At 47.4% G+C, this 121,896-nt stretch overlaps 4 protein-coding genes across 13 annotated transcripts; 2 read left to right on the plus strand and 2 right to left on the minus strand.

Annotated features, from left to right (window-relative positions):
- Positions 1 to 1,579: 1,579 nt before the first annotated feature.
- Positions 1,580 to 18,610, minus strand: LOC121074594 (serine palmitoyltransferase small subunit B-like). Of its 3 annotated transcripts, XR_005822427.1 has the most exons (5): positions 17,315 to 18,610; positions 11,071 to 11,221; positions 7,678 to 9,872; positions 3,885 to 6,450; positions 1,580 to 2,483 (listed from the first exon to the last, which is right to left on the minus strand). XR_005822427.1 is itself a non-coding variant. In XM_040566906.1 (2 exons), the coding sequence occupies exon 2, from the start codon at positions 2,449 to 2,451 to the stop codon at positions 2,209 to 2,211; it is 243 nt and encodes an 80-aa protein (XP_040422840.1). In that variant the 5' UTR covers positions 2,452 to 2,483; positions 3,885 to 8,423; the 3' UTR covers positions 1,580 to 2,208. The 3 variants fall into 3 exon arrangements, 1 of the variants encoding a protein (XP_040422840.1); XR_005822426.1 differs by having other exon boundaries at positions 3,885 to 9,872; XM_040566906.1 differs by lacking the exons at positions 11,071 to 11,221; positions 17,315 to 18,610 and having other exon boundaries at positions 3,885 to 8,423.
- Positions 18,611 to 24,341: 5,731 nt separating this feature from the next.
- On the plus strand, positions 24,342 to 112,790 carry PPM1L (protein phosphatase, Mg2+/Mn2+ dependent 1L). Of its 3 annotated transcripts, none has more exons than XM_040566896.1 (4): positions 24,342 to 24,434; positions 86,213 to 86,387; positions 100,257 to 100,418; positions 103,198 to 112,790. In XM_040566896.1, exons 1-4 carry the CDS (start codon positions 24,357 to 24,359, stop codon positions 103,542 to 103,544), a joined length of 762 nt encoding a protein of 253 aa, XP_040422830.1. In that variant the 5' UTR covers positions 24,342 to 24,356; the 3' UTR covers positions 103,545 to 112,790. The 3 variants fall into 3 exon arrangements, with proteins under 3 accessions (XP_040422830.1, XP_040422829.1, XP_040422832.1); XM_040566895.1 differs by lacking the exon at positions 24,342 to 24,434 and adding an exon at positions 25,550 to 26,355; XM_040566898.1 differs by lacking the exon at positions 24,342 to 24,434 and adding an exon at positions 46,983 to 47,015.
- Positions 110,897 to 118,223, minus strand: B3GALNT1 (beta-1,3-N-acetylgalactosaminyltransferase 1 (globoside blood group)). 6 transcript variants are annotated; one of them, XM_040566902.1, is made up of 3 exons: positions 118,085 to 118,223; positions 116,213 to 116,298; positions 110,897 to 114,807 (listed from the first exon to the last, which is right to left on the minus strand). In XM_040566902.1, the coding sequence occupies exon 3, from the start codon at positions 114,714 to 114,716 to the stop codon at positions 113,757 to 113,759; it is 960 nt and encodes a 319-aa protein (XP_040422836.1). In that variant the 5' UTR covers positions 114,717 to 114,807; positions 116,213 to 116,298; positions 118,085 to 118,223; the 3' UTR covers positions 110,897 to 113,756. The 6 variants fall into 6 exon arrangements, with proteins under 6 accessions (XP_040422836.1, XP_040422837.1, XP_040422835.1 ...); XM_040566903.1 differs by lacking the exon at positions 118,085 to 118,223 and adding an exon at positions 117,478 to 118,064; XM_040566901.1 differs by lacking the exon at positions 116,213 to 116,298 and having other exon boundaries at positions 118,085 to 118,209.
- A 2,352-nt stretch (positions 118,224 to 120,575) lies between these two features.
- ARL14 (ADP ribosylation factor like GTPase 14) lies at positions 120,576 to 121,629 on the plus strand. Its single transcript, XM_040566905.1, has one exon. It carries the CDS (start codon positions 120,576 to 120,578, stop codon positions 121,158 to 121,160), a length of 585 nt encoding a protein of 194 aa, XP_040422839.1. The 3' UTR covers positions 121,161 to 121,629.
- The last annotated feature ends 267 nt before the right edge of the window (positions 121,630 to 121,896 follow it).

The following is a 121,896-nucleotide window of genomic DNA, read 5'->3' on the forward strand; positions in this document are numbered from 1 at the left end:
GGCCTTGCGCTATCAGTCCGGCACCTCAGGCTGCTGCTCAGAGCACAGCTTCCAGGGGGAGGGTGTCCCAGCAGGTTAGCGTTTGTGTTTGTGCTGTTTCAAAGCAGATTGCAAAGTAGAGTTTGAAAGTAATATTTTAATCCTAACCCGTAGTTAGGAGCCTTAGCGACAGGCCAGGAAACGATCCCAATGAGTGAAATTAATCGAGTATTTTTCTCTCAGCTGCCTTTTGGCCCTTAGTTTCCTTCTTTGGTTTTCGGGGCTTTCTGCCCTCTCCAGCTCGCACATCTGAGCCCTCAGGTTGTTGCTGTCGCTGGACGGAGCGAACAGCTGAGCTGGCTCTGCTGTCGCTCGCAGACACCCAGGAGCCAGCCCGAGGAAGGGCTGCAGTCTGCAAACAGGGCAGCTCCGCAGCCCGTCCTGTGCCAGCTGTTGCAAAAGAGGCAGCCGGCAGTTCCGGCAACCACAACAAACATCCAGTGGGTTTGCGCTGGTAGGAACGGGGAAAGGGTGGCAATAAACAAAACTCACAAACACGCCCAGCACAAGAGTTCTTCAGCCTGATGCCAGGTTCCTTCGTGTCAACAAATACTTCGGATGTGTGTGTGTAGTCGTGCTGTAATTTAAGCATTTCCTTGCTTACATTAGGGGCTGACAGTTTTGAAACGAAATGGTCGTCTTGACAAATAGTTTGGTAATTGACGCGACTAAAATCCTGCGGTCCCTCCTGTTCCTAAACCTCACTAAAGGCAATACATGTCCTGTACATGAAAGCTCTTAAGAGAAAATGCAAGAAATCTATCACTTCAGCCATTCTATTACTTTAATGAAACTTAAAATGGGATTATCATCAGGAAGCATTAAATAGGCTTGTTGTTTAAACAAATGTAGCTGGGACTACCTACGTACTGTCAAAAGTGTTGTAAGTTTAAACTCATCTGCCTTCGCTTTCACAAATAAGCTGTTTTCATATCCTCCCTCATTTTCCCCTAATTATAAATTGGGAAAGTAACTGTATCTCGTGTTGAAATGACAAGTAACATGATGAGTGTTTTAGTTTGTTTTGTCACACTCTGTGACCAAATCTCGGTTCCTGAGTAATTTGACTGCCACTTCCTGGGAGCATCCCCTTCTCTTGAAGGAGAGGATATTCTAGGAGCAGCGCTAAGCTCAGAAGTTGTAGGGGAACTCACTTTGGTGTGGGTGAGAGTAGAGCTGGAATTATGTCACCCTGTGTGCGCTCTGCTCCTGCTCTGTTGGGCTAATGTAGAGCTCAGATCTAGTTCCCGATTTCATTGTGGTGGTACTACCCCAGCCAGCTCCCACGTCCCCCTAACAAGCTGGCAGCGTAGGCACGTCGTGCTTCAAAGACTAAGAAGGCACGGGCTTCAAAGGAGCCGACTGCAGGATGCCTGGAATTTTACTTGCAAAATCTGAACTCTCAGGAGTTCGTGTTCCAGACACTATTCAACAGGAAGAGCGTAAAACATCCCCACCACAACTGAACATGTAGTTTAGTGTTTTGCATATGAAACACGTGCTTTACCAGTCTTCTAAAAGTAAAACTTTTTTTTTTTAAGTCCAAGAAAATCAAAATTTTATTTTAAATTTGTATGGAATTAACCCCCACATTTTCAATAAATCAACTGCGTTGTTTACGTAATGATACTGAACCACTCAAATAATTCACTGCTAAATAATTGAGGCAAACGGAATAAAAACTAAAATCATCACATATATACATACATACCAAGACTAGTTACATAGAAGCAGCTTATGGTTGTCTAATATCGTACAAAATCTTTCATGTATACATCTTTCCCGTCAGCAAAGCTGTGGCAGACCAGAACAAATACATGCCATGTAATTTCTGAAGATGAAAGCTCCATATCCAAGCAGCTCTCCCCGGAATAACAATATATGCAGCACAGTCGTTTCTGTACCAAACCCAGCTCCATAACTCCAGCCAGTCTTTAAAACTGAAAGCTCCTTAAAAAGCAGTCAGTCAAATGATAAAAACAAGGACTGATTGAAATTGTTTTGGCAAAATAATTTGCTGTCACAGAGTCCCAGAACACAGAAGAAAACTAAGAGATACTGCGGAATAGAACAGTGTTTGCACACACCCTGAACCTGTCTTTCTAAACAGAAACGGAGTGTTAAGAAAAACACTTCCTTGATCCAAAAGTCAGCACCAGGTTGCCAATGTTACTTCACGATAGAAACAGCGTTCTCATGTTGGTTTCCAAGCAAGTGCAAGAAGAATTGAAAAGCCGTGCTAATGTGGACGGGGATAAAGATGTAAGCGGTGTACGATATCATCACTAACATGGTGATGTTAAAAGTGTAGAAAAGCAGTTTTTCCCAGGGCTCCATGAGGTAGCTGCAGGTGATGAGTTCAAACTGGCAGTACAGCCAGTAGAGATAGTTCTTCATGCTCTTGAAATCCATCTTCGCCTTTGAGCAGCTGCCGAAAGCCTTCCCTATTACAACAGAGTTAGTAGAATAGAAACCTTCTTTAAAAAGGTTAAAAAAAAAAAAAAAAACTTTGTACATATCATAATATTTATATATGAATAAAATATATCACAAAAATATGTATATATATATATATATCAATATATCATTAAAATGAAGAAGAAAAAAGTCTGTCATATAGGCAGCAACTCCGTTCTATTCAGTTTGTTCAGACTGACCGGGTTTGGTAAATGATAATTTAAAACCCAAGAGATCTGAAATCCCAAGACCACATATATGCTTTAAAGCATAAAAGATGACCAGATAGAAACAGCCTACAGCAAGTCGTTCTTTTACCCTGTCCCATAAAAGCTTCCTTTGCGCTTCTTTTGCCCTTTCTGCCTTCACTTCTGAGTAAGTCCCATCCAGACCACTGTACAATGGGAGCTGCACCAAGGAGCCTCCACAGATGGCTTCCCAGAAACTGGTTACCCAATAATTGTTACAGGTTCATTCTCCAAACCAAACTACTTTCATAATTTTGCCTTGAGCTGGATTATTTCAGGCTCTGTTGAAGCAGCTTAATTCAAAAAGCGCTCATCCCTCTCATTTCACCGGTCATGGATTCTGAGGGAGAACTTGGTGGAAGTCTGGTTTCTGCCACTGCAGGTGGAATTTGAGGTCTTACTCTGCAGCTGTTGCTGGAAGACAAACTGGAAGCATGCGGAATGCTGCACGTAGAGAACTACAACGTGAATCTATACACGGATCGTACAGCTCCTGCTGCAGCAGAGGCTGTATTGATCTGTTGCAAGAATGAAAACATACACATTTATTTTAAAGCTTTGTGTTCAAACTGATGCTAATCATTATTTCGTGATACATTGAGTAGCTATGAGAAGAATTCAGAACCGGGGAAGTGAAAGGAAAACAGAACTAGTTCAGTTACTGGTGCTTCCTGTCACTTGGTAAATAAGGGGCGACAAAACAAAAACTGCAATTCCCCGCTTTTTAATTGGGAAGTTAGAACTTCTGGTGGTGTCGTGATTGTGGAAAAAAATCTCATCCCACAGAAATTAAATACAGCTTCATAGATCTAAATAGAGTGGGATTTTATCCTAAGAAAAGCCACTTCTAAAGTTGTTAGAGAAGTTTTGCCTAATTTTTTTACAATTTTACTACCATAGTCTCTACATTTCTTCCCCACAGGTGAGATAAACTAGGTAATGCTTCAGTAGTTAAGGATTATTATTAACTACTTTTAGTAATATCCTTACTCTGTCAGTCACATTTCTGTACGTTACAGGCAGTTTTTACTAAATCAAATTATACTTAAGCCTCTTACCAAACAAACGTATTACCAAACTACCTTAAGGAAAGGCTTTTCTTACCAAAAAGGGTGCAGATTCTGTAAAATCAGAACTTACCTCTTCACTTCTCCCTGGTGACAAAAGGTTTGGATGTGAGATGCTTCCCGACACTCCTGCCTTTTGCAGCTGAGCGGCTGCCCCACACATTGAGCAGCAGAGACGGTTACCTTTGATCCTCAATTACAGAGTGTGGCCTCCACACCCCGCCCTTCCCCACTATTGCTAAAAACTCCCCTGGCCACAGCTCTGCATTATGCAACAAGGACACCCATCGTCTGGCTCGGCACCGCGCTCATGACAGCAGTCATTTGATAATTTGTACGGAGTCAAAGTTGAAGATCTGCAGGGAGGTAGGAACACGCGAGGCTGGAATACTCCTTAGGAGAATCCGCCAAAAATGCTTACAGTTCGTGCCTTCCCTCATTGCGAATCTCAAAAAATCACCCTCTGCTTCTTGTGGGACTTCCCAGCGCAGCTGCCCAGGTTCCTACAAGGTGCAATTTAACGTCTGTGCAAAACTATGGTGTCAGAGTCATGGAGCCACAAAAATGCAGCTCAATTATCATGTCACAGGAAAGCCTCGGGTGAAGCCACCCCCTCCTGCAGCCTCGGCTTGAAATCCCTTTCAAAGAGCCCCCAGTCCTCTCCGTGCCCGTGTCTCTCCGTCAGTCCTGCTCCAGGAGCACCAGGGTGGACAGAAGATGTGGCCAAGGTTTGTGTGAGGAAAGGCGGTAAGTTTGCCTTAAAAATGCTGCGGAATTAAACCAAGCCATGAGTGCTCGAAGCATTTTAATGATCTAATTTGACAAGTAAATTAGGTAGAGATCTGCATAATACATTATGTTCTAAACTATCTGCCTGCAGTCAAATCATTTCCAAATATGAATCAGCCTCATTTGGGAAGAATATGCCACAAGCAAGGTCGCAGGCATCTTTGCCGCACCTTCTTTCTTCCCTTCCTTACCAAACAGCCTGAGCTGATCTGTTAGGAAATGCCGACCTACTCCCACAACCTTTTTTTTTCCGTGCTTTCCAACAAAATAAGGCTTTTTATTCAAAACCTGTCCGGTTCACACAGAAATTTCAGAAGTGGTAAACCAGTGCCTCTGGCAGCAGTTACGATGCCCCATCCCATCAACTGTTTTCCACTAGACCTTCTCAGCTGGGGACTGCAACAGAGCACTGGGGGTGGGAGCAGGCATTTTTAGGGTTTTTTCCAAACACCTGTTAGTGGAACACGACATTGAAGCAGCGCTGCTGGTTTTATGCACAGGAGAAGCGACGTCTGGCTCCCACAGCGCCCACATTTCGGCAGGCCAGCGTCCTGCTTCATTTCACTCACCCTCCCAGCGAGGGGAATCAGCCTCTTCTCGTTCCTTTAGCAGGAGGCACTGGCAGGGCAGCGGCAGGGCAGCCCGAGGCAGGTGCCTCCTCACTCCAAGTCCTCTCAGAAAAGCGTTTGCATGAGAGCCAGGGGAGCCCTGGGAGGTACGCCTGCCACGCTCAAGTGCAGAACTGTACAGATCCGTTCGTTGCTTTCAATATTTCTCCACTGTTTTTTTCAACAACAAATTCCCCGAGTTTAAACAATGCAGAGAGCGAAGACTTGTCTGGGTTTGCTTTGCCTCTAACAGCTTCAAAACATCTCAGTTTTTCCCTGAAGCCAGAAGCCATGGAAGGGATCGGTGGTAGCGCAGAAGCAGAGGCTTGCTCACAGGAATGAAATGTTCGGGTCAGCAGAATCCATTCGTGACGTGACGCTGTGAGCAGCTCCGGTGCAAACCCCCAGGCACGCTCTCCTCTGTGCTTTCTGTGCAGCCACTCCTGCTGCTTCTCCCAGCTTCTACCCCAAGGGGAAATAGGAACTCGTGAATACTTTCCACGATTCATAATCACGTGTGTGGCTTCACTCGGAGTACAAAACGTGCCTGGAACGCTTACCTTTTATGCCAGTTTTAGCCTACAAGCTTTAAGGTCCTTTTATCTCACAGAGAATGAATAGAAATAGCCTTCAAGACTAAAAACAAACAAACAAACAACCACGCTGTACTTGGTAATACACAGATGGGTGACTGGAGATGCAAGGATAACGCCTTTTTTTTGCAGAGTGGATTTGCTGCAGCTCCGAGGAGCAGCAGAGACCTTCCCAAAGAGCCCCCTGCCCGGAGGGGCTGCCCCCTTCCCCTTTTGGACCTTTTCTGAGCCGTGCGGAGCCTTGGCTGCAGCTCTCCGACAGAGACGCATATCTGGAGTCAACTTATCTGTGCTCCAAGAAAACTGCCACTGACTCACAGCGTTGCATCAACACAAATTTACATAAATCTGGTAAAGGGGAACGTGAGAAGTGCAGGGTAATGTCATGAAAGCTTTATTGCAAATTCCTGAGAGCCATCAACAGCTAGCCTTCCTTCTCCTTAACTAGCAGTGTCCAGCTCTGAGATTATTTAATTAACAAACCGGTCGCTGCAGTTGCTGGTAGAACAGAAACTGGCGACATGAATGCAAAAAGCAGGTTGCTGGGCTCTGTCTCCCTGAGCCCTACACCTCGATCCTGCAGCGTACTGCTGAGCTGACCGCGGTGTCCCCTTCTCAGTCCCACTTCTCTCTCCAATTGTGTGAGCACCTGAAAGGCCGGGATTTAGGGACGTTAGACAGACTGGCTGCTAGAACATCCGGGCAGCTTCTGCACAAGCCGATCCTGCAGCTACCAGAAACAACAGATTCTGGTGGTTTTCAGGCCTTTTAATGTTGTTGCCCAGGTCTGTACCGAGGCAGGCAGGTAACTAAATACCAAAATGCCTTTTTACTGCTGCTCACTCTGGTTTCCAGTCAAACAAAGTTGAACCCAGCCACATAAAAGGTCACGCAGTGACACAGCGCTCCTTCTTTTTAGCATGGGAAACATGAATTAAAAGATCAGACCAGAAACATTCAAAAGAAATGGCCAGCCCCCTCTTTTGCAGTTCAGTGAGCTTCCCCGTACGATAAAGCAGAGACTTTTGGTTTATGCAGAATTTAGCAGATAGCTCCATAAGCAGAACTTCGTTTTGTTTCCTCTTATTTTGTGCCTTACAATGGGATTCTCTGAGGTCTAAGGAGCAAACCCACACTGAGTGTTTCTTTTCCATGCCTAACTGAAATCGGTCCTGGGTTAAAAGGTGTGGTACGGGGGAGTGTAGAGCCAGAGGTGGGGGAAGAAAATAAGCCTAATTTCTGTAGGAGATCAAGCTGAAAATGCCTGAAATGGCTCTGCCTCACACCTGAACACTGCGGTAAATGATTTATCTGTCCATTTAAAACCAAGACAGTGGAAAATAATTGAAGCAGAAACTTAAGGTGATCAGTTTTCTCTCTGATCTGCCCCGCGTCTGTCCCACACAAAGCAAGACACAGACAAGTTGGGTTTGTCATAAAAGTATCCTTGAGTTCCTTTGATCCCTTTTGGCTCCAGCACCATTTGGAAGGCCAGCTCTGGGCTTCTTCCTCATGTCGCTCGTATCACAGACTCCAGAAACAAGGTTGCTGACGAGTTATTAACACACCGGGGAGGCAGGCAGCCTTCTGCACCTCCCTGAGACAGGCAGCGCCTGCCTGTGCCTCAGTTTGAGCTCTTGCAGCTGCAGCTTTGAGTCCGTAGCACGGCTCTGTTCCACAGCAACCTCCTCCTGCCCTCTCCCTTGAAATCAGGAACCTGGCCAGGCCTGGCAGGACACGGACGTGTCGCTCTTCTCACCACCAGATCACACAACCGCAGGTGCTGGAGGAAGGAGGGGATGGAAACACATCCCAGGGGGCAGGAGATGGTGGGAGGCTGGGCAGGCCAAGGCAGCCCAGGCAAAGATGAGCTTACCCTGCTGTGGAGTCACACCACCGGATAATCTGCTCCCAAACGGTGGCGCCAACCTCCTCCCATGAACATCTGCAGCTTCTGATAGTTATCCTGCGTCCTCAGGACACCTGAGCACCAGCTTCACAGCACGAAGAAAGCCAGCGATAAGGAGCGGCTCATACAGCGAAATGTTAGCCTGACCTGCCAACACAGTCCAGCTGCACCAAAGAACCGGCAGAACACACGCCGCTGTTCTTGGAAAGGAGGAAAAATGCCCTGTCGTGAAGAAGAAGCCAATTCTTCGAAAGGCTCTGCTCTGCATGATGTAAAATATCTGGCATGGGGATCCACAAACGCTGGCACCAGACAGGTTTAGCTGCCGTGGTATCACCCCTGGAATCAGGCTGTCAGACACCTACAGGAGAACAACACTCATGAGGGCTGTATCTTGATGAGGACTGTATCTTGATGAGGACTGTACCTTGACGAGGACTGTATCTTGATAAGGAATGTGTCTTGGCTCCGGCTTATACGGGCTTGACTTACTGCCATTTGTAATGCAAATAACGTGTTTTAATTATTACATTGTTGTCTGCCTGAATCATCCAATTTCCCAGCATGGTGCTTCACACCTGGTTAGACCAGTTCAAGAACTGTTTTAAGTCTACATCAAGACGCATGTTTAAGTTAGTGAAACCACGGACACTAATGGTCTCCAAAAGCATAAGGAATACGCATAGCAGGCCCAGAAGGATCAGGGACATACTATTTTGGCATGATGTAAGATGATATCATACCATTTAAAATTTCAGGAATTGAGCATTTCATAAAATTTAGGCAGTGAAATGTGCCAGTTGGGAAGAGCAGTGCGCCCAGATCTTCCTAGCTGCAATTGAGATCTTAGCGAAGTAAGAAGCAGCTCACACAGTATTTTATTTAGCTGCCACTGATCCATGGGCAACCAGCAAAGCAGCAGTTTCTTCAGCCCACCAGCGTGTCTCACCAGTATATCAACCACTCTCCTGTAGGCCAGCCTGCTGTCATGGTCCCTGCATGGCTGGTCTCTCACTGGAGGTCAGCGTGGTTCAAAGTCACCACATCTCCCAGCTCCAGTCTGTATTACTGCTGTGCCTTCACCTGGCAGGCTCTCCTGCCCCTTTCTCAACTGAGCATGGTGCATTTAGGGATAGAAAAGACAAGGAAGCCTACGTGATCCTGGATTAAGCAGCTAAGCTCTGTGCTTTCTCTCTTGGTGCTTCTCCGGGCAACGTTCAGCAGTTACAGTTCTTTTCTCTGGTGTTGCCTATGCTATGGTATCACTCAACATGTAACTGATGTTGTTTCACGTGCAAAGCAATTATAACAGAAACGGAAAAGCTGTCTAAAAAGAGTTTAAAATGTAGAACTGTACAAATACAAAGCCACAACTGAGTTGCAGAGCTGAGTGCACAATGTGCGGCTAGGAGCTGATTAAATGGGGAGCTCTCCTAAGACCATAATTTTCCTGTTCTGTAATTCTAGAATCATTTCGGAGTTTTAATTTAAAATAGGGCTGATACAACACTAGCTATCTTGCAGACCTTGAGCACAGGATGTATGAAAACAGGCTGAAGTACTAAGGAGAGCTCTCACTGTTCCCGCTGAGGAGAAGAAATTTCATTCAGCTTTTACTAGAAAAATAGGTGTGCATACAGCAAACAATACACGCAGTAACAGTCATATTTGTGAGAAATAGTGTGCCCTAAGAAAAGTAATACCACAGTTGAGTGGCACAGGATGGGAATCAGAGGCTTTGCATTAGCACTGGTCAGGGACATCGTATCCTCCTGCGCTGCCTTCTCCTCTTGTTGCTTCTCCCCTCCTCACTCACATCAGCAGTGTATACACCTCTGGTGAACAGTCTGAGTACACATTTCAGCTATATACTTCAGCGAAATTCCACCTTTAATTAAGAACTCTGAAGCTGACTCAGGTGTCCTCCTGCAGCAACTGAGTCTAGAGCAATGACAGAAAGGTAACGCAAACTTCAGTTGTGCTGCCGGCAAATACAGTTGTCTGCCACATGTGTGTGGAGCAGAGCACTTCTATACATAGGCTCCGGGTGGCAACAGCTGCAGTCCCAATGTGCTCCGTTAGTGTTTCGTCACTTTTCCAGGAAGACGCTCAGCTGCCTCGTTCTGTCAGAGGCAGCGAGGGAAGCCCAAAGCCTTCATGACCTAGCCCAGAAGCAAAACAAAAGGAAAAAAACAGTGGGCAAGGATTAATTTTAAATCATCATAGCATGTAAAATCATCATAGCTCCCCCATCTAATGCTGAAACCACAGGAGCTTGGAGTATGCAAAAGAACATTGCATCAGGAGCATTCGAAGGACCCCGGGTGCTGTTTGTGTGGTGCCCGCTCCCAGGAGCGCCAACATCCCTGCAGCAATAACCATCTGGCCGTCAGCAGGAGGTCTGAGGACTGTGTTTTGGGGAGGAAAGACAAGTGACTCGAGATCTGTTTTTTTAAGAGAATATGCAGGATGGAAGGATGAGCTCGGTGGTTCTGTCTCACTATAACTAAGGTATGCCTTAAAATCCCCAAAAGCATGTCCCTTCACAGGGAAGAGTAATGATTCTCATTCACACCTCAGTTGGGACATATAAAGCCTGCCTGAAGGTTTTACCACGGTAAGGAAAGTTCTCAGGGCCGAGCTGGGTGTTTCAGCCCAGCCCTGCCCCACGTCCAGCCGCAGCCAGACGTGGTCTCGCTCTGAGGAGGAGGCACAGTGTCCCTGTGAGGCAGGAGCCCGTGGTCCTCACCTTGCAAGGGGACTGGGAGTCATAAATCAAACTCAAGGGGCAAAATAATCACATAAAAACTTCGTTCAGGTCTCAGCTCTCTGCTACAAAGCAGGGAGAAGAGCCGACGTGAAAAAAATCTCCTCAACACGCCCCGCTCTCCACAGCCAAGCCCCACAGCCCCGCCGGCCCCTGGCCGCCTCATAAGCCCCGCTGCGGCAGCTGCCTACCACCCCCAGCAGCCCCCTCGCCAGGGAGCCGCTCATGGCGTCGGAGGGGCACCGCAAGGGCTGCTGGGAGTGGTAGTTCCGGGAAAAGGGCGGGAGAATGGGCTCCTGCAGCATAGTGCAGCACGGGCTGAGGGCACACCGTGAGTGGAAAAATCCAGCGTGGGCATAGTGGGAGAGAAAAAATTGTGTCTGCATCAGTGACAGGGTAGGAAGAGCCCAGAAATTCCTTGTTGTAGGGTTTTAACTGTTGTCACTGCATCCTCTCACCTCACAATCCTTCCAGCCCAGAGCCTCTCCAGCAGCGAGGTTCCATGTGAGCAGTTAATTTTACTTTTTTCAAGCTTACATTTTCCTCCAACTCAGGCAGCAACACTTTCCAAACGAGAAATGTGGTTTACTTACATGAGCCTGTGTTTTTCACCTCAGGTGGAGTGACAAACCCAGAAGGCCAGCTGCTGCCGTCACACAGAGCACTGCAGGTGGACCGTGCCCATAGCTTTGGTACGTTGCTTTTCAGCATAGCCATGTACTTGCTGAATAGAATCCAAATTAGCTATAAGAAGAGAAAATCCTGTGTAAAATCTAATCAGGCATATGTTTTTTACAACTATAAGATAATTCATTTAGAGTTTTATGAGGAACAAAATCACTCCTGCCTTCCCTAAGCGATCCATCGGAAAGGCAAATGTGCAAACAGTCAGCGTGGCAGGGAGGTCCCAGGAGGAGTTCCACTACCACAAAGTATTACATACTTTTCTGTAATTGCTTTAAGAAGTCGTGTTCAAATGTGTTAGCAAACACATTTGCTCTTTTTTTTTTTTTTTTCTGTCTAGACACAGGCTTTTTCACTGGAATAAAATTTGTTGGTCTCTTTCTGATTTTTTTTTCAGCATTTTTTCCTTTAATTTTGAAGGAGATTGTTTCCATTCTAGCATGGATCCTTCCTTGCCTCTTCGAACACTGGGTGTAGGTTCTCCTCGGTGTGCAGAGCTATGCCCAGCTGAATGGTCCCTCCAGAGGAACCAGGCATATGACCACAACTATGGACATGAATAATTTGTCAGTTTGAGGAACCTAAATAAGATTTACGAAGATATTTAATGCATTACTCACATTTGTCTTTAAGAGGTTTTAGTCTTAAATAGCTTTGAGCTATAAATATTAGAGTAGAAATGGCATATTCACTTGGTTACTTATTCTGTTTCAATGCAATCCTGAATGGATTGAATCCTATGTGGGTTTGAATAAATAGTGTAAAAAGTGAAAATAGTGCAAGGGGAATGCACTAGGAAACAGTATAATTAATCTAAATCATACATATTCTTTCAAATAGGACACATCAGTCAGCATATATGAGCTTTATCTAAAACCTATTTCAAGTTTTAACCTTCATCAATGTCATCAAATTAAAAGTATTTGTAACTTTATACTCACTAAATTTTCTTTTGCCCCTACATTATAAAAATTTGTTTTTAATCTATGCTGCTGTATGAGGAGAAAGGATAATCTATGTACTGCCGAAAGGAAAAATGTTGTATAGATTACATATAACAATAGAAAGATTGCTATAAGTTTTCTTCTGCTAAGAGACTATACCAGGCTGCTGCCTCTCGGGTGCTTTTTATAGGACAGAAGATAGCTCTCAGTGAAATTTAATCTGCAATAGGAGGAGCGGAGAAGACAACTGAAGACTAAGGAAATCAATTGTTTTGTAAATTGCTGACTCATAGGAACTAGAGAATTGAACATCCTAACACTAGTATGAAAGTGGGAACAGAGATAAGGAAATTAAGAGTCTAGTAATTACACTGCAATCAAAGAAAGATTGGGAGAAAACACCAAACCCTGCAACTTCAGTATCCTGGAATGTTGTCTAGTTGACAAAAAGAAAAGTGCATCAGTAATGCTACCCAAATAAAGAATAGGGATATGCATTTTTCCAGGCTGAAATAATTGGTCACTGCTTCCTACAGAACCCCAGAATGCAATAACCAGGCGATTTCAGCCCAGCAGATCCCACCTCTTCCAGCTGGCAGACCCACTCACACCAGCAGGTCTGAGCTCAGCTCGCAGAAAGGATCGTGCCCTTGCTTTGGTCAGCATCTCTGCTCTCCCAAACAGCTTCCAGCTGCAAAGCAAAGCAAAGGGGCAGCAGGACGGAAAATGCCAGCACGTTGGGGTCATCTGTGCACCAAAGAGACAGCTAAGTCACCTCACGCTGCCGTCGAGCCCAGCGCTGTGGGGCTGCAGGCGTGTTTTACAATTGCCTCATCAGGGTCAGCAGTGCCTGTCATCGCTTCCAAAGCAGGATGCTTCAGGAGTCACTGTCACCTTTTCCTCTTGCAACACTAATTAATTAGACTCCACATTCTGTAACAGAGGCACAAAGGATGTTTATGAATCTTATTGTTGCCCTGTGGCCATAAAAAAATGCATCTCAGGACAGGCAGATTGAGCAGAAATGTTAGAATTAATTAGCTAAATCAGCAGATAAAGCAGTTTCTGCATTAAGACATTCATACTAGCTCATTAAAACTCTATATGGGCCCCAAGAAGATACACTTCTCTTTTGCCAAGATTTTTTTCTCAAACTTTTTAGTGTGGCACATACAGGGGAAAAGGCTTGTTTTCAGGTCTAATCGGGATGGAGAAATTTTGGCATTGAAGGATAATGTCCGATATGGAAGACACTTGTAAGTTTGAGAGTGTCAGACAGTTGAATCTGCACAGAATGCTTCGATTTATGTTCAGAATTAATTTACCGAGCCAGAGGACTAAAAGTTTATTATTTTAAAAGATCTATCAACAATATTTAAATTGTCTGCAAAATTCCTAAATATGTAAAGTGTTGCCTCTATGTTCGTTTCTCTGACTTCATTTACTTTTCATCCTGTCTTTCTACATAAGATGCTTTATAAAATACAAAGACTGAAATACACAGAAGTGCATCCTCATATTTTGCTTAACAATGCTACAGTTCAATGTTCTCCAGGATCCATGGATTTAAAACTCTCATATAGCTTTTTTATCTTAGATCATCTATACTTTGTAGTAGCACCTAACAGAGAAGTGGATCCATCTCATATTTTATTCCTTTAAGTTCCAAATAATGAAGTTGATTAATGGTGAATGAGCATTTGAGCCATTTTTTTCTTAATCTTTACGAGTTTTCTATCAGAAAACAAGTCTTCTGCATTTCTGCACTGTCAAGATAATCAGTGATGCTGCTTCTTCATTCATATTTTTTTGACAGAGGTTCAGACTTTTTCCTGCATCTGAATTCTCTTTATTTAGATGTTTTTACGTGTCCCAGTTTCACTAGGACTATTGCATAAGAAACAGGGATGTATTTTCAACATAATTCCCAAATCACCACTGACAAAAATTTGAAGGATTATTAGAAGTATTCTAGAAAAATGCAGGAAAAATAAAAGGAACATAAATATACCCATAGCTTGTCATTTACAGCAATATCAAAACGATATGGTTTCCTGTTATTACACACTGTGTTCATACGTATGCACGCGTGGCAGAACAGTATGTATTATTCTAGCGTACAATAATACCATGTTATTTTGTCAACTTTAACAGTATTCCTATAAAACGCTCTTTTTTTTGTGCAAAATTTCTTGGGTTTTATTGTTGTCTTCTGAAAACTATTTCATACTATTGCAAGGAACTAATTTATGGATCAGCCAGGATGGCCTTATTTTCAGTGTAATTAAGCACTACCACTGGGATACTATCTTGTATACACATACCAAAAAGGTGGCTTCACAAGCAACGGCATACCGATGTCATTGAACATGACAGTAAATGGCCTCGCTTACATGGGAAGAGAAATAAATATGTGAGAGCAATGAACACGAATTAGAACCAGTTAAATGCCCTCTGCAGCATTTTCATTCAGCTCTGGTTCTCTGTAATTTAATCCTCCTTTCAGTTATGTTCAGCAACTTTTCACCTAAGAGTGATCTGCCAAAGCAGTGGGTCTTTCAGCCAGAAGCTCTCATTTTGAACAGTTCTCTTTGCGTTTCTCTTTGTATCCTTCTCTTATTAATAGCCATTTGTCAATGTAGAATTTTCAGATTTTTAGTACAGGTGTAAAAATATCTTCCTTTATATGTATCCGTCTTTATGATTAATAACAAAAATGTAGTGACAGGCCTAAAAAGACTGATTCCTTTCAAACTTATAAAAGGATTTCATTCCGCCTTCTGATCTGGTGTTAAATGAGGACATTTTCCATTCTGAAAGAATGAGGCATTGCTACTCCACAGAAACGAAAATCTGAGCTCACAGTCTAATTTAATCCAAAAAGGGAAGAACGGCTCTTCCCTGAAAAATGCAGACATGATCATCAAATGATAGATAAGACAAGGTCAATGCTAAGTCATATCTTAGAAGAAAAATAAACCAAAAGGTTTACAGATGCAAGATGGTATTTACTATTAACCTTTACAGTGTAACTAAATAGAAACATTTCTCAGCAGGAATTAGTACTCAGAGAGTAGCTTTTGGATCTTCATGGATTTATGAACCATGTTCAATTATGTTTTTAATTCTTTCCTCCTACACAGCACTTTATCACCTTCCCACCTATCAAAGCACCATAAAAATAGGACTCTGCCACTCCAGAGAGACTTTTTGTTTCCAGACTTCACAGACTTACTATTAAAGCCCATTTCATGTTTCATAAATTTTTATATCAAACGTTCATCCCTGGCTTGCTTTCCTGTCTGGATGACATACTGGATCGTATTCTGAAGATAAATTAAATCCTTGCAGCCATATTTTCCTCATTCCAGATGTAGCCCTAGAAAATCTGTAAAATTTTGTTTGACAGGGAGAGAAAACAAAGCCCATTTTGAAAACAAAGGGCAAAATTATCCAGTTTGTCTTATTGTTAGTTATTGGAATCCTCCTCAGTGTTGCTAATATCAATTTAGTAGTTGTTGCTTTCCTGCCTCTACACACGCAGAGTTGAGTCAGTAAGTATGCTTCTAGTAGGGGATGTTTATCGATATGCTCGTAGCTTGAAGTAGCTGGAGAAAGGGAGAGCTCTGAGGACACAAAGCAGTCATCTCAACTGTAACCCTGTCACTGATTCTAATAGAAGAGCAATGTATCAGGCAGAGATTTAGATGTGGTTAAACGATACCAGGGTGTCTCTGTGAGTCATGCAGAAATTTGCATCTCATGGAAGGGATCGTGTTCGGCTTCTGGTTGTCAGACGTGTCCATATGTGACATTTCAGCTAAGTACATGTAATGCAGGACTGCTTGGTGTTCTTTCACATGATTCGTTTCTAAAGGATGGCCAAGGAAGCAGTTTTCCACAAAACAGTGTTATAATTTTCAAATGTTTTGATTAAAAAATATATATTTTTTATGAAAACCATAAAACAAATGTCAGGGATTCCTTAAATGGATATTTATAGCAACTCTGATATGTAAAATACCCTTTTAAATGTTTCTGGACAGCCAATACAAAGAAGAATCTCAGACAGTTTTTAAAACTAGATCCTCAGGCTGTTGGGAAACAGAACGGTGTTAAGGAGCTGTGTGGGCACAGTGAGAAAGCAGAGAATTTCAGCATGGCAGTGGCAGCCTCTTTGAACTGCTTTTGACATTGACGAAAAGTACAATGTAGCTGTGCCTTTGCCCACTGTTCTTTCTATAGCCTTTCATATGCGTACAGAGTTACATGCAAAAAAAAAATACAGTTTAACAGCACAACAGTGAAGTTATGCTATTTTTACTTTTAAATACCCAGCTATTCACATTATTAAATACTCAAGAAAATTGCTGTGAAACTAAGTTCTGTAAAAAGAACTAGTATTTAGCAGCAATACAGGAGGTATGGAAAGAATTATTATAAACCCTTCCTCAAGTCTTTCACTAGTTTATCAATGTTTGCCTTAACAGTGCAGCACATCGTACTTATTCTCCCTGGGAGATTTTGACATTTTCTTATTTATTTATTGTGCTACAACGACAGAAAACCAGGAGGTCCTCAGCTTTGAAACAAATACCACAAACGGCTACAGGTATACCATTACTCTCAGAACGAGTCCCATGGATTTCAGTAGTATGTATGTTCCTGAGATAGATGCAGGACAGCCATATATAGCAAAGCACATGCTGAAGGTCAGCGAGACTATTTATGTGCTTAACTGCCTTTCCAGAGCAAGGTCACAGTTAAAAAAACTTTCATTTTAGATTCTTCAGCAGAACTCAGCTATTTGGAGAAACAGATTTCAAGACAAGACTTAATTAAATGTCTCTTGGCATCAGAGAGGCATAAAAACTAAGTGAACTTAATAAACTTAAGGAAGTAATGGAGCAGGTTTAGAAAATGGCAGCTGCGGTTTCAGATACATATTACTTCACTCCAGCATAGCTTAGCCAAAGTTTAAAGCATATATATTCATTTAAAATGAGACTTTTTCACTTCTGCAGAGAGGTTCTGACTGACGTGCTGTCTTGTACTGTCATTCCTGTCTTGATATTTGCCAGCATGAGGCATCTCAAGCCCTTAAGAACCCATTTTATTGGGCTTATAGGTTTTTATTACCTACAATTGAGTCTGCCCCCAAAGTACTTTAACTTTCTTACATCTTCTCAACGTCTGAATTAAAACTTACCATAAGAGAACTGTGTGCTGTCTCAAAACGGTATTTTACACAAGTCAACATTTACTGCCCCTGCTTCAGCTCCTTCTCTGGAATTTGCCAGACTCCTCCTTACATCTCAGTAGTGCTGATTTTCTTGAGGGTGCTTGTTACCGGTAGTTTCAGGTAGAAAACATTGAAGATTTAAAAACTAATAATCTCAAAGACTTACAAGTAATATGTTTCATGTCTTAATCATTAGGGGAAAGAAGTATGAGAGTGTTTAGGATTTTTCACCGTGGTTCTACCGTTTCATGCGTACTGATTGAACCAGCCCTTGCGAAAGGAAACTCTTCAAAGGGCACCAGGCTCCAAGGCACAGGGAGAGTGAGGGCTTCCACCTTTTACACAGGACTTAGGTTGTAAATATAGATTGCTTCACTTCCAAAGAGCATTGTGAGTCAAGACTCCTGTGAATTTTCAGATCTAGAGAGGCCAGATAAAGAAAAGCAATATAAGGAGGAGATAAATATGCACACAGCCCACAGATTCTGCACATTATGCTATAGTTTGCGTTTCTATCCTCAGATGCATCAATTCAGGAATTAATTCCTGGTTGCGAACATAACTAGCAGAACTCAGATTTTGGCTGGTAGCCCAGTTCCTCTCATATAAGTGCATCAGCCGTCTCCAGTTCCATTTCCAAAACCATAGCATCACGTATTTGTTACACAGAAAGTGCTGCTAATGTTTAGCCAAGCTCTGAAATTATTTCTTGAATACTTTACTTTTTCCATTACGGCGAGGAGCAGAAAGGAGAAACAGTTTTATCTGCACAGCTATCTGGTTTTAGTTCTAAAGTGAAGGATTAATTCTAACATTAAGATGTTTCTGCTCAGTTGATCCGCTTATCCTGAGGTACATTGCTAATGCTTAAAAGTTAAATGAGAAATGTTACGAGTCCGCAGACAAGGGGCTGCGCTTCTTTTGTGGTGCCGGAGCTGAGTGTGGTCTGTGCCCTTCTTCTGCAGCAGGTCAAGACAAAACGCAATAGCCCTGCCCTCCTCCCGCCACCCCAGCACCACTCCAGGACATCGGAGGCACCTTCCCTTTACTTCGCGGGTCTCCTTCCTAACTCCTATGAGCAACAACAAACATCCTTTGTGCCTCTGTCAGGCATTGCGGAGTGAGGAGTCCAACTGGTGTTGCAAGAAGAAGCGACAGGGCACACTGACTCCTGAAGCATCCTGCTTTGGAAGCGATGACAGGCACTGCTGACCCTGATGAGGCAATTGTAAAACACGCCTGCAGCCCCACAGCGCTGGGCTCGACGGCAGCGAGAGGTGACTTAGCTGTCTCTTTGGTGCACAGATGACCCCAACGTGCTGGCATTTTCCGTCCTGCTGCCCCTTTGCTTTGCTTTGCAGCTGGAAGCTGTTTGGGAGAGCAGAGATGCTGACCAAAGCAAGGGCACGATCCTTTCTGCGAGCTGAGCTCAGACCTGCTGGTGTGAGTGGGTCTGCCAGCTGGAAGAGGTGGGATCTGCTGGGCTGAAATCGCCTGGTTATTGCATTCTGGGGTTCTGTAGGAAGCGGTGACTAATTATTTCAGCCTGGAAAGATACAAATCCCTATTCTTTATTTGGGTAACATTACTCATGGATAAGGCATTGCACAGGCAACTGAGAGACAGAGCCCCTGAATAAGGAGCTGACAGTACAGGCAACTGATCAGATTACCAGCTAAGTGTCTTCAACTCCCATATAAAATAAAGTTGTGTTTATTTTCTTTTCATGCACGAGATTTACTGGTTATTCTGGATAACACTAGCTAGCAACAGCAACCCGTAATGACAATGAGGTTAAAAAAAGCAGGAGATAACAATATTTTATAATGGGTTCATGATTTAACAATGGATTCCGCTGTGGTTTTTTTTTTTGGTGTGCTTTTCCTTTTTTTTTTTTTTTAATTCTGGTTAAAATTTATTTCAGTTACTTGGCAGAGAAGGTTTCCTGACTGTCAACTTAAAAGTAAAGGTCGGCAGAGAACAATGTTTTTGGCGAGGTCATTAACTATAAATAAAGCGGTTCGTAACATCTGATAAACAGCCTCCTGCAAAGGGATCCGTGAAAATACATTCCAGTCCTTCTGTGTGCTCCCTCATCCTTTGTTCGCTTCTTTCTCCTCGACCGAAGGCAGCTGCCAGTCATTGTGCGCTCTCTAAACAGACACTGTGATTGTGGCAAATTTTGTGAGCTGTGAGGATGCTGAAACCACGGAGCTTGCATTTAGCACTGCCTTGCTATCACCAGCTTTTCCCATACGCACGTGCAGAAATGAATCCTCGACGGCTGGAAGCAGCAGTAGGGAAGCCCGCAGCTGTCTGAAACTCATTTTCCCATCTGGTGTCAGCTTCACAGTCTGGTGCCTCAGGAGACTTAGGAATGATGTGGGAATTAGCGGGGAAAAAAAGTAGCTATAAAAGAAAATTAAAACAGTCATAAAATTCTCTTGTAGTCAAATGATTTTCCCCATTAAAATACAGCTCCTATGCGGCAAATCTGCATCAGGGTGAAGCAGATGGTGCCGTGGTGTGTGTATTTCACCAAGTGGGAAAGAGGAGAGACAGTTCTGACAGCTGAAGGTACCAAGCCATGCAGCTATTTTAGCACAAGCCGTGCAGTTCGGATCTTACCAGACATATTGCGCAGGAGAAGATGGAGAACAAACAAAAAGAAATGGTTTTCACTGCAGACACACACGTAGAATAGATAACACTTAAAACATCCTGGAGTAGGAGTTGTGTTTAGGATTGTTTTTGACTTTTCTGACTGCACCCAGTTCTTATGAACCCAGACTTTCCTGTAGGATTCAGTGGAGTGTGGAGATCTAAATATCTCAAAGTATCTTATCACTAGCACCTAACAGGATTTTAAAGTCTTCTTTTGTGAGTATCACTCACAATTAATTTCACTGTTGTTGTTGTTTGTTTTTTTGGGGGTGGTGATGGTGTTTTCCCCTATTACTTCTGTATTTCTTGAGCTTTTGTATCTCTCTTGGAGGAGGATTATGGCTGCGTCCCATGGACATCAGCAAGGCTCCTTCAGTTTTCTGTCGTGGCTCTTTAGAGGAAGTCTGAGTCTCTTCCTTCCCCCAGCACTTACACAATACACGTCCCATTTGAGCCCCAGGGGTACGAGTGCTTCAGCTTGATTTATCGAACCCACCTCAAGCAAAGTCCAAGCACTGGGCACAAATTAAAAAAAAAAAAAAAGTAATTTTAAAAATCGTGAAAGTCTTACATTCTCTGTACCCCAATAAAAAAAAATTCAGCTGAGTCCACAGTTAATCTTCACTTCAGAACAGACACAAAAGGCCCCTGTAACCTCAGTTCACCTCTCAGTTTTGGTACAAGCCTAGCTTGGCTGACCTAAGGATCCGCTCCAGACTGCAGCCCGTAATGATTTGCATACAAATATATCCGAAAGAAATGAAAATGCAAACTTGGAATTGAAATGTGTAAATCAAATTTGTAGTCTCTTGCTTAATGCAAATTAAATGGTCTACAACATAAGACAAGAAACATCTGCTAAACTGAGTAAAAATTAATGAAGAAGAAAATTAAGGTTCCTTTGTTATTGATTTTTATCAATTTGTGTTCAAATCTCAGAAAGATTTCATAAGAAGGCTGCCAGTTCATCGCTAATTCAAAGCGATTCTAAATTGCTTAGTTTCTATTTATATTTTGCTTGCATATTTTGGAGTTCTTCAAGAAAGCGGTAAGTTCGTGAGGCATTAATCTACCAGCGAATACTTTACAAATATTTCCAGATATATCTTCAGCAAGCAGCGATGCAAAGTTAGGCTGCTATTTAAATGAAAGAGCACTTCAGATAGCAGCTTTGGCAGTCAGGATCATCTTCAGCTTTATCTGCTGGACTTTTTTGGCGATATTTCAGTCGTGCTCCAATTCTCAGTGAATTAATCTCTGGAAACTGACAGGGAAAAAATGTGGTTTGAATAATTATGATACAGAGGAGCTAACCTGGGAAACCTCGGAGTAAATCAATGAGAATTTCCAAGAGCATGTCACGTCCTTGGGAGCTGGACTCAGAATCAAAATTCTGGGACCGTGCTCCCACCGAGGTCCAAGGCAAACGCTCGCTGACTTCAGTGGGAACAGTTTCATCTTTTGGCCCGTATTCCATCGCTGCTGTCAGTATTATAGTTTCTTTGTGGGTACTTCGTACGTACCTGGATCATCCGGTATCTGTGAAATTACCGAAACCGGATTTCAGTATCAGTTAAAATCGGGGATTTCAGTTCCCAGGTTCTCTCTCTGTATAGCTGCATACATTTGACCTTCCCAACGCACCTGAGATGGGCTTCAGCTGCGCAGCAGTACTCTGCTTCACTGCTCTGCTCCGGTGCGCTCTATTCCATCCCAGTCTTATGTTTAAATAAAAGATGTTGCTAAAACACGAGTCTGTTTTCCAGGAATCTCCCCACATCCTGTGGCCCCCATTCTCACTGACACGACGTTGCCGGGAAATAAACAAAGACCAGACTGTGCACGGGAAGATGTACTGTGTAGTGGGGAGTGGGAACTGAGAGTCATGGAAAACAGAGGAGAACAACTTATGTGGAAAATTGCTATTTTCACTCCACGTCTGCAAATGTTCCTCTTCAAGGGAGACGCGAGATGAGCAAAATTTCTATAATAAGATTTCTCCTGGGTTTACCAGAGGGAAGGGAGAATTTACCTGCAATGCTTGGCATTTGCTGCAACATAAAGCTCTGGAAACGATATGATAAAGTGTTGTTTACGTCAACTAAAAGAAAGGATAAAAAATTTCTCCTGACAAACTGGATCTTTATTTACCTCTTATCAAAACTACTGCAGAAAACAGTTTATGATATTTTTATACTGCTCATCCTCCGGAGAGCTGTGTTTGTCATGGCCAAAGAACATCCTGAGTATTCTAAAATTCCTTTCTTTAAAACATCTGAGACGAAAAGCAAGAGATACTTTGCTGCATTGCCATTTTGTTCCTCACATGCGAAAAAAGACAGTTTTGTAGTTATCATTCCTCCTAGCTTTTCTATCACGATGATATATATTAGCAGAAGAAAAGGGAGCTGACTCTGTAGGCTTCGTGGAATATTCTGGTACGTGTCCTTGTTCCCACCTGCAACGAGAGGACTGACCTGCCACCAGTTACACCAGTGTGCTCTTCTGAGCTACTCCAATAGTGCTGTTTGGATCTGAAATTCCTGAGAGGGCTTTTCAAACAGGCACCACAGTGCAGTAAACAATAACAGACACTTGTTCCACATTTTAGCATCCCACATGCTATTACGAAATAGAAAGTTTGTAGGTTTGGGTAGTATCTTTACAGGGAGATTTCCATCAAACAAGACCCTGCACATCAGTGAAATTATCTAGTGGGACTGAAGAGCCAGTCACAGTCATATCTTCACTGTTTTTGCCAAGGGTAGAGTATCAGTAAAATCAGTTTGCATAAAGAGTAAATGAAATAAATTACTTTTTTTTTTTTTAAGTTGTCCTTGCAAGTATCTTCCTATGAGGCTTCTTGCAACCAAAACCATTGTTTTTCTATCACAAGCAAGAAGTTATAATGCTAAGAGTGTTGGTGGTGTATAAGCTAACAAAGAGCGAGTGCTTTTTCCAACAGCTTACTCTGCATTTTAATTCTGGGTACCATGAAAATTACCCGTGAGTAAAAGTTGTATGTTGCTGGTTTGCTCTGGGCCCAAAAGAATTTCCCATTTTATTCCCTGTCAGGCAACACAACACCATTACCAGCGTATTATACCACTAAACATACGATCAATACGTGTTTATATCAGCCGATGATTTGTTTCTGTAGCCCATGCTTGAGATCGAATTATGCCTTCATAGCTTTATGATACATGGCAGCAGTAGGAGGAGCTGTTGAGCAAGATATGGTTTTTTTTCTACATGCTCGACTCATTGGATAGTGTGTAACCTAAGTTCGTTTGTGAAGCACTCTGTGGTTGCTTTCATTTCTTTCACAAGTGAACAAATGCCAGAGCTCTCCCCCCAACAAAAACGACGCCTTTCAGTAACAACTGATATGCCAAATGCTTCTGAATCTTTTGTTTGGACCTTGAAGTTCTGCCCTTCCCCTGGGAGATTTGCTGGCGCCAACAGTGTAGGATTTGGCCATGCAGTGCATCACGAAACCCTCCAGTGAGCTCCTTTGCTCGCTCTGGATCTGACTTTTGGGTTGTCTCACTGGTGCTCAGAACCTCCTCACTGTGCATTTCCGGTACCTTTGCGCAGGACTTGTTCACAGTATCTGCATTGCTGACATTTCATCAGCAGTCGGTTCCATTTCAAGGGTTGAGGGAAAGGAAATTCTCTGCAGCATTTATACGGGTTACTTGGAGATGGCCCTGTCAGAATGACGGCTGCTACCTCTCGCATCTGTTCAGCAGGACAAGATCTCGCCCATACCCTATTGTTCCCTACTGTTGTACTTTATCTTTCATTAAACGTAAAGTTAAATAGAATTTTTAAAAAGCGATAATACAATTGTCATTACAAACAAACACAGTCATTCCAGAGCAAATTTTGCTTAGTGGCCACATACGGCTTCCAGCCAGCGCAACAAATACCTCCGAGGGGAGCTGCTCTAGCAGACACAGCAAAAAGCCAGGGAGAAGGAATTAGCTCTAAGGCCACATATACAAATTGACTGTGCAGAGGGATCTGTGTTGTACCGCAAGTGTCCCAGCCTCTCTAAGACATCATTTAGATAGAAAAAAAAAATAGCAGAGGCTTTGTTTAAACTGAGAAATTTTGCAAGAAAAGCTCTGATTACAAAACGGGGACCCGGCCTGACCGAAAAGCTCCAGTGTAGGTGCTGTTACAATGTTTGCTGTACGAGCAAAAATAATTCATTGGTACAACATATTTCAGCCTCTGCTTGTCCCAGTTAGTCCCAGGTTTCATGAAATACTCAGTAAGTTAGCCATCCAGTTAGCATCAAACGCTTCCAAGCCTTTGCTGTTACCGTATCACCGAACTCATGCGTGTGTGTCTTGGCCTTTCAGGTAACGGGCTCACGGCTCAGCTCAAGGGGACAGCGGCACGTGGGACGATAAAGGTAAGAGAGTTTCCTCAGGCCTGAAACGTTCAACTTTATATAGTCCTTTAAACTCTTACTGAAGTGCCACATACCGCTAAGATTTAAAGCAGTGTCACTGATATTTACAACGTGTCGCTAACTTTCCTGCTTTTCAGAGTTGTTTGTAAGAATCGGACACACAGAGACAAAACCATTGCCTCTGGGTTAACCAGGTTTGGGTCTGTGCCATTTATTTAAGTTGATCTTTGACAAACTAGCAAAAACTAGTTTATGTATGTTTACATGGTTCTACATTGCCTAACGCCCTAAGGAAGCAGAGCGGTTGGAAGGCAGGTGCTCCAGCACCCAGCATGGGCTGAAAGGCAGTTCTAAGGGCACGTTTTTCTCTCAAAATTCCAGGCAGTTTTTGTCGTTTCCTAATTCATGCTCAACCCCACTCCTACGTGCTTGACCATATCGCCGCTCCGAGGCTGGTGATGAGTTCTGTCAGCTTTCGGAGCCGGGGCTGCCCGCTGGCTGAGCACCGCTCCGCAACGCCTGCAGCTCGGGCAGTGTGCTGGGCGGGTTTAGTCCTGGCAACTTCAGCTCATGCTGTCACAGCTTGCCATTTCCATCGATTGTTGGCTATCAGAAAACAGCCTCCGGAGGTGGGGCAGGGAGAGAGGAGCCCCACTTGGAGTCGCTTATTTATATTTCTCCTTTAAATGTCGCCTGGACAACCTCTAGTTGAATATTCGGGGCTTTCCGCTTCGGCTCCTTGACGTGGGTGTGAGCTCCCCGTGCCCGTGTCTCACCACCCCCACACGGCAGCGGTTGAGGCCCTGGGGGCGCGGAGCCGCTTCCCCGTCCCCTCCCCGCCGCGGGCTCCCCTCGGCGGCCGCCCAGGCCCGGCCCCGCCGCCCCTCCCGTCGAACTACGACCCCCACAATCCCCCGCGCCTCCCGCAGCCAACCCGCGCCCGCTGCATCCCCGCGCGGGGGCCGCCGGGACTCGTAGGCGGGCGGCGGGGCCGGGCGCGGCGGAGGCGGCGGCGCCCCGCCCCGGGGGAGGGCCGGCAGGCTGCGGGGGGCCGGGGGGCGCGGGGCCAGGTGCGGCCGCTGCCTGCCCGCGGCGAGCTGCCGGAGCGCCGGCCTCCCGCCGGGCCCGGGGCGGAGCAGCGGCCTAGGGGCGGGATCGGGCGCCGAGGGGAGAGCGGGGCCGGCGGACAGCGACCGCCCGCACCGCGCCGAGCCGGGCCGCGCTGCGCCGAAACGAACCGAGGCGGGCCGGGACCGGGACCGGGACCGGGACCGGGACCGGGACGGGGCCGGGACGAGGCCGGCTGCGGGAGGAGGCAGCGGCGGGGAGCGGGGCTCGGGCTGGCCGCCCGCCGGCTGCGCCCCGGCCGAGCGTGCGGTGAGCCCCCAGCCCCCGGCCCCCGGCCAGCCGCAGCCCGCAGCCCCCAGCCCGCAGCCCCCGGCCCCAGCCCGCCGCCCCCAGCCCCAGCCCGGCCGCCCGGGCGCGCGTCGCATGGTGCGGGGATACCCGGTGCCGATAATAAATGATAGAGGATACAATGACTTTGCTGTCTCTGCTGGGTCGGATCATGCGTTACTTCTTGCTCAGACCGGAGACCCTGTTCTTGCTGTGCATCAGCCTGGCCCTGTGGAGTTATTTCTTCCACACGGATGAGGTGAAAACCATCGTGAAGTCCAGCAGGGATGCGGTGAAGATGGTGAAGGGCAAGGTGGCCGAGATCATGCAGAATGACAGGCTCGGGGGGCTAGACGTGCTGGATGCAGAGTTCTCCAAGACCTGGGAGTTCAAGAGCCACAACGTGGCTGTCTACTCCATCCAAGGCCGGAGGGATCACATGGAGGACAGGTTCGAAGTAATCACCGACCTGGTGAACAAGACTCACCCCTCCATCTTCGGGATATTTGATGGGCACGGAGGAGAGGCAAGTGCTCAGCTGGAAAAAAAAAGGGGGGGGGGGGGAGGAGGGTTACAGGGCAAGGGACACGGACATGTCCTTGCCTGTGAGATTTCGGGGTTTATCTCAAGACATCGGGGGGTTTGTTCCTTTCTCCTTCAATGGTAGTGTGGGGGGGAAGATTCTCTGAATACAGAGAGAGAGAGATACTCCATTTGCTTTCTCTTTCATTACCACTTCCACGATCAGCTTGGTGTAAATATGTTTGCACCCCCTCTGCCCATTGCAGTAGTAAAGGTTTAACTGAAGTAAAAGCCGTTGAAGGTGGCTCTTACGTGCATGGAATAACGATGATGAGCACGAACTCCCTGGAGGCATCTTTTGTTACAGCGAAGCGTGGTGTGATCTGATTTTGGCAAAGGGCTAGTCTCCCCCTCCTGTCAGGAGCTGTGCTCATCCGCCGCGTTAGGAAGGAGCGTCCTCTCAAAGCAGGGCATGTGTGCAGCCTTCCTTAAAGCTGGCGTGCGTGCGTGTCTTCTCCGCAATTCACCCTCCCTTGAAGACCAGCAAGTCACTGAGGATGAGCATTGTGTTTATGAATTGCATGTGGTTTTAACGTAATTATAACTGTGCTGGCATGCTGCTCCCCTTCCGAGTGGGAAGCCGGGAACGCTGTCATTGGGAAACTTCGGGTGTGTAACCTCCAACTTCTCCGGCAGTGGTTTCCTTGAGGTTGTGCTGTGGAACGAGGGTTAGAGCATGAGGGGGTACCTCACTCATTTCAGATGACAAATGTTGAAACTCTAGTTTCCTCTTCATTTAGGAGCGTGCCACTTAGCTTGTTGTGTAGCACAAAGCACATCCTTCATAACTGTGGCAAAGAAATGCCGAGGAGGCGGCTCCCTGTCTGACATGTTAGCTCCAGCATCCCTTACGCAAGGTAGGAAATTACCTCCGGGGTTTTGCTAGGACGACGGGAGACGGAGAGGAATGGGGAAGTTTTACACATAAGTGCTCCTGCCGAGGAGAGGGGTGAGGCTGCGTGTGCTGTACAGCACGAGAGCTTGGGTGTTCCTCCAGCTGCTTTCACAGATCAAGCAGATAAAGTCCTTCCCGAAACAGCCCTGGCAGTGACCAGACGCTAATGGAGCACAAGGATGGCAGCTGCTGTCCTTCTGAACCTCTGGGTGCTGCCTGAAGGATCCAGGCCTTAGGCACGTAATAAAAAAGCTTCTCTTCTGTCGCCTGCGCAGTTGTAAAGGGAATCATCTGTGATACTGCTGTCCTGCAGCGGCTAGCATTCCGTCCCCTTTAAAATAAAGCAAACATGCTGGACGCTGGAAATAGTCAACTTCCTAAACATTCTGGTTGTGTTTGAACCCTGGTTTCCTTTTTGGTTGGGACACAGTTGTGCCAGCTCTTAGTGGATCCGGCTCTCGTGCCCGATCACTGTTCCTTGGCCTTTGAGGAATAGTGGTAGAAATGTGTGTATATATATCGCAAACTGAGACGTATCTGCTCTCCAAGGAATGTAACCTCTGCTGCCTGTACTTGGTACATCTGGCTGTTTTGTTTTCGGAGGCTTTGGGAGGGAAGGTGCTCGTGTTCTGTCTTGTGCTGCCTTCCCCGTTGTTTAAGTTGTCAGCTTTCCTTGTCTGAACTGATCAGCCAAAACAAGTTTGCAAGAGTATCCGTGTCATGTTTTTAAACGATATTCTGAGATGGTTACAGATAGCGGTACAACATAAACACTTAGACTTTGGCGTTGTGGAGGAGCGATCTTCTTTATTTTATTTTGTATCGTATGTGTATCTGCCCCGTACGCGCGTACTCAGGATATTAAATAACCCCAAATTAACACAGAATAGCTAGATGACGAGCATGTGCTCCCCCTATGTGTATGTATACGTATCTGTATATACACAGAAATGTTTTGTTATGGAGCTTGGAATCACATCCGTAAAAGCTGTTACAGTGTTAATACTAGACCCGTGGAAAGCTCAATTATCTTCTGTATTCCGAATCCTCAGAGAACTTGTTCTGATTGATTCAGTGGCAAAGTGTGAGGCTTTTAGAAGAGGCCTGTCATTTGAAGGGCTTTGCAGATCTTTCTCCAAACCTTACTCAAGTTAATGTTTTTAAGATGTAAGTTGTAGCATCCCTCGTTTGTGTTTCTCAGAAAATCTCCAGATGTTCTTAGTGGCCTTCACAGTCACTGAGAGATAGGTGTCTAATCACCGGGGACATAACTAGTTTCTACTTTTAGATTTTATGCAAAACTGATCAGGAAAGCATGAACCGTGCGCTTTCCGTACGGCAGAAACAAATTATGGAAAATGGGGTTTTATCTAAGCAGGTTTTATAGTTTCCAGTAGAAACGAGGGGGGAGAAAAGAAAGACCAGTGCTGAAGAGTCTTATTTAATCCGCAGTACATAATACTAAACTTCAGGCCTCCATTTGAACTGGTTTTCTGGATGTCTTGTTTTATTTTTATCTTTGTAAAAGAGATAAATGACTCTGCGGAAGGCTTTACGTTCATGTGTAGCAAAGCCTTTGTAAAGATTAAATTTTCACTGCGCGCTCCCATTAAATGTCTCTGTGTGTAGATAAAGAACAAAGACCGGCTAATCTGCAGAGTAGCATGTGAAACAAATTGTTCTATACGTGGAAAAAATGTTTTCCTGACGGACAGTGCCGCACATGAGATGCTAAACGAATACTTCCCAGCGACGTGCAGGGGAACGTGTCCTCATTAATGAGTTCCTGCCGTACCGGGGTGAAGGGGAGAGAAGCGTGATTCAAATAATACGAATTACGGCGTCGTGCTAACTTTTGAAGATTTCGGGGGTTTGCTTAAGTACTGCCAAGTTTTTGCATAAATTCTACCCTTCTCTTATGTCATTTGCTCTCCCATCTTACAATTCCATCTTGAATAGGTTGGCAGCCATTTACTTCAGTTGGTGGCTGCCTTGGTAAAGTGATAGACAAAAGGAATTACAAATGCTCCGTGTTCAGCTAAGAATCTGACGAGCTGCTGCAATTACTTGTTACGGGGAATCGTGTTTTAGAGGTGCAATTTGATGCATGGTGCATAGTGCAGGCTTCCTTTCTTACAAAGTCGGTTTGTCTTTTCCTTGAAGGTTGGGCAGTACTGACGTGGTGCAGGTAGAGGGCAAAGAAGCAGGCTTGGGAGGAACGAAGAAAAGTTTCTGCCTGTTGTCTCCCAGAATGATTCTGGTCAAAGGAATCTCTCAGGTGATGTGACTTGGAGTCAAATCAGAAAGGAATAAAGCATTGGGCTGTTATCTCATCAGCCTCTTCGTAAAGCTTAAAATGTCTTGCACGCTTTTTTTCTTTCTCTATCTAGAAGTCTTGGGGCTGTCTAGAGTCGGAGAAGTAGCGAACTAGATAAATGATAAAATAAAACCCAATGAGCTTGAAAGCTGAGCAGCCAAAGGGAAGGGATGCTTAATCAGAGTGATTTAACCACGTTAACTAGCATTTACCGCGGGGCCCTCTTTGGAGATATTCAAGGCTCAAGCACCGGGTTGAACTGAGATTTCAGTATTGGACGAAGTAGCTCAGCTGCCATCTGCAGTTTTATGGCTGTGGCTACACTGCACATCGTTTTATCAGTCCCACGAGGTGAAGACTTCTAAAGTAGCGCTACTGACGGTGCCTTCTGTGCTGCCTGTGCTTGTTGCAGCTGTAAACTGACGTGGATCATCACGGTGAGAAATTAAAGATGAGTAATTGGCTCATAAAAAGTGTCTTGCTCTTTCTCGTAGCCTCCTTAGGCAGGGACGTGGCAAGGCTTGCTCCTTAGGAACCCGCGCACGTGGATTGGGGCATTTTGCCTGATACAGCCGGTTTCAGAGTTGCGGATGTGGTGTTGCAGTATGGGAAATGCACCTTTTTACTCACGGTGTAGGGAAGCCTAAATGTGAAAGGAGAGAATTTGCTGTATAAATGGCTCAGGTTTCTGACTGTACAGAACCTTGCAAAGTCTTTTGTGCCGCGGGGCCTTGACATCGGTAGCGCCAACCGTTGGCAGAAGGCTCTGGTTAGTGATTAACTTACCGAAAGAGAAAAAAAAAAAGGTCAGAAGATAATGGTGAGAGCCCTTCCTAATGTTGTCTGGGACTATGGAGACGAGAACGCTGAGGTAAAGCCCGGAGCGGATGGCACCGCTCCAGCCGCGTTGCAGCGAGCCCGCCGCGCGCTGCGTGCCTGCCAGGTGGGTGACGTTAGGGGAGAGCTGAGGAGCCCCAGGTCGTCCTCGCAGAGCGCGGCTGCGGCTCCTCTTGGCTCCGCACGCCTGCGAGTCGCTGCTTGTGTTCCTACCAGCGCACGGGGATTTTTCACCCTTCCCCAGATTGATGACCTGAGCTCCCACGTGCAGAGGCCATGCTGCGGTGAACGTCGTCTTTTCAGGCACTGATGGGGGGAAATTTATTCTGCTTAACTGGAGGTGGTAGTTGCCGGTTGGAAGGGAATGCTCGCCTTCTACCGAATATGAATTAACAACAAGTGAACGACTTTATCTTTGTTTGGTTTTTTCTTTGTTTTCTTTGTTTTGGTTTGTTTCTGATCCTAATAGCAAAAGGTATTTATGCTGGGAAGAGAAAGCTGAAAATTCTGTTATTTTTCTTTTCTTTCCTTTTTTTTTTTAATTCAGGATCTGTAACTAACTCAAAACCCGTTCCTCTGATACTGAACTACTTAAGCAAACTTAGCAATGAAAATGTGTCTGTCGTACTTCTGAGCAGAGGCCGTTGAGGATTAATGGCTTGATATTTAAAAAAAGAAACATAAGAATAAATGAAACAACGGCTTTGAGGTTCTGCGGATGTTGTAGCCTCGTTGTAAAGGTGAAGTCTTTGAAGCTTTGCAGTTTTAAAACAGACACTGCTGGGGTTACTGCTGGTTTTCCTTTTGTAGTAATTTCTTTCAGTTTCAGAAGAACGCTCTGCAAAGCGCCCAAGCGTTTGAATGGATATTTACAGAGGTGAGGCCATGTTGATACACAAGTTTCAGATCTGCGTGTAAATTCCACACAAGTGGCCTACAATGTAAGCCAAAATGATACATGGGAACACTTCCGTCATTTTGCTTACTTTATCCAAATTTTGATTCTTGGATGTCGCCTTACAGGGTTACGATTTTCACCCAGCAAGACCACGGTTATGTAATTTTTAGATCTGCTCTATATTCTTGTTTACTTTGCAAAAATGTGACTTAAAATTGATGAAAATGGTGTAAAAACGTGTAATTGGAAGCAGGGAGTCTTCCCGCTGTCATTCACGGCTGTATTACTGGGCGTGGAATTGAATCTTTTTCAATTTTTATAGAAATCAAAAAGTCAATTAATCTTAAATGTGGTCTGCCAGCTTAGCTTGAACTGGTGCTTCCCTGTCTGGGCACGGAGGCCGCCAGCTGATTGCCGCTGATTTAATTACATCAGTTTTGATCCATAGATGCTTTTAGATCACGTTTAAGTTTCTCGGTGAGCTGGAATAAGGGGGACCGGCCCGTGGGAAGTGTTCGTGTGCGTGCTCCTGCTCTGGGCTGAGTGCTCAGCAGCTCGTCCATCGCCACAGCTGTGGGACGGGGATGTTCAAACAGTTTTCAGTGGGCCTGATGCTTTTTAACTTGAGATCCTGCAGTAACGCTCCTGGGCCCGCATCCGTACACGTACAGGCAATGTCTAAGCGCAGAGCAAGGCTCAGTGATGAGCGGTGTCTTAAATAGTTTAAAAATGTGCTAATTTGTACTACAGATAGCGCTTGCTATGCACCACAGGCGATGGTGAAGACTTGCTGGCTCGTCCTGCTTATCCCAGAGAGTCCAGCCTGGATGGGTTACAAACAAATGGCTCTGGAGCAGTGGGAGTCTGGTGGAAGCAGTTCTGGATGCTTTTGTGTTTGAGTGCAAGAGGAAGAACATTGACGCTGGTCGTGGGGGTTGGTTCCAGCAGATCGCTTGGTCCGCACTTGCCTGTTTTCAGTAGCGCTGTCAGACCGGAATAGCGTTTCTCCTTCCTCCCTGATGTTAGGGAGATCCAAATACTTACGGTGTAAATTGTGTCGTAAAGCTGGAGTTGAGCTCTGTAAACAATCCGGGTGCGTGGATGCTTTGCTTTGCTGCCGCCCAGTTCTTCCCAGTCCTGCGGCTCGCTGCAGCCGCCCTGGCCCTGCAGTGAGGCCCCGTGCCGGTGGCTCTGTTCCCATGCACTCGGGCACCTCTACTTTTTCCCTTGCTCTTGAGACCCTTCAGAGCCGTTCAGCTTCATCTGCCCTGCTCTGCATGCTTCCTCAGCACGTGCATCGTGCCTTCGGAGCAGGGAAGCTGCAGGCAGTAGCTTGTCACCCTCGTGTCTTGAAGTGCCTTGCCCTGGCACCAGCAGCCTCTGAATCAGATCTTGGGAATGGTGCTGGACGAGACCAGTCGTGTTTTGTGACCCAAAAGGCATTAAAAAGGTGTCTGGCACGAACAGTTTTGGTCCTTGAACCTCAATGTTCAGGGCTCGCTCTTCATTTTAAGCACATCATAGACACCGATGGATCCAGAAAAAGGAACAAAGTGCTTATATTCTGTGAGCTCTGGTTTGAATCCGCGGCCTTCAAATGAGAGCTCCCAGAACTAGTTTAAGGGCAGCAGCTGCTATAATTATGCACTGAAAGTCATACGCCTCTGGCTCCACTTCTCTCTAAAATTCATTAAAGCCTTGAGGTTGCAGTGAACTCGCCAACCCAAATTCTGCCTTTCGGACCCTACTGCCACCCCCTGCTCGAGGGAAGCATCCTGGCTCCCGCTCGCCGCTCTCCAGATAACCTTGTGGCCGTGCCTTTGTCCCACGCGTCCCTAGCATCCCGTGAAGCTTACACCTTCACCCGTTTAGGGGATGCTGTACCTGTACTCCGCCCGTGGCAGCAACGTGGGGCCGTGCAGGGGCAGACCCCGTGCGTGCCCTGCTGCGGGACCGGGCGGACGCGGGAGCAGCTGCGCAGGGGCCCTCAGCAGTCGCTGCTTTTGCCGGGGTGCTCGCCCGCCCCTGGGGCAGCGTGCCAAGGTAAGGCGAGCTGCTGCCGCTCATGCCGTGTGGCACATCCGTGCTGCTTAACGTGATCTGTGTGTTCCTAGAAGCGCCTCGATGCGCAAACCTCCGTAACGAGCTCGGGAACGCGTTCCCTGCGTGCCTCGGCAGCCGGGCAGCGGGTGACAGCGAGGCTCTTCTTGCTCAAAGCCGGCTTCGGTGCCTGCCGTCCCTTCGGCTGCTGACCCCTGCTCGTGTTCGCGGCGTGATCGATGTTCCCTCGCCAGCCCCGGACCAGTTTCCCTGGCTGGTGGCCAGCTCCCTGCCCGGGGGATCTTCGCTGTAAAAGGTCATCGCGAAGATTTAATGGCCCTCGGTTTTTATTAGCCCTGCGGAGCTTCAGCTCACCCTGAACGTAATCGTGACAACAAAGACGACGTAAGACAAGTCCAGAAGGAAGTTTCCGTGCTGACAAAGACGTACCTACAGGCAGCTCGTGATCTCAGGCTGCTAGGAGTTGTAGGCAGAGTCAGCAGCTGCTGCAAGCCGGAGAGTTTGTGGGTTGGGCAGTTGGTGTGCTTTCACTCCTGTCATTTAGCTGGTGTGAAACGCTTCAGCTAGTGGTTTTATTCAAGCAGCTTAAAACTTACTGCTAAATGGAGAGATTTATTTGAAGGCTGTTTAGCTTAAAAAGCATATCATTTTTGTTACAATTTGGAGGAAAAAAAGGTTTGGAGGTGCCAGAATAGTAATAAATACTTGAGCCAGGGTGAGTAGGTGACACTGGTGAGAGTGTAAAGGGTAGCTGAAATAACTGCCCTTCTGTGCCAGCGTTGCCTGATACTTAGGTGGCAGAGCTGTTCCTGACCTGGTCCAGGTGAGCTATCGTGATCGCATCCAAGAAATAAAAAGAACAGAACATACTTCTTGAGACCAGGCTTTCAGGTTTAGAGTCACGTGCAGGCTATGAAATGATCTGCGTGGAAAATCAGACTGTTTTCTGCTCTCGTAGAAGTGTCACTCCAGGAAGGTAGCTGACGTGTGGTTGCAGCTGGTGCTGAGCTGGGTGCGGGGCAGGCTCTGGGCAGCCGGGCGCTGAAGCAGAGGACGGGGGAGGAGGTAGCGCCGCTGTGCCCGTTGGGTGCCGTAGCGAACTTGAGGGCGCAGCGTGGCAGCACCAAGTTCCAATCCCGCTGCTGCTGACACAAATTGATTATGATGCTGAAACATTGCTGGCTCTCATCATCTCCGACCTTGTCTGATTCACAGCTGTGTGAGCAGCTGACATCGCCAGCCAGACAATCAAAGGACGTGTCTTAACTGCTAAACCACGGCGCAATTATCCGCAGCACGTCATGTCGGCAAACCTCAAAGCTCCCCTGGAGAAATGAACATTTATTTGCATTTACTTTCGGTGTTAAAATGTTATCCCTTGCAAATTTTCTCATTGTCATAAATGTTGAAAAAGCTTTCTTTTTTTTTCCTTTCTTTTTTTTTTTTGTTTGTTTCCCAAAGTCCCCTTCAGGGGTAAACACTTGATTTTATTAAGTTCTGCTATAATAGCTGAAACTGTCATACAGTAGTGCTTTCAATCAATACACTTTTTAATGTAATAAATCTCTTTACTTTTTCATTCGCTACCAGACAGAAAACTGCTGGAGGGCACGAAACATTTCTTCCGCCAAATGAAAGTGCACGGTCCGCAATACAGTTCTCTGGTGTGCCACGGCTCACTTGCACTTCTTTAAAGTTGCATTTTAAACGGGAACGTGATTTATTTGCAGGTAGCGTACGTGTGGACTGCAGGATTGCCTAAACTTTCCCTGAAATGTGCGTTTCCCCCAGACACCTACCGAAGCGGAGGCATTGAGAAAGGGAGAGCAGTGTGTGTGCGTGTGCGTGTTTGCATCAGCCTGCCCTAGCTGCAGGTTGCTGTAGGGCTGGGTACGTTTAATAACACACTCCTAGCACGGCTGTCAGGCAGCCACAGGAAGATGACTCTCACTTTCAGTTGCCGCTATTTATATGCTGCCCGAGTTCCACAACCTGGGAGATGTATGTGTGAGAGTTATTTCGGGGGGTTAGGGTGAATGCTGTTTTCTCTCTCTCTCTTTCTGTGCATGTTTGAGAGGAACAGAGAACACGAGTGTGCGTTTTGGCTGCGTTTCTTTATGGCTCTTGCAAGAGCACTAACAGTTTTATAACTCTGGCTGCTCTGAAAACTAAACTTTGCCCTCTTTGTTTCTGCTGGTGGTCATTGGTTTGCTGGCATGTATTGAGAGTCCTTATTGCTCAGGACTTAGAGAACAAAATGTGGGACCAGCTGCCTGTTTCGGAGTGCCAATTGGCACGGAAACGCCGGAGAAGAGCTCCAAGCTGCCCCTCCTTTTGCTTACGTTTCATGAATAAATAGAATGTGAGGTGCTGCATTAATTCGCAGAGAGATGGATGTGACAAACTTTTCCATTTGGCAAAAGATAAATGTTGTGTGCTTTCATACAAAATGCATCACCCGAGTTTGACTCTCTGTTTTTAAAGGGGGCTTGTCTCACAACTACTATTCCAGCAGTGGTTTTGAAAGGCAAAGCAGAGTGATTGAATTCTCGGTGGATGAATGTTACATAAAAGATTTCCAATCTTTGGCAATTAGAAAATTGTTGCCGAGGTTAATGACGATATTATTTTTAACATTGAGGGCAGGAGCAATCTCCTGCCTCCAGGATGGAATTATTTCAATCAGTGCTTTAAATGAGCACTTTCTGTGATGGTTTTAATAGACAAGCATTTAAATCATCAACTTGAATTCTTTTTTTTGCTTTAGTATTTATTTTAGCAATTACATCTCCTGATATACTTCTTCACATTATCTGTATCTTGCATCGTTTGGGAAAAGGGGAATGGTGCATGCTATCAATTTCTTCTTTGAGATTTTTTTTCCCCTGTTTTTGTGTGGAAATCATAACTGTAAATAGAAGCAGAAGAAAAATAAGAGACCAAATAATGTATCTACATTTGTTAGGAGTTACAGAATGATTGCTAATAGAACTAATTGTGTTAAATGTTTTAATGCCGTGGAGCGTGAATTGATTTGAGACATACTCTGGGGACTTTAAAGGTTGATGTGGTGTTGGAGGTGTTCTTACCAAGCATCTCTTCCTGAAACCTGGACTTTGTGGCCAGACCGTGGGTTACGAGGTCAGGCAGTGTCTCCTCAGGCTCCATTTCTAAGTCGGATTACAGCAGGACAGATAAGAATTGGAAGTACTGCTCTGCAGTCAGGCTAACCTACCACCTCTTCAGAGAGAATGATCGTAAGGCAGCCAGCAATTTCAAAAGCCCCAAACATTTTCCTGGTTTGGAGAACCTGCCATCCCGCAAGGTATTTGCTGGAGCATTGGTGTGAATCTGCTCGAAGGCTCTGTCCTGGTGGCTCTGCTAGAAGGTGGCACCTTGACACTACGACCTCAGTAACCGTTCTTCTCTCTAACCTTCAGAGGCAAACATGTACAGTTCATAACCTGTTATTTCAATTAGCTGTCTAATTAAGGCGATAGTTTCTCTTCTCAAGCATGTTCTCAAACCAGAAGAGCAGCGCTCGTCTGCCTGCTAGCGGTGCCCAGCCGGGCAGGATGGCAGCTGCGTCCTGGCCCAAGTCTGCATCTCACTTCACTGGAAGGATGTTCTGAGTAGCTCAGCGTCGCTCTTGGGATGTGTTGGTTTTGCTCTCCTCGCTTTAAGTTCCCCGAGCTGGAGTTTGTATATTCTAAAGTGTTCGTGTAAACTTTCAAGACTGGCAATTGACATAGCTGCTTCTAATAAACTAAACAAGGCTGTAATGCCAAGGCAGAAGAGCCAGAAGAGAGTGTATCCAGCTGCATATTGGAATTAGTTGTTTCAAACCTAAGTTTTAAAAGCTTTTTTGGCATGTGGGCTATGCATCCCTTATTAAGGGAAAACCTGACTGTGAAGGAAGATGAGAATCATGTTGATGAATAATAGGAAAGGACACAACCTCAAACCTATTACGGTGCAGAGAGATTTTTACTGGAATGTTTTGTTACTGAGCTTCCCAGCACTCCCAATTGATTGGGAGAGCAGAATGCAATTTGAGTGACAAACGCTGTTTAACGTTAATTGAGATTATTTTTATATACAAGTTGCAAACTTAGTAGTTTGTCTGTCCCGGGGGCTTTAAGTTTACCTGGCTGAGCCTCTGATCCAAAGTATTTCAAAAGTATATCGGGAGAAAACATTATACCTCTGTGAACAGGTGTTTTCGGATCACTTTACAGGCTTAAATTTCTGTTTATGTCCCCTGGCTGATCTGCTACAAGTCAGCAATACAACTGAAAATAGAACTTCGTAGTCCCCCTGCTTTTCTCTCCCAGGTGCAACTGAGCCTTTTTGCTCTGTCAGGCACCAACATCATTAACTGTGTAGCTTCCAGGTTGTTTTTTTTTTTTTTTCATGTAACCTGCCTGCTGCTTTTTGCAGTCTTCAGCTTCTTTTCTCTTAATGTGGTTATCAAGAGAATAATGGCACCTAAGACCTGGGAGCATCAGTGCTTTCTCCACATCAGCACCACGGATCGTGAGGGTCACCTTTCATACCAGAGCACGGTGCTGCTGTGTCCCTGCCCTGTGAGCAGCTCTGATGTAAACCTGGGGCTGCCTGAGCGGGCTGGGGCTTCTCGCCCGGCACCGCTCAGAGCCTTAGCACTGAACTCTCGTCGCCACGGGTTGATTTTACAACCCAAAATGAGCAGTACGGAACAGTGTGAATAAGCAGGAGATCCCCTCCTCTGCCTGTATGCTAACGCTAACGACGTCGGATTAAATTTCCTGAATTGTTCTGTCTAGACAAACAAGAAGAAAATACTTCAAATAAAAAAGGAGTGTTTGTGAAATGCCAGAACATTTAATTTCGTCGTATTTTAAATGAATTCTTTCAGCGTTTTGTTTTGAAACAGATTTTTTGGCGTAAAAACTAATGGAAATAACAAGGCACGGATGTGCGAAGCTGACCGGCTCCGTTAGACGGGACGAGGGTGAGGAGCGCAGCTGTTCCTCTGTAAGTGAGCTCCCAGCCCCCTGGCTGACTTTGTAGCTCACAGTGGGTCCCCCGAACTCGTCCCGTGTGGGAGCTGTGAGGCTGGCACCGTATCGGTCACTTCTGGAGCTAGAGGGGGTCTGCCTGGCAGTGTCGGGGGCTGGGATGTAGCTGCCTGTAATCCCTGCTACCTAACTGGGGTGGCTCGCAGAGCTCCCAGGCCTTCTCTGCGGTGCTGCCTAGGGGGAGAAGCTGAACTGCACCGTGGTGCTCACCTGCTTCTCTGGAAGGGAGCCGCGCTGTTCTCTGTCCTTGCCAACCCTAGTCTTTCAGTGTGGGGAGCTGATGGCAGGGCTTGAAAACTTGGCATAATGTGCTCTCTCTTGAGCAACATAAAAGAGAGTCACTGCAAGCAACTGCACTGCTTGCAATTTAACGACTGCAGGTGTTGCAGCTTGGGCTCCTGAGGCAGTACTCCTCCTTCCCTCCAATTTTCTGGTGCTGAAAGGAGAGTTAAATAAATGCCCTGCAGGACTAACATCTTCTGGAAGCTGCTGCTTTTGATCCAGGAGACCAGCTTCCAAGAGCCTGGGTTGCGACCACAGCAGCAACGTGGAGCCTGGAAGGAGTATGGTTAATGTGATCTATTTGGTTTTGGTTTTGGCTTTTAGTTATGTTGATAAAACACTCAAGACTGACCTGATGTTTACTGAATTAAAAGTTCTTTATCGCAAGAAGATCGCTCTAAGCAGTGAGGAGGGTTTCAAGGAAGAAGGATGGGTTGAGAACAATAAAAGGGAATTAAATTACAGTTGGGGATGGGGGTCTCTGCTCTTATCATGCAGATACGAGCATGCATTCCTCCATATAGCATTCCCTCCTCCATATAGCCACATGAGGAGGGAAATCAAATGAAGCAAATGACAAAAGCGTGCGTGTATCCCAGCTGATCGGGGCTCTTACTGTTCTTGAGGCCCCTAGCTTGAACAGCTCCGTGCCAGAGGGAAGAACCTGCAGGTGTTGGTTGTGTGCAGCCAGAGATCAGTGAGGTACTGGGCGGGAGGGAGGTTGAAAGAGATAACGAGGGCCTGAAAGACGCAAATATATAAATATTTTGTAGAGAGAAGTTGTTAGTGGCCTGGGCTGTGGGCTGCCAGGCAGTACAGATGCTCCACTACACAGCTTCAGATTGTCCCACTGCTGCCGTGTCTGCTTCCATCATTAAGCATCACGCCGTAACACCCAAGAACTTACTTAAACGTTGGAGTTCAGGAGCTCGCCATGAAGCTGTCTTTGTAGGCTGAAGAGGAGGCACGACGCTCCCGGGAAGCTGTTCTCACTGATGTGTCTCTGCAGAAGCAGGGTCCTGCGGGGCACGGCTCCCAGCGACGTGCTTTAGGGGTCCGAGCACCTCCTCGCATCCGGATTTTGAACGCTCTGGCCTCTGATTCACAGCGGCGTGCACAGGTGCCCAGACGCCTGCGGGGAGCTGTAGAAGTCTGGTGGCACTGGCAGTGCTCCATAAGTGCTTTGCGTTTTTGTCCTCCAGCTGTGGTGCCGTAGGTTGACAAACTAGGGAAGCGCACGGGCTGCCTTGGGAGCTGTTGGAGCTCCCTGCGCTTCAGGAGGGCGCTCGGAGCGCCGGGATCCACAGGGGCAGCTCGCCTCCTTGATGTCCAGCCGTCCTTTGCTGGTCCCTGTTCTGGGACATTCTTATTGCACCTGCAATAATTTCCAACGTTTGAGACAATTTGAACCGGTCGCAATTAGTAAACATGTTAATGATCTCTTATTTGCATGAACTTGGAAAAAAAAAAGGGGAACTAATTAAATGACAGCTGAGTTACAAAGGGACCAAAGTAACGATGGGCTTAACTGCGTGGTGCGTGGCTCACGCAGCTGTCAGGTACGTGGGGAGTCACAGCTGATGGACCTGAAAAGGGAGACATAAATGCAGCCTTTCTTATGGCCATCTTCCTCTTTCATTAGGAGAATTTACAGCGTTGTGGGACGCTATTCATAGCTTAAAATCTCAATATATCAAAGAACGGGAACTGAAGATCTCATCGGTCCAAAGTGAAAGTTGAGGGAAGGTTTAAAAAGTAAGTGAAACAAGGCAAGTTTTTTTCCTTTCTGTCACAGAGAAAAACAGTCCATTAGCTGCTTTCTTGATTCATTCCAGTGAGGCTGAGAACATCTGTTCCAGCTTGCAAACAAAGGTTGGAACAAGGGTCAGGAGAGGACCCTGGTGCCGAGCCAAGTTACGGACGCTGGCTTTGCTGTGCACTCGTTTGTGTGCAGAATCACCGTGGACACCGACTGCTGCTCCTGCCCCCGCACCTCCCGAGGCCAGGCACCACAAAGAGAAGTTTCTGAGTTTTCGTAGGCGGTCATCAGTCCTGCTTGTTTCCCTTGCGTTGTTTCCGAAGCTCTCGATGTTGAGCCGTTTGCTGTTTGGGACAGAAGCGAAGAAGGAAGGACGACTGCTCTGTGAGCAAGATGCATTGACTTCTAATATCGTTCTGTGCGTTACTGGGTATTTTTGGGTTGCGCCGAGAGGGGTGATACAGGAATGCGATGTAAACATGCAGTTGCAGAGGTTTCGGTATCGCTCATCTAATCGCAAGGTGCTGCCATAATGTACTTAAGGGGCTGCACAGAGCCAGCTCCTGCTTTGCTGTGCGAGTTCTTAATCGGGAAAAAGAGCATCTTGCACAGAAGCCTGAGGCAGTAACAGATCTACCACTCATCTTAAATCGTTCTTAAGAAGAGGAGGAATACTGCGATGGAATACGCGGTCGTATCAGGTTACGGTGGTTTGGAGACCACAGGCACTGCTGTGGCTGTGACGTGTGTTAGCTGCTTTGAACTAGCCTGGGCACCGTGACTTGTGCGGCTGCCGTGGCACTCTGAGCCTGAGAAAGCTGTGCCCAGTTAGCCTCAGCGGCTCTCCGTGCTACAACAGGCACACGCTGGCAATATGCAAAGAAGCCACTTAAAATTGGCACTTCGGTGCGGTAGTGTAGGTTATCTGCGGTATAAATACTTCTTCTGTCTCCTCCAGACCTACCTAATTCCCCGTCATTTTACTCAGCCCCAAAGTTGAAATGTTTAACTGCTTAAATAAAATATTTGATAGCTATTACAGGGCTTAATACTTGATGTTTGCGCATGAAACCAGATCGCAGCTCATTAGGGTGAAATGGAGATTTCTAGCTAATAAGAGACGATAAAAGTGCTGTTTTATGTTCTGCTGTACGAGAGAATTTAGTGCTAATTTTTTATTCTGTGGGCATTAGGTTTGTTATTTTACATACAGCTTTTAAAGTACAGACTTTAAATCCTGACGTCCTGCCTTGAAACTCGGTTTCAGTCTGAATTTGACGATCTGGATTTAGGCGCTTTTGGAAGCCAGAGAGGCTTGCAAAGCAGTAGCTAGCACTATATCTGGATTTCATCAGTGCTAGTAATTCCTCCCGTTTTTCTGGACAAGAAATCTGCATACGTACTCATTCAATAAATCAGGCGTGGGCAGGAATGCACGGCGTGGTTGGCCGTAGTGCACACGTAAACAGCGTGAGGTCAGACTCCAAAATGCTGCTGCTCTGTTTAAGTTGAAAGCAGATAATAACCATAAATGTTTTATACACCGAAAGTATATTTAGTGGAGGTTTTATTAATAGCTAAAAGAGGTCATCTTTAAAACAACAGCTCTCGTTACGTGCATGTATGTTTAAGACCAGTGACGTTCTGCTGTCATTGCTTATGGGTATGCAACTTGGTGATTTGACTCTGGCAGCTGGTGAGCTGTAAGCCTCGGCGTCAGTGCAAACGGGATTTAACGAAGGAGGAGGTTGGAGAGTTTGTTGGAGTAACTATTTACTCCCGCTTTAGAAAGGGTGCTTCAAACTGCCCTTAAAGAGAAGTTCATCAATTTTTTAAATTGCCCATCCAGTAAAAATTGCAGATTTATGTTGGCTGAATAATTCATCGCTCCCTGGTTGTAATCCTGGTGTGACTGCTGCCTTTCCAGCTGCAGATTAAAGTTCTCGAGAGTTCTTCAGTTGCCTTCATCTAGATGAAATGGAAACTGAACTTTGAGACCAAAGAGAGAGAAGACTTGCGGTGTACGAGCCTGTAAAGACCGAGATGAGGAAGAACAAAAAGAGGGTAGGAATTGTGGCGTTGTGCAGCTGTATCAAACTCCTTTTGGCTTTTTGTTAGGTTGTCCAGAACTAGCGGGCTGTCCTTTCCTGATTCTCCCAGCTGGTGTTTTCAGCCCTTGCTCGGCTGCCAGAAGACGACTGGAATGACAGCTGTTTGTTGGGGCAGGGAACGCCTCGGTGGACAGCAGTCTCGCTCTGCGGGAGCCGGTTCAAAGACTGTTGAACTAATGTGCACTACTACAGGAAAACAGCCCATGAAACCCACTTAAAGTAGGAGATATGGCACAATTTTAAAAGTTTTATCCCGACTCAAAGAAAAGATGGAGATTTCTTTAGCAGAAAGATGAGAATACTTGAAGGAAACATCCTGACATTTCACAGTCTGAAAAAGAACAACATCTCACTGGAAATTTGTGGCTTGAGGGCTACAGCCGCTCGTCTACAAGATTTGTCCGAGCTAAGTGTCAAGAATGGAGTGGTCAAGAAAAGATGTCTAGAGGATGAAGATGAATCTGAGAGCATTACTGGCCTTTGGGTCTTTATTAGACAAGAGGCTCCTGAAGATTTGTTAGTTTAGATAATTCTGTGTGAAAAAATAGGAAACTTTTAACATATCTCTGTCCTGCGTTAGAAAGTATGTCAGAGCTTGAGCATCTGTTGTGTAAATTGAGCCACAGAAATGGAGCGGTGATGTACGAAAACTTGTTTTGATAATTCTTGCATTGTGGAAACTGCATTCTGCTTACAAAACATTTTGAGGGTCTATTGTAAATGTGCCTTTTAAAAGGATGTTTGTGTTATTACTGGATTTATTAGTCCCATTTAAAGTTAATCCCGTCTTAAGAAAATTACTTCTCTTTAGAGAAAATAATGCTGTTTTAAAATCTGGATCCAGTTATATTTGTGCTCTGTGGTTGTTTCATTTTCCCCGGTCCCAGCAGATGATTGCTTTCCACCGTGATGCTTCAGCCTGGTTCTGAGGTAACGACCATCCCGTGGCAACCGCTGATTGCATTAGTGGCCTCCCGAGTTCAGCGAACGGTTTTGTTTTCAACAGTTCAGTTTGAAAATCTGGCTTACATCTTACAGAAGGTAGAAGAGAAAATTTTGCCCCAGGCCAAGGGCTGTTTACCCCGAACAACTACAACTTTTCAGTCTGAGCCTGCTTGTTGTTCGTTGCACCAAAACGTGTACGTTTTTGATTTCGGAACCACTTGGCAGAAATCAGGCACCAGGGTCATTCTGGTTGGGAGGCTTTGGATGCTGAAGGTGAGACCATTTCTTTATTTTACCACCTGAGCAGCTTTATTGCAAGAAAGCATGGCTGTCTTCTAAGGTTGTGAGAGACAAGAAAAGCACATCTGGGGAATGCCCGCTACAGCTGCGCTGCAAGCTGCAGGATACTTGCTAGCAGAGCAAGTGTGTCTGGGAGAAGAAATTAAAGTAGTTTGAATTCATTTTGTTGCTCTAGAAGCGAAAAAAGCAGTTGAAACGGAACTCATCTGTAATTTGACGATGTTTTGACTGGTCACAGGCAGTTTTCTTCAGTGCTCTACGGTTAAATAAAGAAGAAAAAATAGTAGTCGTGTTCCAGGAGATCTCAAAATATTTTCCATAGCTACAACAGTGAAGAACCAATAAGCACAGCATAATGATCGTACAACACTGAATTCCAAATAGCCAGTAACTGTGCAGATTTTTTTCATGCATGCTTTCTTGTTTGAACATCTTCCCCTCCAAGCCTGCCTCTAGTCGCGTGAGATGACCGCGGCAGGACAGCGCTCAGGGGCGGTCAGCTGCTAGCCTCTCTTGCTGCCTGATGTAACGTGGCGTTAACTCTCTGTCTGCTTTTTCTCCTACGTCAAACAAACAAACAAAGACCTACTTTGCACTCGACTTCTGCTTATAATCAGGCAAAAATGTCTTACTGTTTTCTGGGAACACGACTGCACAGAGGGGCAGGACCGGGGGACTACGCGCTCGAGTGATTGGCCTGAGCAACCGTGCCCGTGGACTACCCTGCGAGGAGGATGGATTTTCTTTCTTTGTGACGCATGGAGCTCCAGTTGGTATTCTTAATTATACAGGAAATTAAATATACATTTCTTCCAAGGCAGGATTTTATAAGTGTTTGTACATGTTTTCCAAGAAATGGTCCTCCTTTGCCTTATCGGAAAGGCCCCAGCTATTATACGCAAATGGTACAAGTAAATGGCAGCTAATCCTTCCTCTGTGACAAGCCCTGTACGCCTGCAACCAGCCTTTCCTGCCGCTAAGTTAGAGGTGTGTCGGGAGAGAAGGAGCATCCAAACTAGAGGCCCTGCTTAAACGTCGGTAGCACTAGAAGAAATTCATTTACCAGGCAGCTTTCTTGGGACACGCGCCTTTTGATTTAGTCTGCTAGCAGTAACAGGAGCAGGACGTGTTAGGTATTTGTATTTGCACACGTACACACGGGCTCAGTATTGTCAAGTTTAAATGCAGAAATAAAAATCCTCGATGTGGCATTGGACGCTAAATGTTTGCATGAGACTTCATCTTAACGCATCAGAAAGTGGCAACAGTTCGTGGAGATTTCATGCTGAGTTCCGATGCCATTTTGGCAAGAAGGAAATACAGCAAGCTGTGATTGCACGGAGGCCTGGAACACACCAGAAATGTCCTAGAGGCACAGTGGGAATTCTTCTCATGTAGCAGTTCTTGGCCCCATTAAGCGACCGGGAAACAGAATCAAACTCTGCGGATTAAAACTTTGTGAAACAGGTGTTAAAATTGTAATAGGTTCTGATTAGTCCTAGGGACTGGGGGATTAAGAAAAATAATTGAGCAAATGGTTCCTGAGTTACGTATTTCCAGCTGATCAAAACCTCTGCACTAGACCATTAGCCTGTCAGAGATGCCTCTGCGGAAGAAAGGCAGATGTGGTAACCGCCGGCATCAAAGAGCAGAGAGAGCTCAGGAGTCGTTTGCTTTTCAGGTGCTCGTCCTGGTATTCTCTGCCTCTGAGAAGGAGAAACACCTGCAGCAGGAATGCTTTTATAATAGGAAAAAGAAAGATGCCCTAATGGGTCCGAAATGTTGTCTAAACATTTGTTGAAAATCTCTTAGAAAACCTTCCATGTGATCAATACTTTTTTTTTTTTTTGACTATTGTGTGTCTTTTTTTTCCTAAAAAAAAAAAAAAAAAGCAGAAAACGATTCTGGCAGAACATTTCAGTTTCTGGACGTGGTTAAAAAGCACTGATCTCCGGTGAGTGATGGAGTGTAAAGTCAGAGCGGGTGTTATCAGGAGATTTGCCATATGTAGTTTCCTGCTCTTTCTTTTCAAATTCATCAAAACCAGCTCGAACCAGACTTCCCCAGGCTGTAGTCTGTATTTTCTTAGTGTTCAGCTGTATCCAGAGCTGCTGGCGGATTGACATTTACTTTGTTTGCACTAAATTACTTTACACCAACATACAGGTCCTAAAGTCCTGTAGGGTTTCCTGTTTCACCCAACCCAGTGCAACAGCAAGCTGCCAGCAGGAGGGGAGCTCCCGTTCTCTGTGCTTCTCCTCCCTCTTCCCCAGGTGTTTTCCGTGGTCCTGGGGCCACACAGCCGCGGGCTCCTAAATGTCCCGTGGCCCTGCTCTTCTGCCTGACACCAGAGATGCCCAGCCCCTAAGGGATCAACTCCTTTTGCTCTGTCCCAGCTGCTGTGATTTTAGCAGGTCCTCAGTTGTTGCACCTACCTTTTAACCGGCATCGCTACCTTCTGCTTACCTCGCTTGTTTTCTTCTTTTTCCGGACCCTCAGAACACCGCAGGTAGAAGTTTTCTGCCTCACCGTTAGATGAGCTCTCCGTGGACTTTGTTTCCTCCACAGTTTCACTGCTAAAATAACCAAAAAAAAAGGACATTCCTAATTGCACAGCTCCCCGGAGGTGCTGGCCTAGTAAGGACTTAGCAGCTTGTCAGCTGCGCAGGCTGAAACGAGGCTGCTCCCTGCAGCTGGGCTGGTGCTACCTCCTCCAGCAAAGCAACCTGTGGTTTTGCGGGGTCTGCTTTAATCGCTAATAGCCTGCTCTGTCACGGTAAACAAATACCCTGCGGAGCTTCTCCACCGAGATGAGCGTACCTCTTCTAACAAGCTTTGTTCTTTCCAGCGAAGTAGCCAACGCCAGCCAGCGAGTTCAAAGCCACCGTCCTGTGTTCGTCAGGATCTGGCCCCGGGGAAGAGCCAGGCAGACCAAGGCAGCGTGGTGCTGGGCCCAACCGCCTGCAGCTTCTCTTCTCTGCCGTCGTGCCCAGCTGTGCCTGTGCTCTCAGCTGCTGTGCTGTAAGGTGCAGAGACGTTCGGTTATTCCGGAGGAAGACGGAGCCTGGGAAGGTGGCTTTTAGTTCTCCCCCAGGCACGTGTCTCGCAGCTCACCCGCTGAATGCTGAGGTGCTCAGCGGTAGGAACCAGGATGCGGTGGCGGGGTGGCGGGCTGGTCTGAAGGAGGCCGTTTCCCCCTGCTGCTGGCCCAGACCTTGCCTTCCTCCTGCCCTGACACTTGACTGACTGTCAAGAGCGGCTTCAGGAAGCTAAATGGGCAGAAGCTTTCTTTTTTTTCCCCCCAGCCGGTGGCTGCAGGCTTGAACTAACGGTAGAGCCAGCGTGAAGGGAGGAGAGGGAACGTGAGGCAGGGACCTCTGGGTTTCTCTGTACAAAGATTGTACTTTCAGACACTTGCTTTTCTGTGCAACCCTGGCAGAAAGATCCTGCTTTGCCTTCTGAAGGCAGTGCCTCAGGTTAACATCCTTGTGATAAACTTAAAAGTATTTCTGTGACCCATTCTCTGCGTTTCAGCACCTGCTTTCTACCCCACCCAGTCTTCCATTGTATTTTTTACACCTGTGACTTGTTGGTAGTGTTTTTCCTATTCAGAAGCTTCCTTTCCAACCCCTTCACTGACTCCAAGGGTAAGCTTAGCTCCTCTGGCCTTGGTGTCCTAACTATTTGTTGCTGCCCCCTGTTCTCCTTCCTATGCCTGGTTTTGGGTATTAACCTGCTTGTGGTTTTGAGTCCGTCTGTGAAACTATGGGAGAAGTAATTGTTCCTTTAGAAACATTGCAGAGGTAGAGGAGACAAGCGGTGGTGCTTTCCTGCACGATTTTCAGCTGCAGCAGCGTAAGCCAGCCGTAGTTTGTGCCTTGCGGAAGAGCACGTTTCCTGGGAAGAAGGTAGGATCGGTAATTAACGTGGTGCTGGCACGCCCGGGTTGTGTGCACCCATTATACGGGGGTACAATGAATTCCTTGTCTCTGATACGGTGAACTCTTACTGCAGGTTTACAAGTGCTTCAGAATATGCTAGGGGTAGTAGAGACAGAACAAATCTCCTCTGAGGCACTATTAATATTCATTGCGGAGTTAACAGCATCGCAGCGCTCCAAAACAGACAGAATACAGAGAGGAGAAACTTTGTGGGGGCTGGATCTGAGGGCTCGGAGCTAAAAGTAGCTGCTGCACTTTTGGAGCTAACGCGCGTTGGCAGCAGGAGCAACAGCACTGCTCCTCTCCTTCCAGCCATTAAAAGGCAAGTAAAATATAGCTTTGCAAAGCCTTTATATTTGGAGCTCCATAAATCCAACTGGAAGAGATACGCGGCTCTCTTGGCACCGGCTCTAGGCTCTGTCAGGGAAGCTACAGCAACTCCGGTGACGTGCCGCAGCCTGGCACCTCTGGGGTGTCCCCGAGCTGGCGTGCGGAACGGCTTCTCGGTGAAATGCCTCCCTTGGTGCGTGTGCCTCTCCTGTAGCGAGCTAAACCCCGTGTAACGCAGCCGTCGCTCTGCTAAGGAGAAAGCTGTGCTCGCTGTTTGTGCGACGTGGAGTTCGTGCAGCATTCTTCATGTTAACAAGCGGCTTATTCTTAGCAGTGCTCTTGCAGAGAAAGCAGTCGCGTTTTACAGACAGGAGGCGGCAAAAATGGAGCTACGTGCTCCTAGAAAAACTGCGAGGTTAGAATAGAAAAGGGACTGACTGCCCACCTGGGACTGGAATAGGAGTTACTTGGCAGAACTTGGTGGCGTTGGTTTGGTTTTTGTTGTTGTTTGGTTTGCTTTCCTGGATGTGACACCGCGATACACTGAGGTAGGAGCTGAAGCTAGAGATCAGGTGCTGCCTTCCTGTGAGCCAGCACTTCCCACAGCAGCAAACTTCAATCTTGGCGAGATTACGTGTTGTTAGATTCCTTTGGTAAGGTGGCTCCTGTTGTCTTGGCCTCGCTGACTGCATTTCACAGATTCTCGGTGTTGTGATTTATTTTCACTTTGCAATTGGAAACGTGTGCGATTCCAAATTGGCTTCCGTGCAGCTTGACCTGCCTGGCATCCTCTCAGCTGCAGTTATGAATTTCTAATTCCTTTAACGTAGAAGCAGACGTTCCGTTTGATGTTTGCTTTGTGTCGCCTCTTCGGCTTAGCAAAACTAAGCGAGAGAAGTCAGGGATTATCTAATAATAGCCGCAAGTTTTAGGAATAAGGCCACAAACAGCGCATTGCCTTGCACCACGGGAGGTGGGTTAATTGGTCTGCTCCTCCGCGCCAAGGGAGCGGGGTGGTGGGTGGCAGCCAGCTCTGCTCTGCTGCCTGCCTGGCTCAGGGGACCGGGGCTTTCGAAGGATTGGTTTGGGGGTTGGTGAGTTTTAAAGCAAATAATTGTCTGGGCTGGGTCTGGTACGGCGCGGCCTTGCCTGTCCAGGTGTGGTTAGTGCGATCTGGCTCTTCGCTGGAATCGGTCTGAGCGTAACGCAGGTCCAGGAGTAACTCCAGAAAGTTTCTTTAGACCAGTGCTGGCACTTCGTTTTAAACCCGTGGTGACAATGATCCAGCAAATTTTGTAGGCTGGTGGTGGATTATTTTTCCATACAGATTACATTGTCTGCCTACATGATAAATATTTAGCTGAGGGAGCCTGGTAGGCCTGGTTCAGACCACTTGTCGGTCCACAAGTAAGCATTAATGTAACTTTGAAAGAAAAAAAGGTTGCTTGTCACGTTCATAAAAATAAAGGTGAGTGTCTCCTCTGGCTTTGTTTTAAAAAACGTGAAGACGGACCTTCTGGGATGAGCGTACCTGGGAGTAGCACTTCATCACCAGTTGATTTGTAGGAGAGCTTGTGGAAGTAGCAGGGAACGCGGTAGAAGTGACTTTGTGCTTCCATCTGTTGAGTTAGCCACAAAAGAGGTGTCTGGTGTTACATCCGCATTGTATGGCAGAAGGCATTCAAGCTGTTAGAGAGAAATAGATAAACAAATTGATGAGAATTTCTTGCATGCACTGAAAACAGCCTCACATGACAAACTTGAGGGCTGAAACTCTGAAGATGTTGCAGTTATAAAGGCTCAGAGAGATTTTAGAGTAGCAATTTTCTTAGGATTCATTCAACCTGCTCCGAAGGCAACATTTTGAAGGGGTTAAGACAAGAAACAGTGAGCCTGTAATTTTAAAATTGATTCCATGCAAAATGAATTACACTTCAAAGTACGCTATTCTAGAAATAATAGCATGGTTTTGTTATCGTTGCTTTATAAGTTTTGTTTCCAGAGCCTAAAGAAGCTATTTTATTTTATTTTTTTCATATAAGCCTTCTAGGAGTCTAGTCCTGCTTTTAATGGGTTGCTTGTCAATAAGGATTATCCATGTGGTAAGCATATAATTTTATAAAGAATTTGGAGAGCGAGGGATTAAGCTGCGTTGCTGGAGAACCAGAAATGAAATAGAGCCAGTGGACAGAGGAACTGAATTAACCTTACGAGAACTGTTTTAAATTAGTTCTGAAAAAATCATGAATGCTATAAATGGATCCGAAAATCTCAGCAGAGGAGAAACTGTTCCCAGCGCTGCGTTTAGATTCATGTATCTGTCATCCATTTACTTGTTAGTTTGGGTGGAGCGTGCTGTCCTTTGGAAGGAGTGGAAATCCTAATGTGTAGAATTGAAACGCTGACTGTCTTTCAGAAGCCTGTTTGCTTTTTTCAGGTCTCCTTGGAGCTGTAGCGTTGCTGTGCTGGGAAATGGCATAAAACAGCCCCCGACGCGATAAATAGGAGTTGGTTCTGGCGTAGCTCAGCCAGCCAAAGCTGGGTGCTCCCCCTTGCAAGTTCCCTTGTCCCATCCCAGCATTGCCTAGAACAATTCTGGGACCTGTCTCTCACTTAAGCAGGAGGTGATGCCAGGTAGGTAAATGCCGATGTCTTTGGTGCACCCGAAGAGCTGTCCGGTGCCACCAGCGCTGCTTGGCTCCTTCGTGCTGAGTGCCTTTCTCCGCCTGTATTTTGGCACCAGTCTATCACACTTGAGTCACTGATGCTCCGCATTCCTCTTCTGTGCCTCAGCAGACCGAGGGGTGCTGTTCCTAAGGCTTCAGAGGACACTCTGCACCTCCTGCCTAGCAGTCCCCCCAGGCTCTCAGATTTGAGCTGCCTTCGAGCTGTACCCACAAACTCTTTGCCCTTTAAGTGGGTTGATACTGACATAGGTGCAGTCCCCAACATGAGAGGAAAAACAAATCCGACTTCTTTGCCTTTAGCTTTTCTTTGCCGTTATGGTCCTTTCTGTAGCCCGGTCTGATACAGTCGTTTTTATGGCAAAATCTTATATTCAATTTCAGTGTTCTCATTCGTGTTTTTATGCGAGATTTGTGGTTTATCACATCCTTGACAGCATCTTTCTTCCTAAAACTTGGGGCTCTCTGGTGTTCTTTGTAGCTCTCTCATCCTATGATTGCGATTGACTCAGACTTCCCAGTGTTTTTTGTCTCAGCCTTTCCTGGGCACTGGTTTATCTTCTTCCTCTCCTTCATACTCCTTTGTCAGCACCTTTTTGTCCCATCTTTCTCTCTGTCCACCTTCTGGGAGAGTCCTTGAAAGCTGTCCTCTCCGCCCTTCTGTTTCTCCCTCTAAGCCTAAGGTAAAAAAGTACAGTTTTCTCCCTTTGTTCTCTCTGAGCTAAGCTGTCAGTGCCCAGGTCCCCGTCATCTATCACCCTTACTATTATAATTTCCTTGACTGACGGTCTGTACACCCGAGGTGCTGAATTTTGCAGCACCACGACACGCTCATCGATCTCCTCGTGCCAGTTGTGTCTCGTCTTTCTGGGGTGCTGTCTCCAAGCCAGTTCGTAAGTAGCACTGCCCCAAACAAAACAGAGAGGCGCTTTCTCCATCCCGTTCCCAGTCGCCAATACCCCTTTCCACTGTTCTCCAGATGTGTTGTTTATTCGGAGTTATTCCACGCTCTGGTCAGACTGCTTGTGAGGCTGCCAGCCTTGGGCCTACACTCGGCTCCTAGCTCATGTCCTGTCCTGCTTTCCCTGCCGGGAAGGAGTCCCAGATTCCCCCTGCCCTGTCTCCCCTGCTGAAGGAGCAGCAGTGTTTTTACACAAATCATGTGGGTTTGGGAGGAATTTTTCTCTTATTTTTTTTTTTCAAGCGAATAGTGGTCTGTGATCATACAGGAGGAGCACGTAGCCTTTCAGAGGTGTTGAATGCAATTCACAGAACAAGGCCAGGCACAGAAATAGGTACTAACGATAGTGAAATAAAAAGCCACTGCAAGACATGTTCAAGTATTTTACTTTTTGGTTAGCTTTGCATGTTAACTGTTCACCATTAACCATGTGGCAGCATCCGACTTCTTATTGAGTTCTGATTTATCCCCTTGCCAGAAGAGCTGTTATTCATTGCCTGGCTAGATTTCCCCTACCAGTTTATCACTTAAGCGATACAAATGCGGAACACAGCAGGGGTTGGGGGAGCTGGAGTTAAATTTGCCGTTTGTAATGCCAAATGAGTAAATTCCTTGTTTTGAAGCATTTCTGAAGTCCTCTGGATAATCGGGGATCTGCCCGTGCCGTGCATCCAGCTGTTTGATGGCCAACAGCTCATGTGGGAAGAGCGAGGAGTTGCCTGACAGTGCTCTGGCACTTTGTGGAGTCCTAACTAATCTCCTGTAAAAGTCGTCCGCTCCAGGTAGCGTTCTGCCAATTTGCTGCAGTTCTGGGCCCACGCGTAGCCCAACAAATACATCTCTCTGCAGAAACCGCGGGTGCTTCCCCAGCAGGCAGCGCTTGTGCTTGGGCGCCGTGAGGAAAGGGCGAGAAAGCAAAGAAGAACAACGCACCGTGTGTGGGAAACAAAAACTGGTGAAAACCCCAATGCGCCTGCTTCGCATCGTGCCTTGATAGAAGGCGATTGTTCCTTGCGAGGCTTTTGCTCTCTCGGGCGCCTTTATTCTTTCGCAGGAATGTCAGCCCACTCTGAAGCAGGCTTGGCTGCCGTGACAAAAGAGCTTTCTGTTTAGTCGTCGGTGTTCAGAAAGGGGCTTCGGGTGTTAGAGAAAGCCTTGTTGAAAAGCTCGGCCCGGTGGTGTCTTTCAGTTGCGTCCCCAAATAGCCCGATGCCATCCGGTGAGCTCTGAGGAGAGGTAACCGTGCAGCGATGGATTTGCAGTGTCTCAGAAAAACAACCTTTAAATATTCTGGCAGTGCCAGGTGACTTCAGTGAGCGTCTCGCGCCTGGGCCAGCCCTGCTGCTCCTCTGGTCAGACCCATGTCACGGGGATCGGCACCCCTTGCAACTACTTCTGGAACCTTCCCCTACTTCTGTGGGGGTTTGGTCTTTATAATTCAGAAAGTCTGTGAGCCCGGTGAATTGGGCCCTAGTCATTTCATAACAGATGGGCCCAAATTAGATATCACGGGGCTGAGGACCGTGTAAGCATCCAGCTAAACGTTTAATGATACCAAATATTAAAAACTAGCTTTCCCATAGGCAGTAAAAAACGAGGATTAGAAAGCTACCTAGTGACGTTTAATTGTAGCGTGAGTGGCTTTGGGATGCGAAGAGCAAACACTGTGGGGTTTATGTGGTGTAATAAAGCTCCATAACAAGTGCAAGGCTTTATTTCCAATGTGGGAATGAATCCTTTCATAGCTCTCCACTAGGATGCGGGTCCTTTTTACTGACAGAAGATAAAATCATCTGCCTGTGATGCAGGCGTGCGAACAGTTCCCCAGGAGCTGCTAGGAATCTGAAATAAATGATCACAGGACCATGTCTTTCTCTTTCATATGATTCCCCAGTTGTATCAATTTAGGCTTTCCCTTCTTAACTAGCACTGTGCTGTGAGCACAACGCACTTCGTTTTTAATTTCTTGGCTCTTGAGGCAAAAAAACCAGAAGGAGCCATAGTTGGATGGCTTCGGAGAGACATCAGCATGGATTAGCAAGGTAGCCTCTGCCTTTGCCGTTCGTATTGGTTAATAAAAACCTACCTTTCCTCCTGAAATGCGTGTTCCTGCTGAAATGTTTTGTTGTTTTTATATCTACGTATCAACTCATTTCCCTCCAAGTTTTCTAAGTAAAGGAATTAACTGTTTAGGGAAAAATCTTTCCCTTCAAATTGAAAATCCCTTTCCAGCTGGTCCGGTTGCCCGGTGGTCTGTCCTTGATTTGGGAGCAGGACCTGGCTGACACGATGAGTTTGGATAGGGATAGGTGCAGCTGATACCTTTACAAGTGCTTTAGCTGCTGTTGGGGATAAAGCCTTCGACTGAGGGTAGTGGGGGCTTTCAATGTATGCTCCAAAATAAGGATTGTTTTTCTGGAGTTAACTTAAAAACTGATCTCTTTAGGCCTAGTGAAGTACATTTTGGTATCAACTTGAAATTGGTTCCCTTTGGGGACACTTGGTTTGGGGCTGCTGAACTGAAACTGGATTAATTTTTCCATGAGAGCTGTTGGAGATACTCCTCTTAACGCCTGGCAAGTGCTTGGCGCTGGAGGGAGCTGTAGCTTTGGATCTGGCTCCTGGGCTTGGTGTCTTCACACGTCAATAGCCGTGTGGCCAGGTGGTTTGTATGGCGTGCTGCTCGGGGTTCTGTTCTAAAATACCCTTAAATTTATGGAGTAAAGCAATGGAAATCCGTTCTGTAGGAGGTGTGGTAGACACAATGCTGGACAGTCGAACAGGGAACTTAATGACAAAATATCTTCGGCGCTTACACAGCCACAGGTGCTTCTAGTTATTTTTTTCTAAGATTTTTACAAAGTGACTGCATACGTAACTTTAATTACGTAACATCTCAAGTTAAATGAGCTGGAGGCACCCAGGCGCTTCAAGTTTCTGGAGTCTATCTTCTGGGTAGCTAGTTAATCACTACAGAATTGATTTCCATGAGTAACTGAACACCCTGTAAGTCTTGCTTGCTTCTCTTGCTGTTTCGGATTTAAACCTTTACACACTTTTCTGTTACAGCAAAACCACAGGCGTGCAAGGTAAGTTCTTCTGCTCCTGGTTGTGGAGCAAGAGAAGAGACTGTGGTTTAATAGTATTTGATCCGTCTGTAATCTGTCCCTTTGCATTTATGTGTATTTTTATTAGGCACTCCAAAGTGACATCAAAGTGTATGATTATAGGGCAAGAGAAAGGAAAATCAACAGCAGAATGGAGTAAAGTTACTTCTCCTCGACCATCGCCACCAGGAATTAATTAGCAGAGCTGTGTAGTCAAAGGATCGCAGGTTCTGTTTTTAGAGCTGTTTCGCTGAAGAGCCCCAGATCCCCGGTGTTCTCCTCCCCAGCACCGCGCGGTCTCTCTCACCTCTTTGGTTTGGCTGTGCCGCAGCCCAGTTAGCGGCACGGAGCTGGCCGTGTTAGCTCCTCTGTGGCCCGAAATGGCGAGGGGGGGGAGTGAGTTAGTTACGGTCACACTTAGAGAAAGTTTTAGTGATGTGAACGTAACGTCTTGTAGGAAGATTGGCAAATTAAAGTCTGTTTTTCTTCGATTGAGATTAAAATTTTAAAAAAGGGATAAAAGCTTTAAGAAGTTGTTTGACAGAAACTGCTGTGGAACGCTTCTAGAGGTAGCTGGCGTTACAGCGCGGTGCCGGCTTTAGCTTTGTTTGTCGAGGTAAGGATGTAGGTTGCCTTCACGTTGCACAAACAGCGCGGTAAATACAGGCTGCGTTAATTTGCCTGTCCCGATGAACGGGATTTCAGCTTCTGCTTTGCAAGTTGCTGGGGCATAGCGTGAGGAGCTGTTGGAATAATTGGGGCTTTCATGAGAAGGGAATAAATGAGAAGAGAATAGCTCTTTAAGACGGCTGTTGTGCAAAGACTGGGGGAAGCAACATTGCTGTGATAGTCCTTGGTGCCTCCGGTACGTAACCGCTCGGTATTCTTCAGTTTGCTGTGAGCGGAATAATCCGACGCGCTGATGCTCACCGCGAGCTCGACCACGTCGTGGTGTGCCGGCCAGGAGAGAGGTCACCGCTTGCGACCCCGATGTTCCTGTCCTATCCAAAAGCGGGCACCCAGGCGGGGTTTGGTGAGCGGCACCCGACGCGATGCTCCTGCTGGCAGCACCACGGTGAGTACCGAGCTCCAGGTATGACACCAGCGGCCGTCCTGCTGCTGCCACCGGGTCCGGGGCCTCGGCCCCGAGCTCCTGCGTGCGACGTGGCGCCGCACGGCTCCCGTCCCTGCTATTTATAGGCCCTTCTGAGGCCGGGATGCTCAGAGCCAGAAAGTTCTGTTCTAAATTACAGGCTCTAATGATAGTTTTTTCCTGTCCAACTTCACATGTAAGGAAGCAATTAAGCCCTTGGGCAATTAACTGTCAATTAAAGCATGACTCTTCCTAAATTGCCTCTAAGTAACTGTGAGTTAAGTTCGTCGAGATGAGAAAATCAGCAAGTGACACCGGAGGTACATCTTCAGAGGGCTCTTGTTTCCACAGTGGTCAGCGAGAGGAAAGCCGTGTCGTTAGCTGTGCCTGGCCCGTGCTTAAAGCAGCTCTCCAGCTTCATCAGCAGTAATCGCTATGATCAATATGCGGTCAATGCGAGTAAAACGAGTTCCTAATTAACTTGGTGAATCAAATGCGTGTCCAGGCTTCTTTCTGTCCCTTTTAAGTCGGATGAGGTTTTTCCAAGACTTTTTTTCTATGATGTACTAAAACAGTTATGTTTTGTTTACGCTTCTGCAAAACGATCCACTCTGGATTTGGCGTATGTGTTTATGTGGCTCCTCTGTATTGAGAAGCCTCTATTTTTTATTTTGCCCAAGCTACTTTATGAGCAGACTGAAATACAAAAAAGTTTTGGATGAGGCATCTGGAGTCCAGGAGCTTAATGGCCACAGATTTCCCAGCCACTTTTCGTTACGATTTCAGTGCAGTTGCGAATGCTTTCTGTCTTCACAGACTAAGCTGTACTGTCTCAAGCTGATAATCTGCAGAAGGCAGATACCAAGAAACTATCACGGCTCAGCTCAAAACCTTGAGGCTCAGGTCACGCTAGACAAGCCACGGGGGCTGGTGAAGCCTGGAAGTGAGACGGGGTCGTACCACGAGCCTTGGGCATGGCTGGGAGGCAGAGGGGTGCTGCTGGGCAGAGAGAGCCTTGGGCTGGCAGGGCAGGGGGCAGCTCCAGGGGTCCCAGCGGCATTTCTGAGCTGGGGGAGATGGCTGAGGGGACAGCAGGGACAATGAAGGGTGACCCTGGCTGGTGGAAGCAGCTGCTGCTGCTGTCTCCTTCTCTCGCAGCTCCTCCTCCTCTATTATGCCGGTCTCAGCTTGGCAGCTCCATCGCCTGTCCCTTAAGGACAAGCCTGGCGAGCTGGGATTATCCCTGTCGCTGTTGACTTTGGGTGTAGTAATTGGCAGGTGTAAAGATATCTGTGAGTTATGAATGGAAAACACCCCCTTGGTAGCCTTTATGAATATGGATGTGTGAAGTATGGCATCGGGAAAGCAAATCAGCCTGAAGAACTGAAGAATGGAGCGCTGGCAACAACGCTATTAAGAGCAAACGGCAGCGGCTTACCCTCCTGAACAGAAGAGCCCTGAGCAATGTCATTTGTCCAAATTGCAGACTGCGCAGTCTAAAATTTAAAAGGCACTTCAGTATTCCTAAACCGAGGAATTATTCATAGCACAATGTACATCTGAGCTATTTTTAGAAAGTGCGAACGAGAGACTATTCATTTTACATTTACTTGGGGATTTAGGCTGCTTTATAACGTGTGGCGTGGAGTGCCTTCTCTGAAAATGTCCGCTCGGAGGAGGAGGAAAGCAGAAAGTGCTGTGCCTGGCTGCTGTTTTCAGACCATACGTTGCCTATTATGAGCATAAACATCATCCTTGCAAGCAGGTACGTAGCAGAACCGTGCCTTGAACAAATTACCGGTGATTTCCCCTGCACGAGCACTCAGGACACACGAACGCTGTAAATGCTTTCAGAGGCACGAGGAGGATCCTTTACTCAGAGTGTAACGTTCATTTCAGTCATGTTTATTTTATGAGTGGAGGTTCATTAAACTTTCATTCAGGATAGGACAGGATCCGGCCGTGATCCGTCCTGGAAGCAGGAATGTGCCTGGGGGCAGAGCAGCGTGGCCTGCAGGAGATGCGGGGCGGTGCTGGCAGCGAGCAGGATGTGTCGGTGGCCACCAGTGCCCAGAGGTCGAGCGCTGGGAGGTGCAGCCCACCCTGCAAGGCCGCCCCTCAGAGGGCAGGGTTTTGCCCAGAGAGGTTTGTGACAAATGGCGCTTCGCTTCCTCAGAGTGCCCTTGTCACGGAATGCACAAGCATCAGACCTATTTTTATGTGAGCTTTAAATGTGACTGAGGAGAAACCCAAGCAAAAACCAGCAAATAGAAGAAAGGATTTGCTGCAAAAAATATTTTAAAGTACTTATTTAGTTTAAAGTAGCTTCAGAGGAATCACTTGAGTGTTTACCCCACGCTTTTTCATTAATATTTATCTTGGAGCAACTGACGAGGCAGCAAGGCCTTTTGGTGTTGGGCCATTAGCACGGGGGTGAGGCAGGAGAAGCAGAGGCAGAGCATTTGCTGACAACACAAAATGCCATTTTCAATAATAGAAATATAACTCTCCTTGTGCTCTTCAGGGAAGCGTTTGTGTTAACGGCCTTCACTGCAGTAAAAGCCATGGCGTGGCTTCTGTCGGGTCTTGTGACCATTCACGTTTGGGATTTGGGAGAAAGAAAATGTCTTGCAGCTTGCATTGAAGCACCGCGTGCAAGGCCAGATTTCTGTCTGAAGGCTCACCCTGCGCTCAGTGTGGAGAAGTTGGCTCCTGAAATAGCCTGTAGCTGGTTGCTGGTGGTGGTGACTGCCAGTGATGAATGTCACGGTTCGTTCTGCAGCCAGAGCTGTTTCCTTGAAGGCTGCTGGTGTGGCTATACAGAGAATAAACTTTTCTGGTATGTGCTGACCAGAGCTGAGTGCAAGATTAGAGCAGAAATTCTTCTCTTCTTCGGCTCCCCCATCCTGGTAACAACATTGAGCAGCATCCCGTGGTTATCTGTAAATAAGCGGGTGCCCTCCTTTCTGTTTTGCTGGAGAATTATTTCCACTTGCTGTCTCCGGTGGAGGTCTGTCACAAAGTTTCTTGCCTGACATAAATACAAAATGTGTCTCGTGTTCACAACTGAGGCGTGAGGCTTTGGTGGCGATCCAAATATAGTACGTTATTAAGGTGTTTTCAGGAGGTGTACCCATAAAACAAGTTTATGAATAACCCTTTATCTTTCCTGCACGTTTTGCAGGAAAACGTCTTGTCAAGTTGACTCTGATGGATGGGCTTTTATTGTACGCTGCTGAATGCACTAATATATAAGGATCTCTATAAGCAAGTTTCTAAGGGAGGCGGCAGAGTATTACCCAAACTTAAAATCCACAAGAGTGGCTTAAAAATCCCCAAGTTTCACTGAAACTATTACATCCTTTAATTTTGGCCTTTTAATTATGATTTTGGTTTCCTCATTCCTCCTTTGAGTGGCTGGCGAGGGACTGCTACGGTTCGCAAGTCTTACAGGTCAGCGGAGCGAGCTGCGTTGGGACCTCCTGCGGTAGAACCACCCGGATTTGTATCGCGCGCTGTCTGGGCAGGTGGAACTGACACAGTGCACGAACGTGATGTTAGCGTGGGACCTACTGCCTTCGCCTTGAACCATCCTGTCCCCTATCCAGCAGGAACTGAGAGTTCTTCCCGACGCCTGCGTGTTCTCCCAGTCTCGCATCTCCTTTTACCACTTGCTCTCATCTCTGTCTGTTCTCTTTCCAAGGAAGAGGCTTTTTGGCTGTTGAAGCTTCTTATGCTCCCCAGCTCAAGGCTTCTTTACTTCCTACACCCCTCTTCGGTCTTACTGGCACAGCGAGAGAGGCCAGAGCTTATTCTGCCCGTCTCCCCAGCAAGGGAAGCAGCAGAGCTGCTCCGAGCCGTTATCTCTCCCGGTGCCCTCCTTTCCTCTTCTCGTTGTCCTCTCATCCCCTGCCTGCCTCAGCATTGCTCCTGGGAACGAAAGGGGCGACCTTCCTTTATTGGTAAGGTCTGTGGCAGTTTGCAGTCTAAAATTCATTGGAGCAGCTATGGCAGCTCACGCTCAGCAAAAATCTGCCCTTCAGTAATGTTAATAATGTAATTTTATGTTCGTATTAATCAGCCTGACAGCTTCCTCTTAGAAGGACAGCTTCCCCCTGGAATGGGAGCTGCTGCAGATCGTCACGCTTCATATACAGTGATAGGAGTAAATTATCAAGATTTAAAGTTTATAAAAGTGGCTTAAAGAAGGGACTTTTCTTTTTTTGCTGTTGGCAAATCGTCAGCTCGGCGCTGTCAGCAATTACAGCAGTAGTTGTCCCCAAAAATGCCCGCTGCTTGTCGGCACGGTAGTGACTAGGTGATACCCGTTTGAAAGAGGTCTCTGCTGCTGGGCCGCTTTTTGGGACCCAGAAGCAGCTGCAAGTGTCCGGGCTGCGAGGTTCGGCGGGGTGCTCGGAGGCTGGCTGAAGCCTGGAGTTGTGCAGGAGCACGCGTCTTCTGCTTTGGAGCAACTTTCATCCCAGAACCACGGCTCGGAAACTTGTCATTTTCTTGGCACTCTGTTGGTGCTCAGACTCCTCAAAGTGCGCTGCTGAAGTTGCTCAGCCTGTGTGCACGCACTGCATGCCGTACAAGTTCCTGAACTCCTTGTCCTAGTTGAACTGCAGCTGCGTTGTGTTCAGGTACACAACATAGCTCATTTTTCTTTGTAGCGTTTTTCCAGGTGGGAACTTGTTTGTGCAGCGTGGTGTTTGCTTTGGTAGGCTTTCGTTGTGAGATGGACACTTAAAAAAAAAAAAAAAAGTGGCTTTCTCTAACATAGGAATGAGAGGGTGTAAATTGAAGTAGCACACCTTGGGACAGAGTAAGTTGTGCAATATCCTTCAGCTCTTGTTAGGAATTTGCTTGTAAAAGCTGATGGGGGTGAAAGAAAGCATGTCTCTGCGCAGAGGACCTGTGTCCGTCTGGGGAGAAGATTGCGTTTTGCCTAAGTAATTGGTAAGGTTTCCCATCCCGAAGCTTGAGGTGGTGGACTCGTCTCGGTGCTTAGTGGAAAGGTAAGGACTAAGATGATGGAACTGATTTCATTTACGTGCATATCTTGAATGCTGAGATGATCAAGCCCAATGCCAGAGGTGCGCTGATAAAGAACTTATTAAAACACATCACGTTAATGTGGGCTCGTTATACACGAGGTTTGTCACTTTTATATTCGGTGTACTGACTTCAGAAACTACTCAGGCCCCTTATTTGTTTTTGCATTAACAAGGCTGCACGCGTACCTGCGCAGGACACTGGTGCAGATTGAAGGCTACCAGTGCGTAATGTTTCTCTTGGCCACTTCAGAGACGTGCACGGAGCAGAGAAACGTTGGTAGTACGTACGTCGTCACAAAAAGCTGGACAAATGCAGCAAAGAAAACTGTCCTTCTCCAAGTGATACTGGCAGCGTTTAAGGGTGAGTGTTGTTCCTGGGATAACAAACCAGCTCTGTGCTGTTCCCAGGCCTCAGATTTGCATCAGCCCGCGATGACGGCAGAACATCAAGTCTCCTAAAAGCACAGCAGCTCCCACCCCTCGCTTCCCCAAACAAATCTTCTCCTTCTCAGTGCTCCTGTGGTGTCAGGAGCAACAAAGAAAACCCTTCAGGTTTCTTGTAAGAAAAAAGCAGGAAGAGCGCGTTCTTGGACTTCCTTCTCCAGCTTTTCTGGGAATGGCTCTGCATTATTTATCTTTAAACAATTTTTTCTCTGATTTCATTTTTTTAAGAGACAGCCTCAGAAAAGAAGATTTTGTTGCATTGTGTATAAAGCGAGAACTTGTGTAGTGCTTAGCTAGCAGTTTTTATGCTTACAGCAACATGTATAATATATAAAAAGTGTGCGTGTACTATATCTACGGATGTGTTGCTGTCTAAAATACTCCAGTATCGCCTTAGATTGGCAGCCCTGAATGAATTCCTGGTCACTGCGGATTGCCAAGCAACGCGACCTGTGGTTATGTTGAACGATCTCTCTACCAGAAGTACCAAAGCCCATTTTCTACTTAACTCGCTTGTTGTCGACGTCCTCTGGGGAGCTTGTGTCGCTGTGCGGTACATCCGCGGAGCCAGACAGCGAGCTGAACTGCAGCAATGCTTCTGGTTAACCTGAGGAGAGCCGTGTCCCCTGCGTGTAAGCTGTGCTGGGGGGTCCTCTGTGCTTTATGGAGCTGGACCCGTTCCCCGCTCGGCACGCAGGCTGCCCAGCCCCTCCTGCCGTGGATAATTACTGAGCTAAGAAAATACCTTTAAACGCGGCTGGGAGTTGGAAGCCTGGCAAAAGGTGCTCGTGTTAGTGACGTGCCCTGATCTCAGGTCTTCCTTAATCCAGGAAACCCACAGAGCAGCCTTAATGCAGGCAAGGCTAAACAAGATAAAAGCTGCTTTTCAGTGCCCTGTAATTACCTGGTATTGGTACCAAATGGAGATGGCAATTTGTGAAGTTAGCAGCTACAGAAAGAGGAGGGCTTAGGCTTGAGTAATGACCCAGATGCAGTGAACCCCTCTGAGTGCAGTCAGACTGTTTCAGCGGGCTGATTTCACAGTTGGCATCAGTCCTGCTGCGGTGTAATTTTCAGGTTTCATTTTGGGATTTGCCAGGTAGAATTATTGCTTCATTTCAGCGCATTGTGCTTCCTATTCTCGTTTGGGGTCCTTGGCACAGGTCTCCTTGCTTTGGGGAGATCTTGATAGCTTGGTATAAACCACCGAGTGTGAATCTCTTGGGTTTTCCTTTCCCCGTTCAAAATGTTACTGTTCTTGGTAGTGCGCTTCCAGACGTCTCGTCTTTCACTCTGGAACTGAAATTTTACCTCGTGCTTCTTTTGTTCGCTTGTCGCACCTGCTCCTGGGTGTGTAGTTTTCTGCGGGGTGGCTCTTCCAGCTGGCCAGAGCTCCCTCAGCTTTCCTGCCCTTCTCGTCCCTCGTTCCTCTGTCTTGCCCTGGGGCTTTCAGCCCACGGGGGGGGCTCAGTGGTGCCTACAGCTGTTAACTCACCCGGCCGTGGAGGCGGCGTGTCCTACCCGGCGAGCAAACGCCTCTTCTGGGCCCGTGGGCAGGAGTGAGCGTGGTAACAGCTGCCCTCTTGCTCTGCTGTCACCCCTCACAAGCCATCCCGGCTCTCCCTCCCCACCGTTGCTTTTGAGCTCTGGGAGCAGCCCCACCACGGCTGCTGAAACGTTTCCAAAGCAGCCTGGAGAAGGCCACGCCGCCTCTCGCCCGTACTCTGATGTGCAAATGGGTTTCCCCGTGACTAACCGCGGGTGGCGGTGTGACTGGGAGGCAACTGGAATTTCGGCAGCGTGAAGGATTTCTAAAGCAGAAGCGAATCTGTTAGGTTTCCTTAAATACTTCTGTAGGCTAGCAGCAGCGGAAACAACAGCCATGCTGCTGATTCTTCGCTTTGCGTGCTCTCTGCGTATTAACATTTAAAAATACTGCTTAGACATTCAGTCATTAGAGTTCAAATTCGGCAGCGTAAACCGAGCTCTGACTTTCACCCACAGCAGCTGCAAATCGTTGCTCGCGCACAGCACATCTGCCGAAACCTGGGGGCTCTTCTGCAGCGGGGGCGGCCCTGCGCAGCCCCTGCTCCCCAGCTCCGTGCTGCCGAACCACGGGCAGCCGGGAAGCGTCTGTGCTGCCAGAGCGTGGCCGAGATGCAGGCAAGGAGTGGATTGCGAATCCAGGGGGCTTTTGATAAAAACGGGTTTCTCTAAATTACCTTATGAACTTGGGTTTTTAAACCTTTTCTTCGAAGTAGTGGAAGGAGGCGGCGCTGTACTTCTGAGCTTCGCCTTCAACCATCTCGCAGGGTACCTGACAGCAAAATGCTTGATTCTGTATTCACGAGCGATTTCCATTAACATGAGAAGCAAAAATTACATCTGAAATTCAAATCTTAACTCTATTATGGCATCCTTTAGTTCCGAGCTGAGGTTTTTAATTTGGTTTCTGAACTGTATTCGTTAAATGTTTACGCCGTGGTGAATTTAGGGAGCAAAACCTGACATGTGAGCCGTGCGCCAGCAGCAATTTGGCCACTTCAACTTCTGGAAAGAAAGAACCTGGTGATCAGTGACTTCAGGTACTGTACAGCACGTGTTCTGGGAGCCATACAACAGGGAAGAAGTACATGCACCCACAGACGCAGTGGGCATAGAGGAGCACCCGTTCCTCCGCCGTGGGGTTTGCACAGAGCCCTCGAGAGCGGCGGGCAGGCAGGGCCCCACGGGGATCGTTGTGTCCTAAGGTTCATGAAGCGCACGCTCCAGCAGCACTAAAAGAACATTCTTCAGGTTTTAATCTTAAAAGTTCAACATCCTGGAGTTAAGTTCCTAGTCCTTGTCGTTTGTACCACGTTCCCCCCCATATTTAGTTTCTGTGCTGTTCCCCGCATCAGCTGCAGCTTTAGGTTTAATTTGCATCTTTTTTTTTCCTTTTCTAGTGGTGCTTTAATGGACAATGCGATGCTAATTTGGAGTTAACAGCAGGAAAAAAAATAATTTCATCTGATTAAATTAAAATGCATAGCTGTGATTTCATCTTCAGCCCTGAGCTCCTGAAGGCAGCACTTAAAGTTTCTGAGCTGTTCAGGAAAAACCAGTCCCTCGGCTGCTTCCAGAGAGCTCCTCTGAGCTGCTGCTTTGCCCTGACGCCAGCCTCTCCCCGTCCGTGGTCCCTCCACGGATAAAAACTGCAACCTGAATGCACGCTATTCATGCCAACGTCCTTCTAAACGTTACATTCGATTCAATTTACCGTGCCCCTTGTGTTTAAACACTCATAAAATACAATAGGTGCCTCGTGGCACCGGAGCAGCGCGTGTTGGAGCTCTGTACCCAGCGGAAGGGATCCCAGCAGCCCCTTTGGTCCAGTTGCGGGGCGTGGGGCTGAGCTCCCCGACCTGCTGTGCTTATTCCCTTCTGCACCGTGTCCCCGCCAGGCGTTTTGCGGGTCTGGGAGCTGCATCTTTCGGTGCAGCGTCCCGGGGCTGCTGTCCTCCTGCTCCCTGAGCACCTGGGAGGGTGCCCGAAGGCAGCTCAGGGACCAGGCAGGTCCCTCGCCCGGCTGCTATTTCACAGCGCGGAGGGCGAGAGCCAGCGGTCAGCAAATCACAAAGCGGAGATGCTGCCGCTGCACGAGTCAAAATTTATTTCCCCGTGTTGATTGTGGGTCAGCCCTTAGGTTTGTACGTAAAGTAAGCACTTAGTAATCCTAACCTTTGCCTGGATTAAGGAACGTCTTGTGCCAAGCTGTTTGAATCACTAGAACTGTGGAAATTAAAACGCAACTGCTGTACCCTCTGGTACGTGAAAGCAGTCCTTGGTTGGATGTAAACAACAGTTACGCCGCCGTTGTTTCCCTTTTATAACAACCCCTATTTAATGAAGTGCAGAGCAAGTAATAAATACCAACTGTTCGTAGGTCTGTCTCCTGGAAGCAGAAGAAGGTATAATTGCTTTTTAGTCCATCAGTGCTCTCGTTGCTGTCGTTAGCCAGGAGCCTGGTCTGAGCCGCGCACGACGTGCCCGGAATGGGCACTGCTGGAACCGCGCGGCTCCGCGGCGGCGCCTGAGGTCCCGACCAGGCTGCACGTCCTTCTCCAGCCTGTCACCTCCTGCCCCGGAGCACGCCATCCAAGAATTCAGAATTAAACGCCTATTTCACGTAAGCGAGTCCGGACTTCTAATAAATTCAAAATCCTTTTCATGCAGTCAGATCATTAAATTTTAACTTCTGCGGCCTTTTTCTAGAAAGGCTGTAAGCGGGATTTTCCCTTTACCAGGAGAAATCACGTTTCTCTGTAGCCGCTGTGGGTTGTGGTGTGTTTAAGAGCAATGTTGCACGGGTTCTAAAACTGGCAAGCAGTTTTATATTTATTGGGTTAACCTCTAAACTTTCTAGTCTTAAAAATACCTCAAAGCATCAGACACGAAGCAGACAGTTTTGTTTTTTTTTGTCGTTGCTTTATAGCTACAGTTTGGGTATAATTTACTTCATTTGTCATCTTCTGTAATTATTTTTCCAACGCCCCATCTACCCCGGAGACAATACGTGCATTTCAATAAGCTGGGAGAGCTGTTCACGAGGGGAATGACAATTCAGACATGCGGAGATAGTTAGTCGCATTCTTTTATTTTTAAATAGAACTTTCTTTATCCTTTTTATTTTCGTCCTTTGTTTCCGACAACGTCGCAGCTCTTCCCCAAACATCGCCTTCGTGTGCGTGAGCTCTGCAGACAGCAGCACTTTGAGAGCAATTGCTTTCAATTAGCCTGAATTAGCTAAAATGCGTTAAAGTAACAAGGAAGTAATTGAAGCTGCTAACCTGAGCTCCAAGCCAGATTCCTCCTCATCGTATGCATTGCAGCTGGAAGAAGAACGGCCGCCTTCCCAGCGCAAGGAACTGTACTTAAATTAAGAGCCTGCTTGGTAGCAAACACCAGTAAGACTCCAGTCTTATGTATGGACCCGCTCGGGGTGGTTTCTGATGCGTCCCCTGTTTGATACTCTCAGTGTGCCATTTCTAGACAGGTTACATCTCTTTATTTCTGAATTCCCTGAAGCTTTTTGCTATAAAACTTAGGACGCAGCCTATATAGAAGACATTCTTATAATTGTCTTTAGCTTACTGGCTGGTCTGTCCTTCTGGTTGCAGACTGGATGGCTTGTACCCAGCAATAAAGGCAGCTGCAGAAGCACGAGGCTTTGTGCTCGCCAGCGAGTTCTCTCCTCTCCAATTTCAAATTTTTGCTGGTTTTACAGCCCCTGCCATGCAGAGGGCTGCCGGGAGGACTGCGGTCCAGCTCTGCGGAGCCTGGCTGCTGCTGAGCCGGGTGTTCTCGCCTCTCCTTCCGCTTGTCTTTGCTGGCTCCTGAAACCCAGCGAGGTGACCGGCTGGGCCTTTGTCTGCTCTTCTACTTAGCGACCTTCGGAACTCTATCAGATGACTTCTTCACTCACTCATGAATCATTTCCTGTTCTTTTATCAGATTTTTTTTCTTTGCTCTTTTTTTCTTAGTGCAGAACCTTATTTTTCAGGTGTCAGCAGCTGTTTGAAGTATACCGATGTCACTTCCCCTTAAATCCTTCCTGCTAGTGAGATAACTGTTTCTCAACACCTCCTGATCTCTTCATATACATATGTATGTATGTAGACCCTATTTCAGACCCCAAGTCTCTGGTCCTGTATTTAGGAGAAACGCAACAACTCTTGCGTTAGCACAGGCCTGCCGAGCACCTGCTTTATAATATCCTTTGCTGTTCCTGTCCTGCTTGCAAGAAGAGAGGCAGCGCTTCATGGATGCCAGCTCTGTGAAGGCGCCGTGTGGGTACGTATGCTCCGGGCAGGGCTGGGCTGCTCCCCCTCCGCTTTCCCAGTCCCTTCCCACTGAGATTGTGCAGAAGAAGCCCGTGACTTCTCCTCCTGCCCGCTGGGTAAGGACTATTTTTCCAGTTTCCCGTGACTCACATGACTGAGCCGCATTCCTCGCTTTCGGGGCTGTTGGGCAATTTTGCTCTTCTGTGTTTCTTCGCCTTACCTCCCAAATCCCAGAGGCTGCACTGGAAGGAAATCAAGGTGACTTGTGTGTGCTGTTGTTCTGTTCTCCTCAGCTGCTGGCCTGCCTTCCCTTTGAGTTACTTTCATCTCATGCCACATGTTGGACGTTGTCAGGGTGTGCCGTATAATGCAATTAAGAAATAACACAGTTTATTAAAATAAAACAAAACCCTGAATTCTGCACATATTCAACAGACTAGCACCTTGAAGAAGCACCAAGCAGCAGTGTGGTGTTTCAGCCCAGCTAGTGCTCGTCTGGAGGCCTCCTTGGTCAAGACAAGCGCTAGCAGCAGTGATGGAAAGTCTGAAGTGCTCTAAATGCGCTGGCGGCTAAATACAGAAGCATGAAGGCTCCTTGAGAGCTGGCAGGGCCCTTCCTGGTGCGTGGTGGTGTTATTAGAGAGAAGCCTTCGTTAAGGGATATTCGGATTTGGTGTCAAGGGAAATGAAGCTGAAAAGAATCCTTGGTGCTCGCCGAGCCGTTGTGCTACGGGGAGCAGTAGTGATAACGTGGGCCTTATTAACACAGCTCTCGGCACCTCCGTCATAAGGAAAGATGATGAAGAACTTATTAATGCAGAACGGAATTAGCACAGAATCGATGTTTGTGACGCCTATCTTAAAGAAAGAAAATGTGGAACACTTAAAATTCTTCCAGAGAGAAATAAATGAGACGGGGGAGTTTTGAAGAACGAACAAACCAACCAGCTTGCTTCCCACCCTGACCGGCAGCACGGGGCGCTCTTCAGGAGGTGTCTGAGAGCAGCAGGAAGGGCCAAGCAGAGTGGGAGAAGGGCAAGGAGGAGGACGGGAAGGGGATGAGGTTTATGAAACTGCTTAACGTGTAGCACGTGAGGCGACTTGCCGTTAGTTGTCCAGCTTTAGGTTTCAGCGTTTCCGAATTCGGGGGGAACCAGCTCAGCGTCCTTGGTGCTGGGCTTCGATCGGTTGGTGGCCGTTAGCAGCACGTGGGGTGATCGGCCCCTGTCTTCCTTCCCACCTCCCTTCTCCCGAACTACCTGCGGTTTGAGACGTCCCTGGCTGCGCGGTCACTTGGGGTTCGTTCTTTTCCACTCTTGTATCAACAGAACCTTTTTTTTAGCGTACGTTGTGCCTATTCCATGAACACTTCCCAGGGCCCCGGCCGTGCCTCTGCGTGCCTGTGGAGCGCGGCTGTCAGCGAGACCGAAAATCCACCAGAGGGTGGGGTTGGGGCCAGGAATGGGTTTTTCCCCTGGTCATCAGCTGAGTGCTCGTCCAATTTCTCTTCTGGCAGCTCCCCTGAAAAGCGTGTTTTGAACATCAGGCGCTGCTGGTTGTTCCAGGACACAATTCCATTTCCAAATACAGAACGCACAAACATCCTGTTCGCTTCTGGGATGAGCACCACTTCCAAGGCAAGCCTCTTAAGATAATTCTAAAAGGGATACATCAAAGGGGGACCTTGTAAAAAATTTTCCCCCCATCTAAAATAAACCTGCAAACAAAGCCCTGGATAGGATGTTGGTGTGAGGAGGGTTTTGTGTTGCTTCCTTGTTGACAGAGAACCTGTAACCTTAGGGTTTGTTTTTTTACAAATCTATTTATAAAGCAGTTTATGCTCGCCAATGTAAATGCAGAGGGTTTTGTGTTGATTTATGAAGGATCCTTAAGGCAGAGCGCCTTGCTGCTTTCCCTTCCTTCGGTTCTCCGCCTAGCTGCTGCCGCCTGCACACGTGCAGTTAAGAAAGAATTAATGAAATTTTGCTACCCGTAATTATTATGCTGTTCCCTTGAACGTCATCCCACCGGGAATGCGATTCTTCAAATGCTTTCTGTAGAAAATGCATATAAATTACTCCCCAAAATGTGTTTTCAGTGGCTTGTTGTGTTATCTGCAGCACAATGAGGAGGTTTCTTTGCCGAGGGTTAGGAGCACGTCAGATATTTTGCTGTTTCGCTCATTTCTCCAGAGACGGGCGCACTCCGTGTTCCTTCAGCCGCACGGTGCCTCTCATTATGCCCACCCACCGCGGTTCTTTACCGGGAAACTTTTGTGCAAACGGTGGCTGTGGCTCAGCCGCGCTGCCTTGGTTGCCCAGGTTTATCATCCCGTGGCCCGACGGGGCTCTGCAGCTCCTCGGGACGAGGCAGCCAGCGATCCTCAGAGCAACGCGCTGCAACACGAACCCAAACCGCACAGCCTTCAGTGGGCTGCAGGATTCCATTTCTAAACCTCTGAAGGCTTCCTGCGAGGCAGAAGAGGCGGTGGGATCAGCACAAGGTGTGTTTTATTTATACCGGGTGTAGAAAGCTGGGGCTTTCTTTGAGATACGCAGCTGCCGTGACTTTCGTGGGGATTTAGGCCTGAAAGTGGGACTCTCTGAGTAGCTGCAGCGACCTGCTCCTCAGAAAATCCCTTCTAGTCTCTTCGTTGGCTTGGTTGTTTGTTGCAAGGGAATAGGTAAACGCCGCGAAGCTGTGGCTGGCTGAGGCTATACGGTTGTCCCTGTGTGTAAATACAGAATGCCATTTCACGGGTTTCTGGCTGTCGCCACGTTCGTTTTGTTTCCTCTGGCAGGCTCCGTGGGGAGAGCGGTGCGCGTGCTGCTGCAGCAGGGATCTCCCTGGCTCCCTCCAGAAATGGCCGCGTAGCCCAGCGCCGGGGCACGGGGGGCCCTTTGTCACCTGTGGTATCGCCGAAAGGGCTGCAAGAGCCACCAAAAACGTCAGTAGGTTCAATGAAGTTGTGGAAATAAGCAAGCAAAGCTTTTGGTTCCCTTTTTTATGACTTTTTAACATCCGGTATTTTATTAAAAACTGGAAATGCCAAACCTGACACGAGTTCTTATGCTAACCACCTGGAACGAAAAGAGGAACAGCCGCAGAACTGCTGGAGAGCCAAACGTTAAAGATGTAATTTGCCCTGAGTTCCCTTTCACATTTCTACCCCGAGTCATTTTCTGGATGAATATTTCACCACTCGGGTAGAGCTGCATGGAAATTATTTCAGTAGGTCCCTTTCAAAGGCGAGGTGAGTGTTACTCCTTGTAAAACAATCTGCATGCAACAATTGCTGCCTAAGTACTGCCGAAATAACCAGAACAGAGCACAGGTTCTTCTTGTAATTGATTTAATTACAAAAAATATGCGATGCTAAAGCAGCGAGAGACGTTATTTGAACGGATGGGCTTCTAACCTGGTTTTTAGGTGACAGCAGGGGTATTTATTGACCACCTGATTATGGAAGTCTTTTAACGGCTTTCTTGCTTGGCACAAGGGCTGTCCCTTGTCACGCATCTACCAGCAACGACTTCTCTATCGAGTGCATCTCGCTGATGGCCGTGAAGTGCCATCTGAGGTGACCTTACGGGGCTGCAGTGCCACCCCCAGCAGGTTTTAATTTCTGTTTTATTTCCGAGCAACGGAGTTTGTTGCAAACCTTTGAAAACAACAATTCCTTTAAAATGCAATTTGAGCGTCAGGAAACATCAAGCGTTTTGTCATGATTACCTTGTCTTTGCTCCCGTAACTTTGATTTAGCAGTTCACTAAGCTGCTCTTTCTGAAATTACTGCGTCCCCGTGCAAGGGGAAGGCAGTTTGGGGGCATCAGGAACGGGCTAAGTTCAGATGCAGCCCTGATTAAGTTCTCTTGGGGTTTTTGATTACGTTTCTTGTTCTGACATTTTGGGGAGCCTCTTAGATGGAAATGAAATGAAACGCTTCCTTAAAGCAGCACTTCTGTCCAGAGAAGCAGCCTTTTTGTCTAGAAAAGCAACACGTGCATTCGGTTTACTTCATGACCTGAATTTGCTCTCAGGTTCGTGCATGCTCATTCTGGACTCACTCTGTTTTTACATCCAAGTTTCTGTAGCTCTTTAAGGTAAGGGTCATTCTCAGTATTTATTTTGCAGGAGATTTTCTGCTTTCTGCAACGGGACGGATTAAAAATAGCCAAGATTCAGTCAAAAGGCCAAGCGAGGCAGACTGAACTACTTCGAACTACCGAGCTGGCACACGCGCCGAGGGCTGGATTGGCTCCGGGTTCTTGTTTTGCTGTGCAGCTGCCGGAGCCGGCTGTAACGCAGGTCGCTCTCTGAGCAGAGTCCAGCTCGGCGCTCTCGTCGGGCTCATCCCGACCAAGTAACTGTTCTCAGGAAGCAGGCTCTGGGTTCACACGGTGCCCTGCTACCTGCCGGGGCACTGAGCAACGCCCAGGCTGGCGGCTGCCTGCAGGAAGCCCCCCCGAGGTCAGCGATGCTCTGAGCAGCAGCTTAGGCAGCGGGTGCTGGGCTCTGGGTACCGAGAGCACAGAGCCCCTGTAACTTCTTTCGACTTCATCCAAACTGCCCCTGAAGTTGTCTCTTAGAGCGTTCTGTACTGAGCTTTTTGGAGGTTGGGCTCCCTTTTGTCTCCCCTTCTCTCCCTGTGCGTACTTCTTCCCAAAGCGATCTCATTTTCCTTTGGCTGCAGCACCATACCAGCATGTTGGCTCCCAAATCGGTTTCGCAGTCGTCTACACACTGCGTGGCTGCCAGGTTTTTTCCCCACCGTTTCCTGTTGGTATTTTATTTTTCTCTATTTAGGTTAGTTTCTGTCACACCCCCAACATTCCCAAATCCGGTTTTATCCTTCTTTGCTCGGTGTTGGCACCGTCCCCTTCAACCGTCCTCAGCGCGCTGGGATTCTTTGCGATTTTGTTTTCCCCTTCTCTGTTTGTGTCTGTCTCAACGTCAGCCGCCAAGAAGCAGCCCACTTGCTGGTGCACAGAGCCTCGGCTCCAGCAGCTTCCTGCTCGAAATTATTTGCTCGCATTTTTTGTCCTAATCTGTTGAGACACTTCAAGTAGCGTATTTTTTCGCTTTGTTCTTCTCTTTCGGTTTCCCCCCAGTCCATCCCATTGCTATGTATTTCTTCTCAAAGCAGAGGCTGCGCCGCCGTTCACCTACAATTTTGCCATCCTGCTCCACGGAGGTGACCCTTCCCTACCTTAGTATTTCGGCACCGCGCAGGAGAGTTCTGGCCCAGCGTTTTGCAGTCCCTGCATCTTCTCTGAGTAAAAATGAGTCTAAGATGAATGAGGCGTTCAGAAGAAAACTAAACAAGCCTGCAACACGTGACTTTACAAGTCCTACCGGTCGTATCTGCTGCTCAACAGCTGCAGAGGGTTATTTTGGCAGACGTCACTGAGGGAGAGACCTGGAGGCCAGAGCATCAGGTACGCTGTGGATTTTCGGTTGGCACGGCTGTGGGAGCTGCAGCCAGCAGCGCTGTAGATGTACAGCACCGTAGGGGTAGCTGTAGAGTACAGCACGGTGTTTGTAGATGGTCTGGGAGGATCGAGAAGGCTTAGGCATGGTTCGGGTATCGAGTACAGCACACGGAGCCAAGCCCGAGTTAGCGCCTCAGATGGGTCTGTGGCAGGGAAGAGCACTGGGGTTCTGCCGGTCTCTGGGGTAAGAGGATGAGAGGGGATTAAGAGCTGCGCTGACACCACTTTATCCTGCAATCCTGTGTGAATATCCACAAGTAAACGCTAAAGCCGTCGGACTTGGATTTCACTTCCGAAAGCTCTAGAGAGTCGAGGGAGATTGGCAAGTCGTCGGCATAAAGACTACAGCTGATTGAAGTGAGCTTCAGCCCCGATCCTTCCCTTGGACAACCACTGTGAAACTCTCCGACAGTAACAGGTGGGATGGGAGTAATTCTGTGAAAAGGATCCAGGTGGAATAATTAGCAGCAGGAGGAAAAGAGAGTGCCATTAAAGCGGGCACGGTTTCAAGGAAGCGATGCTGGCAGCGGTGGCAAGTTCCTGGCAGAGAAGCCAGGAGGTGTCTGGGCACACACCGGTGGTGGACAGCTCAAGCCCCGCCGCCTTATCGGGGCTCACCCCCTGTCTCTCTGCTTCTCAGCCTCCTTGGGCTCTGTTTTCTCCCACAGCACCTGCGTGTTTGGAAATTGTACCTTGAAATGCATCTGCTCCTTCACGCCTCTCGGCAAACCTGCTGCTGCTCTGCAAGCTGCGTCTGGTTTCTCCTGCCTCCAGCTGTCCCAGATAGGGCGCGCAGGCGGGGCGCGGGGTGTGAGGACAGCGAGCGGGTCGGTTCGGTGCCAGCGTTCTGCAGGGAAGGTGTTGGTGTCTCCAGGAGCTGCGAGGAAGAACGCGGCGGGGACGGTGAGTCTCGGGAAGCCTCGGGAGAGCAGGCAGTGCTGGCGGTGCTCAGCGGGGTGCTGCTCGTGCCCTGCTCCCCGCCAGGCTCTGTTAGCAGAGCCCGTCTGCAGTACGGCCCCCTCAGGGAATTCCTTGTCAGGAAAGAAATACTGGAGCTGGGGCACGGCACCGGTTTTAAAATCAGCATCTGATTTTAAAACAGCATCTGGCTAGAAGGCCTGGAGCGGACGTCAAGTGCCTGAGAGTTTGGGAGAAAAAAAAATACAGAAAAATAGAAATCAAGAGCTGAGTGACAGCAGAAGAAAGGTTTCCTACCAGCCCTTTTTGCTGAGAAAATAATCTTGATCTCCCAACTTCCAGCTCTGTGCCTCAGAGGCCGGCAGCTAACTGAATCGGAGAAACACGAGCCGTTTGTTCACCAGAGGCAGGTACTGCATGGGGCTCTGAAAGAGCAGCTGTGAGATAAGTTCCCTGTTAGCCTTGTTAACGTGGTTCAGAGGGAACTGCCGCACCAGCCTTTGCTGTTGCTTTCGATAAAAATCTGCGCCATGTTCTTCTCACGAGATGCATCGTGTGCTGGAGGGCTGAAAGGAGGGGATCCAGAAGATGAGGAACGTTTCCCCGAGTAAAGGGTGCGCAGCTGCTGCTGAGCAGATGACGGCAGAAGAAAAACTTCGCTGCAGTCGGCCTGGAAGGGGCTTTTCAGTCAGCTCTGGCCTTGCACACGTCGAGGAGGCCAGGGGAGGTTGCTGGGGGTCTGCCTCTTTGCTCGGCTCCCAAAACGCTCGCTTGCTCCATGCCTCATATCGAGGTCAGGACAACTCACAGGTCTTCAGTCAGGGTGCACGCACCACAGGTTTCAGCTCAGGATGTGAGAAGCGTGCAGAAAGCCCCGGGGAGTGCTCCCAGCCCTCCCGCAGCACCCAGGCAGCAAGGAATGCCTTCGCTCGGGACATGGGGGGCTGCCGGGGCTCTGCCAGCACGGCCTCGCTGCTGGTGAAACCAAACCATGTCCAGCCCTTACCGTTACCGGGCTTCGCCAAGCTGCAAAAAATCTGAAAGCTGTTTTTCTTTAGAAACGCTGGCTTAGGCTTAACAAGCCGCCGTTGCGTAAGTCGCTTTGCTACGCGTGCTCCTGCTACAAGGTATGTGCTTTCTGCCGTCTCCAGGCTCACCGTGAAATCTGGAAACTTCAGGCTGGGCCCCTTTAATACACAAACATGCTGAGCAATACAAAAGGCTTAAAATCAAAGTTGCGCTCTGTTATCTCTTCAGACCAGGAGCTTTTTCAAGGAGGCTCTAATGCAAGAGCAGAATAACTTCCAGTTGCGTCTTTGAAGTTTTTTAGTGTGGTATCGTGGGCATTTAATCCGTGCTGCGGCTGCTCTTAAAAATAGGGAGAAATTGCAAAGTGAAGCAGTAACAAAAAGGGGCTGTTTGAACCTTTAATCAGTCCCGATTCACAGCGTAAGCTGGTTTGGTGTGGTGTGGAAGGAAACCTGGTCACGGCTGTAACTCTGCGTCTGCTGCTGCTGAAATGCCTCGGTTTGGGCGTAGCACGGTGTGATAATGTGTAAGGGTACAAAACCCACTCAAGCGATGACTCCAGCATGCGCTTCTGTGTTGTTCCAAGGCTGAGAGTGTGCGTTTGTGGTCGGAGCTGATGAAGACTCAGCACGTCTCCAGCAGACCCTCGGATCTTACCTGCATGTGTCTGATTTTTGGTCGGTTGTGGTTTGTGGTTTTTTTGGGTGTTTTCATTCAGCAACGTCACTAAATTCAGGTGGCTAACACACAGGAAGGGGTGTTTGAAACACCGACGTTTCAGCAGCACAGGGCTTCAGCACCAAATCGTTTGGCTGAATAATTTCACTTGCTGGGCCCTCGTTCCTCCCTTTATCCAGGGATGAAAATAGCCCGAAATCTACTTGACCTTCTGCCTTGGTAATAAGTGCCATTAACAGCCCCTTGTCCTAACGAGCTAGAGAAACAAAATTACTTTGTAGTATCATATTTAATTAAATTGCGTTTCAAGAAACTGTCGTTTAAACTCTAACTTACAGCTCCCTGGCATGGGTTTTATCTGTCCTTTTCCTAACCTCATGGCCCGGTAATTACTGTTCTCTGGACTCGGTAAGCCAAGAGCTGATCACACGATCAGGAGAACTTTTTCTAATTCTTCAGTCACGTACATTTTTAGAGGGAAGAAATGACAGCACCCAGGCACTTGTGTTTCCCCTCACTGGAGGCCTGATTTCTGCCTTCCCTTCTCTCAGGGGCACTGCTTTCAGCATTCACGTAGAGAAGTGGCGCTAGGGGATGAACGTGCACCGGGACCCTTGCTTATGAATGGCAATTGGCTGCGTTTCTGCTTAATGAAGTCCCCGTCTTTGAGTCTGGGCCATTTAATTAAGTCTTGTGTACGACTGTTCGCTGTCAGTTCTTTCCACTCGGGAAGGTTCGTGTGTTCTTACTGAAGAGGATGTTTTAATTTTTATGAGTTCTGCATATGTGCCGGGTAAGTACCGAACTTGAGAGATGAAAGAGCAAACAAAGGCGAGGAATCCCGAGTTAAGGACACTTCCCGTAGCAGTGGGGATTGAGCTGAGTGGCTGAAGCCATTCTTTTCCTCCTCAGTTCCTGATCTACCAAAAGGTTGTCAAATTTCTGTTCTCTCTGTAGCACGTTGCAGTCGTAGAATCATCTAGGTTGGAGAAGACCTTCAAGAACATCAAGTCCGTCCATCCCTCGGCCTGGCCTGCCGGGTCCCCTCACTGATCTGCCTCGTTAAGATGAGTTCACCTTAGCTTCGGTAAACTGAGACAGCTCCTTGCTTCTGCAGCCTTTGGTGTTTCTTGTTTGGTTGTTCGTTTTGTCCTTAATCCTTTAGACAATCTCTTGGTTCTTGAATTGTAGGGATAAGAAGTAGACACTACTTGCCATTAACGGTTCCATAACCACCTCATCACAGCCACATTCTGCCACTTATACCTTGTAGGATCGCAGTGGCCTCTTTAAACAGCGTTGTGCCATGACCTTGTGCTTCAGCCCCTCTTCACCCGCATGACCACAAGGTCTGACGGGCAGGAGAAATCTTTTTTTCCTGGCAGACTGGCGTTACGCTGGGACACACGGGGAGGAGACAGAAGTTCACTCTTCTCGAACAGCGTCGGATTAGTTTTACGTGAACGGTGAATGCGGCACTTTCCTTGCTCGCTCCTTACTCATTCTGTGCAGCCTGGGTCCGTACAGCGGCCTTTTCAGATCCGAGGCGAGGAGAGAACAGAAGCGAAAGATCCGTAATTGCATTTAAACAGAGCTCATTGAATCTCCAAGTCATTATCTTCACAAACTTTCATTTCCATATACATGGCTAAAGGAAAATGTCAGCGGGCCCGTGGTAAATCGTTTACAGGACTACACGGCCACGTTTTCCTCGTTAACTGTTTGTGAGCACCGTTTGTTACAGCTTTTGAAGAGGCAGTGGGGACTCCGTAAATACGGCTGGAACAAATTGCAGTGCTGTCATCTATTCATTAATCTCCCGAGTCCCTGAGCGAGCGGCACAGCAGAACACATCCACGGGTCTTGGATTAACCCGTGGGCTCTGCGGCTTCAGATACTTTTTTTTTTTTTCACAGCAAAGTCCTTTATCTTAATTCGTATCTCTTTCTCATCGCGGTGTCGGATGTATCCTGGGGCTAATTATTAATGTGATTTCTTAATGCGGAGTGAAAGCTTAAGGATCGCTTCCACCGTTAGGCAAAGCCAGGTTGGTACGAGCCTTGGTGGTTCAGGACTTGGCTGTCGGGTGTCGTGGGCAGCGCCTGGCCAGAGCTCTTCTGCACTGCTCGAGTCCCTGACTTGCTGCCTGCTGCTGCAGCTCTTTGTGGTCACGGGATCTCCAAGGTGCTTTGTGACCACGTGAATTAAAATAGTAGTGCTTGACGTTACCGGAAAATTCCTGTCCGTTCTCTACTCATTAAGCTTTTTGCAGTTTTGAAACTGTACTGGAATTGTTTGCAGAAATATTTCAGGAGCACGGGACTGGGTGTTGTGGGCAGGAGCAGTGGGAGCCCTGCAGGTACTCTGCTTCCTGGGGGAAAATGCGGCCAGAGCAGCAGCGTGGTAACCAGTGTGTGTCATCCTGCGCTTCCCAAACGTTTCCCCGGTGTTTTTTTAGAATGCATTAAAAGCAACCCTTGTAAATCTGCTTCTCAGCACGCCCAACGTGTGTCCTCCCCCGCAGTTAGGACGGCGTAACGCGGAAGGGCCGGACTTCCATCTACCCCGTGCTGCAGCCCGAGCCCTGAGGAGTGCCTGGAGGTTGGCGTCCGTGCACCTGGCCTGCTGCGTGGGAGCCTGTAACGCAGAGCAGCTCCGCGTGAGCCCCCTGCGGGGGTTACAGCAGCCGCGGTCAGGCAGGTGAGGGAGCGAGGTGGCGTCGAGCAGCCGCGGCACGCTCTGGGTACGGGCTGCACGGGGTGAGGCGTCCCGGGTGCTGCTCTCGTTGTGCACCGCCGGGCTCAGCACCCCGTGGCGGCCCAGTGGTCTCGCTCCTGGCACCCAGGAGCACCCCGTGGGTGCTGCCTCCTGCACGGGCCCTGCTCGGGGTCAGCTGCAGCTGTTTAAGAAGGGGGTGCCAGAAGGGCGGCTGCTACGGCGGGGAAAGCAGCATCTTGTTCCTTACTGTTCTCTAGGTGAACTGGATTGCTTTGACTACTTTTTTTTTTTCTTTCGTACAGAGTAAGAATCTAAAATAGATTGTAAATTTCTGACCAGATGGTGGAATTCTGGTAAAATTACAAGCAAGAATCTTCTTGGTCTCCTGCCTAAGGAGCTAATTCGTAGAGTGTTTCAGCCCAGGCTGAATCTTTCTAATTCTTGTGATGATTTCTGCTTGGCAGAAAGTGATAGCTTTAAATCAGGAGAGACCATTTAGACTGAAATATTCCTCTGTGCTCACTCTCTCTTTGCTGGGAGAAAGAGAACAATGTCATAGAAAGAAGAAAGCCTCTTGCTATTTAGTTGTGTCTAATAGGCTATAAATACATTTTTCGCTAAACTAAAGCAGCAGAATGAAAGGCTTTGGCTAAAACTGATTCTCCATAAAGCATCTTATATCCTACTGCTATTTGCAAAAGCATCTGCACAGAAATACCTGGAGAAATCCTCTGGAGCAGTTTTAAGGCACTTTAACAGCTGATGAAGGCATTCATTTCAGTGTCTGTACTGATGCAGGGTTACAGTCACCAAGTTTTAAACACGATTTTCTCAGGGGTTGCACAAAACAGCCTTCATTTTGCACAACTTTTTTTCTTTTTTCGCCTTCTGTGTCGAACTTGATGAGCTCAGTCAAATACAAAATGCCATAGTTTTCGGTATCAGAGAAACATTTGATGCCTAGCTTGCAAAATGAGCAGTTCGATACCCTCGTAAAGTTAGTTGTTTTAATGATATTTCAGCCATTATTTTCAGCGTTATCTCTGCTTCTGTTGCTTCTGGGTTTTATGCCAACATAAAAAAAAATTGATCCACCGTCGCTTAGATTTGATCATAGTAATACAAGAAAATTTTCAGTTCTTCTGGGTTGGATGAAATTCTTCCTGGCAGGTCTTCAGCAAACGCAGTCCCTGCTGGTGTAGCTGTATAGGCGTTTATATTTAGTAAACTCTTCTGACCATAAATTGCAATTTGGGACCCAGATTTTCCTGCAGCGTTAACTGGTAGGAGATGAGCATTTTCATGCATTTCAAAACCTCTTTTTTTTAATTGTTTCTTTCTTTAATATTTGGTTGCTTCCATGTTCATAGTGGCAACCAATTATCAGAAAATTCAGGCAAAGCCTTGATATTCCTCCTTCATTTTTAATAATTCATTCAAACATTTTTGCAGTGTTCCACTAGCTCAATCATGCCTTTTGGCAAGTGCAGGTATTATATGCCAAATGGTGATGTCCTTTAGATATGGCCAAGTGGATGTGGAAGTTGTAATTGTTTGTCTCTTGTGTCTCTACCTGTGCATCTTCCAGGGTTTGCGAAACACAACCCCTTCACGGTAAGCTTCAGCTTCTTCTTGTTAAGACTAGCAGGAGCATTAGAAAATCACAGCTTTGTCTGGGGCTAATTTTCACTTTAATTTCCCTCCTCATTTTAATTTTTCTCCTAAAAAGGACATGAGTAATAATTGCCTTCCTGGCACAGTTAGGATTCAGAATTTGTGTCTGCTCATATGCAATTTCGGTCCTAATGCATTTCCTTTTATTAGGGTAATAGCTCCTCTTATTACTCTTAATATATTTACTAAACATTGCTTTTTGGTGCATGTATGCAGTTGTTTAAAGAACCAGAATAAATCTTCTGGTTTTTATGACAACCAAATAAAATGGGTCCAGCCTTGCTTGGATTTCTTCTGGCGGCGTATCATCCCGCTGAGTTACCTGGGAACATTTTCACCCTCTCTAAGGGGCAGCACATCCACCGTAGGATCGACCACGAGATCAGAAAAAGCACACGCTGACTTGACATAAAATAACGTGCCCTTCGAGGAGCTCCATCTATCTGGTTTATCAATGGGAGGATAATGGGGTGATGGGATCAATCTGCATGTATTTACATGAGAAAGAGCAATGCAGGTGAGCAGACATTTCACTCGATTCAGTGGCTGAAAGTCATGGATAATAGCAGATTCAGACTGGAAATGATGTGAACGTTTTCTGTGGTATGTGAAATTACCCGCTAACAGGAAGGGTAATTAACTTCCAAGGGCAATGGAAGATCCTCTGGCTCTGAAATAGAGTTGAATATTTCTCTCAATGACTTATTCAAGCAATGAGACAGAGCAGTGTCCTGTGGTCCTCCTGATTTGAGATGTCAGACGAGATAATCGTAACGCTCCCCCTGCTTTGATAAAATTAATCTTTTAATTAGATGTCCTGAGTCGGAAGCCCTCCTTGTGGCTCTGCCAACGACGGTGTAACCTCTGACAAATCCCTCCCTGCCCCGAGTTGCGTTCCTTAGCTGTAGAGTGAGTGACTGCTTGGCTGTAGCGCACAAGTGCTTGGAGTGCTTCTTGGTAATTTTAATTAATTAAAACTCTTCCTTAAAGAATGGAGCAAGCATTTCGCTGTCCCTTCTCCATTTCGCTGTCCCTTCTCCCATCGGAAGATGGAGAATAATCGTCTTGCATTTATCCTCGCCTCTTCTGATCCACGTCCTGGATCGAGGAGCCCCATGCCAACGCCAAGTGTGCCCCCCACAGCCCGATGCCTCTCCTTGCCTAACGGAGGGGGAGTGGGCGGCAGAGCAGAACGTGTCATCTCTGCCTTACACATCTTGTTGCCTCACTTGCTGCTCGTTCGAGGACGTTTAAATAAGTCTATTTAAGAAGTGAGTGACAAGCGCTGTCTTAGGGAAGAAGCTCAAATGCGTAATTTAAAGCCGTAAATCATCATCATTTCTCATTTTTATTTTTACTCTTTCTGTTTGGTGCTGTGGTTGTTTGGATTGCTCGTAGCCATAAATCCACACGCAGCCTGTGTCAGGAGATCGAGCTCTCCGTGCTCGAAGCATGAAGTCAGAGCGAAGCTCCACAACAGATGGCCTTTTCTTTCCGTTTCGTGGGCACCGGTTCTCACTGGGCAATCCATTATTTTCTACAGTGGAAGCAGCTGTGGATTACTGTAATTATGGATTTCATATCTCTCTGACAATCCGGGGTGAATACTAATTTGAACTTTATGCATCTCCTTGGAACCAGGTTAATTTTCTCGTGATGACAGAGCTGCTGATTAACTAAAGATGTTTGTGAGGCTAATATTTTTCCTGCTACGGAAACGTACGGTGCGTGGATTGCGAAATAATAGCGGTGGGTGTAGTGTTCGGTCTCGTCGAAATTCCCGGGAGAGATTCCTGAGTCCTGCAGCATTTCTGGAGGCGTGCTTTTGCTACTAACCTTGCTTAAAACTGTGAGCTCGGCTTTCCTGGGATCCGGACTGATCAATAGCAAATTATTTGCTTGAATAGTTCCTTTGGAGAAAAAGACACTTGGAAATAGAACTGATAGGCTAATTGTAGCAAAAGTTAGATTATGGGAAAACATTACTGCTGAGTCTCTTTCAACCTGTTTGTTCTTTAAATAGCTCCTGGCTTTGGAGGGCAAAACGTTCGTCCTAGCACCATTGGTAGATCTTGCATTATCCTCTCGAGAGTAGATTATGTTTTGCCATCATGTTTTCCTTTTGAATCGCTATTAATAGCTTCGTGTCCTTTTTCCAAGGGGTTTGCCTTAGCAAAATTCCCCTGACTTCAGAGGAGTTATTTGTGGTTCGTGCTGATGAAGGAGAGCATCAGCCCTGCGAGACGCCAGATTCGGGCCTTGTGCCCCTACGTTCCCCTGCGCTCCGGTAAGGGGCACGCGTGGGTCCAGGGGCAGAATTTTTGGATCTCCTTCAGCCACCACCAACCTCTCCTGCGTGGCCACGTGAACAGGCTGAGGAGGCGGTTTGCCTGCGGTGAGCGCAGCTCCCATCCCCAGGAGTGCAAAAAATATTCGCTGACCACTTCCTTCCTGCCGTGAGCGCCCAGCAGAGGACCGAGGTGTCACAAAACACCTCTCAAAGCCTTATGGCTGGGTAGCTCCATGTGTAAAGAAGGTGTAGTGGGAGTGACAGGCAAAAAACACAGCTGGGCTGTGTTTAAAGCAGCAGGAACCTGCCCGTGAAGCCGGCCTGGAAGCGGGGTGAGACGTAAATTAAGGGCACTCTTCTTTGAGAAGTGAGCTGTGGGCGGGTGGTTGTGTGGTTGGGTCGGGTTTGAAGATGTGAGCCCAGAAACATGTCTATAAGAGTATGCGGAATGTGAAATCCCAAGAGGGATCAGTACATATTTCACATTCCTCTGGTGGAAATCGTTTCCATGACCATAAAACGATTGAGCTTGGAGAGGAGCGAACGAGAGGCACGCGGTGGTGGTGGCAGCGGCACACCCACGGGGGCTTCCCCAGGAGCGCCCAGCGCACCTGGCGGGTCGGAAGGGATGCTGGTGATGCATCTTGGCCATGGAGATCTCTGAAATGTTCAGTCTGTATGGCATTCAGCATCCCAGTTTACATGGAAGGCTATTTCTCTGGGTTCCCAAAGCTGTGTCTGGGCTGATGATGTATCAGTGGCGCTGAGACTTTTGAGCAGAGGCATGCTGCCTGCAGTGAGCAAAGGAAGGTTTGCTCCCCAGACTAGAGTTGCTACGAACCAAATTGACGTCTCCAGACACCCCAAGAGAACCACCTCGCTCTCTGTGGCTTACAAATCTTGCTGCTTCCTCATCCTTAGAAATCAATTGATCTTTTGTTCCATTATTTAGGCACCGAAGTTGAACGGACTGGTCTGTAATTCTGTTTCTCCCTCGTTATTCTATTTTAAAAGGAGCCCCTACATTTACCCTTTCCAAACAGTGTCTTGCCATCCTCTGAATTTTTGAAGATAGAGGTTGGTAAGGAACTTGTTCCAGCCAGCCACCTGTAGCTGAATTAATTCCGTCTGGCCCAGCCAGCTGGAAAATACCTGGTCTTGATAAACACTTCCTAACGTGTTCTTCCCCTGTTCTGTCTTGAGATTTTAGTTATTTGCCTTTGGTATAAATTGCCACGTGAATGCAGCAAGGTAAAGCTAGTGAGTACTGTAGCCCAAAAAAAAGACATGTTTTTCACGGGGTCCTGGACCTGCTGAACGCTTGCTGTCCTAATTCATGCACTTGGCCACCGAGCACTTCGGTCGCTGCCCGCGTGCCCCCAGAAGTGCCCGTGGGAGCGGATCTCCCCTGGGTGCTGCTCCCGCTGCCCCTCCGAGCTCTCGTCACGAGGTCACTGCGTTGCTGTGCTGACACCTGGATGGGAAAGGGCGAGCAGGTCGGTGATTCCAGCTGTGAGACGCGCTGAGCTGCAGCCTGCAGGAGGGGATGGCACCCACCGAGGATGTAACGCCTCTCCGGAGGTGCTGCTTTCACACACCGAACGTTCGACTTTTCTGCACGAGGCCTGTCCTGGCTGCCTCTTGGTGTTACTTTACGAGGGTTCTGCTGAATGTGGGGGTATCAGCATTAACGTGGGGGTATCGGGATTAATTCGGGGTCGTCTGCAGCCGGGGGTATACCTACGCTTAGGGAGGCCACTCAGTTACAGTAGGCAGGAACAGGAATGGAAGCCAGCAAAGGTAGGTGATGGCTGTGTAGGGTTTTTGAAACCTGCAGCCCAGGAGAGGTTGATGCAGGGGCTCTGCTGCCATTTTCTTCAATTCCTGAGCGTGGAAAGCCATCTCGAAACCACCCAGGGTAGCTGTGTAAAGAGACGGCTTCGGGGAGCGCCGCCTGACTTCTGGGTGGCTTTGTGAAGAAGCTTGTAATTAACCGGTTTAGACCTTTCCTTCCCACATCCGAGGGAGCTCCCAGAAGGATACACTTCGGAAAAGCAGAGCAAATATTAGCAGACAGCATAAGTTATAACAATTAAGTCCTTTGAATACGTAGTCCTCGTCAGTTAAGAAACATGGGCAAGTGGGGCAGTTACAGAAGGACGGGGGTGCTTGTGAGGTTTGGGTTCCTGCACAGGGAGGGATTTCAGCGTCTCCTGATGTGATTTTTGTTTTGTGCAGGCTTTTTTTTTTTTTTTTTTTTTTTTTTTTTTGTAACTAGAGAAAAATGTGATTTTTTGGTGAATAAGCTCTGCAAGTATATTACCTTGCAGGTACATAACATATAATAGTAGCTTTCTGTGGCTGAATGAAATACCTTAAAATCAACGGAGCTATTAAAGTCAGCCTTTTGTTCAGTTGGAGAAGGGAGCTGCAGAGGGAAAACAGACCCACAGAGGATGCTGCCTTCTCAGCTTTACAAAAGAACCAGGGAAATTTTACTCTCTTGTTTCTCGTGGTTTTTATTAAGCATGAGCTGCCCCAGCTGCTGAGGGCACAGAGCGCAGAGCCCCCTACGAGAGCAGGACCACGTTTTCGTTACATTTTCTCAAAATTGTGATTTAATCCTGAAAGTGACTTTACGGAAAGGCCCTCTGCAGGGGGTGGTGTGTGGCAGCCTCTGTCCCCACTGCGGCGCCGGTGAACTCGGGCTGCAGGTGTCCCGTGGCGTCCGTCCGTCCCGCCACCGTGCCGCCCTCGCCATCCCAGTGGTTTCCCATCTGCTCCTCTCCAGCTGCCCCTTGACTCTGCCTGGGCTGCGGGACCTCTGGGACAGGAGCGGAGCTTTGTCTGCCCTGTGCACGGCCAGCGGTGGGCGCATCTGCACTCGAGGGCACGGGATGGGTGCCACAAAGTGAGTGCGTGCAAAGCCTCAAACCCTCCTTTGCTCTCTGCTCTTTCGAACTGCTGCAGTGGGAGAGCCCAAAATGCCCCCATGCAGAGTAAAACCTCTTCTCGAAGGAACGTGAAATATAAAGACCTGCATACGGCGCCTCTTTTGGCCCGCCCTGGGAAGGAAACACAGATTAAACTGTAACGTCGGCTGTGTGGTACTCGTGGGGAGAGCTCCTTCGGTTTGCCTACAATAATTTCATTCGTCTCACATGGCTTAGCCTGCAGATAAATTGAACACAACTTCGGTGATATTTTAAGGTTGTAATTTAATTAGCAATTGACTTTGGAAAACTAAACATAAACCCAGGAGAGCGTGCTGCTGAGCGGGGGCAACTTGTGGCCGGTCCCTGGAATAATCTCACCTTTTTACCATTTTTTTTTTTCTCTCCTGCCTGGGAGTTGGCAGGAAAGCCGGAGCGCGGGGCAGCAGCCTTCGCTGCATCCCTCCTGTCCAGGTAGGTTTGTATCGCTGGTGGAAAGCCAGAAAGGCGGACGCTGCCCGGGGGCAGGAGCTCTTGGTGTTCACTGCCCTGTGCATTTCTGCATAAGACTCCCCAACATTGGTACAACCATGCCACCTTGTGTTAACTTCTGTTTGCTTATGGCTTTGAGCAGTCACAGAAAAAAAATAGGAATAATTTTCTGTTTGGATGTATATCTGTAGGTAGTTTTTTAATGCTATTAAAGATTTATTTTGGGCTCCCTGTCCTAACCTGGTTATGTATCCGTAGCAGGAGAAGAGACTCCTATTGATCATCTGATATTTAAAATTAAAAATAAAGGCATTACGTGTTGTAGTTACGTTTTCAAAATATGCTTATGGTGAAGAAAGTTCAGTATTGCAGTATGTGTCTAGTCAAGCGTGGTGGACTGGTTTTGGCCTGCCGTAACCTTCCTGCTGGAGAGCAGGCTTGTGCCCCCGCTGGAGGGTTTGGGGCTGTTGTATCCCTGATTCCGTGGGAGTTCTGGGCAGACGGGTGATTTTGGCAGAGAAACCACCTGTTGATTTCACACTCTGGAGTTGGTAGTAACGAGAGTATTTTATTGATTTGAAAATGCTTTAAAATAAAATAAACGCTATGGATATGCACAAAGCATCTCAAAAAGAAAAGGTCCTGATGAAACCTTTGCTTCTTTTCTACATAGTCAGCAGCAGAATACGTGAAGTCCCGGCTGCCTGAAGTCCTAAAGCAACATCTTCAAGACTATGAGAAGGACAAGGAGAACAGCGTGCTGTCTTACCAAACCATCCTGGAACAGCAGATTTTATCAATTGATCGAGAAATGCTGGAAAAACTGACTGTATCCTATGACGAAGCAGGTATGGTTTTATTTCTTCCTAAGTTACGTTTTACTGAAAACAAGTTGCTCGCTTCCAGCCTTTCTTCAGACCAGTAAGGCTTGTGTTGGCAAATTGAACTTTGTCCTAGAGGTTTGAGGTGTTTCAATGAAACATTTTTCTCCTAAAATCAGGTCGATTTAGGAGAAAAAAAAAAGCCACTTTGGTGATTTGCATACTAAGTAGCTGAAAGGACAGTTTCTGTACCAGCTCTTGGTTCTTTGTAACGTACAGATGTTGATGGTCTAGCCATGTGTTTTGTATTGTCTCTGCGAGTTGTGTGACCAAGTCACTAAATACAGTTTGGAAGGATTTTGAAGCCTGTTAAAATGTTCTTTTTAAATGCACGTCCTGCACGTTCCTGGGTTCTTCTTCACAACTTATTTTTGGACTTGCCTAGCCAAGAGTGTACTGGGTAGTCACAGAATCAGATTTTTAACTGGGACGTGATGGGTGTGGGCAGTCAAAAATAGACAACTGGTAGAGTGTCGGAGGCATTTTAGTAGTGCAGTTATGGGGTTCTTCGGTTTTGATATTTGTGTCTTGATAGTCTAGATATTTGGTGGCTTTCTTAGGTACAGCTAACACTTTCTACTAGGAAAAAAATGTTTTTACTATGAAAAGAACAGTTAAAAGTTTTACTGCTCGATTAACATTCATGGTAGCGAGTGGATTTTCTTAGTCGCTGCTACTTTCTTGTTTTGTTTTCACTTGACTGTAACTGGCACCACGGTGCCCTTTGGGAACCATTCTGAGCATAATTCGAGGTTTTTCTTCCAGCTGTTTTGGCTAGAATCCTAAATCTCGTAACCAGGTTTTTCATCCCATTTAGCTCATGTTTGCCAGATACCCCTCCAGGTGGATCACTGTTTTGTTTGGCCCTTGCTAGATGGCACTGCCAAAATCACCGTCGTCTGAGTTCATCTTTCCTACTCCTCATCTTCCCTAGTCCGGCTCTGGAAAGGCAAGCACCAGCAGGCCTGTATTATTTTCTCCTATTACTTGGTACTTACGCTGTAGTGGCCTGAACTGCTTAGAATGCTTGGACCACTTACCAACTTTGTTCAGACTCCTACGCACTATCAATATCATTCTCTTAAGCTACTTTGATCTCAAATGCTCAAGCAACTTAAAATGCCATTTGCAGAGCGTATGCTCTGGGTGCTTAAAGGACTGTGAGCTTTAGGAACTCGAAGTAATTACAGTGCTCTCGTCCTTTATCAACCACATTCGCGCTCTCCCCCGGTAAATAAGCCTGATTCTCTTAAACTACTTTGATCTCAGGAGCTCTCGAGCAGCTCGCAGTGCCATTTGCAGCCTACTCGTGTGCTCCTGTGCTTAAGGAGCTCGGAGTCGTGTGAGTTCTTGAAGGACAACGTGGTTAAAAGATGGGCACGGGTTATCTTTTTCATCAGGCACCTCCTGTTTTTAATGATGCATAAAAAATAAGCTTTGGAAGTTGTTGCTTTCCGTTGCTTCTGTTTATACTTTATACTTTAAACACAGAATTTATCAGTCCAATGGCTGGTGTAGATCTTTCTCAGTCACGCTGATTTGGTCACTTTATTTCTCTTGTCATTTTGATTGATAGACGTTTGTTAGGAAGGGAAGAATACAGTGGAGAAAATTACCAATTCCTGTCTGGAGAAGGAGAAGGCGTTTTTCTTTGTTGAAAACTGCGTGTTTGTGCGGAGAAAATAAAGATTAAGCTGCTCCAAACACACATTGGGGATTTATATCTTGCAGTAAAACAATGATGTAGAAATTAGGAGCTACATAAATACCAAGTTTCGAAAGGTCTCGACGTACACAAACGTCCAGAACAGCGAGTGCACCTCGCTGTAAATAAAAAGCCCGAATTTGAGCTGGCTAATTGCTCAAAGGCACGCTGCTGGGTGTTGTGCTTAGGTGCTGTCGTGACCGGTGCACTCGAGGGAAAAGCACTTCTCAAATGGGTCCGAACTGATTCCTCCTGTTACTTGTCCTCACTCCGTCATTTCGTAGGTCACAAACGCCTTTTCTCTGTGTAGGATTCCTCTACATCCGTTCGCCAGGTGAAAACAGAGCTGCACCAAAATGGCCTGGGCTTTTGGTACAATTGTGCCTGTTAATTGGGCCGTTAGAGCACAGCGGGCGATATTAATAACGATGTGCAGCTTCGGTGGGCTCCGCGTCATACTGCCGTCCTGTAAATCTTCCCTGTCAGGAGCTCGGTGTCCCAAAGCTACCAAACACCATGAGTTCATCTAAAAATAGTCAAATGTTGACGAGATTTTTAGTGGAAGTTTGACTAAGAGAGCTTTGTAAGATGAAAGCAGGCCCAGCGTGACAGATGGGTACAAATCCTCTCCTAATCCCTAAATCCCTTAGTTTAAAAAGTGGCGTTCTTGGCTCGCTAAGGCTGGGTTGATTTTGTGCAAGGATGTTTTCTCCCGCTGAAGCGTTGTTGGATGTAAATCCTGATCCACCTATCTACGGCATCTCTCCTGTCTGGGGTGGCCAGCGACTCCTGCACAAATGAAATTTTGGGATATTTGAAGGCACTTTGGCGTGCCCGTTGGCCACAGCCTGCTAGGAGATCCACCGACACGTTCGTGCTGCGGTCGTAGGGCGTGCCGTGATGGACGGCCGCTCTCCCCGCATGACAAAAAAAGATGAATTTCATTTTTCCTCGCCATGAAGCGCTCATGAGAGATGTTGATATTTAGGCACAGTACCCAGGGCCAGTTGTCAGCCCCAAAAACGTTTCCTTAGCTGGTGTTTACCAGCATGTCCCACCTTCCCTGGGGCCACCTGCACCAAGGGGGCTGCTGCTCCGCGCGTCCTGCCGGGGGGCACCAGGAGCTCGTTCGTGGCTACCACCAGGGCTGTGCCTGGCTCTAACAAAGCTGCCGGGGGGGGGTTGAGCAGAGGACGGAGGTAGGGAAGGATGCGGCTGCCCCGCACCTGCCGGGGGGAGCCAGACCCTCCTGCAGCCCAACGCCGGAGCCGGGCGCGGGACCCCCAGCCAGCTCCAGCAGCCTGCGGGCGCTGCTCCCCCTGCCCGTGGAGCCGAGGGGCTCGGCCAACCCCCCAGCGAGGGGGCACGGGCACTTCGTAGGGCTGGTGCTGCCCTGGGGATTGCACAGGAACCTGCAGCGAAGGGCAGGAGCGGTCTGTCCAAAGGGAGCCAGGGAATCCGTCTCGGCAGACAGGAGCACAAACAGCTGTCCCCGCAGTCCTTGTCGTGGATAGCTCCATTTTCAGTCCTTCGCTCACCTTCTCCTCCTCTAAGCCATCTTTCAGTGCCACTGAGTAAGTGAAATCGCTCGTATCAGCAGTTCGTTTCCGTGAAGAGTGGTTTTACGCTAGCAGATCGCGTCCCAAATTGCCTGAATGCTCCGATCTTAGCAACAGAATTTATTTTCTGCTGAGATGAAACGCGTCCATTAGCACGAACACGTGCTGCAGCCCGTCTGTGAATGAGGTGGGGTCTGTGCTCTGTGCTCGGCCTGCACCCAACGTGCCCGTGTGCGGTGCCACGCGGTCCTCCCAGGCACGTAAGGTATTGCTCGCCACCCTGCAGCCCTGCAGGGTTTAGCACCAACTGAGTGGATAACGAAGTCAATTGACTCTCCTGCTCAGCCTCTATTCCTGCGCCTTGCAGAAGACCGGGCTGGGTTTCTGCAGCTCCTGGTTTCTGGGACAAGCGGCTCTGAGCGTAAATCCGGGGCTCGGGATTCGTTCTGGCTTCAGGCCCTGCAAGAAGGCGCAGCCTGGCACAGGTCTGCCCAGGTCCCGTCCCAGGAGCTTTGGCTGCTTCTGGCAGGTGGACAGAAAAGCAAAAATATCCAAGGTTAAATTTCACCCCAATAGGTTGGCAAATCCATTTCTCTCACGCACATGTCCAGGCTAGTGTGGGCGCTCTGGGAATATGTGCTGTAACTTGGGATAATAACCACCTTGCTGGGGAAACATCATTTTTTTCCACTGCAGGAGGTTTTATCAGGTAAAGCCCTCGTCGTTCCACATCGCAGCCAAACTGCCCTAAGTTATCTTCGCCGTGATGTTTATCGCACGATAGCTCGTGCACGTTACAAATGCAGGAAGAAATCTGTTGGGTTTGCTACAGCCACATTCTTTTTTTAAAAAAAATGCCTTAAAACTCTGGGAGCGTGCTTTTGATACGTGTTCGGCTGCTCCTTGACACGTGGGGCTGGCCTGTGGGGACGTCCCTGAGCACAGTTTCAGCAGCGGTGACTCCCCAGAGCTTAAATCCCTGCCTGACCAGGAGCCCAGCACTTGCGAAGGCAGTGGGTTGCACCGAATGTGCAAGAACAAAAACAGGGGAGCCGTAAAGAAGCTGCCAGGAAGGGAAAAGCCAGAAGCGAGGCCTTTTGGGGAACAAAAGGCATGTCCAGGCGAAGGATGGTTGTCCAAGTGGCACTTGTATTATCTCGAGGGATGTCAGTGGGATTGCTGCGTGCCGCGCGAGCACCATTCCCCAGCGCTGCAGCAATCTGGTACATTTATTTTCTGACCTGTTGCAAACCCACTGACACAGCAGCCGCGTACCTAACAAGGCTCAAATGTGTCGGGGGCAACATCTATTGCTGCGCCAGAGGCGTTCTTCCGACAAGGAAAAAAACACCGCGGCCTGCAGGCCGCCGCAGTTGTTTGCTTTCTCTGCAGCTCGGGTTGGAGTTTCAAGGATTTTTAGGTATTTAATCTCGAGAACACGATCTGAAACAACTCGCTTCTCTCAGCCGCCAGTCGCTGCCGTGAGAGCTCAGCCCCGTGCCTTCTCCGAGGAACACGGTAAGAATTGTTTCCCCTTACAGCCGGATGATTACCACTGAACGTATCCAGCCTCTGCCTTATGCTCAACACCTCCTTTGGCACATTTGTTTCTTTTGCACATTAAAACTGCACTTTTATCTTGGCCACCACAAACCCGCGCTCTGTTTTTCAGCAGAGGGCCGATAGCTCTAGGAAGAGATCACGGGGCATGGCCCAGGGCAGGATTTCCCTGCTAACCAGCTGTGTTTGCGTTAGAGACATCGCGTCCTGGGCCACGTCTCTAGAGCTCTTCAGCAGTGAGCAGAGGGAACTTCGTGGGCAGTGAACGGGGAATTTCCAGCATGACCCTGACTTTATTTTAAGCGTGCACTTTGGTGCGTGAAGTCCCATCCTAAATGTGCCCCTTCCCTCTGCTGACCAGGGACTGGCTTCCGCTCCCAGGTGGTGCAGGGAGCTGAGAGCAGCCCAGACGGCTCCGTAGGCGTACACACAAAATCATTTACATTACGGTTGGTGTGTGGCTCCAGCAGGAGCCACGTGGCTCTCATTTCCCACACGGGGGCTCCCACAGCGCCTGTGGTCATCCCGGCCTCGAGGCTCGTGGCGGTGTTTGTACACAGCGGGCTTACACCGAAGTCTGCCCGAGTGGGTTGCAGGCTTTTCCTCAGTTAAAATAATTTTTTATTATTCATATGATTATCAGCTCTCAGCAGAAGCTCAGAACAAAAATAGCACTGATAGCAAAGCGCCTACTTGCGTGTGAAATGTTCTGCCCTCCCGATCAATTTTTAAGTAGGCAGTTAGGTATTTAGCTATTTAAGGCAGGCAGCTAGCAGCTGGGCTTTCCAGCACGAAGCTAGCAGTGCTCGCGTCCGGGGGCTTCACCAAATGTCCGACTGCTACGAACGTCCCACCAAAGGAGAGGAAGTCAGCGTGGTCCTGTACGGTGCGGGCATTCAGGAGGGTAACGGGGAACGGGCAGAGTTATCAGTGGTTTTGAAACCACTTACACAGCAATACGTCAGGGATCTAACTCTTACGTTTCATGGGGTGGCTTTGACAACTTAATGGTGGAATTGCAGGGGCTGGGCTTTCCTGTGAGGAGGGCACGTGGCAGGGTTGAGTTCTGTTGTCTGCATCCCTAAAACCACAAGGAAAGGAAGAACGGCCAGTGGACAGCTACAACTACAACTCTTGAGAGCATTTGGGCTCCAATTCCTTTCTGTTTATACTCACCAATGAAGTCTGGAGAGTGTCTTAAATGCAAACGTACCGTTAGGTGCTTGCTCAGTTCGTCCTAAGCTGTGGTGGGGTCAGGTCTGGTTTGTGCCCGGTGGCAGAGCAGTCGCCTCTCGGCATTGTGAGAGTGCCTGGCAGGGTTTTTCAGGGACGTCGCATTACCACAGCCTGACCTTCCCTGCTGCCTCCTGTCTCTGTCTTGGGCCTGATGAAAGACTTAAAAACGCGTAAGCTCTGGATCGAAGAACTGTCTGAGGTTTATTTTGTGTAAGTTTGTGTTGGATTTCATTTGAAGACTTCAGATTCAGCCGATGCGCTCTGTTGCTGGAGGTGCTCGCTATCAGTACCACGGAGTTTTTCCTCAACATCGCGTGCATGCGTGGTGTGATTACAGAGGGCAGCATGGATTTTTCTGGGTTTGGGTTTGTTTTCATTGATTTATTAACAAATATTAGGCACAGCGAGCACTTCAAGACGTTGGCTTGCTGGAGGTTCAGTGGAGGCAGAGAGGAGAACATCGGCTGCCATGCGTGCACCCCGAGTTTGTCCCCCGCTGACGGGAGCAGAGAGCAGTGCCTGGAGGGTTGTGTGAGGAGCACTGAAGGCAGGCAAAGCTTGTTCTGCCTACACACCTGGCAGGCCATTTGGAGAGCCTTATCAAATTCTCCTGCATCGTTACCCAGACAGGCACAAACGGCACCTCTGGAGCAGGAACGGGCAGCACGAAGTCACCGCCGGCCGCGCCTTCGCAGAGCCCCTCGTTCCACCTGCAGCCGCTGATTTCTGCATTCAGATGAGTCTCTTCGGGCTCTCTGCTCCCCGTATTGCCCTATCGCGTACAAAAAATTGATATTGAGGTTCTTTTGACAACATTTCAATAGGAGAGTCGTTGAGAAGAAAATAAAGTGTAACCGTGTCAAGCACACGCACAGAGATTTACGATCCAAGGGTGTTGCTGCGTGTGCGGACAGCGCCTACCCTCCTGCAGGCATCTCTGGGCCGTGTGTCCGTGTGCTCTCTACGTTTGCAGCATTGTTCAGCCCGTGCTAATCCCTGCTTTGCATGCACAAGTGCAGTGCGTGCCCCCATCGGTCACTGTCAGCCTTTCCATTATTTCCCGGTGTTTGAATTACCCGTGGCTCGATGCGGGAGGGGCAGGCGGCAGGAATAAAGGCCGGCTCTGTTCCCGACCGAAGCTTTCCTAAAAACCCGATCCCTAACCTCTACCAACCCGTCGGGGTGAAGAAGTTGTTCACAGACAAGCAAGCCCCTCTCTTCGCAGCCGTGATACCTTCCTCGCAGGGCAGTTGCTGTGTTTCAGTGCTCCCCGTGCTTTTTGCTTCCTCTGCGGGCGTCTTTTCCCCGCAGCTCTGCAGTTACGGGGGGCAGCCACGGTCTGCCCGCTGCCGGTGGGTGCCTGCGGGGCTGCCCCTCTGGGGCCCGCTGCCGCCTCCATTTGCCGACCTCGTGCAAAAGTTCCCCCAAACTGCTGCTTGCGCTCGGCTGCGTGCTGGGAGGGTGAGCTCAGAGCACCTGGGGCTGGCTGAGCGATGCGGGGATGCGCGGAGCGTCTGTAAGCGGGCTGCTATTTACGGTGTTTGTGCAGAACTCGCTAATTACGGGTCTGGCATTAAGGTCGGTGCCTTCCCGCTGGTGCTTTATTTACAGCTGCTGCTTTAAAGCCGGTATTTATGGCTCGGGCACCTCAGAAAAGTGCAGGTCGGTGCCCTTGGTTCAAATGAAATTTGGCAGCCTTGATCCTTTAGCCATAAACCCAGCGCTATCACAGGGCTTTGTCGGATGCTTGTAATTACTTCGAATTTGTTTTCAGACGGGATTTTCATTTTGCTCCTACTTTTTCCTCTTGCTCACAGCTCCAGCTACCCGTTAACGTTGCTAGTGAAAGCCCGTTGAGTACCCAGCACGAGATTTTCTGCCCCAGTAAGGCCGGTGGTTCCCTCCCCCAGCCCTGGGGCAGCCTGTCGATGGGTGCCCCCTGCCACCTGGCCGGTGTCACGGCTTTGCAGACGGAGGAAGGAGGATCTTGGATATATTTTGGCACTCGACCCCAGCCAAACCCACGACGGGGGTTGGTTTCTTTGGCTTGCCAGCCCCTCCCGGTGCCGCGGTGCTGCTGGTGCCACTGAGCTCTGAGCTGCTCCCAGGTACTGCCTTCACCCGGCGCCTGCAGCACTGCACGAGTGTGGCCTGACAAGCAGCGGCGTGTGGGAGATTAAACGGGGTCTTCCTTAAATATCTGGTGGCAGCTACAGGAGGGACGGCTTCTGAATTACTTGGGAGCTGACATTTAGCGGGCAGCCTGGTACCTGAAGGACATGGATGGCGTGAATTCCACAGGGCAGCCCGATGCCTTTCTTTAAGTTGGTATTATCGATAAAAGTCATACCCGAAACTCAGTCACCTTCCTGCATGGCAGCAGGAATCGTGCAAACCTCTGTAACGCCCTGAGAGACTTGCAGTGACTCCAGACGATGCCATGGAACTGGAGACGAATCTTAGCAAAGCAGGCTGTGCCCGTATCCTACCGTAGTGTCGTGTTAGCTTTAGTTTGCTCTACATGTTTGATCCTGCTCTTCCTCGGAACAGTTCGGTGCTGTTCTCTTCAGGGAATGCCTTCGTCTTTCACAGTGAAAACCTCACAGCTTCGTCCTGAGCACTCCCCGTTCGCGTTAATGATTTTTGCTGCTGATGACGCCAGGTTTTGGGGGGTTGGAAGGGTCCTTGCATCCTCCTTTTTACGTATTTCTCCTTCTGATGCGTTCAACCGCTGAGCGTGGTGCAGAGGTGAAACTAAATATCGCAGCAATGCCAGGAAATCTTTAGAACTGAAATAGAGAAATTAATCCCTCCTGCATTCGGATGATTTTTCACAAGGACAAGGGATTCATCGCGCTGCGAAGGAGGGGTGCTCCCCGCCGCCTCCGTGCGTCGATGGCGCAGCGTCGGGGGCTGCCCCGGGGGGTTCCAGTTTGCAGCAATTACCTCCTGCGACCTGGCACACAAAACTTCCTTCCAGCTGCCGTTCTCCTGCCTGGAAAACGCTTTGAGGGATTTTAACAGAGCCGAGCCGAACATCCACGTGAGTCTCTCAGTCTGGGTGCACGTCCCAAAGCGCTGTAGATGAGCCTGGTGTGGTCGGGGTGAGCAGCACCGAGTGCTGGGTACCAACTTACGGCTTAGTCGAGAGAACAGGACAGAGCTGACTGGGAATGCAGAGCAGTTCTCTCTTGTTTCAAACACAAAATCTTGAAGTGGTAATTGCGCAGGCAGGTAGGGATCGTCTCATGGTGGGAATTAAGCTGCGATCGTAGAGGTTGAACGTGAAGTGATTTCTGTGTATTTGTAAGAATGGTGTTTCTTTTAATCTGTTTTAAAATACATCAGTCTTCTGATCTTAGGAAAAAAATGTTATGCTGAGATGATTAAGAAACTACGAGACCTCGCATTTTTCAGAAAGGCTATTTTTAGGTCTGTGCTTTACAGCGCAGATTTTTGCAGAACGATTTATTTAACCGCGCGAAGAGGCAGGCACCGCTCGCTCGGAGGAAACGCCAGCGCCAAGGGGACTCAAGGACAAACGTCTGCGTGATGTGCGCTCTGCTCGGCCCTGGCTACCTGGCAAGAACTTTGAAGAAAAGGAGTCAGGCACCTTAAAAACGCACCTCTATCTGTTTCTGAAAGGCGTTGTGAGTGGTGGCAGTCTGTGTCATTCCCGGTAAGTGGGCAGAGCTGCGCGGTGTTTTGGAGATTACAGTAACGTTTTCTCTAACCCGTGTGGCTTTTGCTAAAAGCAATTGTAAACGATTTAAACACTTGAACAACCTCTAAAGGAGCAGTGGGCGAAGGAGCGCTAATGAGCGCAATTAGCTTGGCCTGCCGCAAAATCCTTGACGAAGGCTGGGTGCCGTCGGAGAGGCCAGAACCGCGCGAGGGGGTCAGACGGCAGCCGAGGAGGAGGCGCGCGGCTTGCTGCGGGGAGCGGCCCACCCCGGCACGAGGCTCTGCCGCTGGGAGCCGCGGGCACCGGCGGGCTGGGCTCCTTTTTCCCCGTCGGAGAACTGATCGCAGCACCCACTTCGTGCCCGCTTCCCACGCGGAGCACGGGCAGGCTGCAGCCGCAGGCGTTGCGCAGGTCTCCTCGCTGCCCCAGTGCGGATGGCACGTGAGTGTCTGCCGCCTGTTTTATCTTCCCTTATCTGATAGATAAGCAGCGGAGAATTAGGGTTATTTTTATGGCTTCGGGTTGCAGTTGGTGGCTCATCCGGAAGGCACACAAAGGCGGCATTACATGATCTTAGCGCTGTAACCGTGCTTCTCCTGCCTCCTTGTAACCCGCTCCTGCCTAGTGGGAAGGAAGCGACCCCCCTGCCCTCCTCGCTGCCTCGTCTCACGGCCGTGAGTCCACCCCGCTGCCCTCCTGCGCTGAAGCGGAGCCGCACAGTGACAAAGGGGCAAGGCGTGTGGGACCAGACAGGGAGTGCAGGGGGACGTGGCTCCCCGGGCTCTCCAATCCCTTTAAATGCGTTTATCAGCTCTCGTTTGGACGCTGTTGAATTTTCCGTTCGCTAAAGCAGGTGTCCGAAAACCTGCCGGTAGCTGGTGCAGCCTTGACTTTCACAGGGTACCTGGGCTGATACTAAAATCCAGTGCCAATAATCTTACCTGCCTCAGAAAGAAAAAAAGAAAAAAGCAAACACAAACCCACCCCATCTCTGCAGGCAGCGTGCTACAGGTTTTAGGTTTTCTGGTGATTTTCCTTTTAAACTGCCCAGCGGGGCGTTATTCAGGCGGCTGCTTCGGGGGACCAGTCCACCATGCGGTCTCAGTTCTGGACCCTTTCTGCTGGGAGTTTTCCATTGTGCAATCGCATTAAATCTGAGGCGACTGACAAGAGCGCAGCGGTCCCTAACTCTGCGCAAGGTTAAATGGCTGAAATAAAAACCGACGGAAAAGAAAACGCGGTGAAATAAGCTGGCTTCTCGTGTACTGGCAGGCGGCCCCGGGAGGTCAGGGCCTGGGCGCTGGCCCAGCCACCAGTTGGGGAGCGCGGCGCAGGCCGAGCGGTGCGGGCTCCGTGAATCACGTCGCAGGTTGGCTCCTGGCTCAGCTTCTCATCCTCTTCCGCGCACACGCATGAGATACGCAGGCAGGCTGCGTTCAAAGTCGCCGTTTTTAATAACGCCTGTTCGTGGAGCGTTGTGCTGCCCAGACGTGGGGGCTCTGGAGTTTCTCTCCCGCCTGTACGAGCGGTGCGCCTCGTGCTGCCCTCACCGGGAGGGGGAGGCGCTCTGCAAGGCAGCAGGGGCACCTTGCACCTGCAAGAGCCGATGAATTTGCAAAAGCAAAGGGGAGGGCAACGCTTCAACAAGAATTTTTGTTTTGGAACCTCTCAAAAGCCACTTCGCCGGGCAGAGCCTCGCCCTGCAAAGCAGCAGCAGGAGTAACAGTGACCGCAGGCAAGGCTCCTGCTGCTCTGCACACGCGGTGGGGCTGCTGTCCTGTCGAGGCGTTAGGCTGCACCTGCAGGGTATTATTTTGTCCTTTTGTTCTCCCCTGTGCTGAGGGCAGGCGGTGTCACCTCCTCGCCCGGAGCACGGACGCTGAGTGCCACGGCCTCTGCCCTGGGAGCAGCGCCGTTCCCAGCGTGCGAGCGCGGGGCCCAGCAGCGCTGGCGCGGGCGTCCCGCCGGCAGGAGCCCTGTCCGGGGTGCCTGGGGACCCTGCCCTGGAGCCCTCAGCTGGGGCAGTCCTCGAGCAGGCGCCGAACCCTGCAGGGCTCCTTGGGTGAGCCTGGGGGACGGGTTCCTCTGTGTCCTGTTGTTCCAGGAGCCATTAGGTTGTGCAGCTAGCAGGGTTTTGAGGAGAAAAATGGGAAGCTGTACCCGTCGAGGTCTGCGAAGCGTCAGTCGATCGCACAAAGTAACCTATATATGCGCCCGTGTTGCGAAACGGTATTTTTGGTTTAAAGCTGTGCGAGACAGACCAGTAAGTTAAAAATAAATCCCCAGAACGCAGTGCATCTAAAAACAAATTGTTTATTACTGGCTATTATATTTATACCAGCCGTGGGATATTCAACTACTGGCATGGGAACAGCAAAACACAGTTCTTAATTCTCGTTTTGGGCAGCAACGCAACAAGCTGCAGCTGTGAGAGTTCAGACTGAAGAAAACAGAGCATGGACTTGGGCCCCTGCGCAGCTCCCTGGGAGCAAAACCAGAGGTCAGGCAGCCGCCGAGGGCTGTGCTGGCACGGCCTGGTGTTGGCGTTCTCGTTAAAACTGCTTCTTGGTCAGATTAAACCACACACACAGAGACGCGCTGCTGTACAGCACGCTGCTGCCTGAGGGCTCTGCTCGGGCCCTCTGTGCCCCCACAGGAATTCCTTTCTGCCTCCCTCCTGGCAGAGCCACGCAGACAACGAACAAGTCCGTGTCGGAGCCGTTTTTCACATCCTGCCCGTCTCCATCTCTTGCCCAGCTGGTGCCATTTTCCCTGTCAATCTCTGTTACGCGACAAGGGTAGATGCCCCATGTTAATGAATAATTAGATGTAAATTAACAACAGAGGTGAAAACTCAGCCTTGTGCTTCCCTAGATCATGTAAAAGGAAAAGAAAGCAGCCACAAAATGAATTTTATTTACTGGTGAAGGATGCTGGAGTGCCTTTTGTAAGGATTGTGTAATAACTTTACGAGTGCCTTGTAATGAAAACCAAGTGTCAGGAATGTTCCCTTTTAATGTTTGCGAGTGTATGTATAAAATCTTAGTCACTTGCCATCTTTCTGTTCTAAAATACAAATGAAATTGCGACACCTGGTCCAAAGCTGGTGCAGGAATATTTTTAATAGCTGGAGTTTTCATTAATGCAGCTCATAGCACACCGGCTACAAGGGCAAAATGTACAAAAGGCATGTTCTTAACGGGGTCTGTTCTGCTCAGCGTCCGCTCTGCTCTGCATCAGCTGAATGAGGAAAATAAAAACCATGGTGTCAGTACCTTGAACACAGCCCATTCTTTCCAGTGTTTTCCTGCCGCTTCAGCTGACGGTACTGTGCCTGTGCTCAACGACTGACTAAACGCTCTGTGTATTTAAAGGTTAAAGTAATTAAAAATGTCAAATCATTTTCTTTTTTCAGTAGAACATCCTTCAGGTGCGTAGCCTTCCTACCAGCGGCAGTTGTAGCAGGTTTGCTGTCTCCTAGCCGTGCACGCAGCGCGTTGAGCACACAGCCACGCGCAGTAGTTTCCGTTCGTGGAAGCTGCGCGGGGGCTCTGCTGCGAGACACGCTTCTGTCTCCTGCTGCTTTTCTTGTCCGCTAGGAAAAGGCAGCGCTCAGAGACTGGAAACCACTCTCCCCCCTGAGCCCCTCCCCAGAATCACAGATCTGAAGAACGCTTCCCTGCTAATCGTTTTTCCTACCTGAGCATGAGACCGCTGAGTTTATTTTCAGCCTCGCCACCAGTCGCCTACCTGCGGAAGCAAGGCAGTGAATGTCGAGATAAGTGCCCGCCCCAGCAGGACTCAGGGTAACGTCTGTCCAAACAGCAACAGTGTGAGATAGCGTGAGTAGGGAATGACTCAGTAAAACCAGCTGATAAGAGAGAAAATCTAATGGACTTAAGTATCATTAGAAGAAAGCTGTCAGGTGTGATGACAGCCTGCTCCACGGCACTGCTACTCAGTCAGGTACGCGTACGGCTGCTGCTCCTTACAGCCACCGACAGCAACCACAGAAAATTTGCTGCGTAACTGCAGGTATTTGTATCCTCTGTAATTGTTTCTGCTTCCCATTCCCTTCTGTTTTTCCCCAGGTACGACTTGTTTGATCGCGCTGCTGTCAGATAAAGAACTCACGGTGGCCAACGTCGGCGACTCGCGGGGAGTGCTGTGTGACAAGGACGGGAACGCCATCCCCTTGTCCCACGACCACAAGCCCTACCAGCTGAAAGAGAGGAAGAGGATTAAAAGAGCTGGTGAGTTACAGCGTTTGTGCTTCGGATTGAAGGTTCATCTTTATTTTCTCTCCTCTGTCAATAATGCAGACTTTTCCCCTGTGAGACACTGAGAGCACCAGAGCGAGGAATCAGCAGATAAAACCTTCCATTATTAATACAGCTCTGTTCAGAGGGGTTCGTGGTGCAGACAAATGGAAGCTCCCTTAATGAGGCGGTGTCAAAGTAAGAGCAGCCTTCATCTCCAACAGGCAGTGCGCCGTCCTGGCCAGTTCCCCTGCGATCTCTGCGGGGAGCACATTAACAACCAGCAGCAGCACCCTTACAGGCGCCTCACGGCCGCATCGTGGCAGCAGCCCTCGTCTAAGAGGCTGGGTCTGAAGCTCAGCGAGGTTTAGTTTCTAAAATAAGCAGACGTGAATCTAATTCATTACAACTATTTTTCGTTCCCATATAATGACTGTTAACGAGCACAAAGGTATGTTGTAGCAGGAGTACAGAGTCAGTAACCTTTCCACAATAAATCTTCCTAGCTTGCTTACCCTGTCACTTCAGCGACCCCCTGGGCTGGAAGTTACATTTTGAGCATCGAGTTTAATAGCCAATTCTCCACGAGTTTGTCAGAGCCTCTTTTGAACCCATTTCTGTTTTGGCTCCCACAGCAGCCTGCAGCAGGGAATTATTTGATAAAGAAAAAAGTGTTAAACCTACTGATGAGCGTTGCCTCTAGAGATGCATTGTTTCTCTGCTTCAAATTCTTCATCTCTAAAGTGGAAATAACACATTTTTCCCTGAGCGTAAAGCATTTTTAAAACCTGCAGGTTATCCGTATGCCCACCCCAGTATAAATGCCTGTACGTGTCAAATGCCCGCCTGCTCAGTTTGCTTTTATCGCTGAGGAAGCGTGAGAGCAGTGCGATTCTTCCTGCTGCTACACAGAGACCCAAGGTCGTGTAAGCTCCCCAAGGGGAAATAAAAAGTTTACAGATCCTAAGAAGAAGGAATAGGAAAATCTTGGTCTCCCTTTGCTTCAGCTGCGTACTTGGGAGATGTATTCATAAAAACTGGAGAGTTTTCCATTTAGCAGTTCAAGTTCCTGAGGCCTCCTTTAACAACATCATCCGGGTGCTCAGTACAATTGTTCACTTAGAGAAGGCCTTCACTTACTCAATATTTGATTATTTTTATTTTCATTGTTTATGTTGAAATGAGTCTTTATAATACAGAAACATGAAAAATGAACCTGGATTTTTGCAGGAATTTCCAACTTTGGAATAAGTTAATTTAATAGACAGGTAAACATTATAATTACCTGCAGCTGAACAAGAAATATTCAAGTGAGCGTAATAACTTAACGAATTTACTTACCTGTTACCTACTGAAAAGTCACTTTGTACGCAGCAGCACCGCCTGCAAAGGCTGGCGTAAGCGTGCTGCAGCGGGTCAGCAGCATCAGCTCCCTCCTCTGTAAGCCCAGTAACGGATGGCAGCAGTGCTCTCCTCTAATTGTGTGTGTAATGTGTGCTTAAACTGCCTCTGCCTAATTGCGTTTTGCTTCCCCTGTCATTCCAATACGTACACACGATTACACTCCGGGTTACTACAGCTCTAACCACTTCTGAAGAAAAGCCCTGTGCTGGTGAATAGGTGGCTGTGCAACGGACAGCTCAGATGCCCTCCAAACACGCAGCAGCAGCTGGACAGGGCTCGTTTGGCTGCCTGGCTGAAGTGGAGTCACAGTAGGGTAAAATCAGAGCTGAAAACACTCTGATAACTACAACGAACAGCCGCGTTTCTAAGAGCACCAAATACAGATACAGACACCAGTTCGTGTAACCTGGTTGTGTTTTAATGCTCCATGTTGGGCATTTCACAAATCAGTTGTCCTCAAGGGACTCTGACTTTTGATTCGTGTTAAGCTGGAGGCAATCCTGCTGTGCATCGCTGCAGACGGTGGCACACGAACGCACAGACGTGAAATTGAAGGTGCTGCCATTCTGCTGTGACCTCGAGGCCCTGTGTCGTTCCCCTCCTAAGGCAGTCGGGCTGTGTACCGGCCAGGCGCTGGCTGGATCAGTCATTGGTATCAGTGCAAAACCCATCTTGCTATGAGCAACCTCCAAATACTGTGACACATTTTCAATTGGAAGTAGCCTTCCTTAATCGTGGTGATGGTCAGTCAGTCAGTCAGATCCCACCCTGCATTCTTCTAGCCTAAAATTTTGTGATTGCTTTGTTCACAACATTTTTCTGGGTTTGACACACCTCATTTGGGGCAGTTTGCTAGAAGAGCCTACAAATGTTTTTGCACTTGCTTCTTTCCTAACGCCTTAAGTGAGATTTGGGTCCTGCTGCAGGCGTTGTCACTGTTATGTTTCCTTCAGGGATCTTCTGAGGTGGGGAGACATGAGCTTCACTGAAAAAGGAGGGCTTTACTGACACAAGAATATAAAGACTCGCTTTCAGTATTTTCATTCTAACATCGCCACGAGGCTTGCCGAGCAGTAACTTGTGCAGCACAGGAACACCTGTCTGCGTTCAGTACGGTGCAGTCTCACTGGGGACTACAAAGCTGCTTCGCTCAAAAGCACAGCCACTCGTGTGCTCCAGCTGTTCCAGCAGCACGAGCAGGCGGGCACAGTCCCGCTCTTTGTTGCAGCACTGTGGCATTTACTGAGGACATCTCCTATTTTTTGAGATATGTAACATTGATGTACCTCAGGACACCACATCTCGAATTTTTGGGCGGATCTGACAGCGAGCCGGGGAAGGTTCTAACAGTGTTTGTGTTTCTCTCCAGGTGGATTCATCAGCTTTAACGGCTCCTGGCGTGTTCAGGGGATCCTGGCCATGTCCCGCTCGTTGGGGGATTACCCTCTGAAGAACCTGAATGTTGTCATTCCTGACCCCGACATTCTCACCTTTGACCTGGACAAACTGCAGCCAGAGTTCATGATCCTGGCATCCGACGGTCTGTGGGATGCTTTCAGCAACGAGGAGGCTGTCCGATTCATCAAGGAACGCTTGGATGAACCACACTTTGGTGCCAAGAGTATAGTTCTACAGTCCTTTTACAGAGGATGCCCTGATAATATAACAGTGATGGTGGTGAAGTTCAGGAATAGCAGCAAAACAGAAGAACAATAATTACCAGTGGTTCTCTGCCTCACGCTGAACTTAAAACAAACTCTTACATTTTAAACATAGTCGAAGGCTCTAGTAAATACCATTAAGATTCTCCACAAAAAGAACAGATCCCTCTGGTCTTTGTTCTTTGCTTAACAGAAGGAGCAATACAACAAACACATTTTGAGTGATTATAAGAATTAAGTTCGTTCACACGTATCTGTCTCCCGTGACCTTGCTGCTCCTTAGAAGCTAACTGTAATCTTCCATTTCAGAATTTTCTTTAAAAATCCTGCGTATGCTTTTCACTTGATTTTTTACCTCTCATTTCTAATAGAGGTTTGTTGAGATGCACAGCGGGGCAGGGCAGCGCTGCTGCTAATAGCAGGTGGTAGGAGTGATGGTGCTTTTCACTTGTAGGTGTGACTTTTCAGAACGATGCTCTAATGTGTCTCATCTCTTTTCTTTTTAATCTGCAGTGATAAGGATGTGTTGGAGGAGGTCTGTGATTGTCGGGCTGTTACTGGTACAAGGAGGACGAGGAGCCAGCTGTCACCCGCTGTCACACAGCTGGCTCGCGCTTTGCTCCCCCTCCCACCCCCCATTAAATAAACCCCTGCCGAGCACGTGGTTAGGTGTAGGTACTGAGCTACCCGAAGACACATGCTTGTTCAGTCCGTGCGTTGCTTTACTAGCATTTCTTCTATGCCACGTTGTTAAAGTCCAGCAGGATACTGGCGGTCTGAGGTCTGTCACCTTCTCTATCAAAAAGAAAAAAAAAAAAGCTCTGTTGTGCTAGCAGCATGACTGTCATTCGCTGAGACTCACCTTTTTGTTATTTTTTTCACATGGACTTTTCATAGGCATGTAAGAAAACAATGCAAGATAAAATTCATTTCATTAGTGACTGTTCGGAGAACTAATCAAAGCAGAAGTTCCTTAGAGCTACCTAGGTGGAAGTCACGCCTCTTAAAGACTTCTTTGTAGCACCGCAGATTAATTTGTGGTTTTAATCTGGGGGAAGGCCTCCTTAGAACGTTTTTTTGGTATAATGTATTAATGCCTAACAGTGTCATCGCACTGTTGAGATGAAAGTTTGTGATAAATCTAGATAAAATATTTTTAGATCTAACTTTCACTATTTAACTGTATTTTGGAATCTGTGACTGTTGTAAGTTTAAGCAATGGCATTCTAAGTGTGCCATCTGGTAACTTAGTTGGCTGCTTCATGAGCAAGTGGCAGCAGTGGCAGCATGACAGGGCAGCACGCGTCAGGGGAACAGAGCCGGGGCCCGAGTCGGATGTTAGTGTTTTGGGTGGCTTGCGTACCTGTATCATGTCCCCTGGGACTCCTCCCTCCCTTCGGAACGTGCTCCTGGATGATCCGCTGGCGTCTCTTGTCTTGGAGGTAGTGGAAGTTCTCCATACTTGGTCCCTGGGCTGAACCAGGGCCATCGGCTGTAATTATAGAGTGACTAACACTGTCTGCTTCTTGGGTGAGGATACAAGAGTAATTAGACAAAAAGCTATCGCCCTAAAGCATGTTCTGGGAAAGTGGCTTGCAGGGCTCTAAAACGCTGTGATCTGTTGTGGCTGTGTTAGCAGGTAGGATGTCTCTCAAGACAAAGATGAGAGCACAAATTCTGCTTTCTGTGCAGGAAGGAATTCCCATCTTGGTCTTTTCATTTTTATTCCTAGGTTAGCTCTTTCCTACCAAACTTCCATTCTTGAGTTTGTTTGGAGCTAATCACAATTTTTAGCTGGATATGTTGCTATTGCCAGTGCTCTCCAAATTGTACACATGGCCTTGACCATCTCGGTCAAAGCTGTGAGTAGAGCCCCTTGGCTCCGAGTAGAGGACAAAGCGTGCTAGTGAGACACAGAAGGACGGAAGTGTCCAGCGTGCTCTGAAACCAGCCTGAGCAGCCCTTCCCCAGAGGATGGAAGGTTTCAGGCGTTCTTAAACACTCGAACAGGAAGAACAGCTTTCAGGGAATTTTAAATGCAAGTTTGCATTTAAATTGAGTGGGTAACAGAAAATGCTCGTAATCGCAGGGTACCTCAGTTGTTTTATTTTGACGAAGTACTCGGGGTCAAATGCTGTGCAAGGAAAACCTTGTGTGATATTTTCAAGGGAGTGCTTAATCACATCATAATGCTACAGCAGCAGGATCGAAACCGGGCTCTAGGCAGAGCTCATGGTGCATGGAGCATTTGCCTTTCCTTTCTCCTTCACAGGTGATGGTTCTGTTGTGCTGGCTTTTCTGTGTAGAACAGAGACTGGATGTTTGTCAGAACAGCTGTCCAGAGAAAAGAAGAATTGGACCTAGCAGTCCACGGAAGTCTAAAGCAGAGCGGCTTGTGCAGCAGTGACAGAGCTACCAATCCTTCACGGGCATTTGAGAAGTTGCAAGCGGAACAATGGGCAGCTCCAAAAAGAAATTTGTAGACTACCACCACTTCAGTGAGAAGCTTATGGCTGCCAGGAAACCTCTCTGCAGCGCACGTTCTTGAGGCTAGCAAGCATTGCTGAGGAATTCCAGACCTCTTGAGCACGGCTGGCTTTCTGGGTGCTCTAGCACTTGAGATAGCTGGGAAATGAGGTGGCGGGAAATGCGTGCCTTCACAGAGTCCCGTAGCTGCCATAGGAAGCTCTGGGAGGGAGTAAAGCAAGCTCTCACATGGCTTGCTTGAAGGATTTAAGAAAACTCGCAGCACAATACAGAAGTGTCCTGCAGGCTTGCTTGGATATTTATGCCAGGATTCACTCACACACGTGGCTGCCCCGTCAGCTACTGAATCGGCTCCATCTCACCCTTTCAGCGTTTGCAGTTACAGCAGTGGTTGCTCCAGCCCCTTCAGCTGTCTCCGTAACACTCCCGCCCTTGTAGCAGCTCCCTTCCTGGCCACAGGTGTTAAGGCAGGGACCTCTGGTAAGGCTGTTGGCGTTTGTTGTTTTGTCTTGGTTTGGTTTACTTTTAAAAAACTGGTAACAGCTGCTTTAGGTTTAGAGATGAAGGACTAGTGGAGATGGAGGCTTCGTGCAGTCTTCCTCGTCCAGGCGCGGTGCCTGCCCACGTTCCCTGCCAGACGTCTCCTCAGTTTGCTAACCCAGCTGTAGCTCTCTGCAGCTTTCCGGTCGTGCCGATTTGTGCCAAATTCTGCTGTGATACATGCAGCTAGCTGCTGGATGGCCAGATTAAGTAATGTACATATTGCTTACACAGCCTAAAAGATCTAGGGCCTGATTCTCCTGCCTTAATCATACATCCTGTATCTGGAAGGAGCTCCCAGCCACGTAGCCAGAACCGTCCCCGCGTGTGCCAGAGCCGTGCAGCAGGACGTGGCACGGCAGCAGGACGTGGCACAGCATCGTGGCGGCACGACCACCCCCCGCCACCCCGGCTGCTGCCCAAAGAAGGGGCCGGGGCGCGCTTTGGTTAGAGCAGCCCGCAGACATCGCAGAGCTCCCTCCTTGCCTTAGGTGTTCGTGGACGTTTTTTGTCAGTTAAGCTCCATCAGCGACATCTCTTCGTCAGGCAAGAGCATCTACTGGCAGGCAGCTGCTGTATTAAGTTGCTGCCAAAGAGCATCTTTTGTACGGCCCAATATGAAAAGGGTACCTGTAATCAGCCATCCTATCCATACGTAAGTAATTCAGGCTCTTCCCAGCGCTACTACAAACTAGCAGTTTGATCCTGTGGTATATTCTAGAGACGCTGCCGCTCAGGGGACCGTTACACACTGGCACGGTTTCAGACAGGCTGCTCACCGTGCCATCGTCACCCGGCTGCGCCCTCGCCGTTTGCGGCTCCTTGTGCACCGCGGGAGGCCCAGGGCCGGGGCCGTGGGTGCGGGGTGGTCTCACAGCTCCGCCTCGTGGTCGGCCCGGGCACGCGGCCCAGGCAGGGACGAGCTCCCAGCCGCGCTGCGGGCACACGCGTACGGGATGATGTGATTTAAGGCTCCTCGTGCACGCTCCCCGGCAGGCGAACGCAGGCCCATTCTCTCAGGCTGCCCCGCCGCGCCGCCAGAGCAGCACAGGCAGGGCTCAGCATCACAGACAGGCCGGTGCTACGACGGTGCCTGAAACAGTTTGGCAGAGCAGCATCGCGCCCTGCAGCCCCTGCCAACTTACCCCGTGTGGGTACCCTCACGACACCGGTGGCCGTGTTGCCAGCGTTTGTCTGCGGGCTCCAAACGTCTGCCGGAGTGCAGCTCGCTCAGACAGCACCCAGGCTTGGAGGGCTCCAGAACTCATCGCTAGTCCCGCGTGAAACGCGTGCCGCTGCTTTTGGTGGGCACCCGGTGCTGGTGGCAGGGCAGGGCCATCCTGCCTCGGGGGACGGATGGTCACAGATAACGTTCTGGGGGCTGCAGCAGCACTGGAGGCCTAGCATTTCTACCAGTACTAAATCTGAAACGAATGAATCCATTTTACTGATCAGTGTTTAGATAAATACAAATAAAGTAAATGCCGTCTAACATAATGAAGAATCGTCTACTGACTTGTAAACATAAGGTCAGCATCAAAACTACTGCTAGTGTTATTACAGTGTTATACCATTTACGCGTGGTAAAATTTAAAAAGTTGTGAAGATTTTAGGATACAGAAATTAGTACAAGAACACTGCATCAGCTTGAACTAACAGTGTTTGCTACATCACCACTAATGCTGAATCTTGAAAAAAAGGTTTTGTTCAGCTGCTTCTCAGAATAGATGACATTCTGGCTTTATATAGTATTAATATATTGCAAAAGTATGCAGAGAAACATTTAGTAAATGATTATATCAAAGGAAAAAGCCACAACTCATCAGCCTTTCATTTTCTAAAGTAGTTTGTTCGGCCTCCATCCTGAGATCCGGCTGTACAGAACTGCATGATTAAGAAAACTAGAACATGCTGCTCAAGTGTGACAGCTGTACGGACCAGAGCTGCTGCCCCTCAGCGTTATCAATATGCTTATAACTTAATCTTTCTAAATCTGAGGGCTCATAGCTAATAAGACATATACAGTTAAGCTAATATTGATTTGAATTTTGAATTACTTGTATTTATGTAGTACTGACAGGCTCAGGTAAGCAGCTGTTTTAAATACCGGTTTCCCCCAGGTAGCCAGGGGTCCCAGGTTTCAGTTTGTCCCCAGTTACACGTAACATTGCAGACTTACTTTGCTCTGTTGAGCAAAGCGTGTGCAATCAGAGCAGCTGGAGCTTGTCTAAAACCATAAATAGAGAGGCTGACATCAAGAGTCTGGACTAAAGTTTTGAAATCCACTTTTATGAGTGTGTCAGTTCCTATATCTGGCATTAAGGACAAACTGAGGTGGTTGAGCAATAGGGAAATAAAGCTCTTTCCTCCTGCATTTAAAGGACCAGCCCTGTGTTCTTTTAAGCCTGTGCAGACCCATTAGTACCTCTTGGGACACAGGCGCTCAGAAATCTTTTTCAGCCTGTATACAGCAAAGCTAAATAAGTAATCAATGATAACGCCTTAGAAATACGGGACTGAGAAACCTTGCTCTCTGCCCATGCCTACACTGTGTTCAGGGGCGTGAGGGTAATGCAGACAAAAGTGTACTTTAACTGCGTGTGCTTTAAGCTTGGTAATTACGAGAACAGTCACGAAGCCAAGCTGTGTGTCAAATACCTGCTCAGCACCCCCAGCAAGCAAGGCTGTGCCTGTGCCACCACGCTTCCAGGCCCCCCTGACAGTCAGTAGGCCAAAAGCAGCATGAGTTTGCTCCTGTGCCTCTGCCCGTGCGCTCACTTGGCTTCATCTGCCGATGAAATCAGACTTTCACACCAGAACTGCCAGAGTCCCCATGTGATTTTTAAACTTTGTCCTTCGGGTAGAGTTGCTTTTGGAAAAAGTTCTTTGGAGTTAGTTCCACTCTGTACTGAGCCATTACACTGCTCCTTGATAAACTGTTTCTTGCAGTGGTTAGCAAATACTGGATTTACAAATGACGTCCATTTTTGTACATTTCAAATCCGCCTGCCTTTAACATGTCAAACTGTAACAATCATGCTAGCCTTAAGGACAAAGCTAACAGGGGCAGGGGCTGCAAGAACAACTTTAAAGCCGTATCGCACGCGTATTACACTGAGTGCCTGCAAAACCACTTCTACCCAAGGCATTTGGAAGTGCTCTCAAAAAAAAATGACCAAGGAAAAATCATTATCTCATTATGAAAATGAACTGCACAGTGGGGGCTCTGTACGGGTAGCGCAGATGTTTATTGGAGAACAGCCTACACAACACACAAGATAAAACCACCACGTTTAAGCAATTTGTCCTGCTGAAAGACAGCTTCCATTTAGCACAATGTCGCTGTATTCTCTTAGATAAAAGCCTCTTCAGGCTTCTGTTTTAACATTTTTTCTCGCAAAGACACGTGTTTTTGAGATTGCATCTTTACTGCAAGCTCAGGAGAGGCTACGCTTCCCTCTTACTTGAAGGACCACCACACAGCACTACCGAGAGGAGCACTGAGGACAAGGGCTGTGTCACCCCAGGTCAGAGAGCAGATTGGGATGCTTATGACATCTACGCACCATCGTCACTCGCACTATATAAAACCTCATTCGGGTCATTTGGATTAATGTGGCCTGGAAAATGAACGTGCTGCGTAGCAACTGTGGGAAGGCCGGAGGTAAACAGTGCTGAGACACAGACCCGCTCAGGAGAGGTCGCCTGGGGTGAGCGCTGTGTTCTTAAATGCTTATTTTATAACAAGAAAATTAAGTTCAGTCCCATAAGTGCAGGTGAGACAAACTGCCCTACAAAAGATAGAATGTTTCCTCGTACGAGTTGCAGGTGGACAGGGCCTTTAGCTAAGACTCACGGAACAGCAGTGTCTCAGACAGACTGTGCTTTAAGTCCTGTGAAAGAAAGCGTCTTTATGATTTTCAGAAACCCAATATATTTTTTCTGTTTGTTTTTCCCAAGTTGAGGTTTCTTTAAAATGAGGACTCAATTGCACGTAACGGGCAAATAAACCATCTGCCGTGCTCCATTTTAACTCTGTTTGCTTTCCTTCCTACATGGAGCCCTTTCATTCAGCTCTGGCTTACAGCTTAATGTGCAACACCCAGTAACTGTATTACAACTTGACCAGCTTAACAGTCAGACTGCAGAAAGCTTTCCATCTCTTTCCCCAACCCCCCTACTGTAAGCAAATCGCAGCAAACTTAATAAATGACCAAAGCGGTACACACTGGTCAGACAAAAATAGATGAAAAATAGGGAGTAGAGCTCTGCCTCCCCACCGCCTTCACCATCGCTAACATACCCATACCTGGTAGGCGCATCAGCAATTCGGTGTCACTTTGGTCGGTTAACCTTCAAGCAGCTTCTAGTTTAATTTTTTTTTAAATATGATGAAATTACATCATTTACTGTACATCCGTTTGTGAGTTACTTACCGCTTGCACGGACATCTTTTAGTACTAACTAGAGAGCGTACCATAAAACTTAGGAAGATGTGCCCACCTGTCTGTGCTCTCACACTGAGCTGGTTGTAGAGAATAACGCCTCCGAATTTGCAGCACACACTTCGTGGCTTATACTGAACTTGTTTATTCTAAAACGCACACAACACACAGAAGCATTTTGACTTGGGAACTCTCTGAAACAACGTACGGGCAATACCGGCTTGAAATGTCAGACCGTAAACCTTTTGCTGTTCACCCTGAAGTAGTTCCCAAACATCTTTGACCAATGGATTATCAGGCTTTTCAAAACAGAAAGCCTGACACTCTTCATATCAACATCGTAACTGCTTGGCATTTTATGTTAATATGGCTTTCTGAGCCACCTGCGTGCACGGTAAAAAGAATATTAGGATTTGGAAAAATCTTAGCCTGTGGTTTATGCATCATTTTCAGTAAGCAGATGCTATAAAATTTGGGCCCACCACTGATTTAAATGCTTGTATTAGTTCCCAGTGTTAAGCTCTTTTACCTGTTGCATGGCTGCTCACACTAGAAACTCTCCCGATGCTTGCTTTAAGCAGAAACATGAGCTTAGTTGTGTGTTTTTCCAGCCTTCTAAGCAATAATAAGGTCAGACTCAAATACAAACTAGATTTGGAAATGCGTTTCAGAAAAAAAAAAAAAAGCAGAATCGGGAATACTTTGCAGTGCAACTTTCTTGCAGAACTGATGTTCCCTTTAAATGACAATTTCAGGTGGCATAAACAGATCACTGTGTGATAAAGCCGCGTTTGTGAAAGCAAAAGCCTTGTAATCTATGATCAGCATTATCATCCTGGGGTGCAAATATAAAACTACCTTGCTTGGTGACGGTCACAGTTTTACTGCAGCACTGCACAGCCATTTATCGCGGGTACTGGGTTTTATTCTCTCACCAGGAGCACTGTCTGCTTTATCTACCCAGTTGCTGAAGATTGCATAGTCTTTCATAACCACATTTTTTTGAAAAAGCAATACAAACTATGCTGTAGTATCAGTGTTCTTGTGACAAACAATTTATTTCTAAACATTTTACCTGGCAGGCTTAAAAAAAAAATGCTTTTTTTTTTTATTTAGGGGTATAAACAATCAAAGAGCAAGTTAACCATTTCTCACAGAGCTCTCAGGATCTGACCACAGTTCTACAACAATCAAATAACGGATCCTAAAACAATAGGAATAGCTGTAGTTTTACCTCTGTTTCGGGAGCTACAATAGCATTCTTTCCTCAGTTATGCAATGCAGTGTCTTTAGCTATTTGGTTTAACAAAAATATATATGTATTTTTGAAAAGCTTTGACCCTCTTAGCATACATTCTTAGAACACTGAAATCTGAAATACTTGTCTAGGCAGTATTTTCCCCAATACATCATTTTTATATATATAAAAAAAAAAGTCCTATACTTCCGTCATAAAACTATGTACAGTTATTGAAAAGACAGCAGAATTCAATACTGACCATAACCACAACGTAACAAAAACATTGGTGAAACCTCAGTCTTGGTACCAGAGGCTTCTGTACCTCTTCTAATTTGTCTCTAAGAGACTATCTGAAAGACAGCCAAATGTAAATATGTCATAACACGTTAGCTATAGTACAAATAAAGTGGCAGTGCTCTGTCATTCTAGATGTACAGGATGTAACTATAGTCTCCGCTGTGTAGTAGATGTGTCTAGAATAATTATGTTAATGTAATTGCAAATTCTGTATTGTTGTCTATTAGAAGTGTAAACTACTGAAACCTTGGTCTTGCCGATATGAATAAAGTGATTAGAATACCCATCTTTACAGATACAGTACACTTTGTCTTCTTTACGTTAGAAGCCCAGAACTTCATACTGCTTTCATTTTAAAACTTGAAGCAAGAAGACTATTTCTGAAATGGATATAAAGTTTTGAATGGATGTGAAGTGTGGTTCCAGTACCCCTCGGGATGCATCAGCACACAAGCACATACACACATGTACGGATATCTGCGGTACCTGATGATGCCACTGCGTTAGGGATGTCTCGGGCCCAAACTGCACATGGAGTATTCTGGGGCCAGACCTCTAATGGTCTGTGAACGTTACTAATGCTACTTGTAAGGCACCAAATCAATTCTGTTTTACATGTATATAAATATACATACACATGCACACAGAGTGCATCCCATTTTCAGACCTTCCCCTTGGCTTCTGCACACCCTACAAATCCAGAGCCCTGTAACACTCAGAACGATTACAGAGGCGGTATGTGTCAGTAAGAAGGTAGCTCCGAGTTTCGTGCTGGGCAGAGAACAAATACCTGAAGGCAGCAAAGGATGATGCAGTTCACAAAAACAACAAAAGAAATCAAGTTAGGCAGTACCCTGAGAAGCATCTTCCAAGCTAGTTTCTTGGCATAAACATAACTCCTGTGACATTTTATACATTCGAGGAGATTCAGGCAGAAATCCCATGGTTACAGCAGACAGCATGCAGAAGCATCAGAGCAAGACAGGACAGCATATTCCGAAGTATCCTGCATGCATAGGATATACACATGGAAAAGTGCCTTGCGAATTCCTGATATTTTCATTTAAGAATATTAGAATGTCCCAAGGAAATGCTGCCATCGCAGCTTTCCCCCAGCAGCACAGTTGTCCTTCAGCCAAAGTCAGCTCAACAACCGTGCTTTTGTTTCGTGTGGCCCTGTGCGTTAGTTGAACACTTCTGCAGTACAATTCAAAGTTTAAGACGGTACAGCTTTAAGCTCATGTACATTTATACAGAATCAAAGGCAAGTAACTGAAGTGTTGGATGACAAATCCTGCCAAAACTGGATCATTTCACTTGGCTTAATGCCATGTACCGCAATCAAATGCCTATACTTACAGATATCAAAATTAATTTTATAAAGAAAGAACCGTTGTTCTTCTGGAATGATGACATTCACCTTGAGTATATTCAAGCAAATTCCAACATAAACATCCTCAAATTTAATAGGTTTGATATGATTCATCATTTCATAAACCCTCAGAGCCAGGTTTCCGTCCAATATATAACCCATGCCACTGCAGTACGGAGGATAAAAACTGAAAGGATATTCATCGTAAGAGATGTATGTTTTCTTGTAGAAGCCTCTGTAGGCGAAGCTACCTATAAAAGGATAACCAGTGAAAACAGTTTCTGAGGAGCTAAGCTTCAGAAGAAATTTTACTAAGTTACCCGTGTTGATGAAGACGTCAGAATCAGTCTTCATGACGAATCTAGCATTTGGACAGAACTCAGTCACCCATCTGAATGCCATAATTGTTTTCAAGGTAAGATTGTTGTAAGTGTCCATAAAATCTTGGCTAATTATGTCACCGTACAGGATGCTTTCATCTTCTACTGACAGTGCTGCAGACTTGTCTTCTCTTTCAGTTGCCTGACCCAGTAAGAACAGGGTTAGAATCCGATGTCCCCACCAGAAGCTCTGAGATCCCCATGTTATCCTTATGGCCTGCCTTGACTCCACATCATTAGGTCTTGAAGACACCAAGATGACTAGAAATGGCTTTATGTCTTTGCATTTCAAGTGTTCCCGTGACGTGAAGAGGTACGGTTGCTTGTAAACTGGTTCATATTCATAGAAATACATGGTGTTTGTATGTTCAGTCACAGTGTTTGAAGAAAACGTGATGTACCACATTGTTATTACTGAAAATATGAGAAGAAGCAAGAAAATCCATTGTAACAGTCCCACATACATGACACTTACTGGAACTAGGCAGTAACTGATTTGTAGAAGTACATCAGTGGCCTTCCAAATCTGCACCACAAGTTCTGAGGCACATTTCTTACTGAAAAAGAAATGAACAGGTTGTATTCAGAAGGCTATTGCTCAAACGGTATCTTTTTCTTAGCTTGTCAGCTAGAAGTGTGCTATAATATAATGAAGACACATCCAAGATACATTGGTCCAGCTGTCACGTGCAGCATCCCATACACCATAAATCAACGCTGCATCCCAGAAACGAACATGAGCAGAATACTGAGCTGCTGCTGAGTACGCTATGGATTGAAACCTCTTAAGCTTTCACCCTGGAAATTTCCCTTACATAAACCACATCTTGGCAAGAGATCACTCATCAAACATTTTGATCCCAAAGAAAGTCGAAAGCTCTCAGCACGATGTCTTCGACTCATTTCAATCTGGAGGAAGGAATACAGACCACAAAATCTAATGGCTACGAAGCATTTGTCAAATGGATGTTCGGAGGCTTCAGAAATGTGTAGTTTATTTCAAGGAAGGGAGGATCTGCTAGTTTTCATGAGATGGAGCAAATCAGCCAAGACAGCAGGTGAAGAAAGAAGTACAGGCAAATAATTCATCCATCACCTCAGGCTGAGCCTGAAGTGGAGTCCATGCTGAAGGTATAAGTACAGTACCAGGACTAGGTACTCAGACCACTACAGCTTTCTACAGCTACATTTAAAAATAAAATCCCATTCTTGTGCCCTCCATCCAGCAGTGCTTACCTTTGCCATATTTCTTTAAGATTACATACACTGTGAACATGTATTAGGTATCTTTAAGTGAAAATAATTACTATGTCATACTGTGGGACTTCCAAATCATTTCTACCCTGTACTGTGAAGTACCCGCAAGGACACCGTACGGATGGTGGAAGGTTCAACCTCACAGCACAATTAAATACGTTAACCTAGCTTTGTGAAGATCACTGCAGAGCTTGGAGTTTTCTTGATACAAAACATTTACCAAAAAACCAACATAACATGCTAGAATCTGGGTTGATTTGATTTGCCAGAGCCCACCTGCCTTCTATTTCTGTGTGACTTGACTTGAAATAAACCTTCCCTAAAGGAAGCGTTCGGACTCCATTTTGTCAACGATGCATAATGCACCACTTGCAATGTACTAAAGCAATTGTATACAAAAAGCTGTTTAAATGGAAGAATTTCAGACTGATGCCTCTCAAGGACGTATTACCTCCAAACCGCTACGTGCTACAGGAGCCGATCCTTCACTGAGGGTACCTCACAGAGCTGCAGGTGAAGAGATGACTTTTATTAAGGACTTCCTAACATGATGGTGGTCTTTCCCTAGCTTACACAAACACAGAACCTCCGAAGTTTTGTGTTGATTCACTTCTGTTTCTCCACATGGATTAAACACATGCAAATAAAACAAAATTGAAGTCTGGCAAGCGCAGAGGAAAGTATCATCAGGACTGTTCAACCTACCAGTAGCTTAGGGAAGTTGATTAGAACCCCAAAGCACTCCCATTTCCCTTTCCTGTACGCACTCCAAGCTGGTATTACCTGCCCAGCTTTATGGGAAGAAAAAAAGAAAGGTGCTGACTTCTTTTCTCTTTATACACCAACCTACCACCCAGGCGGAACACGCAGCTGCACAAGGGAGAAAAGAGGACGGGCAGCCAGAGGCGAGCTGCTGGCTCCCGCGGGCAGGCAGCGATCCATGGCAAGGAGAGGGCAGCAGCCAGCAGGTGCCAGGAGCACCACCAATGGCAGAGAGCATTTCTGGACATCCAAGGTCGCGTTCCTCCAGTGGCACGCTGACCTCTTTGCAAGCTAGCACAGGTGCACCACACAAGGCTCTCGTGATGGTCAGGGGTAGAAACCACGCACCCCAAAGCATCAGGCAGCTATTTCTGTAGTGCTGAGAATCCATAATGCAAGCCAGTCATCCTCCAAGCGTGTTTGGCACAGAACTGTGCTTCAAACTCATGCAGCAAAAAGGGCAAATTAAAGAGGAAACCCTAACTGGACAGAAAAATCCACTTCTATTCCTAGCTCAGATGCTTAAATGACAGTATGTTCAGGATCGGTCCTTCCAAGGAAATGGTTTCATTTCTTTGTGAATTCACAGCTTCCTGGCAAGACTCAATAACGTTTTAGAGCATGCTATAGAGCATGCTCTATAGGAATTTTAGATACTCGTACTCTGTTATAGCTGGGTTATTATTTAGTGTGGGCATTTTTGACAGGAAAAAGGCGGCAAATTATTGTAATAATTAAATTCTAATAATAACAGTGATCAATGGATAGACCAATTTAAAGGTTAAAAATACCTGCTATAGTTATAATGCCAGAATGAATAACAAAAGATTTTTTTTAATCAACTTGCAGAAATCATTTGCAAATGTATTTTAAGTTTTTGGCTTCTCAAGTTCTTCCTGTGGCTTACTACCGATAGCAACTAGAGGTATTTTTGCAAGATACCAGGCTATCCAAAACAACAATACTGTAAAAAATACTTTAAATAACTTTTTAATGACTTGCTATTGCTTCAAGTTGTCCGAGCAATCTTAATTTTCTGTTCTAGGCGAGCTTTCAGTAAGTGAAGAGCTTGCAGAGGTAGCGGCCCAAAGGTAGAATCCTTTAAATCTACCGTCCTGTGCAGGAAGAGTTAGGTTACTTTCATTTTCATACTAATGAAGATAGTGAGGCAGGATTTTGCATTCAGACCCGAGGCTCGGAGACGTTACCTGCTCGGGCCGTCCTGAGGTCAGCGCCCAGCTGCGGGGCAGAGGAGCTGCGGGAGCCGAGGCGGGGAAGAGGACCAGCACCATCGCGGCCCGCTCCCCGCGGGCGAGCGGCCGCCGCCTCACAGCAAGGCCGCCGCGGCGAGCCCCGGCCCGGGGCGGGGCGGGGAGCGGGAGGGGAGCGGAACGGAGGAGAAGGGAAGGGAAAGGAAGGGAAAGGAGCCGAGCCGAGCCGAGCCGAGCCGCCCGGCAGCGGGCCCCCACCGCCGTTACCGAGCCGCCCCGCCGCCCGTGATGGGTGCCGCGCGGCCGCCTCAGCCCAACGGCCGTTCCCGCCTCAGCCCAGCGGCCGCTCTCCCCTCAGCCCAGCGGCCGCTCCCTCAGCCCCAGGGCCTCAGCGGGTCCGCGGCCGGGTGGCCCCGCTGGGATCCCCGGGTGGCCGGCCGCCCCCCTCTTTTTGTTTTATGACCCCGGGGTTTTAAACTGAGCGTGCCCCACATGCGAGATAGCCTCGCCCCGGCAAAGCAAACACACCTTTGGACAAATCAAAGGTGGTTTTCGCAGCGTCCCAAATGCTTGCTTTCCTGGGCAAATGCAGACCGCTGCTTACCGGGCGTGTGTATAACGCCAGTTCGCTCCGGATTAGCGCATCGGGCTTCACTCTGCATCCACAGCTGGAGGCTGCCCGTGGCCCTCTGAAAGATGTGAGTGCGTGTGGTGGATGGAGTGGCGTTGTACCCTCCCAGGATGCAGCACTCGGATGCGTGTCAGCACTTTGCAGCCCTGCTCTTTCTGTAAGTGAATTAGGCTCAAGCCTGCGGCCCTGCCCGCAGAACCTTCCAGCCGCAGACTGCTGGATGCTGGATGATGGATGATGGATGATGGATGATGGATGAAACCTGCAGTGCCACTCGGCGGGCCTCCTGCTAGCGGGTGGAGAGGCCTCGCCATGGTACACCACGTGCAGGTGACCGCGGCTCTGCCGGCATCGCGTACCGCTGCACGAGCTGCTAAGGAGCACAAGAAGTCATCGGAAGTGGCCCTGAGTTAGAAAACCTTTCTCTGAACCAAACCAGTGCTTGACTGAGGTACGGTTTACAACTGTGGAAACACGCAGTCCTCAGAAAGCAGCTGTTCTGTCCTGGAAATAAGTTTAGTTTGCTTGTAAAAAGTCAGACGTCGTTTAATTGCTTCTTTAAAGTGATAGTCAGATTTAGTAAAATAGCAGTTGAGACCATAAATGTCGAACAGAGTTGGAGGAAACGTACAGGGCAGAGAACTGTAAGTAATCTTTAAATCACAGCACTACCCAGGGATACATCCATCCACGCTGTCACAGCTCACGCAGGAGGGAGGTTTTGCCCTTTATCAAGATAACCATATTTCATGGAAATGACATGCTATTTTGCAGGGAATTATGATTCATTTGACTGTGCTAACAATGTGTTTTGCATAGTTGCCTCTCTCCCCATCTTTCAATTCATATACATTATTTATAAAGAAACAACAATACTTTCTTCCATGGTTTAATACTTTTTTTTTTCCTGAAAGAAATCCTATACATAATCTATGTATGTTATTAAACATGAAAAATGTACAAGAGTGAGTCTGTCACTGTCATCTTTTGTTGCCCCCAATTAGTTCTGGTATGACCCTTTTAGCTTCAAGAGAAACCAGCTTATAACTTGTCTGTCAAGACTGACTTTTTTTTTTACATAATGTGTAATATCCGGGGCAACTGATGTCGTAATTACCAAAATGATTACCCTATCAGTCAGCAGCTCATTTGGCCAGAAGACCTTTACATCTATTTGCTGATTATGTACTTTCTGAAGCAAAGACAAATGATACTAATAAATACTAGTTATCTGACTATAAGGGCAAATAAGTACCAAAGGACTTGGTATGCGTTGGACTAGCTCAATGTAGATCTAGGAGCTGTCAAAAAGTGGAGACCTAACATGAATTAAATAATATTAGACTAAATTTTCTATTTCTTCTCTTTTTTAATCTACTATTTAGAATGTTAGTATAAAAATAAAAATAATAAAAAAAACATCTTTTGATTGAGACTCAGTTACTACCACCTTTCTTATTCCTTTCTCAAAGGAAATCTTCATCGTAGGATCAGCGAGAAACCACAAAATAGATCACAGTGAAGCTAACAGAAATTCCTGATTTCAGGTAGCTGAATCTCACCAATGACCAGATCATAAGACCTGTGTTTATCTGTCTCCATCATGCAGGGCGCAGTTAGACGTGTTCATAAAAACATAACTCACCGAGTTTACAACAGCATAATCAAGGCAGACAAATTCACACAGGAATGAGCAGGAAGGGAACTTACTGAGTCAAAGGGAGACAGTTTTAGAGCAGAGCACATCTTTAAGTGCTCAGCATTTAAAGCTCCTGTGCTATTATGGTTTGGTTGAGTCCATGTACCTACGTAGACTTACATTAGAAGCCTCTTGAGATTAATATATTGCTGGGAGATGAGATACACTGATGAATCAGGTACCTCGTCATTTCACAGATCGATAAGTCCGGACGAACCTATAAGATTTCCCCTCCTCACTGCCCGTGTTGATATTAGGTTTCTTCTCCAAAATGGATGCAGTAAAAATGCAGTTTTCTCTGAGCACACACTGAAACAGTGGCAGACAGGGGGTGGTGCCCTGGACCGTGGGGCTAGGGTGTATAATCAGATCACAGACAATTTTACAACGTAAAAAGCGTTCTTGAATTCTAGAGAAGGATGGTCATCTAAGTGTGGGTCAGTGTTCAAACATGTTCAAAGACTGTAACCTTTGGGCTCCGTGACCAATCGGTGCGTTACTCAGTGTTCCACCCACAGGCTTGGCACTGAATATTACACCATCATAAACACTGTTTGCATGTTATCAAGTTGGTAAAAGCCAGAGTGTATTTGTTCAGAGCTTTTACTTATTTTTCATAGCGCAAAGCTGCTGCTTCCACTTCCTCTTCCTTACTCTTTGCGCTTCATCTCGTGAAGGAGGGAAAAAGTCTTACTGAAAAACTTGGCTGCACAGAAGACAGCGAATACCACATTTAAAGGTTTCATACAGGATACCACGGCACAGATGGGCCTCCAGAGCACCAAACACTCCAAAGTCAAACAAGCTAATATACTGATGTTAGGACTTGATTCTGCTGGAAAATCTACGTTGTTGTACAAATTCAAGTATAATGAAGATTTTCTAACAATTCCAACAATTGGCTTTAATGTTGATATGATTGAAACTGGCAAAGATTTTACGTTGACAATTTGGGATGTTGGAGGACAACAAAAAATGAGACAGCTTTGGTGCAACTTCCTGGAAAACGCAGAAGGAATCATGTATGTTGTGGACAGCTCTGATAAGCAACGTCTAGAAGAATCAAAGAAAGAATTTGAACTCATTTTAAAGAACGAATCTATAAAAAACGTACCAGTTGTCGTGCTAGCAAACAAGCAGGATTTGCCTGGAGCTTTAAATGCTGAGGAAATAACCAGGAGGTTCAACGTGAAGAAGCACTGCTGTGACAGAAATTGGTACGTACAACCCTGTTGTGCAATCACAGGAGAAGGCTTGTCAGAAGCTCTCCAAAGACTAACCGCGTTCGCAAAAAACTACATCAGATCAAAGGAGTTTTCTACAAGTTTTAAGGAAAATGAAAAACTGTAAGAATTTCTAGCGTCAGATTTTGATGAACATTACTCGAAGTATTTTGTGGGACAGACTGAAATATTTGCTTCTGGAGAACTCTTATAAGTAACTATGTATTTATAAAGCACTTTGACTATTTTAAATTATACTGTTTTACCTGCAGATGTTTGTGAGATACGACTGTGCATTATTTTATTAGTGACAGTATACTCGGGGTTATTCAGCTTAGTGTGTGTTGAATGATAAAAAAGGCAGAGTTGACCACCTGAATTTTTGCAATTGGAAACAAAATAGATGAACCGCGCTTAAAATGTCTACATCAAATATTTTGTCAAAAAGTAAAATAGCCAAGTGGTTCGTTCAGCAAGAAAAGCATGACATAAATTGTCATTTTGTAAAAAGTGCCCTGTGGACATATTTCTCATGTAAAAATATAGTCGGTTTAGAGTTTAAACTCTTAATTATGTATAAAAGAACCTAAGAATCTTAAGTATTTGTTTGGATATTATTGCATTCCAGAACCAATTATTATGAATAGATTTTAACAAACAGGATCTGCTCCTCATCAGGCCACAGACAAGACTGAGATCCCTGCTGTGTGTAAGGTGTAGGTCTGATGTCACCGCTACCGGTTTCCATGTTTGGATTTGTTCCTGCACTGCTGTTTTGCTGTCCATAGCCAGCAGTGGAGCTATGGAAGACAGCACGGCCTCAGTGCTGCAAGGCGCTGGTTATGTATGTCCCACTGCTCGCA

This window comes from Cygnus olor, chromosome 9 (assembly GCF_009769625.2).
Source record: "Cygnus olor isolate bCygOlo1 chromosome 9, bCygOlo1.pri.v2, whole genome shotgun sequence".
Classification (NCBI taxonomy): Eukaryota; Metazoa; Chordata; class Aves; order Anseriformes; family Anatidae; genus Cygnus; species Cygnus olor.

What these genes read in the sequence shown, in the direction of transcription:
- LOC121074594 (XM_040566906.1), bottom strand. Translation starts at nt 2,451, where the DNA reads ATGGATTTCAAGAGCATGAAGAACTATCTCTACTGGCTGTACTGCCAG.
- PPM1L (XM_040566895.1), top strand. Translation starts at nt 25,957, where the DNA reads ATGATAGAGGATACAATGACTTTGCTGTCTCTGCTGGGTCGGATCATG. An exon ending in TGTATCCTATGACGAAGCAG is followed by an intron (nt 86,388 to 100,256) that starts GTATGGTTTTAT and finishes GTTTTTCCCCAG; the next exon opens with GTACGACTTGTTTGATCGCG. An exon ending in GAAGAGGATTAAAAGAGCTG is followed by an intron (nt 100,419 to 103,197) that starts GTGAGTTACAGC and finishes GTTTCTCTCCAG; the next exon opens with GTGGATTCATCAGCTTTAAC.
- B3GALNT1 (XM_040566902.1), bottom strand. Translation starts at nt 114,716, where the DNA reads ATGTATGTGGGACTGTTACAATGGATTTTCTTGCTTCTTCTCATATTT.
- ARL14 (XM_040566905.1), top strand. Translation starts at nt 120,576, where the DNA reads ATGGGCCTCCAGAGCACCAAACACTCCAAAGTCAAACAAGCTAATATA.